Source organism: Rana temporaria, chromosome 7 (genome assembly GCF_905171775.1).
Source record: "Rana temporaria chromosome 7, aRanTem1.1, whole genome shotgun sequence".
In the NCBI taxonomy this organism is placed as follows: Eukaryota; Metazoa; Chordata; class Amphibia; order Anura; family Ranidae; genus Rana; species Rana temporaria.
In genome coordinates, this window is record NC_053495.1 from 203,328,574 (window position 1) to 203,444,357 (window position 115,784).

General features: G+C 46.3%; 3 protein-coding genes across 16 annotated transcripts in view; 2 read left to right on the forward strand and 1 right to left on the reverse strand.

Annotated features, from left to right (window-relative positions):
• DAB1 (DAB adaptor protein 1) overlaps window positions 1–1,619 on the forward strand; it is an 815,805-nt gene extending 814,186 nt beyond the window's left edge. For all 11 annotated transcript variants that reach the window (XM_040360839.1, XM_040360848.1, XM_040360844.1 and 8 more), the window contains one exon: window positions 618–1,619. In XM_040360839.1, coding sequence (XP_040216773.1) covers window positions 618–665 — 48 coding nt within the window. In that variant the 3' untranslated portion in view covers window positions 666–1,619. The remainder of the gene's footprint in view (window positions 1–617) is intronic.
• Window positions 1,620–4,335: 2,716 nt separating this feature from the next.
• Window positions 4,336–59,720, forward strand: C8B (complement C8 beta chain). The gene is made up of 16 exons (XM_040361078.1): window positions 4,336–4,404; window positions 6,466–6,610; window positions 12,181–12,187; window positions 13,282–13,288; window positions 13,389–13,392; window positions 27,667–27,758; window positions 30,652–30,793; window positions 32,556–32,697; window positions 35,026–35,158; window positions 39,048–39,245; window positions 42,443–42,683; window positions 45,755–45,886; window positions 48,912–49,075; window positions 53,359–53,512; window positions 56,087–56,155; window positions 59,449–59,720. Exons 1-16 carry the CDS (start codon window positions 4,336–4,338, stop codon window positions 59,598–59,600), a joined length of 1,851 nt encoding a protein of 616 aa, XP_040217012.1. The 3' UTR covers window positions 59,601–59,720.
• Window positions 59,721–64,626: 4,906 nt separating this feature from the next.
• C8A (complement C8 alpha chain) lies at window positions 64,627–111,514 on the reverse strand. 4 transcript variants are annotated; one of them, XM_040360852.1, is made up of 11 exons: window positions 111,364–111,514; window positions 100,346–100,431; window positions 94,751–94,895; window positions 92,579–92,723; window positions 89,465–89,654; window positions 85,930–86,130; window positions 80,332–80,572; window positions 73,294–73,431; window positions 71,939–72,096; window positions 67,241–67,463; window positions 64,627–64,853 (listed from the first exon to the last, which is right to left on the reverse strand). In XM_040360852.1, the coding sequence occupies exons 1-11, from the start codon at window positions 111,443–111,445 to the stop codon at window positions 64,702–64,704; spliced, it is 1,761 nt and encodes a 586-aa protein (XP_040216786.1). In that variant the 5' UTR covers window positions 111,446–111,514; the 3' UTR covers window positions 64,627–64,701. The 4 variants fall into 4 exon arrangements, with proteins under 4 accessions (XP_040216786.1, XP_040216784.1, XP_040216785.1 ...); XM_040360850.1 differs by having other exon boundaries at window positions 100,338–100,431; XM_040360851.1 differs by having other exon boundaries at window positions 100,346–100,434.
• Between the last annotated feature and the right edge of the window lie 4,270 nt (window positions 111,515–115,784).

Genomic DNA, 115,784 nt, shown 5'->3' on the forward strand with positions numbered 1-115,784 from the left:
GAAAAAAAAAATGTATATATGTTTTTGGGGGATATTTATTACAGCAAAAAGTAAAAAATATTGAATTTTTTTCAAAATTGTCGCTCTATTTTTGTTTATAGCGCAAAAAATAAAAACCACAGAGGTGATCAAATACCACCAAAAGAAAGCCCTATTTGTGGGGAAAAAAAGGTCGCCAATTTTGTTTGGGAGCCACGTCGCACGACCACGCAATTGTCTGTTAAAGCGACGCAGTGCCGAATCGCAAAACCTGGCCTGGGCATTTAGCAACAAAATGGTCCGGGGCTTAAGTGGTTAAAGTGAAGGCGCGTGTTATACGCCAATAAATACAGTATATCCAAATAATACGCCCAAGCTCATCTCTTCACCACACACAGCCACAAAGGCAAGAGAATTCTTGTTGGGCCGTGTATTGGTGCTCGGAGGAACACAGACCGAATTTTAATGGTTCGAAGAATGTCAGGCAAAATGGTCGACCCTCAAGCATGTTCACTTCATCAAATCTGGCCTTCTTTGAAAAAAGTTTGGACACCCCTGCCTTGGTTCGTGAACCTAAACTCTATCCCCCCAGTTTTCATCAAACCCATCCAATAACTATTTTTGTCTGTTGTCCACAGATCTCATCAGAAGACCCTATCTATGCTCAGATACGAAGACCTAAGTAACAGAGCTAACGAGCTTGCAGTGCTCCAAGACTAGATTGAACAACCAGCTGGCTAGCGGCACTCAATGGAGGCATTATATCAAAAGACACCTCAATGGGTTTTAGCGGCGCACCGAATGAGATTGATCCACCGGCGATGGCAGCACAAAGGAAGACAAAACAAAAACACAAGCTCTCTAACATAATTAACCAGAAAGCTTTGCAATGGAAATTTATTTTACATTTGACTATTTTTCATCTTGCTTCTTTTTTTTTTTTTTGAAGGACGCTGTGGTTTAATATTTTCTTTAAAAAAAAAAAACTTTTCTCATTTTATCTTTTTATAATTCGAAAGTTTATGTAGCAGATACATCACCCGGTGGAATTTGGGACTTACGTTTACAGTTCGTTTTTTCGTTGTTTTTTTTTTTAATAGTGACGTTTGAGATCACCAAGAAGACATCACCTGAAAAGCTGTTTTATTTGCTTCACAACTCCTGGCAGTTGCATTTTTTTTGGAGGGGTGAGGGTGGGACCACATTTTCTGAAACCTGGGTAATATAGAGTATCAATTGATATCATTTTTTTTTTATATTATTGCCTCTGACATTGAGCAAAACAACTGGAAAGGAACCGTGAACATTTAAGGTCTATTTGGTGGTAGACCATGCCACTTTACTGGATAGCGGACGATACATTATAACAGATTGTTATTTACAAAGAAAACTTTCTAAATAAAAAAGAAAATAAAAAAATGGGAGGTATTTTTCCTCCTCACATATCTTGCTGCTGTATGGCTATGCAGTCAAGTATTACCTACTACGTGTGCCATTTTTGAAAAGACTTGTAATTTTGCCCATCTCTCTGGAATATTTCCAAATTGAAATTTGGATAAAATGAAGACTTTTGTTCTGGGACTATTGAGGCATGAATTTTGTTATATAAAAAAATCTGTGATTAAATGACTTTTCTCTTGTCTCTTTTGTACATTACAGGGCGAAAAAAAAGTGTTTTTTTCTTTTTTTCTATTAAATAATGTGACGTTAAATTCTTCAACCAGGAAAGGCTTTAAATAATTAACCTAAAAATGACAGGTTTTTGTAAATATGGGTTTTACAACATTTTTTAAACATTGTTATTTCACTGAAGAAGAGAGAGAAATTTATGTTGGTTGAAAGGCTTCATTAACAAGATTCGAATATCACTTTTTTTTTTTAGGTGCAGAATAATTAGCTTGTCAGAAACCAATAAATGACTGGGGATTCTAAAAGCTTGTTTTTTTTTTTTCTCTTTGTAGCAATGTATTTAGGCTGTAACTGATGGCATTTTCAAAGACCGACTCGTTCACTTTTTTGTCCCGTTGCACATTGTCACAAGGACAGGAATTTAACTACACATCCCCAACAGTTACCGTATATGCATGAATAAAAAACAGCCCTGGAAAAAATTCCATACCAGCCCCACAGCATTATTATACCAGCGTAACAGCATTGCGTCATTCTTTTCTTGTTCATTAAAAAGGGAAAACCATACATTTTAAAGCACATTTGAAGAGTGTATTATATATAGATACGACAGATATGAAATCACATAGAGCTATATATATATATATATATATATATATATACGGTATATATATATATATATATATATATATATATATATATATTATGTGAGGGGTTAGCTCGGTAGCGGGGTGTGTGACCCCTTGGATGGGTTCACCACACACTGAATTTCTACAGACTGGCAGTCGAAGATGGTTGAAAACAGAGTTTCTGGTTTATTTTTCCATCTTGCTGCAAAACAATTGCAAGCATTCAAACAGCATAAACAAAATCAAACATAAAATAAATCCTAGCCACTCTGGGTGTCTACCTTCCACACAGGAACCTATCTATGAAGTCTAACACAGCCTACTGCTGGGTAGACAGCGCTGGTCATACAGCACAAAACAATAGTCTTTTGATTTTGTTCACACAGAAAAATCAATCCTCTTCTCACCTTCACACAAGGCTTTCTGGCACTGCTCTCCTACTCACACAGACTCAGGATGTTGCAGCCAATTAGTGGTAATCCTTTGGACTTCTTATAGAGGCCTTTAATTGCCTCACTCTGAACAGCAGGAGTCTTCCAACGGCCCTTAGCCTTCCTGGCTATTTCTGCAGCCGATGCCAAATAATGATTGGTGTATTGTCTAAAGAAGGCAGAAATGTATGTTCCGTCTGTGACAACACCCACAGATTTACCTGACTTCCTGTCACAATATATATATAAAAGCAGATTCCAGTTAAAAGTGGTAAAATTGGTCAATCATCAAGGGGGACCCCAGGAACTCAGAACGTGGGGGGACCACCTTCCGCAGAAAGAATACACTAAGGTAAGGGGGGTGGGTTACTGATATAGGAGGGAAAGCTTTATATCAGTGCCTCCTTACATTATTGTATTTACACAGGGGTGGAGAGCACTGGGGGGCAGAACAGGGGTGAAGAGCACTGAGGGGGGAGAACAGGGGTGAAGAGCACTGGGGGGGGGGAGAACAGGGGTGGAGAGCACTGTGGGGGGAAGAACAGGGGTGGAGAGCACTGGGGGGGGGGGGAACAGGGGTGGAGAGCACTGGGGGGGAGAACAGGGGTGGAGATTACTGGGGGGGGGCAGCGGTGGAGAGCACTGGGATGGTGGCTGAAGGATGGGGAGAGCTGGAGAGCAGGGGGGGGGCAGAAAGAACAGGGGTGGTGAGAACTGTGGAGGGGCTGGAGAGTGTGGTGTGGGAGGAGAACACTGGGGGGGGGGGATTTCAAGCATAACTGGATAGGAGGAGAAGCAGGGTGGCTGCATATAGAGGAAATGAGCTTTCTATATTCCTCCATACAGCCGCGGAATGCTTGATTCTCCTCCTCTCCCTCCTGCAAGCATTCAGCGGCTGTATGGAGGAATATAGAAAGCTAATTTCCTCTGTATGCAGCCCCCTGCCGAATCCGATCCTCCTATTGGGCGCATAGGGTGGACTGTGCGGCGGGCATGAGCTCCTGTGTATCATCAATGAGCTGGCTGCCTGGGTCTGTGTTTGTCGGTGACACTGTGGCACGGTCCCACCCCCCTAGACCGGCTTGTGTGATAGTAGATAGAATCAGCGTTCAGCCTATCACATGAGCCGGTCTAGGGGGGCGGGACCGTGCCACAGCGTCATCGCCGAACACAGACCCAGGCAGCCAGCTCCGTGATGATACACAGGAGCAGGAGAGAGGGGACAGGGAGCACTGCAGCCCCGCAGCTGAAACTGGCCGCAGGACAGGCAGCCTACCGGGAGATCTCCCAGTAGGCCAGTCCTGCCCTGGTTATATGCTGCTGCCAGTGCCTACAAGAGGTTTTGATACTGGCAAACAGAAGAAAAGTAGGGGACCAGCCTCCATGTAGCTTCACCTCTTATCATTGTAAAGGAAATTTGGCTGTACACTTAGCGCACACCATATCTCCTGTGCTATTAAGCACACATTTCGTCTAATGATATAATGCATCTTACCTAGCACTCTATTTCCCATATATCCCCAAGTAAACAGACATAACCAGAGCTTACGTTCTCAGTTCCATCAGCATGACTGCCCCAGCGACCAGTGTGCTTGGCTTTTTATTTGTAAATCACAAAAGCATTGAAAAACAGGAAGTGATGGCTCCAGCAGCCAATCGCTTCCTCCATGGGAAGTGACATTACAGGATATGACCTCCACACAGGAAATGACCTAACAGGAAATCCTTCCAACAGGGTGAGTTAATACAAACAACCAATGAATAATGGCTAAAGGAGTCCTATGGGCGTGTCTGAGCAGAGACAGGGGACATGCATGTTCTTCCTGTCCCCTGTAGCTGGAAGCTAAACAAAAGAAGCCGCATGGCTTTCAAACATGGACTCCGTCTCTGACCATAGCAACTCAAAGACTCCTGTATTTCTGCTGATAGGAATCCTTATTCTGCGTTGTTCCAGAGAACAACGCATACCCGGATTATACTACCGTTCCTTGTGGATGGGATGCTATCTGCAGGTGTACGCTATGAGTCTCGACATGTGCTGATCAGACACACAACAGAAAATAGAGCGTACATCCGCCTATAACCGATAATGTCCTTGCAGAGCGAACAAATCCCCCCCAGATGAATGTCCCTTTCGCTGGCGGACATACCCCCACTCTGCAAACACCTCTCTCAAACTTCAAGAAGTTTTCCACTACCAGACGGGACTCAACCAGCGTCAGTCTGCCCCAGTCAGCTCTTTAGAGCGGGCTGCGGGGGTACTAACACTGGGCGACACTAAGACAATACATATTAAATACATCTAAATAAAATACATTTCCACAGCATCATCAAGCCACAGTTATTTGCTAGTGTACTAGGATGTTGGACACCTTTCCTTAAAAAGGTATCGGTACCCCCCGTAGGGGCTGCTAAGTGATGTGGCCCACCTATCGCCCTGTCCAGCCCGGCATTCACTTCCAGACACTCCAAGACAATGAAAAGTCCATCAGCTTTGTTTTTTGTATTTTATTGAGGCATTAGAACTTGAATGGGGTTAAGGAATTCATGGGATGCCCAGAAAAGATTCTTGCATGGCTTGGGACACTTTAGATACTCTCCTCCTGCACAACACTTGCTGCAGACTATCTCTCCTTCTCCCTCCAGCACAGTTCGTCAGGCGCAGCTACCACATGGTTAGGACTTAACAAAAGTACCTTATTACAGGCAGGGACCACGGGCCCTTATGGTGTAGAAAAGAAATATCTGATGCTCAGGGCTGTCTTAATGAGAGGACACACCTGGGCAGTGCCCAGGGGCCCCAGCTGCATGGGGGGCCCCTGCACTTTCCCCAAAGCAGCTGGTCCTTGAGCCCACACTGCACCGAAATTGGGGGCCCCATGATGGCACTGAGAGTGATAAATTCACAGGGGAGGCAGTCTGCCTCCTACCTACTTGATGTCTGTTTACCTGCACTGTCATCATTGTAGGTGCCCCAGAGCATTACCTTGCCTAGGGGCCCATTATGCTATTAAGATGGCCCTGCTGATGCTAGCTGCCCTCTTTGGTGGACTACTACTCCCAGTCAGTCCTTTTCAGACACTGACAGCCCTCCTGGCTGCAGCTGCCTGCTTCCACTGCCCATGACAGCACGGTCCTTACTGGCTCTACGTCCATCTCAGATTGCATCCTCCCAATCCACTCCGGCATGCCTCCCTACCGTTCCTGGCTGTGTCACTCACCAACACCTGGTTGTTCCCTCCTGGAGACTTGCCTGGCACTATTCCCCGCTGTCCTCTCTTGCTCCTGTTCAGTACACCCCTTGGGTTGTGTGGGGTTCCTGTTCAGCTCCAAGCCCCTGGTCCAAGGTCAGCCCCCCCCTCCCCAGAGTAGGGGACTTCCTCAAAGGCCCTGACAGACAAATACACCATCTCCAGTTCTTCCACCTGAAAAACTCCTCCCCAGCTGGGCTGACCCTGGGTATTTAAGGAGGCCTGCCCCCTGCCAATCCAGGTTGGGGATTGGTCAGGACTCCTTAGAACACCTCAGACAGCTACACCCTTCTTCCCCACCTTCCTTCTTGAAGCAGAAGGGAATTAACCAAAAGATAATGATACCTGTGAGTCACCAGCCTACTCTGAGCTATTCCCATCCCCACAGATCAAAACAAACATGCCTAGCTTTTAGCTAGGCCTGCCTAAATTTACTCGCACTGCAAAAATCTCACTCTAGCGCCTACACTAGGTAGGGGATGCCATTAAAATATTTAACTATTTTTCTACCTTTTTTATTTATTTTTTTTGCTGATTTTAACCAAGACTTCCCCACTGCTGCTTGAACTGGTTTCTACAGCTGTCCAGATCAGCGTGTCCTCAGCATCGGCTTTGGTGGCCATACCCCAGACCTTGTTGGTCTGGAAGATTGTGGAGCTAGCTTCAAAATGTGACCTTCAGGTCAGGCATGGTGCTCTACATTGTGGTGCTTTCCAGACCTAAGTACACTGGTTATGTTAGCCGCGGAGTGCTTATCAAGTCTAGAGCTGTGACACAGCCTAAGGGGTGACCCTGTCTCTGAAGAACCTTTCTGTGAGTAAAGCCAGACAGGCTGAAGCATCAGAAGCTACTTCACAATTTGAACCATTGAGCACAATTTAAAATTTCACTGCACTAAGGGTTAAGGCTGAGCGATCGAGAGCTGACGTCATCCATTAGGTGGCATTCTGCACACACACATGTAGGCCACACTGTTCTTTCCCCCCCATTTAGCCTGAATGAAGCACTATCCTACTCCATGTGCAAGAAGTGTCTCTTGCGCCACCACGTAAATTAGATGAATAAATAAATATAAGTGAATAAATAAATAGTGAATAAATAAATAGTGGAGGTCACTGCTCAATCTAAAAGTGTAACATGTGCACTAAAAATAGGATATACTGTAAACAAATAATGATAAGCGCGACTACCTAGGTGGAATACAATAATATCTATCGTAAAAGCAATTAAATATGATGCGTGCAATAGTCCATGCTGAGGTCAATTCCCAAGGAATAATGTGCAAATAAACAAATGTAGTCCTTCCAAAATAATATAAATTAAAGTGGAGTTCCGGCCACAATTTCACTTTTTAAATATAAATACCCCTGTAATACACAAGCTTAATGTATTCTAGTAAAGTTAGTCTGTAAACTAAGGTCCGTTTTGTTAGGTTGTTACAGCATTTAGACACTTTATAAAATAGAAATTGACTGGGGCCATCTTAAGTGTGGGCATCATGAAGCCAGACTGTATGACTTCCTGGATTTCAGCCTTGCAAATCTTGCACATGCTCAGTGCTGCACAAGCAGTGTCAGATCAGGTTTCAGCACCTGTGCTGTCCAAGTCACATGATTCTTTGAGACTGGGGAGTGCACAGACTCCTGGAAAGTTACACCCACTACATTCCCAGGAGTCTGTGCGGTGTAGGTTAGGAAGCATTAAGCACCTAGGTGCAGGAAGTGGGAAGATTAACTATTCTGCCTAGCAACAACACTTTGAAGGCATCTAAAAAAAAAAAAAATTCTTAAAAGACTAATGATTTTTTTTTTAAAACTACTGATGTAATGTTATATTTATGGGTGGAACTTCACTTTAAGTGTTGTAAATCTTCATACATCAAAGTGTGTCAGAGAAATTTCTTTGGTCACACGGTACACATGGTACCAGGCCCGGACTGGCCATAGGGCACGCGGAGCATTTGCCCGGTGGGCTACAGCCCCTGGGCTTCACTTTTTAGGAAGAGTGGCTTCTTGATGACTGAGCCGCACAGCGGGAGGTAAGCGGCAACTGCGGTTCGGACAGGGTTAACGCAAACCGTGGCCGCTGCTCACCTCTCACTATTCGGGGATTCCTAAAGCAGGGCAGCACATTTCTGAGGTGCAGAAGGAGGCGGGAGAGAAGGCTACTGTGACTTGCAGGAAGCGCCTGCACTGGACAGACACCTCGTGGGCTGGCTGCGCTGGAGGTATAGCTACACTGACGCAGGCCACTCTCCTAACACCAGCCGGGACACAACATGTTCCAGTGCGTTATATCCCGCTCTATAGTAAAGGGGAATAGGAGTGGAATGGGGCTTGCTACTTTACTGGTATGGGGCTGCCTATTACTGGTATGGGGCTGCCTATTATTGGTATGGGGCTGTCTTTTACTGGTATGGGGATACCTGTTACTGGTATGGGGCTGTCTTTTACTGGTATGGGGTGTCTATTACTGGTATGGGGATACCTAATACTGGCAGGGCTGGACTGGGACAAAAATTTGGCCCTGGACTTCATCCAGACTGGCCCACTTTGACAGGTCTCTCCTGTGGCGGCTGAACAACTACCGCGCAGATTTGGATCCGATGGTGAGTACATGCCAACGGATCCAAATCCGCCAGAGGATTTATCTGCGGATGCGGTCCGGAGGACCGTATGCGCGGATCAATCCTATCGTGTGTACCAGGCCTTAGAGTAAAACGGCTGGTACTGGTACTCTTATAGGCAGTACCAGTGGGAAAGCTAGACATTATTTCACCCGGGCAAAGAATCAGTTCAGTGCCCTCCCATGGGACAAGATTAGGCAGAAGTGAGAAACTCCCAGGCCATAGCTGTTGAGTCAGCTGTCTGTCCCCTCCCCCGTGCTCCTTCTGATCTGCCCCATGCTCCTCTGGTCCTCCCCCTGCTTCTCTGTTCCCCCCCAGGTGAGCACTACGGGGAGGGAGAGGTAGTGAGCGCTGCGGGGAGGGAGAGACAGAGGAGCGGAGGGGGGGCGGCGGTCCGCTGTCACTGAAGCCCGGCCCACTAAGCCATCGGCCTACCGTGAAACTCCCTGTAGTCCAAATGGCCAGTCCATCCCTGGTTACTGGTATGGGGCTGTCTATATACTGGTCTGGGACTGTCTGTGTACTGGTCTGGGGCTGTCTGTGTACTGGTCTGGGACTGTCTGTGTACCGGTCTGGGACTGTCTGTGTACCGGTCTGGGGCTGTCTGTGTACTGGTCTGGGACTGTCTGTGTACTGGTCTGGGACTGTCTGTGTACTGGTCTGGGGCTGTCTGTGTACTGGTCTGGGGCTGTCTGTGTACTGGTCTGGGACTGTCTGTGTACCGGTCTGGGACTGTCTGTGTACCGGTCTGGGGCTGTCTGTGTACTGGTCTGGGGCTGTCTGTGTACTGGTCTGGGACTGTCTGTGTACTGGTCTGGGACTGTCTGTGTACTGGTCTGGGACTGTCTCTTTGCTGGTCTGGGGGTGCCTCTTTTGCTATATAGGTATGTCTCTCAGAATGAATATCTGGTCACCAACCACCCTGTGAACGCCCGCCCCACACCTCCACCCTACTTCCCCCAGGGATTGGGCTGCCCAGTTTAAAATTCCTGTGCCTATTTTTTTGCCCCAGTCCGGGCCTGCATGGTACACATACGGCAACGTTTCTGAGACAAACAGGGCCTCTTCATCAGGCAACTTGCCTGACGAAGGAGCCCTGCGTGACTCCGAAACGTTGCCGTATGTGTACTGTGTCACCATGTGAATAAAACTTTGGACCCTTTTGAGGAATCCTTGGTTTGGTGATGGCATTTCTCAACTCAGATTGTCTACAGTTTCTAGCCGGTGGTCATTACAGCACCCAGCATTATTACAGCCATTTCCATGAAGGTGTGCGTGGGAAATATTGCGTTCTGACCTCATTTCAGGCTTCCAAACTAACCACGAGTCATACATAAATTTGCCTGTACTAATTTAGTTGCACACTAGAGGGTGCTACAAATAGAAGTTTGCTGGTAGGGAATACTTTAATTCTTGAGTCTGCACTATATCGACCTTTTTGCGAGTCCTATGATTGTCCCAATTCACCTTCTTCTAAACGTTCCCTTCCATAACATGTTCAACACGATGACTTTTAATTAGTAATCCTTATTTTATTAACAATAAGAGAATTAAAGACAATGACCTGTATTGTTCTTTCTCCCGGTTGTTGTCGCCGCTTTCCGTTAGTCGCACTCCGCTAATAACGGCGTTCATTAATCAGGTCGTGCATATCGTTCTGTATTCGGTGATGACTCTCAGGAACGCTTTTATAGCTGCAAATCAATATTATTAATTAAAGTCACGGCTGTGATTTCAGTTCTGCTCGGCAAACACAATTAATATGATTTTTTTTTTTTTAGATGAGAAGAACGGAAAAATGATTTATGAAAATAATTACGTCTGTGATATCAATGTTGCGATCTGGTGTGAAGTCAATGGATTATTTAGAGAAAGGAAAGGCGCGGTGGGTAAACCGGCTTCATCTCCTATCCGCACTGAATGATAGATATGTAAAGGGGGGATTCATCAATTACGTGAAATGAGATTTTGGATTGTACAAGCGCGATGGGAGCGGGTCATATATCTCTTTGTAGCGCTTTACTGAACCCAAATTTATACTGGCTGGAAATGTATATTTATATTTGCTGGAAAACATGTCTTGGAGGATTTGGTGCTTTTTTTTTTTTTTTTTTTTGGCTGCTGATCAGTTTCTCAAATTTCTTTCTCGTGATTTTTTGGAAATATTGACCTGGTCAAAAAAATGGCAATAGGCAGTAAAGTAAAAGTTCTTGTGGTCCCTGCAAGTACTACTTTTATAGCTAGATTCAGGTAGGGTTACGCCGGCGTATCAGTAGATACGCCGTCGTAACTCTGAATCTACCCGCCGTAAATTTAAGCGTATTCTGGAAACCAGATACGCTTAAATTAGGCTAAGATACGAGTGGCGTAAGTCTCCTACGCCGTCGTATCTTAGGGTGCAATATTTCCGCTGGCCGCTAGGTGGCGCTTCCGTTGAGTTCCGCGTAGAATATGTTAATGACTAGATATGTCGATTCACGAACGTACGTGCGCCCGGCACATTTTTTTTACGTCGTTTACGTATGGCTTTTTCCGGCGTAAAGTTAGTCGAACAAATAGCTGGCCTAGCCAATGTTAAGTATGGCCGTCGTTCCCGCGTCGAAATTTGAAAATTTTACGTCGTTTGCGTAACTCGTCCGTGAATGGGGCTGGACGTAATTTACGTTTACGTCAAAACCAATACGTCCTTGCCGCGTACTTTGGAGCAATGCACACTGGGATATGTACACGGACGGCGCATGCGCCGTTCGTAAAAAATGTCAATCACGTCAGGTCACATAACATTTACATAAAACACGCCCCCTCATCCTCATTAAAATTAGGCGCGCTTACGCCAGCCCCATTTACGCTACGCCGCCGTAACTTAGGAGGCAAGTGCTTTGTGAATACAGCACTTGCCTCTCTGACTTACGGCGGTGTATCGCAAATACGATACGCTACGCCGCCTCAAAGATGCACACATCTACCTGAATCTAGCTATTAGTCTTTACATCTATATGGAGCTGCCTTGGATATATACAAGACCCTGACTTTTCCAAGTCAATATTAAACACCACCCCTGTCACTAAGACCCACCCCCCTACAATGCCAAGCCCAACCCCTTTTTGAGACTGAGGCTTAGTGGCAGGAAAGGTAGAGTTAAAACCTCCAAACGTCCAGCCTTCCCTTCTGTCACGGTTAGGGGTCAAGCTCGAAGTCCAGTAGCTATAGCAGTACAGAGGCCAACAGGATGAATACACAAGCAGGCAACACTGGCGGATGACACAGGCTTACCTGAAGTGCGGGGTATAAGCACTAACCAGTGTTCTCCAGAGCTCTTGATGGTGGAGGTGGGTTTTGCTGCGTGTTAGTACCAGGTCACGGTCCTGAGGATCGCCCCTACCAGGAGGTGAGCAAGCCGGGTCCAGTAGAAGATATAGCAGGTAAACATCAAGCAGAAGCATAGTCAGTAAACAAGCCAAAGGTCGGTAACAAGAGGCTGCAGGTTGGGATCAAGCAGAAGCATAGTCGAGGAGCAAGCCAAAGGTCGGTAACGAGCGCTAGTAAAGATACGGACGACAGCAGGAGAGACAAGAGCGAGATATTGGTTGGAGAGAGCACAATAATCTGGCAAACAGGAAGTGCAAAGGCATGGCTTACGAAGTTCATGGGAGGAGCAAGGCGTTCAAAGGTTAAATAAAAACAAGCTACAAGACAAGATTGTCTAAAGCAGGGGTCTTCAAACTTTCTAACAAAGGTCCAGTTTACTCTCCTTCAGACTTTAGAGGGCCTGGACTATGGCCATTAGGAGTAGAAAATGTCTAGGTGTCCAGTGGGAATAAACAATACAATATCTTTGGTGTCAGTGGGAGGACTAGTGCCCAATCATGGGTGTCAATGGAAAAAATTGTGCTTGTGCCCCATTATTGGTGTCAATGGAAGGAACTGTGCCCTTTTGATGGTGTCAGTTGGAGGAATAGTGCCCCATTGTTGGTGTCATTGGATAGAAGAGGGCCCCAAGGGCCATATAAAGGCAAGCAAAGGGTCGTATCCAGCCCCAAGGCCGCAGTTTGGAGACCCCTGGTCTGAAGAATCCAAAAGGAACTGTCCAGCATCTCAGGTGGCTTGGCTAAAAGAGTTGCTGCCAGACACAGCAGAGGTCCTGGGTTCACATCCAAACAGTGGCAGCTGGTGCTCAATTTATTTGGCGGGGCGGCAAACAAACCTGGCCCCCTCCCTCCCACTGCGCCCCCACTCCCCCTCTGGCACTCGATTGACCGAAGGCAGAAGCAAACTCCAATGATGATCAGAATGAGTGGTGTGCAGGGCCAGCAGAGGTAGTGTGACCGGGTTCTGTGTCCCCCGTGGGCCAGCTGCAGGCAGAAATCTGACGGGAAGGTAGCAATCCATGGCCTTAGCCTTATCCTTCTTGTCCTTGGTGTTCTCCTCACTCTTGCTCATCCCTGTGCTGCTGACCACTGCTGGGCTCCAGCTGATCGCCGTGCCCCCCCCCCCCCCCGCTGTTAGCCAAGCCACAGCTGTCAATCTTGATGAGCCAGTGTTTGGGGGAGACCACGGTTTCTGCTGTTCCTTGGCTCCGGGTGACCTCCTCTCGCTGTTGGTGCGGTAGAGTTTTGATGAGGAGGGTAATGACGAGGTTGCTGTGTTGGTGCTGGATCTGCGGTAGGGGTAGGGCCCCTGGAAGAGGCTGTTGCTGCCCCTCCACCTGCTGCTCCTTGCTGCACATGGCCAATCAGGAAGCGGGTCCTAAGATTCCCTGGCCAACTGGGTCTCAGGACCCATTTCCTGATTGGCTGGAATGAGAAGCAGGAAGACATTAGCGAATATTAATATGTCACACAAGTGGGTGGGCTCGGGGGGCGGTGCTCTGTGCCCTGAGCCCACCCTTTTTAAAGCCAATTAGAGCCTCAGGTTCTAACCATGTGCTTAAAATAAAAAAGAAATCACCATTGAAATCCATGTGTCCGGCGCCCTGCATGGAGATTAGGGGCTGGACACATGGATTAGAGGGGCAGCACCCCTGCGCCCCTTCTGAGCAGCCGCCACTGCATCCCAATCTGACAAATTAGAATTTACATTTTTTTGCATCTTTATGATTGACTTTTTCTTAGCCCTTTGAACCCTTGAAATGCATTGGATGTTACTGAACATAAGTTACAATAAAATAATTTAATCCACATTAAAAATACGTTTCTGGTGCTTTCCTCCTTACATATCAGTTTGTATCCGTGATATGTGCCAACCTATGCCCGTCGCTCCTCAGGAAGTTGCCTCCTTTGGGCCAGCACCAGGGGCGGACTGACAACTCATGGGGCCCCCGGGCAATAGAAGAGTATGGGGCCCCTCTGGCTTACAGATGGCCACCACGCCAGGAGGCAGTGCAGAGGCGGGCAGCTAAAATCTCGGGATATTCACATTAAAAGCATGTCATTTTCGGACATTTCAGGGACAGATCTAAAAAAAACACAGATTTTTACATACTGTCCCTGGTTTTACTGAGCCTGGCAACCCGGATGGGGCCCCCTAGTGGCATGGGGCCCTCGGGCAGTGCCCGAGTGACTCAATGGTCAGTCCGCCCCTGGCCAGCACCAAGGTAACAACAAGCAGAACAGACTATCCAACACCAGAGCAGCCATCACAAATTTTGGGGCCCCTTACACAGCTGTAGGCAGGGCCCCCCTGGAGCAGAGAACCGGGGGGGGGGGGGGTGCTGACGGAAAAAAAAAAAAATCACGTGTCATCTCTTCGCTCCTGATGAAAAAATAGGAGTCTGGGGACCATCAAGCCCCTTAGAGGTGTAATGCAACAAAAAAAACAGGAGGGGGGCCAGCCGGGCCCCTGGGGACCATTGGGCTCTTTACAGGTGTAATGCAATAAATAAATAAAAACAAAAAACGGGAGGGGGCCAGCCGGGCATGTAAGGGGCCCTGGGGACCATCGAGCCCCTTAGAGGTGTAATGAAAAAAAAAATGGGGGGGGGGGGGGGTCGGCCGGGCCTGTAAGGGGCCCTGGTGACCATTGGGCCCCTTACAGGTTTAATGCAAAAAATAAATAAATAAATAAATAAATAAAAATTAAAAACAAAAAACGGGAGGGGGGCCAGCCGGGCATGTAAGGGGCCCTGGGGACCCTCAAGCCCCTTAGAGGTGTAATGCAACAAAAAAAACATTAAAAAAACAGGAGGGGGCCATCTGGGCCCCTGGGGACCATTGGGCTCTTTACAGGTGTAATGCAAAAAAAAAAAATTAAAAACAAAAACGTGAGGGGGCCAGCCAGGCATGTAAGGGGCCCTGGGGACCATTGAGCCCCTTAGAGGTGTAATGCAAAAAAAAACGGGGGGGGGGGGGGGGGGGTCGGCCGGGCCTGTAAGGTGCCCTGGTGACCATTGGGCCCCTTACAGGTTTAATGCAAAAAATAAATAAAAATTAAAAACAAAAAATGGGAGGGGGGCGAGCCGGGCATGTAAGGGGTCCTTGGGACCATCGAGCCCCCTAGAGGTGTAATGCAAAAAAAAAAACAGGAGGGGGGCCAGCTGGGCCCATGGTGACCATTGGGCCCCTTACAGGTGCAATGCAAAAAATAAATAAATAAATAAGAATTAAAAACAATAAACGGGAGGGGGCCAGCCAGGCATGTAAGGGGCCCTGGGGACCATCAAACCCTTTAGAGGTGTAATGCAAAAAAAAAACGAGATGGGGGGGTCGGCCGGGCCTGTAAGGGGGCCTGGTGACCATTGATAAATAAAAATTTAAAACAAAAAATGGGAGGGGGACCAGCCGGGCATGTAAGGAGCCCTGGGGCCCATCGAGCCCCTTAGAGGTGTAATGCAAAAAAAAAACAGGAGGGGGGCCAGCTGGGCCCCTGGGGACCATTGGGCCCTTTATAAAAATAAATAAAAATGAAAAACCAAAAATGGGAGGGGGGCCAGCCAGGCATGTAAGGGGCCCTGGGGACCATCGAGCCCCTTAGAGGTGTAAGGCAAAAAAAAACATAAACAAAAAATGGGAGGGGAGCCAGCTGGGGACCATTGGGTCCCTTACAGGTGTAACGCCTGTACCCCCCTGATGGCGGCCCTGTCCAACACCACGGTGGACCTCCTGAGGACTAGTCATGGTCAGAAAGATTTTAGAAAACTGTGAGCTTGTAACATACACCCCTAAAAAAATACTTTCATATTCCCTCAAAAACACACCTGACATTCATACTCTTTTAATCTTTGATCTGTTTGGCCGCCTATTAGGTTTTCTCTATTTTTCGTCTTTGTTCGGAGACGGTTCAGATCAATCAAATCCATAAAACCTTCAATGCTCACTGACACCAATTGGCCATAAACAGGAGTTACTGCCCAGCTCTGGCTGAACGATATCTTGACTTTTCTCCTGCGTAGAAAGGACAAATTTCATCTCAGATTCTGGAAAAAATTATAATTTATTATTTTCAGTCCATTGGTGATGTCCTACATTTTACATTGTTACTATGAAATGATTCTGTCACTAAAATAAATGTATAAAATAAAAAGGGCTTTTCTGCAAAGATGATAGTTAACTCTCGCCGCTCCCGGCGCCGCACTGCTTCGGATCCGTTGACGTGAAGAGAGGGCGCCATTAATTCTGGGATATTGTTGATTTCCTGGTCTTGTGCTGCATGCTGTGGCTCCTCCCTCTGACTGTCATGTCTTTTTAGGACACCAATGAGGATACAGACAGAAAAAATGTAAATCTTTGAACTGTTGGCTGGTTTGGAAGCACAAAACTCTGTTACCTTTTAAAAAAATTAGGACGGGTCAGGTTCACTTTAAAGTGTGTCTGTTGTTCTAGATCAGTGGTCTCCAAACTGTGGCCCGGGGGCCAGATATGGCCCTTTGCTTGCCGTTATCAGGCCCTTGGGGCACTATTCCTTCCACTAACACCAACAATGGGACAGAATTCCTGTCCCTGATACCAACAATAAGGCACCATTCCTACCCATTGACCACAACAATGAGGCACTATTCCGACCCACTGACCCCAACAATAGAGCACTATTCCTACCCATTCACCCCAACAATAGGGCACTATTCCTACCCATTCACCCCAACAATAGGGCACTATTCTTACCCATTGACCCCAACAATAGAGCACTATTCCTAGCCATTCACCCCAACAATAGGGCACTATTCTTACCCATTGACCCAAACAATAAGGCACTATTCTTACCCATTGACCCCAACAATAGAGCACTATTCCTACCCATTCACCCCAACAAAAGGGCACTATTCCTACCCATTGACCCAAACAATAAGGCACTATTCTTACCCATTGACCCCAACAATAGAGCACTATTCCTAGCCATTCACCCCAACAATAGGGCACTATTCCGACCCACTGACCCCAACAATAGGGCACTATACCTACCCATTCACCCCAACAAAAGGGCACTATTCTTACCCATTCACCCCAACAATAAGGCACTATTCCTACCCATTCACCCCAACAAAAGGGCACTATTCTTACCCATTCACCCCAACAATAAGGCACTATTCCTACCCATTCACCCCAACAAAAGGGCACTATTCTTACCCATTCACCCCAATAATAAGGCACTATTCCTACCTATTGACCCCAACAATAGGGCACTATTCCTACCCATTCACCCCAACAATAGAGCACTATTCCTACCCATTCACCCCAACAATAGGGCACTATTCTTACCCATTGACCCCAACAATAGAGCACTATTCCTAGCCATTCACCCCAACAATAGGGCACTATTCCTACCCATTCACCCCAACAAAAGGGCACTATTCCTACCCATTGACCCAAACAATAAGGCACTATTCCTACCCATTGACCCCAACAATAAGGCACTATTCCGACCCACTGACCCCAACAATAGGGCACTATACCTACCCATTCACCCCAACAATAAGGCACTATTCCTACCCATTCACCCCAACAAAAGGGCACTATTCTTACCCATTCACCCCAACAATAAGGCACTATTCCTACCCATTCACCCCAACAAAAGGGCACTATTCTTACCCATTCACCCCAATAATAAGGCACTATTCCTACCTATTGACCCCAACAATAAGGCACCATTCTTACCCATTCACCCCAACAATAGAGCACTATTCCTACCCATTCACCCCAACAATAGGGCACTATTCCTAGCCATTCACCCCAACAATAGAGCACTATTCCTACCCATTCACCCCAACAATAGGGCACTATTCTTACCCATTGACCCCAACAATAGAGCACTATTCCTAGCCATTCACCCCAACAATAGGGCACTATTCCTACCCATTCACCCCAACAAAAGGGCACTATTCCTACCCATTGACCCAAACAATAAGGCACTATTCCTACCCATTGACCCCAACAATAAGGCACTATTCCGACCCACTGACCCCAACAATAGGGCACTATACCTAACCATTCACCCCAACAATAAGGCACTATTCCTACCCATTCACCCCAACAAAAGGGCACTATTCTTACCCATTCACCCCAATAATAAGGCACTATTCCTACCTATTGACCCCAACAATAAGGCACCATTCTTACCCATTCACCCCAACAATAGAGCACTATTCCGACCCACTGAAAAAAACAATAGGGCACTATTCCTACCCACTGACCCCAACAATAGGGCACTTTTCCTACCCATTGACCCTAACAATAGGGCACTATTCCTACCCACTGACCCCAACAATAGAGCACTATTCCTACCCATTGACCCCAACAATAGGGCACTATGCTTACCCATTCACCCCAACAATAAGGCACTATTCCTACCCATTGACCCCAACAATAGAGCACTATTCCTAGACATTCACCCCAACAATAAGGCACTATTCCGACCCACTGACCCCAACAATAGGGCACTATTCATTCCCATTGACCCCAACAATAGGGCACTATTCCTGCCCATTGACCCCAACAATAGGGCACTATTCCTACCCATTGACCCCAACAATAGAGCACTATTCCTAACCATTGACTCAAACAATAAGGAACTATTCCTACCCATTGACCCCAACAATAAGGAACTATTCCTACCCATTGACCCCAACAATAGGGCACTATTCTTACCCATTGACCCCAACAATAGAGCACTATTCCTAGCCATTCACCCCAACAATAAGGCACAATTCCGACCCATTGACCCCCAACAATAGGGCACTATTCATTCCCATTGACCCCAACAATAGGGCACTATTCTTACCCATTGACCCCAACAATAAGGCACTATTCCGACCCACTGACCCCCAACAATAGGGCACTATTCCTACCCATTCACCCCAACAATAGAGCACTATTCCTACCCATTGACCACAACAATAAGGCACTATTCCTACCCATTGACCCCAACAAAAGGACACTATTCTTACCCATTCACCCCAATAATAAGGCACTATTTCGACCCACTGACCCCAACAATAGGGCACTATACCTACCCATTGACCCCAACAATAGGGCACTATTCCTACCCATTGACCCAAACAATAAGGCACTATTCCTACCCATTCACCCAAACAATAAGGCACTATTCCTACCCATTGACCCCAACAATAGGGCACTATTCCTACCCATTCACCCAAACAATAAGGCACTATTCTTACCCATTCACCCAAACAATAGGGCACTATTCCTACCCATTCACCCAAACAATAGGGCAATATTCCTACCCATTGACCCCAACAATAGGGCACTATTCCTAGCCATTCACCATAAAAATTGGGCACTATTCTTACCCATTGACCCCAACACTAGGACACTATTCCTATCCATTCACCTCAAAAATAGGTCACTATTCCTACCCATTCACGCCAATCAGTGACCACAAATGGGCACTGATTGGCACCATTGTGAAACACCTTAAATCTGTGATGCCCAGCAATGCCACCCATCAGTGTCATCAGTGCAATGCATCAGTGTCCATCAGTGCCACCTATCAGTGCCCATCTGTGCCCACCTATCAGTGACCATCAGTGCCCATCAATGCCACCTATCAGTGTCACCCATAAGTACCCATCGGGGCCACCATAAGTACCCATCAGTGCCACCTATTGGTGCCCATCAGTGCTGCCTATTGGCGCCCATCAGTGCCACCTATCAGTGCCCATTAGTGCAACCTATCAGTGCCCATTAGTGCTGCCTATCAGTGTCCATCATCAGTGCCACCTCATCAGTGCTCATCGGTGCAGCCTTATCAGTGCCCGTCATTGAAGTAGAAAACATACTTTATTATGAAAAGAAGAACTGGAGTTGCGCTCAAAAAAACGTGACTTGTCAAAAAATAGTGAACACTAAAAAGTCCCAAAAGAGGAAGAAAAATCTTCTTTAATCCAATATCAACTCTGTGAAAGTTCTGTGTATAATCAGATAATTATATGGAATCACAACGTGTAGAAATATCCAGATCAATGTTCCCTGAGAGTGCTGACCCTTACCAGATATTCAGATCCAAAGGATCAAGCCAAGCGGATTAGCCACACACCTGGGCTGCATAGGAGATCAGGATCTTGATAAGGTATTCCCAGCAGTAGATCAATGGAACATCCAGAAAGCACATAAAAAATAAAAAACAGAGCTCTAGATATAAACAAACCGAAAACACAGAGGGGATATGAGCAGCCACTGGAAATGAATTCTCCCACAGACAATCCTCGGATTCGCCAAAGTGTACCAGATAATCCGCGGTCATAGAGAAGAAAGCTCACAATGGTGTGATAACGTTTAAGGCATTTAATGGGCAAAATTGTAGTACACTTACATAAAAAGGCTTTTAAAACAGCACAAAAGGTCCGGCCGGTAGTAGAACGTGTAGTCCTCAGAATTTCGGTGACGTCAGTACGTCTCCTCCCGACGTTTCGTCTACTAAGACTTGCTCACGGGTATTGAGGAGGCGTCCTGCGTCACCGTTTAAGTACATGTGAGGAGGCGGAGCCAGCTAGGCCAATGATGGGCGCACGTCTCAGGTGAAACCCCGTCCGCCATCTTAACTCAGGGAAAGAAAAAAGGGCAAATGTAAAAACATATAAAAAATCATCCTGGGGAAGTCCCGTGACATGAGTAACAAGCAGAGGGCTGTCTAAGCCAATCAGGCAGCCCCCCAAATGTCACAAATGTCCGTGGAAAACGTAGTATCCAGGTAAAAAAAGGTTCAAATTGATATCCCCACGTCCAAAACAAAGGAAGTGCGGAAATATAAATAAATTAATGACATCATGAAGGGTCTCGATTGCTGGAGCCCTATAGTTTGGTAGAGCACAAAGCAAAAACAAAAAGTTATTGCGCTGTGATGTATATAAATGCCACGCTTCTCTACCACAGATGGAATATAGTTATAAATTATCTCAGCATTTACCATTCATAGGGCAAATATCAGATAGCTCCAGCAAAAATCACCATGTCATTCGCTTGAATGGAGGAATATACATGCAAAAATATGAAATAAGCATATATAATCAAAAATAAATATTTTTTAAAAAATTACTTTAAAAATTAATTAAAAAATAATATGTGCAATATGTCTAATTGAATCTCAAATTGAGGTTCATAAATACATAAAGGCATATTGGGGCACCTGAGACCTATGTCCACAATAGAAAAAAATTTCAGTCAGGCAATGCTCAATGCCTTCAAGAAATGCATAAACAGTATACACAATATATACAAATATAAAATATAAAAATGTAAATACGGAACATATAAAAATATATACAGTATATTATATAGAATACATCAAGCTCAAAAAAAAAAAAAAAAAAAAAAAATATTAATTTGAGATTCAATTAGACATATTGCACATATTATTTTTTAATTAATTTTTAAAGTAATTTTTTAAAAAATATTTATTTTTGATTATATATGCTTATTTCATATTTTTGCATGTATATTCCTCCATTCAAGCGAATGACATGGTGATTTTTGCTGGAGCTATCTGATATTTGCCCTATGAATGGTAAATGCTGAGATAATTTATAACTATATTCCATCTGTGGTAGAGAAGCGTGGCATTTATATACATCACAGCGCAATAACTTTTTGTTTTTGCTTTGTGCTCTACCAAACTATAGGGCTCCAGCAATCGAGACCCTTCATGATGTCATTAATTTATTTATATTTCCGCACTTCCTTTGTTTTGGACGTGGGGATATCAATTTGAACCTTTTTTTACCTGGATACTACGTTTTCCACGGACATTTGTGACATTTGGGGGGCTGCCTGATTGGCTTAGACAGCCCTCTGCTTGTTACTCATGTCACGGGACTTCCCCAGGATGATTTTTTATATGTTTTTACATTTGCCCTTTTTTCTTTCCCTGAGTTAAGATGGCGGACGGGGTTTCACCTGAGACGTGCGCCCATCATTGGCCTAGCTGGCTCCGCCTCCTCACATGTACTTAAACGGTGACGCAGGACGCCTCCTCAATACCCGTGAGCAAGTCTTAGTAGACGAAACGTCGGGAGGAGACGTACTGACGTCACCGAAATTCTGAGGACTACACGTTCTACTACCGGCCGGACCTTTTGTGCTGTTTTAAAAGCCTTTTTATGTAAGTGTACTACAATTTTGCCCATTAAATGCCTTAAACGTTATCACACCATTGTGAGCTTTCTTCTCTATGACCGCGGATTATCTGGTACACTTTGGCGAATCCGAGGATTGTCTGTGGGAGAATTCATTTCCAGTGGCTGCTCATATCCCCTCTGTGTTTTCGGTTTGTTTATATCTAGAGCTCTGTTTTTTATTTTTTATGTGCTTTCTGGATGTTCCATTGATCTACTGCTGGGAATACCTTATCAAGATCCTGATCTCCTATGCAGCCCAGGTGTGTGGCTAATCCGCTTGGCTTGATCCTTTGGATCTGAATATCTGGTAAGGGTCAGCACTCTCAGGGAACATTGATCTGGATATTTCTACACGTTGTGATTCCATATAATTATCTGATTATACACAGAACTTTCACAGAGTTGATATTGGATTAAAGAAGATTTTTCTTCCTCTTTTGGGACTTTTTAGTGTTCACTATTTTTTGACAAGTCACGTTTTTTTGAGCGCAACTCCAGTTCTTCTTTTCATAATATTTTTTGTTTGTATAAACATTTTGAGTTTGCAGCTGATTTTTATTGTTATAGATAAGCACACTTTTTTCACTTTTCACATAGAAAACATACTTATTTACAAAAAAAAATAACAGAAACAACTTTTTATTTTCAAAATGTTCTGTCTTTTTTTATTTTTTTGCGCAAAAAATAAAAACCGCAATGGTGATCAAATACCACCAAAATAAATCTCTATTTGTGGGAACAAAATGATAAAAAATGTGTTTGGGTACAGTGTATCACGACCGCGCAATTGTCATTCAAATTGCGACAGCGCTGAAAGCTGAAAATTGGCTTGGGCAGGAAGGTGCATAAGTGCCCGGTATTGAAGTGGTTAAGGGGGCGTGGCATGGGGCGTGTCCTATGCCTACATACGTTTGTTGGTAGGTGTCCCTCATTCCTTTCTCAAAATGTTGGAAGGTATGCTCTTTCACACTGCAGAGTGCCTGAGCATCATGGGAAATGTAGTTCCAAAACATCTGGGGTGCCGAGGTTCTCCATCACTGACCTAGGGTCTCTGGTAAAAAAAAAAAATATCATGTTTTGGGGGTTCTGAGGAATTTTCTACCCCTAAAAATATGGGACCAGATCCACATACAATTAGATAGGCGCAGCGTATGTCAGATACGCTACGCCGCTGTAACTTACTTTTTAATTCTTTGAATCCACAAAGAATTTGCGCCGTAAGTTACGGCGGCGTAGTGTATCTCTCGGCACGTAATTCAAATCGGCAAGTAGGGGGCGTGTTTCATTTAAATGAAGCGCGTCATTTTTTTAACTTAGACGTGAATTACGTCCATCCCTATTCACGGACGACTTACGCAAAAAAAAAAATTCAAATTTCGGCGCGGGAACGACGGCCATACTTTAACATGGCAAGTCTATCTATACGCCGCAAAATAGCAGCTTTAACTATACGCCGGAAAAAGCCGACTAGAGACGACGTAAGAAAATGTGACGGCCGCGCGTACGTTCGTGGATCGTCGGAAATAGCTAATTTGCATACCCGACGCGGAAAACGACGCAAACTCCACCCAGCGGACGCCGAAGTATTGCATCTACGATCCGAAGGCATACGCCTGTCGGATCGAACCCAGATGCCGTTGTATCTTGGTTTGAGGATTCAAACTAAAGATACGACGCGGGAAATTTGAAATTACGCCTGCGTATCAGTAGATACGCCGGCGTACTCGCTATGAGGATCTGGCCCATGATTTTTTACATGTAGGAGCGAAGTGCCAGAATTGGCCCGGGTGTGTGTAATAGAAGCACAGGCATTTACAATTACAGACAGTAGAGGGCAGCAGATCCCTACACAAGTAAGCCGCCTATCTTATCCAAAGTGTTGCATCTGTAAGATTATCCAGGTTCTACTTTATCAGTTCTGTTATCTAAATAACAATTCGGTATCTGTTAGCAAACATTAACCACTTCCAGACCGCCGCACGCCGATATACGTCGGCTGTTTAACCACTTCCATACCGGGGAGCACTTACGCACCTTCCTGCCCAAGCCAATTTTCAGCTTTCAGCGCTGTCGCAATTTGAATGACAATTGCGCGGTCGTGCTACCCTGTACCCAAATGACATTTTTATCATTTTGTTCCCACAGATAGAGCTTTCTTTTGGTGGTATTTGATCACCTCTGCGATTTTTATATATTTGTAAATAAGTACATTTTCTTCTTTAATTACGGGCACTGATATGGCGGCACTGATGGGCACCGATGAGGTGGCACTGATGGGCACTGATATGGCGGCACTGGTATGCTGCACTGATGGGCACTCATAGGCGGCACTGGGCACTCTTTGGCGGCACTGATGGGCACTCATGGGCGGCACTTATGGGTGGCACTGATGGGTACTTATGGGTGGCACAGATGGGCACTGATAGGTGGGCACTGGGCATAAATGGGCACTGAGAGGTGGCACTGATGGACACTGAGGGGTGGCACTGATGGACACTGAGGGGTGGCACTGATGGCATTGCTGGGCATCATTTCAGTCAGTGCCCATGTTGCCAGTCAGTGCCCATTTGTGGGCACTGATTGGCATCGATTGTGTTCGATTTTTTTTTATTTTATTTTTTTTACGATTTCTTCTCTATTGAGCACCGGGGGGCACTCCCTGGTGGTCCAGTGTTGGCATCCGGGGGGATGCCAACAATGTCAAAATTGTCTGAAGTGTCCGCCATAATGTCGTGGTCAGGAAAAAAAAATCGCTGATCGCCGCCATTAGTAGTAAAAAAAAACATTATTAATAAAAATGCAATAAAACTATCCCCTATTTTGTAAACGCTATAAATTTTGCGCAAACCAATCGATAAACGCTTATTGCGATTTTTTTTACCAAAAATATGTAGAATATGTATTGGCCTAAACTGAGGAAAACATTTTTTTTTATATATATTTTTGGGGGATATTTATTATAGCAAAAAGTAAAAAATATTGCATTTTTTTAAAAATTTACGCTCTATTTTTGTTTATAGCGCAAAAAAATAAAAACCGCAGAGGTGATCAAATACCACCAAAAGAAAGCTCTATTTGTAGGGAAAAAAAGGACGCCAATTTTGTTTGGGAGCCACGTCGCACAACCGCGCAATTGTCATTTAAATCGACCCAGTGCCGAATCGCAACAACTGGCCGGGTCCTTTACCTGCATTTTGGTCCGGGTCTTAAGTGGTTAATACGCAATTGAAGTCGTAGAGAGAATTTTCGGACTCCCCCCCCACACATTGTTACAATATATTGTGTTTTCTAGTTACGGGTCCTAAACCTGTGTCACCTCTCTGCAGTCTGGTTGGGAAATCCTCATTGTGTTCCTTTATTTGATGTTTGCAGATTTACAAAATGTTAACACAACGGTGAAGTAAAAAAATAAAATAAAAAAAGTCTCCCGTAAGCTGTCAATATTTAACCTCCCCATGTGAGTCCAGTCTAAGTCCATACAAACAGATTGCAGACATTCCCTTTGTTGTAAGCTCAGCAAATATTGAATCTGATTGGACGCACAATGCTCAGGGTCCCCCACACAGCTCCAATCTCCACCTATTCCTGCCCAAATATTCGCACATTCCTCCACATTAAGGTTTGCACGCTGTCACCGACTTCTCTAAGTCACCGAAACACGCCGCCGGTGAATCACAATAGCTTCTCCCCGCCATGGACACCCCCCCCTCCTAAAAAAAAGATAACTTTTTATTAAAAAAAAATTGTGACCCCCCCCCCATGGTTTTCACTGGTTCATCCTGGGACCTGTAGTTCTTCACTAGTTGGGGGGGGGGGGTCACATCTTCAGCTCTGAGGGGTTCATGGTGGGACCTGTAGTCCTTCACTTTTGGGGGTCACATTCCCCCCAAAAGTGAAGGACTACAAGTCCCAGCATGAACTCCTAATATCTAAAGATGTGACACCCCCCCCCCAATTTAAAGGACTACAGCACCCAGCATAAACCCCCTGAGATCTAAGGGTGTGATCCCATAGATTCCACAGTTTTATGCTGGGACCTGTAGTTCTTCACTATTTGGGGGGGGGGGGGGTCTCACATCTTCAGCTCTGGGGGGGTTCATGCTGGGACCTGTAGTCCTTAACTTTGGGGAGGTCACAGCCCCCCTCCCGCCCAAAGTAAAGGACTACCAATCCCAGCATGAACCGATGTGACCCCCCCCTCCCCATTTTGAAAATCCCAGCATGAACCTGTGAGATCTAAGGGTGTGACCCCATAGATTTCACAGATCTATGCTGGGACCTGTAGTTCTTCACTAGTTTGGGGGGGGGGGTGTCACATCTTAAGCTCTGAGGGGTTCATGCTGGGACCTGTGTCAGTTTCATTCTGGGACACTGTATTGTCCCAGAGTGAAGGTGCCTGGGACAGACCTGCAGAATGCGGGACTGTCCCGGGCAATCCGGGACACGTGGTCACCCTAGTTCAGGGTGCTCAACCTGCGGCCCTCCAGCTGTTGCAGAACAACAAGTGCCATAAAGCATTGCGAGGCTGAACATTACAAGCATGACTCCCAAAGGCTGAGGCATGATGGGACTTGTAGTTCCGCGACAGCCAAAGATTGAGCGCCTATTGCGGTAACCGCTTGTTAGGCCGACCTGCAGCAACCCAAGCACCCATTGCTTTTGTCATATGTATAATGAACTCTCTTATTAATCTTTATATTGACCCAACTGATCAGTGCCGCACTTCACCACTAGATGGCGCTCCGATATCATTCCTATGGGAGAGGCTGTGTCCACATTGTTGGACTTGCTGAATTTGGTCACTTTAGTTTAAATCTATACTTTGTGTGACACTAAGAGAGCAGAGGAGGCTGAAACCGCAGAGAGGATCGCACGGTCCTATCATGTTATTTTATACCGTCCTCCTGAACCTCGCCTTTTATTTAACCAGGTTAGTACACATTTAATATCTCTTTTTATGATTAGATGTGGGGCTGATATTTAGAAGTGAGGCTATTTCTAAAATATATAGTTATGTACATCTATAGATAACATAGAGGTATAGTTGCTTAGGACAAAATTGCATATGCTTAGAAAACCAGAAAGTACATGCCAAGTAAAAAAAAAGTAAAATAAAGTTTAAAGTAGTTAAAAACCTTTATCAGAAATTGTGATATTGGTTTTCTTCGGGAGCTAAAAAATGGACAGGAAAATAATAAGAGAGTATTTACTTTAAATATTACTGCTATAAAATAATAATAATAGTAATAATATTAATAATTATTATTATTGTTCATGAGGATAATGATAATATTATTTTACAGGATTTTGATATAGTTTTGTACATCTATAGATAACATATAGGTATCGTTGCTTAGGAAAAAATTGCAAATGCTTAGAAAACCAGAAAGTACATGCCAAGTAAAAAAAGTAAAAAAAGTAAAAAAGTACAAAAAAGTTTAAAGTAGTTAAAAAACCTTTGTCAGAAATTGTGATATTGGTTTTCTTCGGGAGCTAAAAAATGGACAGGAAAATAATAAGGGAGTATTTACTTTAAATATTACTGCCATAAAATAATAATCGAGATCGGTGGCGAACGAGCCGACGCCTATAGACTGCGTGATGAGCAGCTGGTCATCCTGGAGCGGGTGTGACCCATGTACGAAAAAGAGAGTAAGTACTGAAAGTTCCAAGTGCGGCAGGGAGGCTTTAACAGAGAACTCACTGGCCCAGATTCAAGTAGAATTGCGCGATATTTGTGGGGGAGCAGGGCAACGATTTTGCCCTGCGCCCCCGCAAATATTTTGCGCTGCCCTCGATTCACGGAGCAGTAGCTCCGTGAATTGCTAGGGCGCGCCGGCAAATTTGCCCGGCGTAAGCGCGCGCAAGTTAAATGATCCCGCCGGGGGCGGGAATCATTTAAATTAGGCGCGCTCCCGCGCCGAGCGTACAGCGCATGCTCCATCGGGAAACTTTCCCGACGTGCATTGCGGCAAATGACGTCGCAAGGACGTCATTTGCTTCTAAGTGAACGTGAATGGCGTCCAGCGCCATTCACGTTTCACTTACGCAAACGCCGTGAAATTCAAATATCACGGCGCGGGAAGGCCGGCTATATAATGCTATAATGCTATACTTTAGCATTGATTGCGCTAAAAGTAGCTGTACGGAAACTCCGTACCTGGCTTGCGCGGGGCCCGCGCAAGCTTGTGAATCAGTGGTAGTATGCAATTTGCATACTACACGCTGATACACAATGGGAGCGCCCCCTAGCGGCCCCCGCAAGAATGCAGCCTAAAATCTGCGAGGCATAGGAGCCTTATGCCGCGCAGATTTTAGCCTGCAGTCGGTGTAACGAGGTTCCTGAATCAGGAGCACTCGTTACACCGGAGCAAGTAAGCACTTGCGCTGCGTAACCTATGGTTGCGCGGGCGCAAGTGCTTCTTGAATCTGGGCCTCTCTTCTTAGAGTCCGAGTTTGGTCTAAATGTAAGCTCCAGAAAACTCTCCACACCATTTACTCAATTCTCCATTGGAGGTGGAGACATTATCAGACACATCTGCTGCTCCATTATCATTATAAATAGGAAAGCTGGAGGGACATACCAAAAGAAAGTAAGCTGCCTTCCAAAATTCTTTCGCTCACAGTAAGCTTATTGATAAAGATTTTCTACCAGTAAGCTCTTTGTGAATGAAAGAAGCTCAGGAGGCTTGGCCAGTGCCAGGACAAGGTCATCTAGAGCCCAGGGCCAACGTGCCAAACTGCGCCAGCCCCCACCAAACAAAATGTATGAACATTATGTATCAGCATACTTACCCCCTAAGCATAAATCCCCCCTCCTCTCAGGACAAATACACCCCCCCTGCTGAAATTCCCCCTCCCATGAAAAATCTTTGCCCCCCAATCCCCTCTTTCCAGCTCAAATCCTCTCTTTCTTAAAGCGGAGTTCCACCCAAAAGTGGAACTTCCGCTTTAAGAACTCCTCACCCCCCTGACATGACACTTTTGGCATGTCATTTTTTGGGGGGGATGTACCCTTTTTTTCATGGGACTTCCTGTCCCACTTTTTGCTTCCTATCTTCGGCCGCCAAGGCGATTCCTCCTGTCGGCCTAGGTGGCCCCTCCCTGCCAGCGATCTTCTGGGACACAACTCAGGTCCCAGAAGATCAGCTGGCCAATAGGAGAGCGCAGCGCAACTCGCGCATGCGCAATGCCGTAAGCTGTCACGCCTGGGTGCCCACAGTTACCATGACTGCGCTGAGGAGAGGAGGGGGAGAGGAGCAGGCCTCCAGGCAGCCGCATTGCTGGACAGCAGGGCAGGTAAGTGTCGGTTTATTAAAAGTCAGCAGCTATGCCTTTTGTAGCTGCTGACTTTTAATAAACTAAAAAACGGGGTAAAATCCCCCCCCCCCTCAAAAAAAATCACTTTTTCTAGCACAATTCCTCTCCTCCCACTCCAAAACCCCCCTCCCAGCGCAAATTCCCCCCAATCTCACCTCCTAGCACAAACACATCTATCACATCTATCCAACACATCTATCCAAACATCGACTGTTAAATTTATGAATAGTCAGATAAGGAATCCTGCTGATGGATCTGTAAAGGCATCCAGTTTCCAGGCGAAGGCAAAGAACTACGTCCAAAACTTGGCATCAGAACATCTTGGGTAATTCCATAGTCACGTGAAGTCACGTGACTTCCTCAGGGCTCCCTGAGGACGTCACGAGACCAGTGACGCAACACGTCAGGCGGAGCCTTGTGACGACAGTTCTGGTGGTGTTTTATGGAAGTACGGTGAAGAGACATGTGTGTCACTACTCCCATTGCTTTTTACTGCGGTTTTTACCCTTACTTGATGTAAGCAGTTTCTTTTACTAAATAAATTTACTTTTCATTTGGCAATATTGCACTATGGCTGTTCTTTGTTTCCTGTGAGCGCCATTTATACAAGAAGTGTCATTCCTTGGAGTGAACTGTTTCCTCTATATATGGCATTTCCCAAGATGTTTTGATGCCAGGTTTTGGACGTAGTTCTTCGTCTTCGCCTGGAACCTGGATGCCTTTACAGATCCATCAGCATCTGACTATCTGATGAGCCTTGTTGGGTCATTGTTGGAGGTGAGCGGCCAATTCATAAATGTTAACAGTCGATATTTGGATCTGTTTTTTGTTCTATCAAGTTATCCCTATGAGATTTTTTACCTCTATATGAACTAACTCCTACCATTGGGCTTTAGTTGGACTTTTATTCACGTTTATTTATTTATTTGTATGTTTGGACACTCATCATATTCATTCTTTGAGTATATTACTCTATGGCACATCATTGAATAAGCGCACCATTCTCATCTTTTTCTTTTATACTTTCAGGTTCTAACCATTTGCTACTCTATCCAAAACAAAAAAAGGTTTCAGGCCTAGATACACAAATTCCCCCTTCCTATGCCAATACCCATTAAAAACCACATTCCTACTATAATATCCAGACACACTATTCAAAGACTGTTTTTAGAGGCACGGGCAATGGGAAGGTACACTCTTCTGATAATGTTTTTCATTTGCACAGTATCGATTTACTCAAATGACCCAAGTGCCACAGTTCGGTGGTGAGCGGTGTGACATCATAGACCGCGAGGAGGAGTCATGTGTGACCAGCAGCCTTTGCAGGAACAACAAGAGATGTGAGGGCTTCCAGTGTGTGGGGTCTGGTAAGAATCTATTTAGTGTGTCTGACCAATCACCATTATACTTTACAACAAAAATTGGGACCCAAGGGACCAAAAAGCTGTTCACTTACTCTTCCTCAAAGATATCTTCAAGTCTAAAAGTCAGTTAAAAGTCTTAGCCAATTCATCCTTATAGGGGAGGACCTCCTATAGTCCAGGTACTGGCCAACACATTCTATACTTTGGTGCCCTTCAATTACATTGTGTAGGGCAGGGGTCTCCAAACATTCTAAACAAAGGGCTGGTTTATTGTCCTTCAGACACGTGGAGGGCCAGACTTTGGCCAGCGGGAGTGGAAATTTTCCCGGCATCAGTGGGAGTAAACATCTGGTATTAGGGGGAGGAATAGTGCCCCATTGCTGTTATCATAGGAAGGAATAGTGCCCCATTAGTGGTGTCAGTGGGAGAAATGGTACTCCATTATCGGTGTCAGATGGCAGAATAGGGTCTCGTATCAGTGGGAGGGATAGTGCCCCAAGGGCCTGATAAAGGCAAGCAAAGGGCCGCAGTTTGGAGACCCCTGGTGTAGGGTGTGCTATGATGAAAGCAGAGCAGGATCATCCATGAGGAAACCTAGACAGGAGCCTAGGGCCTGGTTGGTGTCCCAGAGTCCCAACCTCAACCTTCATACGGCTACTGTAACAATGTACCACGAATAAAAGCAGAGAATAGAGTATTATATATTTCTTCATGTGTTCGAAAAGTAGGAAGATCATGTCACCTGTATGCAGGAAAACCTTAGTATAGTAGTCTGGACTCCAGGTTGTAGAATTCATTAACATGGTTATGTTAATGAGCACCGCTGTACTGCCTAGTGGCGTCGCTAGGGGGTGGCTCTTAGGGCTATAGCCCCGAGTCTCTGAGAGACATAATCTCTCACCGCCCTGCATCACTGCTGTTCCGCTCACACTGTGCAGCCGTGGGCAGCATAGACATGACATGATCTCTCACCGCTGTAGCAATGTTCCTGCATGACGCTCACCCTCCACTTCACGCAGTGATGTGAGAAGGAGAAGAAAAATACAGAAGAGAATAAGTAAAATAATAAAGGAGGTGAGTGAGGACTCCTTGTGTTATGCTACTTATGTTTTTTGCACAATTGTGTATAGTTTATATACTCTTTTTGAGCTTGTTTGCAAAAATAAAGTAGGCCGTTCTAGATCAAGTCCAAGGCCAAATTGTTGTCCCAGTCCAGCCTTGTGAGAATATGTTACTGAATGCTAATAAACAGATTGCTCTGGCATGCAGGGTGGCAGTCTGGAACCTCATTATATATGGGAATTTTGTTACAGACAGTGAAAATCTTGATATGTCAGTGGCTTATTATGTGGCCTTTTAGGCCATGGCATGGCCTATATTGGTTATGCAGATTTTTTCCCATGGGCATTTCGGGGGAACCTCCTTGTATAATAAGGATTGCCTCCAGACACAAGGCATGCTCACTGTGACCCTTTGGAGGTCAGAACATCTGGATCTTTGTAAGAAATGTTCATATGAGGAGCATTTGAGATAAATCAAGTTATCCCTTTTAGCTATGTGAAGAATTCTGATCACTGAAACATTCTGAGATGTTGCTAAACTTCAGCATTGTGTGACTGTGTGAGATTGATGTGCCAGGTGACAAACAAATCATAGCAATGGAGATTAATAGACCGCAAGCATGAGATTTCAATCTCTCATTCGCACTGCTCAAAAAATCGATGTCGCTGTGCCCTGACTATTGATATTTTGTTATATACTCCAGGAAAGTGTATCCCTCGACGACTGACGTGTAATGGAGATGACGACTGTGGAGATTCCTCTGATGAGAAGAACTGTAAGTCTATCCGGAGTCCATGTACAGATAGGATGGAGCAGTACTGGGCCATTGAAAACCTGGCATCCGGGTAGGTACTTCTGGTATAACCCGCCACAGGGCTGCCATGAGGAATGGGGCCCCTTACACAGCTTCGGGCATATGGGCCCCCTGAAGCAGAGAACCAGGGGGGTGCTGCCGCCGCGAATTAAGAAGCGGGGGGTGCCGCCACTAATTGAGAAGCGGGGGGCGTGAATTGAGAAGCAGGGGGTGCCACGAACAAAAAAAAAGAAAAGAAAAGGAGGGGTTGCACTGGGGACCTCTGGGCCCCTTACAAAACAAATTGAAAAAAAAAAAAAAAAAATTATATTTAAAAAAGAAATATAAAAAAAAGAAAAAAAAGGGGGGGGGGTAGCCATCCAGGGCCCTGGGGATCTCTGGGCCCTTTAATAAAAACAAAAAATAAAAAAATATATATATATACAAAATGTAAAAACATTTTTTTATAAAAAAAAAAATTTGGGGTTTGCCATCCGGGGCCTTGCGGACCTCTGGGCCCCTTACAAAAAATAATAATAAAAAAAAAAAAAAAAGGGGTTGCCATCCGGGCTCCTGGGGACCTTTGGGCCCCTTACAGGTGTACTGCCTGTACCCCCCTGATGGCGGCCCTGACCTGCCATGATTGGGCTCATAGAACCCAAGGGAGCGTCAATGCACTGTCCCATGAACTTGTTTTTTTTCTGTCTTCTCTGGGATGCCCCAATGTATTTCTGTCTTTGTTCTGGGACCCCAAGTCTCAGCATGACATTGTTCTGCCACCCAGACAGTCAATGTGCTCGCTCGTCCCCACCCCCATTCCTGACCGGCCGGGCAGCGTGCTCGGATAAGGGTGTGGTATGGATTCTGGGGGGAACCCCACGCCGTTTTTTTGGCATAGGTGTTCCCCTTAAAATCCATACCAGACCGAAGGGTCTGGTATCATCCTGGGGGGGAACCTCACGCACATTTTTTTTTAAATTTGCGCGGGGGTCCCCTTCAAGATTCTCTGCACACCAGTCGCCCCGCAAGTCGGATCATCTTGATCCAACTTCTGGTGCGACCCCATAGGGAACCAATTAATTTTGAATAGAGAAAGAAACGCAGGACGAGGCTTACAACTCTAACGCTGGAGCTTCAGAACGCACTGGTCCTTTTTTTTTTTTTTTTTGCAGCTTAACCACTTAAGGACCGGACCAATATGCTGCTACATGACCCAAGGGGTTTTTACAATTCGGCACTGCGTCACTTTAACAGACAATTGCGCGGTCGTGCGACGTGGCTCCCAAACAAAATTGGCGTCCTTTTTTTCCCACAAATAGAGCTTTCTTTTGGTGGTATTTGATCACCTCTGCGTTTTTTATTTTCTGCGCTATAAACAAAAATAGAGCAACAATTTTGAAAAAAATGCAATATTTTTTACTTTTTGCTATAATAAATATCCCCAAAAAATATATATAAAAAAAAATGTTTTCCTCAGTTTAGGCCGATACGTATTCTTCTACCTATTTTTGGTAAAAAAAATCACAATAAGCGTTTATCGATTGGTTTGCGCAAAATTTATAGCGTTTACAAAATAGGGGATAGTTTTATTGCATTTTTATTATTTTTTTTTTTTTTACTACTAATGGCGGCGATCAGCGATTTTTTTCGTGACTGCGACATTATGGCGGACACTTCGGACAATTTTGACACATTTTTGGGACCATTGTCATTTTCACAGCAAAAAATGCATTTAAATTGCATTGTTTATTGTGAAAATGACAGTTGCAGTTTGGGAGTTGAACACAGGGGGCGCTGTAGGATTTAGGGTTCACCTAGTGTGTGTTTACAACTGTAGGGGGGTGTGGCTGTAGGATGTCATCGATCGAGTCTCCCTATATAAGGGATGACTCGATCGCTGCAGCGCCACAGTGAAGCACGGGGAAGCCGTGTTTACATACGGCTCTCCCCGTTCTTCAGCTCCGGGGAGCGATCGCGATGGAGCGTCTATAAACGAATAGCCGCGCCGTCGTCCCGGATCGCTCCCCGAGGGAATCCGACCGCCGCATGTAGCGGGGGGGGGGGGTCCCGATCGGACCCGCGGAAAGGCAGGGACGTACAGGTACGCCAATGTGCCTGTCCGTGCCATTCTGCCGACGTATATCTACATGCGGCGGTCGGGAAGCGGTTAAAAACGGCTCAGTCATTTACAGCTCAAAAACGTCATGGTGGGCATGAGGCAATAGGCTAACATGGAGAGCCATTTTTAAGCTACAAAAAACGCTCAGAAAAGTGGAAATGAAGCCTAATACTTACGGTGGTAAAATATTTATTGGAACAAGTTGCAAAAAGTTTTTATTTTACGAATTATATTTTACTTGACTTTTTAAATTTCTTTCAGATTAAATCTGTTAACAAATTTGCGTGAAGGACTTGTGTTGGATCACCGCTACTACGGCGGCGGCTGCGCTCCACATTACATCCTGGGCACTCGGTTTAGAAAGCCGTTTAATGTGGAAAGTTACATCACTGACGTGAGTTGGACTAAACTTTTAACTCATTGTTGACATCAGGATTTCAGCTACACTGTATCATCTTAAATAAGTTCTAATATTTTGGCAAAAATAGGTGACCCCCAATATCCGGATGTCATAAATAGGACCATTCCTCGCAAAAGTGATATTTCGGTTGAGGGAGCCACTGGCATGGGAAATTACAGTGCCATAGCTGCTCCTAGCTTCACCCCTCCACACACTTTTCTCGTTAGAGCTTCACTCTGCATGCAGAATTTTTTTAAATGCTTTTTTTTTTTTTTAATACATTTTTATTGAGTTTAACAAAAAGACAATGGGCTGGATTCAGATACCTGAGCGTATCTGTCCGGCTGGCGTAACGTATCCTAGATACGTTACGCCGCTGTAACTTTGGGTGCAAGTTCCGTATTCAGAAAGAACTTGCGCCCTAAGTTACGGCGGCGTAACGTATGTGGGCCGGCGTAAGCCCGCCTAATTCAAATGGGGATGTTGGGGGCGTGTTTTATTTAAATTTGCTTTGACTCTGTGTATTTTACGTTTTTTTTAAGGGCGCATGCGCCGTTCGTGAAAAACTCCCAGTGCGCATGCTCGAAAATCCGCCGCAAAACGTCATTGCTTCCGACGTAAACGTAAATTACGTCCAACCCTATTCGCGAACGACTTACGCAAACGACGTAAAATTTCAAAACTCGGTGCAGGAACGACGGCCATACTTAACATTAGCTACGCCTCATATAGCAGGGGTAACTATCCGCCGGAAAAAGCCGAACGCAAATGATATAAAAAAAAAACGCTGTGCGGTTGTTCGTTTCTGAATCGGCATAAATACTAATTTGCATATTCCTCGCGTAAAAATACGGAAGCGCCACCTAGCGGCCAGCCTGAAATTGCAGCCTAAGACACTTACACCTGTCGGATCTTAGGGATATCTATGCGTAACTGATTCTCTGAATCAGGCGCATAGATACGACCGAGCGCACTCAGAGATACGCCGTCGTATCTCTTTCTGAATCTGGCCCAATATATTAGACGTGTGCACTGCCGAAAAATTCGTTCATTTTCTTTTTATTTGTTTTTTAGCTTTTTTTTGAAAATTCTGAAAATCCGAAAATTTGGAAAGTCGAAAATTATGAAATTCGAAATTTCTGAAATTCGGAAAATTCATAAATTCGGAATCCGGAAATTCAGAATTTCGGAAATTCTCTCATTTTCAAATGTTCTAATTCTGAATTTTCACATTTCTGATTTTCGAATTTGTAATTTTCCAATTTCCGATTTTCAAATTTCCGGATTTCAAACTTCCGAAATTTCCGAAATTCAAAATTTTCCAATTTCGAAAATTCGGAAATAACAAAATACAATACATGTGTCAATAAAGTAAGCAATAGATGGTTTGGGCCACAGACTTCCACTTATAACTTAATACACGGGAATCTCAAAAAAAAAGTTTAAGAAAATAAAAAACAAAGCTTAACAAACCCCTTTACTGTATCAGATAAGGCAGTGATTGCGATTGGTTGCCAGAGGTTACAGCACACATTATGGCTCACTGATTAGTTGCTAGAGGTTACAGCACATGATTTCTTCTTGTGATTGGTTGCTAGAGATTACAGTACAGTAATACTGCTCACTGATTGGATGCTAGAGGTTACAGCACATGATCTCTTCACTGCAGAGGGGGCATGATATACATATGAATGCCCCCTTTATTTACATATGAATACTGCCGGCCTCAGCTATTTACACATGAATGTCTGCCGCTATTTACATATGAATGATGGTTACTTACTTGTCTGTAGATGAGTCACCTGTACACAACAATAGGGCAGCGCTGAGCAGCATTAGTAGCAGCACTTCACACTGACATATCAGGACACAGCACAGGACTAAAACTTCAAGGGACAAGGGGAATTAAACTAAGATAGTTGGCAAGTATGAGGCAGATGCTTTGGGCCCCACAACAATGACAGGGCCCAGGGCAGCTGACCCTTTTGCCCTGCCTTAAAGATGGCCCTGCTCAGAATTCCTTCGATGGGTTCATTAAAGTGTAAGTTCACCTTCACAGAAAATCTGTAAGGCCCCTCCCCCCTGGTCCTGCTGTACCAGTGTCCCTTGATCCCCTGCTTTCAGGCATTGGGACACCACTTCACTGGTGTTGGGATTTGAAATCCTCTCTTCCCAGCGCTGATAGGGTGGGCTAGGCGGATTCTGATTGGTCAGTGCCGTTCATGTCCGTACATGCTGAGAGGTGCGGATAGGAGATTAAGCCACTGGGAACTGGGCTGGTGAAGCGGCGTCCCGGTGCCTGACAGCGAGGGATCGCGGGACAGTGGTACAGCGGGACCGAGGGGAGGGGTAAAGGGGAACTTACACTTTAAGAAGGGTAAGCCTTGAATTTTTAATGACATTCACCATTGTCACAGAATAAATCAGGGCATGAACCAGTGGCGGCCGGTGCTTAAAAGGGTTGTAAAGCCTCATGTTTTTTCACCTTAATGCATCCTTGCAGTGTCCAGCCCCCCCCCCCCCCCCCCCGAGCCTCCGTTTTACTTACCTGAGCCCCACACCTTTGTGGGCGCGATCCTGCGTCACTCTCCCCATGGCTTCTCGGCTCCTCATTGTATAGATTGATAGCAGCACAGCCATTGGCTCCCGCTGCTGTCAATAACATCCAATGACGTGGCCGCTGGGGGGCGGGGGCCAAGTCATACACTCGGCGGCTATGTACGCCAAGGATATGACACGGAAGCGCGCCCGCAAGGTTAGCCCCTTCAGGAGAGAGCTTCCCAGAGGGGGTTATCGATTGCGGGGAGGAGCCGCGAGAGCCACCGTGGGACCCCAGAAGAGGAGGATTGGGGCCACTCTGTGCAAAACAAACTGCACAGTGGAGGGAAGTATGACATGTTTGTTATTTTTTTTCTTTAAAAACGTGAACCCATAGTATCACTTTAAAGTGGAGGTTCACCCAAAATACAAGTATATAACATTACATTTTGTAACCTCAAACATGTACAGGGGTTCAGTGAGTAGCACTTTCGCTTAGCAGCAAACCACGACACCATCTGCCTGGAGTTTGCGTGTTCTCCCTGTGCCTGCGTGGGTTTCCTCCGGGTACTCCGGTTTCCTCCCACACTCCAAAGACATGCTGGTAGGTAAATTGGATCCTGTCTAAATCAGCCCAGTATATATATGTATATCTGTGTGTTTGACTGTGTGTCCCAAGCGTGTCACAATCCTACGGGGTAAAATGACCGCACCAGCCAAGAAAAAGCGCCCAGAGGCGATTCAGTTCGCATGAGTAGCGCTATACAAGTCATTCATTCATTCATTCATTCATTCATTCATTCATTCATTCATTCATTCATTCATTCATTCATTCAGGGGAGGGGGGGAACTAACACCAATCAGGAACTGCTTTCTGATTGTCCGGGAGGTGAATCAGGAAGACAATAGCGAATATGAATTCACTATTGTCACACAAGTGGGTGGGTTCAGGGCGCAGTGCGCCCCGAGTCCACCCTTTCTTGGAGCCAATGAGAGCCTCAGGATCTAATCATGTGCTGCAAAAAAAACATTAAGATCCATGTGTAGATTAGGGGGCCGGATGCGTGGATGGGGGGGTGGCGCCCATGCGCTCTGCATGAGCGGCCGCCACTGGCGTGAACTCTCATACAGAAGCACTTGACCGTAGTGCAAGTCCACCACGTATGAAACATGCCCACAGCCCCGGAGGCAGAGAGGGGAGGACCCTGGAAACTATTTTGAGATGTGATCTGGTAACAAATGCAGACTTATTTTGTTTAAAAATAGTTTTTTTAACCATATGATCTATATTTGGCTAGAGTTGGGTTCACCTTGAACTCACCACTGCCTGGATTTCTCTTTATAGGCTAAAGGAGAATACAAATTCACACTCTCTGACCACGAATCCTTCTCAGACTATGAAAGAGATTACCTGAGCGCTCATGGAAAGCAAAGAAGCTTCGGCATCGGCATCTTCATCCCCGGAGTGTTCGAGTTCGGATTCAACTATGGCAACATGAAGTTTAAAAAGTACATAGAGAGGACAAAGAGTTTTTCGCACACTGTAAGTATATAGGAGTCGGGGGTTGGGAATAGGTTGCTTAGTCTGTCCTAGGGTGACCACGTGTCCCGGATTGCCCGAAAGTGTCTGTTTCCCAGCCCAGGGTGTTCGCCCCGCCAAATGCCCTGCAATGCACTGTGCCCAACCAGGGCGCAGTGAAAGCTGGTTGTTAAGGAGAGGGGCTGGGAAGCCAGCGTCCTTATTAACCGATGAGTCATCAGCTGTCAATGGGCTTCCCCGCTGACAGCTGAATAAAAAAAAAAAGCTGCCAATAAAAAAAAAGTAAAAAATAAATAAATGGCGTGGAGTCCCCTTCCCCTTGTTTATTCCAGACCCCTTGGGTCCTTTGAGGGCTTCCTGGTTCTGATAACCACTCCGCCTGCCAGGGTAAGATGGGGACAAGGCGCTTTGGGGTGGGGGGGGGGGTAGAGACCCAGAGGTCTGATATTGACTGGGGGGGGGGGGGGGGGACGGTTTTTTTTTTTGCTTTTTTTTTTTTTCAATAGCCGGGTGCCAGCAATTGCAACTGTGAGTCAATTTAAATGTGATTTGCCACTTCTTTCTTTAGAAATGTATTTTTTGCTGCGGCATGTTCTATACATGGTACACATGCGCCACTTTACAGGCAGACTAAGAGGACCCCCCAGGCACTATATTTAGAGGAATTGTTCCTGTAAGCATAATTATAATCACTGCTCCTGAAAAAAACGATCATTTTAAAAATATTTTTTGCATTGATACATGTACCCCAAGGCCATACCCGGCCCCCCCATACTCCTATTATGGCCAATTACTTGCATATAAGCCTTTAGAATTGGCATTGTGAAGGTGAGGGTGTCCCTGAATGGCAGTTTGGAAATGTGGTCACCCTAGTCTGTCCACATCTATACTTCTCAAAGGAGTGTAAAAACCGATACCGACCAATAGGAATTCTTCCTTTATTGTTCTGACACCTCTATGGCTACATGGCTCATATGGGTTTTAATATCAAGAGTTTGGCTCACTTCTCAATGATAGCAAGGATCCTATATTTGTGATTAGTACAGTCAGTCTACCACAGGCCCGGCCTGGCCATAGGGCACGCCGGGCATTTGCCCGGTGGGCTACAGCCCCTGGGCTGCACTTTTTAGGAAGAGTGGCTTCTTGATGACTGAGCTGCACAGCGGGAGGTAAGCGGCAACTGCGGTTCTGACAGGGTTAACGCAGACCGCGGCCGCTGCTCACCTCCCGCTATTCGGGGATTCCTAAAGCAGGGCAGCACATTTCTGAGGTGCAGAAGGAGGCGGGAGAGAAGGCTACTGTGACTTGCAGGAAGCGCCTGCACTGGACAGACACCTCGTGGGATGGCTGCGCTGGAGGTATAGCTACACTGACGCAGACGGCGGCAGCCTCCCTCCTAACACCGGTGACTTGTCGCTATGGTTCCTCTATCGAGATGGTTCCTGTAAGGACTGCGCAGGCGCAATCCTTGCCGGCGGAAATCTCCGAACCTCGGCCGGCATCCAGGCTCATTCCTTAACATCCCCGTGGATTGGAGGATGTTAAAAAAAGAGCCAGGAGGCCAAGCGAGAGCAGCGAGCCGTCCGAGCGAAGCGAGGACATGAGGCCGACTGGCCACTTACCTCAAATTCCACGATCGCTCGTTACAGAGCGAGGACCGGGAGCTGTGTGTGTAAACACACAGCTCCCGGTCCTGTCAGGGGGAGAAATGACTGATCGCATGTTCCTACAATGTATGAACAGCGATCAGTCATTTCCCCTAGTCAGTCCCACCCCCCTTCAGTTAGAACACTTCCAGGGAACATAATTAACCCCTTCCTCGCCCCCTAGTGTTAACCCCTTCCCTGCCAGTGAAATTTTTACAGTAATTAGTGCACTTTTATAGCACTGATCGCTATAAAAATGCCAATGGTCCCAAAAATGTGTCAAAAGTGTCCGAAGTGTCCGCCACAAGGTCGCAGTACCGATAAAAATCGCTGATCGCCGCCATTACTAGTATAAAAAAAAAAATATTAACAAAAATGCCATAAAACTATCCCCTATTTTGTAGACGCTATGGGCCAGATCCAGAGAGCAAGTACGCCGGCGTATCTACTGATACGCCGGCGTACTTTCAAATTTCCCTGCGTCGTATCTTTAGTTTGAATCCTCAAACCAAGATACGACGGCTTCTGGGTAAGATCCGACAGGCGTACGACTTCGTACGCCTTTGGATCGGAAATGCAATACTTCGGCGCCCGCTGGGTGGAGTTTGCGTTGTTTTCCGCGTCGGGTATGCAAATTAGCGATTTACGACTGCAGACGGCTTTTTCCGGCGTATAGTTAAAGCTGCTATTTTGCGGCGTATAGATAGACTTGCCATGTTAATTACGGCCGTCGTTCCCGCGTCGAAATTTGAATTTTTATTTTTTTGTGTAAGTCGTCCGTGAATAGTGATGGATGTAACTCACGTCTAAGTTAAAAAAAATGACGTCCTAGCGACGTCATTTAGCGCAATGAACGGTGGGAAATTTCGGGACGACGCATGCGCAGTTCATTCGGCGCGGGGACGCGCTTCATTTAAATGAAACCCGCCCCCAACCCGCCCAATTTCAAATCCGCCGCCAGAAATACACTACGCCGCCGCAACTTACGGCACAAACTCGCTGAGGATTCGAATATACGCCAGGTAAGGTACGGCGGCGTAGTGTATCTCTGATACGCTGCGCCGATCTAAATGTATGTGGATCTGGCCCTATAACTTTTGCGCAAACCAATCAATAAACGCTTATTGCTATTTTTTTATGAAAAATATGTAGAAGAATACATATCGGCCTAAACTGAGGAAAAAAATGTTTTTTTATATATTTTTGGGGGATATTTATTATAGCAAAAAGTAAAAAAATATATTTTTTTTTTCAAAATTGTCGGTCTATTTTTGTTTATAGTGCAAAAAATAAAAACCGCAGAGGTGATCAAATACCACCAAAAGAAATCTCTATTTGTGGGGGAAAAAAGGACGCCAATTTTTTTCGGGAGCTACGTCGCACGACCGCGCAATTGTCAGTTAAAGCGACGCAGTGCCGCATCGTAAAAAGGGGCAAGGTCCTTAACCTGCATAATGGTCGGGGTCTTGAGTGGTTAAAGAACTAATGTGTTTTTAATGTACAGCTACCATTTAGGAACCTTCAGAACAACAAAAGCCTTTCCGTCTATTTCAGCAAAGCTTATTCATCAGCGCTCGGTCGGATTTGGAAGTGGCGAAATACAAGCTGAAGTCCCGCGGAGTGATGCTGCATTCGGAGTTCTTCCAGAGGGTGAAGCAGCTGCCGGCGGAATACGTCTACGGCGAATACCGGGACCTTCTCAGGGACTATGGAACACATTACGTCACTGAGGCCACGCTGGGCGGAGTCTATGAGTATACCCTGATCCTCAACAAAGATCACGTGAAAAAAGAAGGTAATATTTTCAACTAACTGGTCCCAAGAAAAATCGGCAAAGATCATTTATTTTTTATTATTTTTTTAAATAAAAATGTATTGTGGTGTTTTCTGAATAATAAAAAAAAAAGAAATCTGTTATATATTTTTTTAACAAGGTTGAAAATTTGAAATGTTAATTTTCAGACTAAATTTGCTATGTAGCTATATTTGCCCGGATTTCCCCCAAAAAAAAAGAAATGTTCCTGGCACTTTTTATTTATAAGTTTAAATCAGTATTTTTTGCTAGAAAACTACTTATAACCCCCAAACATTATATATATATTTTTTTTAGCAGACACAGTATTTGTGCAGCGTTTTTTCAAACCCAATTATTTAGGGGAAAAACATACACTTTAATGAAAAAAAAATAACAATAACCATATACAGCAAAATAACAATATACACCCCATTTTTTTGGTAAAATATGACATTTTTTATTACTAGCGTAAATAGATACCTAACATGTCACGCTTTAAAATTGCGCAAGCTCGTGGAATGGCGACAATCGACAGTACTTAAAAAATCTCCATAGGCGTTGCTTTTGTACATTTTTAGAGGTTACCTGTTTAGAGTTACAGAGGAGGTCTAGCCCTAGAATTATTGCTCTCGTTCTAGCGTTTGTGGCGATACCTCACATGTGTGGTGTGAATTTATTTTGCATATGCTTGCGCGACCTACGTATGCGTATGCCTCTGCCCGCGAGATTTTTTTACTTTTTGCTATAATAAATATCCCCCAAAAATATATAAAAAAAACTTTTTTTTTCCTCAGTTTAGGCCGATGCGTATTCTTCTACATATTTTTCATAAAAAAAATTTAACCACTTAAGACCCAGACCATTATGCAGGTTAAGGACCTTGCCCCTTTTTGCGATTCGGCCCTGCGTCGCTTTAACTGACAATTGCGCGGTCGTGCGACGTGGCTCCCAAACAAAATTGGCGTCCTTTTTTCCCCACAAATAGAGCTTTCTTTTGGTGGTATTTGATCACCTCTGCGGTTTTTAGTTTTTGCGCTATAAACAAAAATAGAGCGACAATTTAAAAAATAATGCAATATTTTTAACTTTTTGCTATAATAAATATCCCCCAAAAATATATAAAAAAAAACATATTTTTCCTCAGTTTAGGCCGATACGTATTCTTCTACAAATTTTTGGTAAAAAAAATCTCAATAAGCGTTTATCGATTTGTTTTGCGCAAAATTTATAGCGTTTACAAAATAGGGGATAGTTTTATTGCATTTTTATGTATACGTTTTTTTTTATTACTAATTGCGGCGATCAGCGATTTTTTTTCGTGACTGCGACATTATGGCGGACACATCGGACAATTTTGACACATTTTTGGGACCATTGTCATTTTCACAGCAAAAAGTGCTATAAAAATGCATTGTTTACTGTGAAAATGACAATTGCAGTTTAGGAGTTAACCACTAGGGGCGCTGATGGGGTTATGTGTGACCTCATCTGTGTTTCTAACTGTAGGGGGGCGGGGCTGAACGTGTGACGTCATTGATCGTCTTTCCCTATATCAGGGAACAGACGATCAATGACAGTGCCACAACGAAGAACGGGGAAGGTTTGTTTACACTCCCCGTTCTTCAGCTCCGGTGACCGATCGTGGGACACCGGCGGCGATCGGGTCCGTGGGTCCCGCGGGCCCGGTCACGGAGCTTAGGACCGGGTCGCGAGTGTGCCGCCAGTGGCTGGGCTTAAAGAGACACGTACAGGTACGTGATTGTGCCCAGTCGTGCCATTTTGCCGACGTATATAGGCGTGAAGGGGTCCTTAGGTGGTTAAAGATAAAAATCGTATTTATTTTATTTGTACTTTGCCCCTTTGATTTTTTTTAAAATCACCTTTATTCCTATTACAAGCTAGTCCCTAGAGAATAAAATTGTGTTTTTTGCATTGGGGCATGGGGGATAAGGGTGCTGTAAAAAGATAAGAGGGCAGGGCTGGAAGGGAGCATGTGTCTTTTAGATACACGCCCCCTTCTATGACATTGCAGTGAGAGGTGTGCCTCCACTGCAGCATTGTTATTGGACAGCTGGGGCCAATGGTCCATTGGCCCAAGGCTCCAAGCTGTCCATTAAAGCGGTGGTTCCCCTAAAAATAAACTTTTGACATTGCATTTGCTACATTAATTACAATTAGAATCGGCTGGTTTTATTGAAAAAATACCTCCGTACGTAGCGTTTGCTATATTCGTTCCCACCGCCACTTCCGGGTACGATGCTGGCGGTGGGCGTTCCTAATTGATGGACAGGCATCCGACCGACGCATCCATCGCGTCACGAGATGCTGAAAGAAGCCGAACGTCGGTGCGCATGCGCCGTATAGAGCCGCACCGACGTTCGGCTTCTTTCGGCATCTCGTGACACGATGGATGTGTCGGTCGGATGCCTGTCCATCAATTAGGAACGCCCACCGCCAGCATCGTACCCGGAAGTGGCGGTGGGAACGAATATAGCAAACGCTACGTACGGAGGTATTTTTTCAATAAAACCAGCCGATTCTAATTGTAATTAATGTAGCAAATGCAATGTCAAAAGTTTATTTTTAGGGGAACCACCGCTTTAAGCTCAGTGCCTCAGTGACAAAAAGTCATGCCGCGTACACACGACCGTTTTTTATGACGAGAAAAATTCAATTTTTTAAATTGGTCGTGAAAAAGGGTCCTGTGTGGGGCTCCAGAGCAGGAGTGTCAGGACACTCTCTACTTTGTAGATAGAGAAAGGAGCTGTGTGTTAAGTGGGCATCCTGACTCTCCTGCTCGCCCCCTCCCCCTTCAAGAGGCTTTCTCCACACCAGGGAGAAAGCCTCACATTACTGTGTGGAGTTACAGACAGAAAAACAGGAAGTGAGGATTTTTCAGAAGAAATAAGGACATTTAAAAGCAAAATGGAAGGATGAGGTTAGTGGAGGACTGCACTAAGGTAAAGGAAGCTATTTAGGGAAAAAAATTACACCTTTACAACCCCTTTAAGCAAATTATTTTAACAGGATTGGTCAGTGACAAGTCCTCATTATGTGTTTTTTTTCTGCAGGTTATTCCTTAAGTGACGTGAAGTCCTGTATGAATTTGGGATTTAGTCTCGGCGGTAATATCGCTGGTATTGTGTACATAAGTGTTGGGATGACGAACAACCAGTGCGGCGCACTTCTGAAGGAGATTGGAGGTGAGAAGCCAATTGTTACTGGTTTAGAATTCTGAACTAATGACGGGGCTGGTGGGAGATCAAATTCGAATTGCACGTGTCCATCTATTGCCACCACCTACACTACTCCTGATTTATTCAAAGGATTAAAAAGAAAGGAAATTATTTGAAAATATTTGCAGTAAATTTAATAATAATCATCATCATCATAGTAATCATATATACACTAAGGGCCAGATTCACGATGGACTTACGACGGCGTATCTCCACGTACGCCGTCGTAAATCCGAATCCGAGCCGTCATATCTATGCGCCTGATTCTTAGAATCAGTTACGCATAGATTTGGCCAAGATACGAGTGGCGTAAGTCTCCTGCGCTGTCGTATCTTGGGTGCATATTTACGCTGGCCGCAAGGGGCGCTTCCGTAGATTTACGCGTCGAATATGTAAATTAGGTAGATACGCCGATTCACGAACGTACTTGCGGCCGCAACGCCGTTTACGTAAGGCTTACGTCCGGCGTAAAGTTACTCCTGCTATATGAGGCGTAGGTAATGCAAAGTATGGACTTCGGCAAGCGTATCTTTTTACGTCGTTTACGTAAGTCGTACGTGAATGGGGCTGTGCGTAGGTTACGTTCACGTCACAGACATTGATCCGGCGTAACTTAGGGAAAAAATTTGACGTGATACTGAGCATGCGCGCGCATGCGCCGGTCTTTAAGCGCGTCATTTACGTGGGGTCACGATTGATTTAAATACAACACGCCCACCTCTTCCACATTTAAATTAGGCGGGCTTACGCCGGCCAATTTACGCTACGCCGCCGCAACCTACGGAGCAAGTGCTTTGTGAATACAGCACTTGCCCATCTAAGTTGCGGAGGCGTAGCGTAAATAGGATACGCTACGCCGGAACAAAGATACACGCTCCGACGTGAATCTGGCCCTATATTGTCAAAAGTATTGGTACGCATGCCTTTACACGCACATGAACTATAATGCTATCCCAGTCTTAGTCTGTAGGGTTCAATATTGAGTTGGCCCCGCCCCTTTGCAGCTATAACAGCTTCAACTCTTCTGGGAAGACTGTCCACAAGGTTTAGGAGGGTGTGGGAAGGTTTGATCATTCTTCCAGAAGAGCATTTGTGAGGTCAGGCACTGATGTTGGACAGTGAGGGATTCTGGGACAGTCCAGAATAGGGGGAGGACTGGCTTGCAGTCCTCTCGGTATAGTAATTCCTTTTTTAGGACCCAGAATTTTGGAGGTTTAGAATGATATTCGGGTGGAAAAGCACCTCCACCTCTGATTTTTTTTAATTTTTTTAGTAATGGCGACTTATAGTAGGACTGAGATATTGCGGCAGACAGATTGGACCCTAACTGACACTTTTTAGGGACCAGTGACAGTAATACATTGATCAACGTGAAAAAAAAAAAGCACTATCACTGTAATAATGACGCTGGCTGGGAAGGGGTTAACATCAAAGGGTTAACTGTGTGCCTAGCTGGTGTTTTACTGTAGTGGGGGAGGTGCTTGCACTAGAGGAAGACATAGATCCGTGTCCCTGCTTTGCAGGCACACAGGATCCATGCCTTTCCTTACTCACAGACAGGGCCGCCATTAGGGGGGTACAGGCATTACACCTGTAAGGGGCCCGGCTGGCCCCCCCTTCCGTTTTTTTTCACCACACCTGTAAGGGGCCCGATGGTCCCCAGGGCCCCTTACAGGCCCGGCTGGCCCCCCTCCTGTTTTTTTTTTTGCATTACACCTGTAAGGGGCCCAATGGTCCCCAGGGGCCCGGCTGGCCCTCCTCCCGTTTTTTTATTTTATTTGCATTACACCTGTAAGGGGCCCGAGATGGTCCCCAGGGCCCCTTACAGGCCCGGCTGGCCCCCCTCCTATTTTATTTTTTGCATTACACCTGTAAGGGGCCCAATGGTCTCCAGGGGCCCAGGTGGCCCTCCTCCCGTTTTTTTTTTATTTGCATTACACCTGTAAGAGGCCCGATGGTCCCCAGGGCCCCTTACAGGCCTGGCTGGCCCCCCTCCTGTTTTTTTTTTGCATTACACCTGTAAGGGGCACAATGGTCCCCAGGGGCCCGGCTGGCCCTCCTCCAGTTTTTTTTTTTTTTTTTATTTGCATTACACCTGTAAGGGGCCCAAGATGGTCCCCAGGGCCCCTTACAGGCCCGGCTGGCCCCCCTCCTGTTTTTTTTAAGCATTACACCTGTAAGGGGCCCAATGACCCCAAGGCCCCTTACAGGCCTGATGGTCCCCAGGCAAACCCCCCCCCCCCCTCGCTTATTATGTCGCGTCAGGGTAGAAGAGATTACACTTGTTTTTTTTTTGTCAGCAGCCCCCCCCGTCGGTTTTCTGCTCCAAGGGGGCCCTGCCCAAAGCAGTGTAAGGGGCCCCAAAATTTGTGATGGCTGCCCTGCTCACAGAACAGCGATCTGCCTTGTTTACATGGAACGATCAGCGGGTGCCAGCAGACATCAGGTCTGCGGGACCCACTGTGTAGAATCAAAGGGGACGCAAGCCTCCAGTGGCGCGCACCCGATACTCAGATGCAGGATCACTTATACATACATACATATACGTGATCCTGCGCAGCTTGGTCGCCATGCAGCAGTAAAAGTCCTATAGAGTGGTCAGTAAGGATGAGCTCTGGCGCTGCGCTAATCACAGCCAGGGAGACATTTCCCAAACTCTGATAGCGCAGCGCCGTTCACACTTCCTGGCGGGCTCTGCACGTGTAGCATGCGAACACGCCAGAGCTCATCCTTAGTGGTCAGCAACTCGTTAATAATTACATTTATGCATTTATGAATGTTTTTCTGCATTTCATCCAAATATTTTTATTTTGAAATTAACTTAAAACGGCATTAAATAAAGTTTTATATACTTGTCTGGAGTTCGGCTCTAACCCCCTAATATGCCCACGCCCCCGGCCTGTATTCTTTTTCTTCGGAGGTTGCCCTGTTATTGATACGCTGCGTCTCCAATCATTGATTACTATACTGATCACATATTGATCCAATACAGATCCGACCGAAAATAGAAAAATTGTAGAAGATTTTGTCGTTCTTCTACGTGGAGGATCCAGCGAGCACGTGGCCACCCTCGCCTACAGGAATCTCCCCACACCGGAGTTAATGCAAGAGTGGGGGGACGCCGTGCAGTACAGTCCCGAAATCATAAATATTAAGGTACAGCTCTCATTTTTTTAATGTGTATATATATAAGACATTTTTTGTACTTTTAAATTGAATTGGAAAAAGGATAAAGCGTTTCTAAGTTGTTGTTTCTGTTTGTTTGTTTTTTTGCTTTTTTGTGTCCACTTGGGGAGAATTCCTTTAATTTCCTGTCCTGGAGATGAAATTTTCGTATTAAAATCATTAAACTTGACCAACATTCATTAACCACTTGATCTCCGGAAGATCCCCCCCCCTTCATGACCAGGCCATTTTTTTGCGATGCGGTATTGCGTTACTTTAACTACTTGCCGACCAGCCGCCGCAGTTCTACGGCGGCAGTTCGGCTCCCCTGCGCGAGAGCCCGTAGCTCTACGTCGGCTCTCGAATCGGCCCCTGCTCGTTTCTGACTCCCGTGCGCGTGCCCGGCGGGCACCGCCAGGCACCCGCGATTGCTCGTTACAGAGCGAGGATCAGGAGCTGCTCCACCAGGCATGCGCATCGGCAACTCAGTGACGCGGCAGGTGCGCGCACCGCCGGCGGAGCTCCTGCGCCCCCCAGTGGCCGGAGAAGCCGAGCATGTCAATAGATGTCCTCCCGGCATTTGAGAGCCACCTTGTGGCCGTCTTTTGTCTATGGCCGGGGGCTCCAAGTGGATAAAATAGAAAGTAGAAAATATTTTTTTTTTTTTTTAAATGTTCGCTTTTGTTTTCGCTTATATCGCAAACAATAAAAAACACAGTCATGAATAAATACCACCAAAAGAAAGCTCTATTAGTGTGAACAAAATGCTAAAAATGTCATTTGGGTACAGTGTTGTATGACCGCGCAATTGTCATTGAAAGTGCGACAGCGCTGAAAAGTTGAAAATTGGCCTGGGAAGGAGGGGGGTGAAAGTGCCCAGTATTGAAGTGGTTAAAAAAAAGAAAGAAAAATGTAACTTGCTTAGTTTACACTTTTGGTTTGCGGGTTGTAAAAATGTGCAGTGGAGCTGCATTTATACTGCTCCCCCTTAAGCTGCAAAGGTAGAGGCGCGGGGGGGGGGGGGGGGGTACACATATGCCGCAGCTGCGATTCTTTATATTGTGGCGCTGCACAATGATCCCAGTCAGGGCCGCGGATAAGGCAGTACAGCCAGCCCTCTTGTACTGGGCCTGGGCCCCATCAGTTAAAAAGAGGGGGAAGAGGGCCGGCTGCTGACTGCTGACATTTGTGGATCCAGTGCAGCTGAGGCTACAGAGAAAAGGGCCGATGAGTCTAAAATGGGAAACATCAGGGTTCTGTTTGGACTCCTGATATTTCACCAAATCCCCCCCCCCCCAACAATGCAGTTAAAAATATAAAAATAAAAATGGTGGACACTGGTACAAGCGGCCAAGGAGGGGAGGGGGATGAGGACAGAGGAGACACAGGAGAGCAGAGCAGCGTATGACGGAGGCACGTACACTGGTACAACGGTGTCAGGGCTCAGCAGCCCTGATATATTGGAGTCAGCGTACAGGGGGGAGGGTATAGCCAGGCAGGATCAGCCAGGTATTTCAGGTGTTACAGGGGGGCCAAATTAAACAGAACTGTGCTGTATAACATGCTTTAAGGGAACAGGATTTGTTTTTTGTTTTTGTTTTTTGGGGTTAACAAACACTTTAATGATTAATGAAAAAGAAACAAAAAACAAATAAATCAGCAGGAAAATAGTACCGTATATACTGGAGTATAAGCCAAGTTTTTCCAGCACATTTTTTTGTGCTGAAAATTCCCCCCTCGGCTTATACTTGCGTCTGTGTCCATCTGTAGCCTTGTGCGCCTGATCTCCCGGCACTGAAACATCAGTCTAGTCGACGGCCATGCACTGTAACAAAGCCCCACCTCCTCATCCGTGATAGGCGGAACACTGACTCTCTGCATATCACAGCGCCGGAGATCATAAGGCTGCAGATGGACACAGCGCCGGTAGATCAGGCAAGAAATATGGGCACAGTGAGGCAAGAAATATGAGCACAGTGAGGCAAGAAATATGGGCAAAGTGAGGCAAGAAATATGGGCACAGTGAGGCAAGAAATATGGGCACATTGAGGCAAGAAATATGGGCACATTGAGGCAAGAAATATGGGCACATTGAGGCAAGAAATATGGGAAAGGTGAGGCAATAAATATGGGCAAGGTGAGGCAATAAATATGGGCAAGGTGAAGCAATAAATATGGGCAAGGTGAGGCAATAAATATGGGCACTGTGAGGCAATATATATGGGAAAAGTGAGGCAAGAAATATAGACACAATGAGGCAAGAAATATGGGCACAGTAAGGCAAGAAATATGGGCAAAGTGAGGCAAGAAATATGGGCACAGTGAGGAAAGAAATATGGACACAGTGAGGCAAGAAATATGGGCAAAGTGAGGCAAGAGATATGGGCAAAGTGAGGCAAGAAATATGGGCACAGTGAGGAAAGAAACATGGGCAAAGTGAGGCAAGAAATATAGGAAAAGTGAGGCAAGAAATATGGGCAAAGTAAGGCAAGAAATATGGGCACAGTTAGGCAAGAAATATGGGAAACGTGAGACAAGAAATATGGGCACAGTGAGGCAAAAAATATGGGCACAGTGAGGCAAGAAATATGGACACAGTGAGGCAAGAAATATGGGCAAAATGAGGAAAGAAATATGGGCACATTGAGGCAAGAAATATGGGAAAGGTGAGGAAATAAATATGGGCAAGGTGAGGCAATAAATATGGGCAAGGTGAAGCAATAAATATGGGCAAGGTGAGGCAATAAATATGGGCACTGTGAGGCAATATATATGGGAAAAGTGAGGCAAGAAATATAGACACAATGAGGCAAGAAATATGGGCACAGTAAGGCAAGAAATATGGGCAAAGTGAGGCAAGAAATATGGGCACAGTGAGGAAAGAAATATGGACACAGTGAGGCAAGAAATATGGGCAAAGTGAGGCAAGAAATATGGGCAAAGTGAGGCAAGAAATATGGGCACAGTGAGGCAAGAAATATGGGCACAGTGAGGCAAGAAATATGGGCACAGTGAGGCAAGAAATATTGGCAAAGTAAGGCAAGAAATATGGGCACAGTTAGGCAAGAAATATGGGAAACGTGAGACAAGAAATATGGGCACAGTGAGGCAAGAAATATGGGCACAGTGAGGCAAGAAATATGGACACAGTGAGGCAAGAAATATGGGCAAAATGAGGAAAGAAATATGGGCACGGTGAGGCAAGAAATATGGGCAAAGTGAGGCAAGCAATATGGGCACAGTGAGGCAAGAAATATGGGCAAGTTGAGGCAAGAAATATGGGCACAGTGGGGCAAGAAATATGGGCAAAGTAAGGCAAGAAATATGGGCACAGTGAGGCAAGAAATATGGGCAAAGTGAGGCAAGAAATATGGGCAAAGTGAGGCAAGAAATTTGGGCACAGTGAGGCAAGAAATATGGGCAAAGTGAGGCAAGAAATATGGGCACAGTGAGGCAAGAAATATGGGCACACCGAGGCAATAAATATGGGCACATTGAGGCAAGAAATATGGTGAAAGTGAGGCAAGAAATATGGGCACAGTGAGGCAAGAAATATGGGCACAGTGAGGCAAGAAATATGGGCACAGTGAGACAAGATATATGGGCAAAGTGAGGCAAGAAATATGGGCACGGTGAGGCAATAAATATGGGCACGGTGAGGCAATAAATATGGAAAAAGTGAGGCAATATATATGGGAAAAGTGAGGCAAGAAATATAGAGACAATGAGGCAAGAAATATTGGGCACAGTGAGGCAAGAAATATTGGGCACAGTGAGGCAAGAAATATGGGTACAGCGAGGCAAGACATGTGGGAAAAGTGAGGCAATAAATATGGGCACAGTGAGGCAATAAATATGGACACAGTGAAGAAAGAAATATTGGCAAAATGAGGCAAGAAATATGGGCACAGTGAGGCAAGAAATATGGGTGCTGGGGGCGGGGCCAAGTCCTGCATTCAGCGGTTATGGACGCCGAATGCTGCACAGCGGAGCAGGGCTGCAAGGTAACCCCCCCCCCCCTGGAGAACGCTTCTTCTAGAGGGGCTATCTGATGCGGGGAGGAGCCGCGAAAGCTGCTGAGGGACCCCAGAAGACGGCGTTCAGGGCCACTCTGTGCAAAAGGAACTGCATAGTATTAGTAAGTATGACATGTGTTATTTTTTTTTTATCGAACCTTTAGTATCACTTTAACCACGCCAGCTTCGGAATCAAAAGGGCAAAAATAATAATAATAAAAAATAAACTTCTTTCTTTTCCACATTTTTGTCCTGCAGACCAACCCTTTGTATGAATTAGTGACGCCGACGGACTTCATCGGGTCCAACGTTCTGCAGGGGAACATGAAACGCGCCCTGGAAGAATTTGAAAAGGAGACCGCGTCCTGCCGCTGTGCCCCATGCGAAAATAATGGCGTCGCATTCTTTAAAGGTAAAAACTCAGAAGCCAAATTAAAGGGGTAATATATCATTGTTGATTGTTTCCCCAAACACACACACACAAACACACACAAAAAAAAATGTTTCTCTTTTTGTTTCATTTTTTCGATTTAACAGTTTTAACCACTTAAGGACCGGACCAATATGCTGCTAAATGACCCAAGGGGTTTTTACAATTCGGCACTGCGTCGCTTTAACAGACAATTGCGCGGTCGTGCGACGTGGCTCCCAAACAAAATTGGCGTCCTTTTTTCCCCACAAATAGAGCTTTCTTTTGTTGGTATTTGATCACCTCTGCGGTTTTTATTTTTTGCGTTATAAACAAAAATAGAGCGACAATTTTGAAAAAAATGCAATATATTTTACTTTTTGCTGTAATAAATATCCCCCAAAAACATATATAACATTTTTTTTTCCTCAGTTTAGGCCGATACGTATTCTTCTACCTATTTTTGGTAAAAAAAATCTCAATAATCGTTTATCGATTGGTTTGCGCAAAATTTATAGTGTTTACAAAATAGGGGATAGTTTTATTATTTATTTATTTTTTACTACTAATGGCGGCGATAAGCGATTTTTTTTCGTGACTGCGACATTATGGCGGACACTTCGGACAATTTTGACACATTTTTCGGACCATTGTCATTTTCACAGCAAAAAATGCATTTTAATTGCATTGTTTATTGTGAAAATGACAGTTGCAGTTTGGGAGTTAACCACAGGGGGCGCTGTAGGAGTTAGTGTTCACCTAGTGTGTGTTTACAACTGTAGGGGGGTGTGGCTGTAGGTCTGACGTCATCGATCGAGTCTCCCTATAAAAGGGATCGCTCCTGAAGCCACGGCAACCGCCGCATGTAGGGGGGGGTCCCGATCGGACCCCCGACCCACGTCTAGGTAGGGACGTACAGGTACGCCAATGTGCCTGTCCGTGCCATTCTGCCGACGTAAATGTACATGCGGCGTTCCAGAAGTGGTTAAAAAACGGTCACATTGCTTGTGCTCTCAACCAAACTGTCAAACCATCCAATCGCTGGAGTCGTAACTGATCACATGTGCAGCATCATGGCAGTTGAAGATTAAAATGAAGCCAAGAGGGCGGCTTCCTTGGCTGAAAATGATTGGAGGGTTTACTTCCACTTTAACTTTTAACAGTGACCCCCCCATAACCCCCCACCTGATAGATGGACGATGCTGCTCCTTGCTCCAGCTTGCCAAGGGAAGGGTCGGGCCGTTGCTTCTTCTCCCGGCCAAACAGGAAGTGGGTTCTGAGATCTGATTGGCCCGGGAGTTTCTGATTGGACGGGAGGAGAAGCAGGAAGACATTAATGAATATTGGGGTAGATTCAGGTAGTGCCGCGCACTTTTTACGGAGGTGCTGCGTTATGTTTTTATGCTACGCCTCTGTAAATTACTTGCGCTACGCTTGATTCAGGAAGCAGTAGCTCCGTAATTTGCGGAGGCGCTCCATAAAAATGGCCGGCGTAAGCGCGCGTAATTTAAATCATCCCGTAGGGGGCGTGGATCATTTCAATTAGGCGCGTTGCCGCTCCGAATGTAGTGCGCATGCTCCGTCGGGAAACTTACTTGACGTGCATTGCGGCAAATGACATCGCAAGGACATCATTTGCTTCAAAGTGAACGTAAATGGCGTCCAGCACCATTCACGAATCACGTACGCAAACGACGTAAAATTTAAAATTCGTGACGCGGGAACGACGGGTATACTTAGCATTGGCTCCCCCTGCTAATAGCAGGAGCAGCCTTACGCGAAACCCGACGAACGCAAACGACGTAAACTGCGTACGCAGGGCTCGCGTAGGGTTGTGAATCGGCGTTAGTATGCAATGTGCATACTATACGCTAACCACTACGGGAACGCCACCTAGCGGCCATCATAAGAATGCAGCCTACGATACGACGGCATAAGAGCCTTATGCCACGCATATCTTAGGCTGCAGTCGGCGTATCGAGCTCTCTGAATCAGGAGCAGTCGATACGCCGGCGCAACTAAGCAATTGCGCTGCGTAACTATGGTTACGCAGACGCAATTGCTTTCTGAATCTACCCCATTATTTCCCCAATGTCACACAACTGGGTGGGCTCGGGGCACAGTGCTCTGTGCCCCAAGCCCACCCTTTTTTGTGCTTAAAAAAAAAAAAACATTGAGAGATGATCGCCGTGCGCCGGATGGGAGGCATAGAGATGACTGGTGACCAGATGGTCACCAGTCGTCTCTATGACCGTCGGAGGCCCGGGCGCGATGTGATGACGTCACGCCCGGGTACCCGTAAGTAAACAAACAGCAATTGCGGCTAGTAAGAATGAGATCTGTGATTTTTTTTTCACAATCTCATTCTTTCCAGCCTGGAGGAGAGATGTGAGGTCTTATTGACCCCGCCTCTCTCCATAAAGAGGACCTGTCACACACATTCCTATTACAAGGGATGTAATGAAGTCGGGTTGCCCCTGATATAAATAGGACTCTTTAAAAGAAGAAAAAAAGTAACTTTTCTGAAAACTCTGAAAATATTTTTCATGTGAGTTCCGACTCTTCTTGTTTTTGCAGAGAATCGCTGTGAATGTGTTTGTCCAAACGGGTTCAAAGGGTCAGCTTGTGAAATCACCAAAAGGCCAGGTAAATAAATCCGCCGCGGCTCGCTGCGTGATATTTGTTTTAGAACTTTTGCAGGGTGTAGAGCAGAGAGAACTTGTGGAGACATGGAGGAAAAAAAAAGTATTACTTCTTCTCCAAAATGTTTAGAACCGATGTGCCGTCTGGGCCATTTCCAGGCGTAGGCAATGAAGGCAAATTCCTTTAGTACCCCAACTGTAGACAGGTGTCATATATTTCAGTCCTATAGGACTCAGGTAAATCATTACCGTATATACTTGAGTATAAGCCTAGGGTGTCCATCTGCATGCCTCGTTGTGCCTCACTTTGCTTCACTGTGTCCATGTGCATGCCTCACTGTGCCCATGCCGCACTGTGCCCATGCCTCACTGTGTCTATGCCTCACTGTGCCCATGCCTCACTGTGTCCATTTGCATGCCTCACTTTGCTTCACTGTGTCCATGCCTCACTGTGTCCATGTGCATGCCTCACTGTGCCCATGCCTCACTGTGCCCATGCCTCACTGTGTCCATGTGCATGCCTCAATGTGTCCATGCCTCACTGTGCCCATGCCTCACTGTGTCCATGCCTCACTGTGTCCATTTGCATGCCTCACTTTGCTTCACTGTGTCCATGCCTCACTGTGTCCATTTGCATGCCTCACTTTGCCTCACTGTGTCCATGCGTCACTTTGCCTCACTGTGTCCATGCCTCACTGTGCCCATGCCTCACTGTGCCTCACTGTGCCCATGCCTCACTGTGCCTCACTGTGTCCATGCCTCACTGTGTCCATGCCTCACTTTGTCCATGCTTTACTGTGCCTCACTGTGTCCGTGTCTCACTGTGCCCCAAGTACGGTACCTTGATCGGCATTATCTCCTGGCGCTGTGTCCATCTTTAGTCTTATTATGTCCCAGCGCTGTGCCCATCTCCAGTCTTATTATCTCCTGGCGCTGTGCCCATCTTTAGTCTTATTATGTCCCAGCGCTGTGCCCATCTTTAGTCTTATTATGTCCCAGCGCTGTGCCCATCTTTAGTCTTATTATGTCCCAGCGCTGTGCCCATCTTTAGTCTTATTATGTCCCAGCGCTGTGCCCATCTTTAGTCTTATTATGTCCCAGCGCTGTGCCCATCTTCAGTCTTATTATCTCCCGGCGCTGTGCCCATCTTTAGTCTTATTATGTCCCAGCGCTGTGCCCATCTTTAGTCTTATTATGTCCCAGCGCTGTGCCCATCTTCAGTCTTATTATCTCCCGGCGCTGTGCCCATCTTTAGTCTTATTATGTCCCAGTGCTGTGAAACATTCAGTGTAACCAAGCGCAGCCTCCTCCTCTTCCTCCTCCGTGATGGAACTCTGACTTGGTTTCCCAGCAGAGATGGGCACAGCGCCGGGAGATAATAAGACTGAAGATGGGCACAGCGCTGGGAGATACAAGACTGAAGATGTATCACAGCGCCGGGGCATTAGGCTGCAGATGGGTACAGCGCCGGGAGAGACTCGAGTATAAGCCGAGGGGGGGCATTTTCAGCACAAAAAAAATGTGCTGAAAAACTCAGCTTATACTCGAGTATATACGGTAATTCACTTGAAGGAAACAAAAGAGGGTGCAAACACCTAGTGCATTACCTCCAATGACATATTCACAAACGTGAGATAGTCACCAGCAAATAAAATCACAACTTCAGCATGGAGGATGAGCAGATCGCGGGGTATCCTTCTCAACGCGTTTCAGGAGTCAAGCAGCCCCCTTCATCAGAGCTGATCCAGCTTATTATAAGGCATGACCTATATGGGGACCTGAGACATAAAATTAGAGACATGCAAGCTTGCTTTAGCAGAAGTAGCTCATCTTCTCAGTTTCTGCTGTTTTTGGAGCGCATGTCGTGCCTTGTAACGCATATTCCTTTGGCGCTATTCCTCCCAATGACACCAATGATGGGGCACTAATCCCCCCCCCCCCCAAGTCTGAAAACAGTAGTCTGGCCCTTTGCTTAGGAAGTTTGGAGACCCCAGCTCATGGATTGGCCCCCGGCACAGATACCCTTAGGCTGTGGGGTTAGAATACATTGGGGTGGATTCAGGTAGGGGCGCACAAAACTGCGGCGGCGTAACGTATGACATTTACTTTACACCGCCGCAAGTTTTTCGGGCAAGTGCTTGATTCGCAAAGCACTTGCCTGTAAAGTTGCGGCAGCGTAGCGTAAAAGGGGCCGGCGTAAGCGCGCGTAATTCAAATGATCCCGTAGGTGGCGTGGATCATTTAAATTAGGCGCGTTCCCGCGCCGAACGTACTGTGCATGCGCCGTCCCTAAAATTTCCCGACGTGCGTTGCGGTAAATGACGTCGCAAGGACGTCATTGGTTTCGACGTGAACGTAAATGGCGTCCAGCGCCATTCACGGACGACTTATGCCACGCATATCTTAGGCTGCATTCTTGCGATGGCCGCTAGGGGGCACTCCCATTGAGCTCCCATTGTGCTCAGTGTATAGTATGCAAATTGCATACTAACACCGATTCACAATGTTGCGCGAGCCCTGCGTACGCAATTTACGTTGTTTCCGTACGGCGTGTTTAGCGTAAGGCTGCTCCTTCTAATAGCAGGGGCAGCCAATGCTAAAGTATACCCGTCGTTCCCGCGTCGCGACATTCGAATTTTACGTAATTTGCGTAAGTGATTCGTGAATGGCGCTGGACGCCATTCACGTTCACTTTGAAGCAAATGACGTCCTTGCGACGTCATTTTCCGCAATGCACGTCGGGAAAGTTTCCCGACGGAGCATGCGCTATACGCTTGGTGCGGGAGCGCGCCTAATTTAAATGATTCCCGCCCCCTACGGGATCATTTACATTAAGCGCCCTTACGCAGGGCAAGTTTACACAGCGCACACGCAATTTACGGAGCTACTGCTCCGTGAATCGCGGGTAGCGCAGGAAATTTGCGGGGGTGCAGGGCAAAAATGCTGCCCTGCACCTCCGTAACTAAGGGGCAAATCTACCTGAATCCGGGCCTCAGAATACAGAAAGTAGATACGCCGGCGCAACTTAGCAATTACGCGGCGTATCTATGGATACCCAGGCGTAATTGCTCTCTGAATCTACCCCACTGATATCTTAAGATTTTCGAGGGCTTAAAGCCAAACTCCCCACAGCAGGACCTCATTCAGGTGTCTGCACAGAGGATTCCCCACAGCAGGACCTCATTCAGGTGTCTGCACAGAGGATTCCCCACAGCAGGACCTCATTCAGGTGTCTGCACAGAGGATTCCCATGTAGATCTATGGAAGGTTTAAGTTCTGCTGTTGCCTTTATTTCAGCTCCCCCCATTGATGGAGTTTGGGGTTGTTGGTCCAGTTGGACGTCATGTTCAGGAAGAGTCCAAACAAGACAACGACAGTGCAATAACCCTTCACCGAGGAACGGAGGTCGGCCTTGTCCAGAGCCATCCTCGGAGAGCAGAAGCTGTTAGCTGCCCCCTACTGGCCAAGGAAGACATATGGGGACGGCAGGTCTGCCACTTTGGGGGTGATTGGTCTTTTTTTCTGGAAAATGTGTCTGAAATAACCCAATAAAATTCCACAATTAGCTACTTGGGTCACTTTATTCATTTAATAGTGAGAAGCTGCAAATTAGAGCGTTGTTATTATTTTTAATTATATTATAAAACTTTCATTCTGTCAATTGCCATGCCAGTGGATTAACCACTTAAGCCCCGGACCTTTAGGCAGCTAAATGCCCAGGCCAGGTTTTGCGATTCGGCACTGCGTCGCTTTAACAGACAATTGCGCGGTCGTGCGACGTGGCTCCCAAACAAAATTGGCGTCCTTTTTTCCCCCACAAATAGAGCTTTCTTTTGGTGGTATTTGATCACCTCTGCGGTCTTTATTTTTTGCGCTATAAACCAAAATAGAGCGACAATTTTGAAAAAAAAAAAGCAATATTTTTTACTTTTTGCTCAGATTCACAGAGAGCAGGGCGCACATTACGCTGCCGTAGAACACACACTGTACGCTACGCCTACGCAGCGCAGAGAGGCAAGCATTGCATTCAGCAAGCCAGTGCTCCCAGCGCTGCGCCAACGTGGCGTGGGTTTCGAAGGCGTACGTCGGCCTAGGTGGAAGTGGGTGTGAACCCATGCAAATGATGGGCCGAGCGCCAGACAGGTACGTATCACGAACTGGGCATGCGCCGTTAAGTGGACGCACCCCTATGCGCCTGCTCACAACCAAGCCGGCAAAACTGCCTAAGCTACGCCGGATCACTGCGTACGCCGTGAACATAACGTACGCCCAGCCAGACACACGTCCAACGCACAATACGCCGGCTTGTGTTCCCTGGTGCAGACCTGTGCATGTCTGTTGCCGGGTTGCACCTCATTTATGGGGAATAATTTTACGCCGGGCACACGCACGTTTGTGAATCGTCGTATTTCCCTCATTTGCATGTTTGAATGGCTAATCAATGGGAGCGGCACCATGCTCCCCATCTAAATGTGCGCCCACCCTACGCCGGCGTAAGCAAGATACGTTGGCGGGGTGTAGCCTGTTTTTAGGCGCATATTAGTTTGTGGGTCTGGCGCACAGATACAACAGCGCACATTTGCACTTACGTCGGCGTAACTTGTTATACGTTGGCGTAAGTGCTTTGTGAATCTGGGCCATGGCCCCTCCTGTTGTCACTGTCCAGAGCAATGATGTGCAGCTGACACTGGAGGAAGTGTCTGCAGACCAGAAGTGGCTGAAAGAGGCTGGAGGAGAACCACAGCACTGTGATAGGAAAACGGATAAAATGGGATTTTATGAAGAAAAAAATTCAGCACTTGTTTATGGTATGCAGCGCCCAGAGCAAAAATAATGTCATCCAGTTGGGATTTAACTCTATTTTAGGCTGACCTTAGAATTTGGTGAGGGCTCGGGTACAGTCAGGGTGAGTATATTATTTGCGCAGGCTGTGCACCGTCACTTGGCCCTCTGATACTTAAACCCGCAACAGTAAAATCTGTATATACAGTAAAGCATGCTTGTTATACTCACTGTGGAACCTAAAGGGGTTAATCCTCTGCATTGTGTAAAAAGACTGTTTGATCCTGGCTTCTCTGATCCTCCCCTTCTTTCATTATCACCTAATAATCTCCTATGTCTATGGAGTCAGGCTGCACATGCTCAGTTTGGTGTGTATTGCTAGAGAGGGTTTTTCTTCTTGGGAGGGTGCATGTGATCAGTAAGAGCCAATCAGCACTGTCCAGACAGAGGGTCAGGGGTCTTGCAGTCTCATAGGACAGTCAGGAAACTCCTCCTACAAGCTGTAGCCAGTGCTTGGCTGGACACTGATAGAAGTCACAAGATCCTTGGTTCTAGTATTTGTGTCCCCCTGCTGTCTGGGCCCTGCTGTGTACCCCCTTCCTCTGCAGTGCTGCCAGCTTCCCCTCTCTCCTACTGGCATCTGCTGCGGGCACACAGGATGAGTAGGGGGGCCCTGTCGGGTAGGCAGTATGGAGCCCCATGAATTTTAACAGCAACCCTGGCTATTATGGATCTTGAGAGCCCCTTTAGGATCTCTAGACTAACCTGCTGCCCTTTGATATATACAACATATCCTGTCCTCACTCTCTGACCCTCTTTTTCTCTATTAGGTTTGCAGTCTCTGACAGTCCTTCCAAGCATTACACATATTGAACATTATGGGGCAGATTCAGAAAGAGATACGCCGTCGTATCTCTGAGTTCCGTCGGTCGTATCTATGCGCCTGATTCATAGAATCAGGTTACGCATAGATATCCCTAAGATCCGACAGGTGTAAGTGACTTACACCGTCGGATCTTAGGCTGCAATTCCAGGCCGGCCGCTAGGTAGCGTTTTTTTTTTTTTTACGCAACGAATATGCAAATGAGGATTTATGCCGATTCAGAAACAAACGACCGCACGGTGCATTTTTTTTACGACGTTTGCGTTCGGCTTTTTCCGGCGTATAGTTACCCCTGCTATGTGAGGGGTATCCTATGTTAAGTATGGCCGTCGTTCCCGCGCCGAGTTTTGAAATTTTACGTCGTTTGCGTAAGTCGATTCAGAAAAGAGCTGGACGTAAGTTACGCTCACGTCAAAACCAATGACGTCCTTGCGACGTCATTCGTTCGGCGCGGGGATGCGCCTGATTTAAATTTTAAACGCCCCCTACCCGGCAAATTTGAATTCCGCCGGGGGATTTACGATACGCCGCCGCAACTTTACAGGCAAGTGCTTTCTGAATAAAGCACTTGCCTGAAAAACTTGCGGCGGCGTAACGTAAATCAGATAGGTTACGCAGATCTAAAGATCCGCTGACCTATCTGAATCTGCCCCTATGTGCGTTCTTTGGACCTCAGCAGTCTGTAGTGGGAACATTGATTAGGAGAATAGTATTGATCTCTAATAGCCTCATGTAACATCTTCCCAGCTTCGTATTGTCTTCTGCAGCCTCTTCCCACCATCAGTGTATCCTCTCCTCACTCTCAGACCCTCATCTCCTCTATTAGGTTTGCAGTCTCTAACAGTCCTTCCAAGCATTACATATATCAAACATTAAGGCCCGGATTCACAGACACTGGCGCATATTTATGCCGCCGTAGCGTATCTCCTTTACGCTACGCCGACGCAGCGCAGAGAGGCAAGCACTGAATTCACAAAGCACTTCCTCCCAAATCTGCGCTGGGTTTCTCAGGCGTAAGTCGGCGTAAGTGGAAGTGGGCGTGAGCCATGCTAATGAGGCGTGACCCCATGCAAATGATGGGCCGAGCGCCAGACAGATACTTATTGCCAACTGCGACATGCGCCGTCCCGTGGGCGCATCTCAGTGCGCATGCTCACAATCACGTCGGAACAACTGCCTAAGATACATCGGATCACTGCCTACGGCGTGAACGTAACCTACGCCTAGTCATATTCACGTCCTACGTAAAATACGTTGGCTTGTGTTCCCTGGTGCAGCCCTTTGCATGGATGCTGCTCAGTTACACCTCCTTTATGGGGCAGAACTTTACGCCGGATGTATGACTTTACGCGCACTGCGTCGGACGGACGTACGTTCGTGAATCGGCGTATCTACCTCATTTGCATATGTGAATAGAAAATCAATGGGCGTGCCAAATACGTCCAGCATAAATATGCGCCCACTCTACGCCGGCGTAGGCAAGTTACGTCGGTCAGAAGAAACCTATTTTCAGGCGTATCTTAGTTTCTGAGTCCGGCGCATAGATACGACGGCGCATATGTGCACTTACGCGGCGTATCTCGAGATACGTCGGCGCAAGTGCTTTGTGAATCCGGGCCTATGTGTGGTCTTTGGACCTCAGCAGTCTGTAGTGGGAACATTGATTAGGGTAATACATTGATCTCTACTATCCTCATGTAACCTCTTCCCAGCTTCGTATTGTCTTCTGCAGCCTCTTCCCACCATCAGTGTATCCTCTTCTCACTCTCTGACCCTCATCTCCTCTATTAGGTTTGCAGTCTCTGACAGTCCTTCCAAGCATTACATAGATTGAACATTATGTGCAGCCCTTGGATGATGTCATGGGCCACACTTAGCTCCTTAAGGCCCAGATTCTCGTACGAGATACGACGGTGTATCTCCAGATACGCCGTCGTATCTCTGAGTCTGAGCCGTCGTATCTTGGCGCCTGATTCAAAGAATCAGATACGCGAGAATTTGTATAAGATACGACCAGCGTAAGTCTCCTACGCCGTCGTATCTTAACTGCATATTTACGCTGGCCGCTAGGGGCGTGTACGCTGATTTACGCCTAGAAATATGTAAATCAGCTAGATACGCCAATTCACGAACGTACGCCCGGCCGACGCAGTACAGATACGCCGTTTACGTTAGGCTTTTCCCGGTGTAAAGTTACCCCTGCTATATGAGGCGTAGATGAGGCGTACCAATGTTAAGTATGGACGTCGGAACAGCGTCGAATTGTTCACGTTTTACGTCGTTTGCGTAAGTCGTTCGCGAATAGGGCTGTGCGTCATTTACGTTCACGTCGAAAGCATTGGCTTCTTGCGGGTTAATTTGGAGCATGCGCACTGGGATACTTTCACGGACGGCGCATGCGCCGTTCGTAAAAAGCGTCATTTACGTGGGGTCACATTAAATTTACATAACACACGCCCACATCTTCCACATTTGAATTAGGCGGGCTTACGCCAGCCTATTTACGCTACGCCGCCGCAACTTTGGTTTGAGAATACTGCACTTGCCTGTCAAAGTTGCGGAGGTGTAATGTAAATAGGATACGTTACGCCCGCACAAAGATGCACGCTTCTACGTGAATCCGGGCCTAAGTTGACAACCACTGGTCTTCTTGACCCATGATGTTCAATATATGACCTTGCTACCTTTGTTCAGATTTTCTGCAACCTCTATTTCCTCTATGGCTAGAACATTTGTCGCGGTGTCAGCTCTCCACCTCAGTCTTATGGTAAAATTCAAGGCATTTTTTTGTAAAGAAGAACAAAGCTCTGTCATATTTACATCTTTATTTTGGTTTAGGATCGAATGACAGATTGTTACAGATGTGCTGGAGAGATAACACAAACTTAACAGGACTGGCTTTGGGCGCTCTTCCCGAGACACGAGGTGCCGCCATTTTTAGGAGGTGGATTATTGCACAGCCTCGACCTCTGGCGAGTTCCAGATTGGCAGTTGGACCAGGACGACCAGCACCCCCAGTTACCATTTGCTTTGGTGCCTGTAACAAAAAAAAAAAAAAAATTAGTCCACCCTTCTGTTATCACGCTGAAGTTCTATGCTGTAGGATGTTGTACTCCCGTATGCTGCACACAGCGGCCCACAGAAGCAAAAGATGGCTGTACAGAAGCAGGTCATACTGGTGGCTGATACAAGCTTTCCTGAGGTGCGGAGTCTAACCGGTGTTCACCAGAGGTCCTTATGGTGGAGATGGGTTTTGCTGAATGTTAGTACCAGGTCATGGTCCTCAGGATTGCCCCACCAGGAGGTGAGCAACCTGGGGGTCCATTAGCAGATACAGTGGAACCTCGGATTGTGAGTAATGCGGTTAACGAGCGTTTCGCCATACGAGCGCTGTGTATTTAAAAAAATCCTAACTCGGTTTGCGAGTGTTGTCTTGAAAAACTAGCAGGATTCAGGCCAAAGCAGTGTGCAGTACCACGTTTGGCCTGAGGTGGGGGGGGGGGCGTCGGAGCCGAGCCAAATCTTTCTGGAAATGCTCAGAAAGACTCGGAAATACTATGTTCCCGAGCCTTTCCGAGGTTTGCTCGGGCCTTTCGGGCCGTTTCCGAGGCTCTCCAGCACCCCCCGTCTCTGGCCGCATAATTATTTTCGTTTCCATTGACTTCAATGGGGAAACTCACTTTGATATGCGAGTGCTTTGGATTACGAGCATTCTCCTGGAACAGATTATGCTTGTAATACGAGGGTCCACTGTATAGCAGGTAGGGATCAAGCAGAAGTGTAGTCAGTAAACAAGCCAAAAGTTGGTAACAAGCGGTTGCAGCTTAGGATAAAGCAGAAGCGTAATCGAGGAACAAGGGTCGGGGGGATGTCTGGGGTGTAGAGGGGTCAGAGTGCTGGGGGGATATCTGGGGTGTAGAGGGGTCAGAGTGCTGGGGGGATATCTTGGGTGTAGATGTGTCAGAGTGCTGGGGGGATAACTGGATGTAGAGGGGTTAGAGTGCTGGGGGGAATATCTGGGATGTAGAGGGGTCAGAGTACTGGGGATATATCTGGGGTGTAGAGGGGTCAGAGTGCTGGGGGGATATCTGGGGTGTAGAGGGGTCAGAGTGCTGGGGGAATATCTGGGGTGTAGAGGGGTCAGAGTGCTGGGGGGATATCTGGGGTGTAGAGGGGTCAGGGTGCTGGGGAGATATCTTGGGTGTAGATGTGTCAGAGTGCTGGGGGGATAACTGGATGTAGAGGGGTTAGAGTGCTGGGGGGATATCTGGGGAGTAGAGGGGTCAGAGTGCTGGGGGGGATATCTGGGGTGTAGAGGGGTCAGAGTGCTGGGAGGATATCTGGGATGTAGAGGGGTCAGAGTGCTGGGGGGAATATCTGGGATGTAGAGGGGTCAGAGTGCTGGGGGGATATCTGGGGTGTAGAGGGGTCAGAGTGCTGGGGGGATATCTGGATGTAGAGGGGTCAGAGTGCTGGGGGGGATATCTGGGATGTAGAGGGGTCAGAGTGCTGGGGGGAATATCTAGGATGTAGAGGGGTCAGAGTGCTGGGGATATATCTGGGGTGTAGAGGGGTCAGAGTGCTGGGGGGATATCTGGGGTGTAGAGGGGTCAGAGTGCTGGGGGGATATCTGGGGTGTAGAGGGGTCAGAGTGCTGGGGGAATATCTGGGGTGTAGAGGGGTCAGGGTGCTGGGGAGATATCTTGGGTGTAGATGTGTCAGAGTGCTGGGGGGATATCTGGATGTAGAGGGGTCAGAGTGCTGGGGGGATATCTGGGGTGTAGAGGGGTCAGAGTGCTGGGAGGATATCTGGGGTGTAGAGGGGTCAGAGTGCTGGGGGGATATCTGGGGTGTAGAGGGGTCAGAGTGCTGGGGGGATATCTGGGGTGTAGAGGGGTCAGAGTGCTGGGGGGATATCTGGGGTGTAGAGGGGTCAGAGTGCTGGAGGGATATCTGGGGTGTAGAGGGTCAGAGTGCTGGGGGGATATCTGGGGTGTAGAGGTGTCAGAGTGCTGGGGGGATATCTGGGGTGTAGAGGGGTCAGAGTGCTGGGGGGGTATCTGGGGTGTAGAGGGGTCAGAGTGCTGGGGGATATCTGGGGTGTAGAGGGTCAGAGTGCTGGGGGGGGGGATATCTGGGGTGTAGAGGGGTCAGAGTGCTGGGGGGATATCTGGGGTGTAGAGGGGACAGAGTGCTGGGGGGATATCTGGGGTGTAGAGGGGTCAGAGTGTTGGGGGAATATCTGGGATGTAGAGGGGTCAGAGTGCTGGGGGGATATCTGGGGTGTAGAGGGGTCAGAGTGCTGGGGGGATATTTGGGGTGTAGAGGGGTCAGAGTGCTGGGGGGTATCTAGGGTGTAGAGGGGTCAGAGTCCTGGGGGGATATCTGGAGTCCCACAAGAAGTCCCAGTAAGAAATCACCTACCTGAACGCTGTGTGCGCTCACACGCTGGCCCGTCGTATCCTGCAGGGCACTGACAGGAGCATTGGTTGTTATTCAGAATGGGCTCCCCGTTGTTCTCACAGGGGCCGCAGCGGCAGGAGTGGAACTCGCTCAGGAACTCGTCGTAGGCCCTCTTCAGATTCTGTCTCTTTGCCTCAATGCCCGAAAGGTCCGTGGATTTCAGGCCTTCATGTATGGGCAGCAGCTGAAATGTAACCAAGATTATTAGAGCATCTGCCAAAGAGTGGAGGGCGAAACCCAAAAGTGACAGTTCAGTTATAAGTCAGGCTTGGTAGGCTGAGCCGCTCCTGACTGCTGATTTATGTTTTGGATACTCCAACAGTAAAGACCCCCTTGGCATAATTTCAGATTTGGTTCCTGACCACCAGGGCTTCACCTGATGAGGGCGCTGGGCTTGCTACACATGGCAAAAAAATGTATTCGAAGTACACAGGGCATATGTAGTACACCCTGTCCTTCTGCCCACTGCCGCGCCATACACTTGCCAGCAATTGCTGTCTGTGAGTGTAAGTACAGCAAATGTAATAGCCATAGGCGTGCGCACAGGGTGTGTCAGGTGGGCCTGGGCACACCCTAATCACCCCATGTGGTGCACATTTCCCCTAACGCCCCCTAACAGAGCTCCTAAAAAAAAAATAAAAAAATACAAAATAAAATAATATATATATAAAAACGACTGACGCCATCCACTACCCTACTGACACCAATTTCTGCCCTACTGACACTGTCCACTGCTCCAACGACACCGTCAGTATATATACACATACACACAGATATGCCTTTGAGCTTTGGGGTGCACTCCCTAATGCAATGGGCTGCGCACACCTATGGTAATAGCTGCTGCTGTAAAAAACAAATGATGCAGTGTTTATACAAAGTAACATTGTTTATATACATTGATCAGACAGGAGATAGAGAGAACAGGAACAGGTAAAATTGTTATATCCACTCTGTTTGCATTCATCTGCAGATCAAAGAAATGAGCTTCAATCTGCATAAGATGGACCTCCATCCTTCTGGATTTGGCGGACAGATAGGACCGGATTGGATAGCCGCAGATGTCAGCAGACATGTCACCGCCGACATCCACTGCTCCATAGGGGTGAATGGAGGGTCTGCCTGAAAGACAGACAGGCGGATCTGATAGGACAGCCCGTATGAAAGGGGCCTTAGTCTACCCTAAGCAGCCCCAATTCCTTCTTTCCCTTCTCCCTTTAACCACTTAAGGACCAGCCCATGTACATATACGTCCACAATATGGCACGTACAGGCACATGGGCGTATGGGTACGTCCTCCCCTATTAGCGGGTGGGGGGTCCGATCGGGACCCCCCCGCTACATGCGGAGGTCGGGTCCGCTCGGGGAGCGATCCGGGACCACGGCGCGGCTATTTGTTTATAGCCGCTCCGTCGCGATCGCTCCCCGGAGCTGAAGAACGAGGAGAGCCGTGTGTAAACACGGCTTCCCCGTCCTTCACTATGGCGGCGCATCGATCGCGTCATTCCCTTTATAGGGAAGACACGATCGATGACGTCATTCCTACAGCCACACCCCCAAACAGTTGTAAACACATACACAGTGATCCCTAACTCCTACAGCGCCGCCTGTGGTTAACTCCCAAACTGCAACTGTCATTTTCACAATAAAGAATGCAATTTAAATGCATTTTTTGCTGTGAAAATGACAATGGTCCCAAAAATGTGTCAAAATTGTCCGAAGTGTCCGCCATAATGTCGCAGTCACGAAAAAAATTGCTGATCGCCGCCATTAGTAGTAAAAAAATAAAAAAAAATAAAAATGCAATAAAACTATCCCCTATTTTGTAAACACTATAAATTTTGCGCAAACCAATCGATAAACGCTTATTGCGATTTTTTTTACTAAAAATAGGTAGAAGAATACGTATCGGCCTAAACTGAGGAAAAAAAATGTTTTTATATATGTTTTTGGGGGATATTTATTACAGCAAAAAGTAAAAAATATTGCTTTTTTTTCAAAATTGTTGCTCTATTTTTGTTTATAGCGCAAAAACTAAAAACCGCAGATGTGATCAAATACCACCAAAAGAAAGCTCTATTTGTGGGGAAAAAAGGACGCCAATTTTGTTTGGGAGCCACGTCGCACGACCGCGCAATTGTCTGTTAAAGCGACGCAGTCCCGAACTGTAAAAACCCCTTGGGTCTTTAGGCTGCATATTGGTCCGGGGCTTAAGTGGTTAACTAATATTTTTCAGTAAGATATTTTTGTATTTATTTAAGATTGTATAACAATTACATTTAATTTTTTTTTTTTTAATTTTCTTACTTTTTTTTTTGTATTGTATTTAAAAAAGTACAAATTTGAAACAAAAACTTTTTTCGTTTTGTAAATAACTTTGTAATGCTTTGTATCAGAATCATGACGTTTCTGGATGTAATATGACAAAATGTGCAAAATTTCAAGGGGTATAAAAACTTTAGGGCACGGTATTTTGTCACCAGGCGCTCCTTCATATCCAGCCAAGTGTCTTCTGTTGAAAGGACCCCATCGTCATGTCAGAAATGCAGCGATCCGAGACCCCGAACGAGCCAATCACTACCATTCACCATTGAGCAGCTATCTATGGGAAGTGATTCCATATCCTCTATGTCTATGTTGATACTTACCAGTCACCAGTTTATCCAGTCCAGCGCTGTCTCCCAGTAACTTCAGATGTTTTTCCCAGCAGTCTCTGACAGTCTCTTATAACATGACAGTAGTAAAATAGATAGGTCAGGTAGGATACTCTGGCCCGGATTCACGTAGGAGATACGCCGTCGTATCTCTGAGTCTGAGGCGTCGTATCTTGGCGCATGATTCAAAGAATCAGATACGCCAAAATTTCTCTAAGATACGACCAGCGTAAGTCTCCTACGCCGTTGTATCTTAACTGCATATTTACGCTGGCCGCTAGGGGCGTGTACGCTGATTTACGCCTAGAATATGTAAATCAGCTAGATACGCCTATTCACGAACGTACGCCCGGCCGACGCAGTACAGATACGCCGTTTACGTTAGGCTTTTTCCGGCGTAAAGTTACCCCTGCTCTATGAGGCGTAGATGAGGCATACCAATGTTAGGTATGAACGTCAGAACAGCGTTGAATTTTTCACGTTTTACGTCGTTTGCGTAAGTCGTTCGCGAATAGGGCTGGGCGTCATTTACGTTCACGTCGAAAGCATTGGCTTCTTGCGGGTTAATTTGGAGCATGCACACTGGGATACTTTCACGGACGGCGCATGCGCCGTTCCTAAAATGCGTCATTTACGTGGGGTCACAATAAATTTACATAACACACGCCCACATCTTCCACATCTGAATTATGGGGGGCTTACGCCGGCCTATTTACGCTACGCCGCCGCAACTTTGCTTTGTGAATACTGCACTTGCCTGTCAAAGTTGCGGAGGCGTAACGTTAATAGGATACGTTACGCCCGCACAATGATGCGTTCTCCTATGTGAATCTGGCCCTCTGTGTCTACATATTAAATGTGATCTTTTGTAATAATAAAAAAAAATGTTTTCCACAATCTGACCCTTTCTTATCAAGCTCATTAACCACTTCAGCCCTGGACCATTTGGCTGCCCAATGACCAGGCCACTTTTTGCGATTCGGCACTGCGTCGCTTTAATTGCGCGGTCGTGCGACGTGGCTCCCAAACAAAATTGGTGTCTTTTTTTCCCACACAAATAGAGATTTCTTTTGGTGGTATTCGATCACCTCTGTGGTTTTTATTTTTTGCGCTATAAACAAAAATAGAGCGACAATTTTGAAAAAAAAAAGCAATAATTTGTACTTTTTGCTATAATAAATATCCCCATTTTTTTTTAAAGCAATTTTTTTCTCAGTTTAGGCCGATACGTATCCTTCTACATATTTCTGCAAAAAAAAATCGCAATAAGTGTATATTGGTTTGCGCAAAAGTTATAGCGTCTACAAAATAGGGGATAGATTTATGGCGTTTTTATTATAATTTTTTTTTTACTAGTAATGGCGGCGATCAGCGATTTTTATTGTGACTGCGACATTATGGCGGACACATCGGACACTTTTGGTGCTTTTTTGGGACCATTTACATTTGTACAGCGATCAGTGCTATAAAAATGCACTGATTACTGTGTAAATGGGACCGGCAGGGAAGGGGTTAACCAGTGGGGGGCGCTGAAAGGGTTAAGTGTGTCCTAGGGAGTGATTCTAACTGTTAGGGGGCATGGCTTACTGTGACATGAGATGAGAGGGAGCAGAAGATCAGTGCTGTATCACAAGGCAGAATAGGGAGATGTCTTGTTTACAAAGACCCCCCCCCCGTTTTGCCGTTTTCGTGACCCAATTGCGGGACACCGTTGGACATCGAATATGCGGGTCCCGCGGGCACGGGCACAGATACCGCAGCGGGCGTGAGCACGCGCCTGCTAGGGGGCAGGTCTAAAGCAACTTATATATACGTTGCTTTGCCTGCCCGATCCATTCTGCGGCCGTAGATCTACAAGAGGCGGTCGGCAAGCTCATTAAAGGAAACCTATTCAGCCACACCCACTTTTGAAGCCACACCCACCTATAAATCCTAAAGGAATGGGAAGAACAGAGTTGAATATACAATTCTAAGAACTTTCAGGAATATTCAGCATTTAACGGGTCACCTCATAGTCGATGACGGCCGGGTTGTATTTCAGGGAACGGCCCCAGTAACGAAACGTGGTCCCATCGAACAAGTTTGATAATCCCCCGGCTGATCCCGTGTCTCCGCCCACCACCAGCGTGAGGACGTCTTTTATTGCACTTTCTGTTCCTTTCTCACCTGTTAATAGGGAAAGCATGATAGTGTTATACAAATCAAGAGAGGAGAGTTATAGAGGAAGGAGCAGAGTCCTCCAGCAGTGCAGAGTATTTCAGGAGAGGAGAGTTATAGAGGAAGGAGCAGAGTCCTCCAGCAGAGTATTTCAGGAGAGGAGAGTTATAGAGGAAGGAGCAGAGTCCTCCAGCAGAGCATTTCAGGAGAGGAGAGTTATAGAGGAAGGAGCAGAGTCCTCCAGCAGTGCAGAGTATTTCAGGAGAGGAGAGCTATAGAGGAAGGAGCAGAGTCCTCCAGCAGAGCAGAGTATTTCAGGAGAGGAGAGTTATAGAGGAAGGAGCAGAGTCCTCCAGCAGAGTATCTCAGGAGAGGAGAGTTATAGAGGAAGGAGAAGAGTCCTCCAGCAGAGTATTTCAGGAGAGGAGAGTTATAGAGGAGGGAGCAGAGTCCTCCAGCAGAGCAGAGTATTTCAGGAGAGGAGAGTAGAGGAAGGAGCAGAGTCCTCCAGCAGAGCAGATTATTTCAGGAGAGGAGGGTTATAGAGGAAGGAGAAGAGTCCTCCAGCAGAGCAGGGTATTTCAGGAGAGGAGAGTTATAGAGGAAGGAGCAGAGTCCTCCAGCAGAGTATTTCAGGAGAGGAGAGTTATAGAGGAAGGAGCAGAGTCCTCCAGCAGAGTATTTCAGGAGAGGAGAGTTATAGAGGAGGGAGCAGAGTCCTCCAGCAGAGTATTTCAGGAGAGGAGAGTTATAGGGGAAGGAGCAGAGTCCTCCAGCAGAGCAGAGTATTTCAGGAGAGGAGAGGTATAGAGGAAGGAGCAGAGTCCTCCAGCAGAGTATTTCAGGAGAGGAGAGGTATAGAGGAAGGAGCAGAGTCCTCCAGCAGAGCAGAGTATTTCAGGAGAGGAGAGGTATAGAGGAGGGAGCAGAGTCCTCCAGCAGAGCAGAGTATTTCAGGAGAGGAGAGTTATAGAGGAAGGAGCAGAGTCCTCCAGCAGAGTATTTCAGGAGAGGAGAGTTATAGAGGAGGGAGCAGAGTCCTCCAGCAGAGTATTTCAGGAGAGGAGAGTTATAGGGGAAGGAGCAGAGTCCTCCAGCAGAGCAGAGTATTTCAGGAGAGGAGAGTTATAGAGGAGGGAGCAGAGTCCTCCAGCAGAGTATTCCAGCAGATCCTGTGTGACACGACTGCATTGAGTAATAACTTACTTGCTAATTGCTTTTCAACTTTCTTGCATGTCTTGCCCTTGAAACCAACAAATCCTTCGATTCCTGGGGTGTCGGGATCACTCAGACTGACCCCCACATTCCCACCAAAACAGTTCTCAACCATTGTAAAGGTTAATTCTGCAAGAAAGTAGAGATATTACATTATCAACTGCCGATCTGCAGCGGCTGTAAAAGAAATGGGAGAGCCTTTTCTCTTCATGGCCTCTATTGTCTTTGTTTTGTTTTTTGCACGTGTTAAAAAATATGATTTTTAGGTGTAAAAATAATATACAATAGTGCAGCGGTTAGTTCATTAGTGTTACAAGGTCTCAGGAGTGAATGGGGAGCAGGTGTGTTAAAAATCGCTCTCACTCTCTCATGTACTGTGACATACTGAAGCAGAGCATGATCCCCTCCCTTCAGAGACTGGGCCGCAGGGGAGTATTCCAACATGATAACCACCCCAAACACACCTCCAAGATGACCACTGTCTTGCTAAAGAAGCTGAGGGTAAAGGTGATGGACTGGCCAAGCTTGTCTCCAGACCTAAACCCTATTGATCATCAGTGGGGCTCCTCAAATGGAAGATGGAGGAGCGCAAGATCTCCAACATCCCCCAGCTCTGTGATGCCATCATGGAGGAGGGGAAGAGGACTCCGGTGGCAACCTGTGAAGCTCTGGTGACCTCCATGCCCAAGAGGGTTGGAAAATAATGGCGGCCAAACAAAATATTGACACTTTGGGCCCAATTTGGACATTTTCACTTAGGGGTGTACTCACATTTGTTGCCAGCGGTTTAGACATTAATGGCTGTGTGTTGAGTTATTTTGAGGGGACAGGAAATGTACACTGTTATACAAGCTGTACACTCACTACACAACATTGTAGATACACAGGGGGGTAGATTCAGGTAAGAGATACAACGGTGTATCTCCAGATACGCCGTCGCATCTCTGAGTGTGCGGCGTCGTATCTATGCGCCTGATTCTTAGAATCAGTTACGCATAGATTTGACTAAGATCCGACCGGCGTAAGTCTCTTACGCCGTCGTATCTTAGTTGCAATTTTACGCTGGCCACTAGGTGGTGCTTCCGTATATTTACGCGTTGAATATGCAAATTAGGTAGATACGCCGATTCAGAAATGTACGTTTGCCCGACGCATTTTTTACGTAGTTTACGTTAGGCTTTTTCCGGCCTATAGTTACCCCTGCTATATGAGGCGTATCCTATGTTAAGTATGGACGTCGTTCCCGCGTCGAGTTTTGAAAATTTTACGTCGTTTGCGTAAGTCGTTTGCGAATAGGGCTGGACGTAATTTACGTTCACGTCGAAAGAATTGACGATTTGAGGCGGAATTTCGAGCATGCGCACTGGGATTCTTTCATGAACGGCGCATGCGCCGTTGGTAAAAAATTCAAATACGCGGGGTCACAGTTAATATTCATAAAACACGCCCACATCATCCACATTTGAATTAGGCGGGCTTACGCCGGACAACATACGTTACGCCGCCGTAACTAAGGGCGCAAGTTCTTTCTGAAAGCGGAACTTGCGCCCAAATTTACGGCGGCATAACGTATCTGAGATACGTTACGCCCCGCCTAAAGATACTCCAAAGTATCTGAATCTACCCCAAAGTGTCATTTCTTCAGTGTTGTCACATGAAAAGATAGAAGAAAATATTTACAGAAATGTGAGGGGTGTACTGACTTATGTCAGATACTGTATATAATATATATATATATATATATATATATATATATTGTAGGAGAGTCCAATGCATGGTGAATGGTGGACAAGGAAAGCTGTGGAAGCTATGAAAAGCTGTGAAAAGCTGTGAAAGGACTTGGCAGTGTCCTGCCTAAAAACCTGCTACTGAAGGACTTACCTGGAAGGACTATTTAACTGCGATAGCAGTTCTGAGCTGTACAAGTCGGTGAGACTGTTATTTCTTTTGTTTTTGCTGCTGGAAGCCATTTAAGTTTAATAAACCTCAGTTTTGATTTAAGAAGCCTGTGTCCTGCGGTCAAGCTGGTCCCCCAAACATTACACTGGTGCTCGAATGCGGGCAGGAGCTAATTAAACAGCTGACCTTGGCTAACATGCAAGCGCAGACTCGCCATGAGGAAGCTAATCAACACCACAAAGAGGCGCTGGCTCTGCAGCAAGAAAATACTCGCCTGTTGGTGGCCCAGTTAGCAGCCCAGCAAGCAGCCCAGCAAGGGGTTATGCAGGCTCAGGTTACTGCCTTAAAGGAAGCGGTGCAGCGGCTGTCTCAGGTTCAGGAGCCAGCGGCTGTTGCCCCTGGCAACCAGGTGACTGTGAGGGCAAGCCATTTTCTACAGAAGTTGTCCCTGAGCGATGATGTAGAGGCATTTCTTGCTACGTTTGAGAGGACAGCGGAGAGAGAAGGATGGTCTCAGGACCAATGGGCCGGCCTCATTGCTCCTTTTCTCACTGGAGATCCTCAAAAAGCCTACTTTGACCTGCCACCAGATGATGCTAAAGACTATCAAAAGCTAAAGGCAGAAATTCTGGCTTGTCTGGGGGTGACTACGGCCGTTCGGGCCCAACGTGTACACCAATGGAAATATCGTCCAGATCGGCCACCCCGGTCTCAAATGCATGACCTGGTGCAACTAGTAAAAAAATGGCTGCAGCCTGAGGTGTTGTCTGGCCCCCAAATTGTGGAGCGGGTCGTGCTGGACCGATACCTGAGGTCCCTGCCAGATGACCTCCAACGGTGGGTCAGCCATGGAGACCCCAAAACAGCAAACCTCCTTGTTGAGATGGTGGAACGATATACAGTGGTGGAGGACCTGCTCGGACCTACCAAGCGCCTAGGGCCTAGTCTGCCACGGCCTGTTCGACCAACTGCTGCCCTTCGAAAGGATGTTCCAAGGAGCCCTGGGACAAACACCCCGGAAGGCCAAGAGACACTCCCGGTACCTTCGCAGCGTTCTGTTCCTGTTCGGAGAGGAGGGGATGTACAATGTTGGCGATGTCATTCCTGGGGTCATACCCGGACACACTGCCCACTGCAAGAGGAGCCCATGGAATGCGGGGTTCTTCGGAGGGGGTCTTTTTGTGCCCATAAAGTGTGCACCACACACCTCGACCTGGATGAGGAAAAGTTTGAGTGTGAAGTCCAAGTGAACCACCTCCCTGCCCGGGCTTTGTTGGACTCTGGAAGCATGGTAACCCTGGTTCATCCTAGAGTGATTGGGAAGATCGGTCCGGTAAGAAAAACTTTACGGGTGGTATGCATTCACGGGGACACTAGAGAGTACCCGCTCATCATGTTGTCTATCTCCTCAGCATGTGGCACTGTTACTCAAGAGGTGGGGGTGGTAAAGAACTTGGTGCATGATGTTATAATAGGACGAGACTGTCCATTGTTTACAAAACTGTGGGAACAAGGAGAACAGTTCAGAGACTGGGGAGAAACTAGCCCCCCTGTTCCTGCTGCTGAGAGGGATAACCCTGAACTGCCAAACGTTAATGTGGACCCAGATGAGGAAAATGCTAATGATTGGGTTAATGGTGATGAAAGTAGTGTTGATACTATTGAGGATGTCAAGATATGTGGTCCACAGACCTACCAAAACACTAAGGGGGAGGAGCCTTTCCCACTTCAGGTAATGCTGGGGGAAGAGGATGAGGAAGTGGCCTCTACCCCTGCGCTGCCGGATTTGGGTGTTCCCCAGGGGGCATTTGGGACTGCTCAGATGCAGGACCCCACTTTGGCCCATGCACGGGAACAAGTTGTAGTAGTAAATGGGGTTCCCCAAGAGCCAGGTGCGAATGAGAGGTGGCCACACTTTGCAATATATAATGAATTGCTGTATCGGGTTACCAAGGAGAGAGAAAATGTGGTAGAGCAATTGTTGGTACCCCAACAATATAGACGAAAGGTTCTGGACCTGGCCCATAACGATGTGTTAGGGGGACACCTGGGAGTTGAAAAAACGGAGGCACGGATCACCGACCGGTTTTACTGGCCAGGTCTGAAAGCAGAGGTAAAGAGATACTGTACCTCTTGTCCGACCTGTCAGTTGACCGCTCCGGTGACTCATTTTCGGAGCCCTTTGGTCCCTCTGCCCATAATTGAGGTCCCATTCGAGAGGATAGCCATGGATATAGTGGGTCCCTTGGTAAAGTCAGCTCGAGGTCACTCCTACATATTGGTGATTCTTGACTATGCCACCCGATATCCTGAGGCGCTACCCCTGCGGAATACCTCCTCAAAGGCCATTGCCCGGGAATTATTCCAGATGTTTACACGGACTGGTTTCCCCAAGGAAATACTCACAGACCAGGGTACCCCGTTTATGTCAAGGGTTATGGCCGATGTGTGTAAGCTGTTCCGGATTAAACAGCTACGCACATCGGTCTACCATCCCCAAACGGACGGGTTGGTGGAACGCTTTAATAAGACCCTTAAATCTATGCTCAAGAAAGTGGTACAAAGGGATGGGAAAGATTGGGACTGCCTGTTACCAGCTCTCCTGTTTGCTATCCGGGAAGTGCCCCAGGCCTCCACGGGTTTTTCGCCCTTTGAGTTGGTATATGGGCGGAGACCTCGCGGACTTCTTGACGTGGTTAAAGAGGAGTGGGAAAGTGAACCTGTTCAGCATAAGAGTGTCCTGGAATATGTCTCCCAAATGCAGGAAAGGATCCAAACCGTGATGCCGCTAGTCAAAGAGCATTTGCAAAAAGCCCAGGAGGCTCAACGACGGGTCTATAACAGGGCTGCTAAAATAAGGCACTTCCAAGTGGGGGATCGAGTAGCGGTGCTAATTCCCACTGTGGAAAGTAAGTTCTTAGCCAGGTGGCAAGGACCCTTTGAAGTTGTGGAAAAAGTGGGAGAGGTCAATTATAGAGTCCACCAGCCAGGCAAGAGGAAACCGTATCAGATATATCATGTCAATTTGTTAAAGCCCTGGACAGACAGGGAACCGGTGACCTCCCTGGCTAGTGCAAGGCTTGAGCCACAGGTTGGGGTGGAGAGTGTCCAAGTAGCAAATACCCTATCTAAATACCAAAGTCAGCAGGCAAAGGAGTTCTTGCAGAGAAATAAAGAGAAGTTTTCAGACTTGCCGGGGCTAACTAGTATCATAGAGCATGATATTATCACGGAACCTGGAGTCAAAGTTTTTGTCAGGCCCTACCGCATCCCAGAGGCTCAAAGGAAGGCCGTTTCAGAGGAAGTAAAGAAGATGCTGGACCTGGAGATCATTGAGGAATCGCAGAGTGAGTGGTCGAGCCCGATTGTGTTGGTACCAAAGCCCAACGGGACTCTGCGATTCTGCAATGATTTCCGGAAGCTTAATGAAGTTTCACGGTTTGATGCCTACCCCATGCCCCGGGTAGATGAACTTATTGAGAGACTAGGTCCAGCTAGGTATATCACAACATTAGACCTTACCAAGGGGTATTGGCAAATCCCATTAACTAAGGCTGCTAAAGAGAAAACTGCTTTTTCTACCCCAGAGGGGAGTTTTCAGTACAAACGAATGCCTTTTGGACTGCAAACTGCTCCAGCCACGTTCCAGCGAGCAATGGATAGGATTTTACGACCTCATCGGGAGTATGCCTCAGTGTACTTGGACGACATAGTCATTTTTAGCAGAGACTGGGAGTCACACTTGCCCAAAGTCCAGGCAGTACTGGACTCTCTCTGGAAAGAGGGGTTTACAATAAACCCTGAAAAATGTGCTTTGGGAATGGAGGAGGTGAAATACCTGGGCTATATTGTGGGTAGAGGGGTGGTGAAACCTCAGGTCAGCAAGGTAGAGGCTATAAAGAGTTGGCCCCGCCCCCTCACAAAAAAGCAGGTACGTGCATTCCTGGGCATGGTGGGATACTACAGGAGGTTCGTACCCAACTTTGCCACATTGGCGGCTCCATTGACCGATCTGACTAAGGGTCGGAAATCGGTCATGGTGGAGTGGAATGCAGACGCTGAGAAGGCTTTTTTGGTGCTCAAGTCAGCACTGTGCCAACACCCTGTCTTGATAGCGCCCAATTTTTCAGAAGAGTTTGTTGTCCAAACTGATGCTTCCGATGTAGGATTGGGAGCTGTGTTGTCACAGGTTGTTTGTGGTGAGGAACACCCAGTAGTCTTCCTCAGTAGAAAGTTGACACCAGCGGAGAAAAACTACGCTATTATTGAAAGAGAGTGTCTGGCCATTAAGTGGGCTCTGGATTCCCTCAGGTATTACCTCTTGGGGAGGAAGTTTAGGCTCATTTCTGATCATGCCCCTTTAACATGGATGAGGCAGGGTAAAGGGACTAATGCCAGGATTACACGTTGGTTCCTGGCGCTCCAAGAATTTAAGTTTGTAGTGGAGCATAGGCCCGGGAGACTGCATCAAAATGCAGATGCCCTCTCCCGAGTCCATTGTTTGAGCTCCACTGTTGCCTCCACCTCCTTGGCGTTGGGGCACAGGGGGGGGATATGTACAGGACGCCATGGCTGGGTCCTGGAAGGACGTTATATTTCCCCTCTGTTTGGACTGTGGTGCCTTTAAGGGAATGGAAAGGGTTAACGCACCTGTGTAAGGAAGTAGTTTAAAGCAGACAGGAAGTGCAGGTGAGAGTGAAGGAGTGTAGGAGAGTCCAATGCATGGTGAATGGTGGACAAGGAAAGCTGTGGAAGCTATGAAAAGCTGTGAAAAGCTGTGAAAGGACTTGGCAGTGTCCTGCCTAAAAACCTGCTACTGAAGGACTTACCTGGAAGGACTATTTAACTGCGATAGCAGTTCTGAGCTGTACAAGTCGGTGAGACTGTTATTTCTTTTGTTTTTGCTGCTGGAAGCCATTTAAGTTTAATAAACCTCAGTTTTGATTTAAGAAGCCTGTGTCCTGCGGTCAAGCTGGTCCCCCAAACATTACAATATATATATATATATAATGTATGGGGGTCCTGAGTAATTTTCTAAAAAAAAGTTTTACATGTAGGAGAGGTGTCAAAATTGAGGCTCAATCATTCAGCCATTTCTCAGATTAAATAAATGATCTCGAGAGAACAAACCATTTTTCTTCATCACTTCCTTATCGAGTACCAGGATATTGTCCAGGGTGCCGCCCACAGTGCCAGCGGTGACGAAATGCGTGCCGTAATCGTTTATGAATCGGGCGTACGGCCCGTAGTTGTAGGTGTCAGGAAGCTCCATTAAGGCCACCAGCATGTCCTCATCCAACACCAGAGAAGTTCTCCTCATCCGGAACCGAGCAGTCTCCACTTTAGTGACGATTCGCGCAAACTCCAGATTCTACAGCCCAGGAAGAGATCAGAAAAAAAAGGAATTAGTTGACTCTAAAATCTGCCTATTTATTATCCCTTTCATGCCTAAGGCCCCGTACACATGACCGAGGAACTCGACGTGCCAAACACATCGAGTTCCTCGTCGAGTTCAGTGTGGAAGCCGCCGAGGATCTCGGCGGGCCGACTTTTGCAATTGAACAACGAGGAAATAGAGAACATGTTCTCTATTTCCTCGCCGAGGTCCTCGTTGGCTTCCTCGGCCGAAAGTGTACACACGGCCGGGTTTCTCGGCAGAATTCAGCTCTGAACCGAGTTTCTGGCTGAATTCTGCCGAGAAACTCGGTCGTGTGTACGGGGCCTCAGCCTATTTATGACATTTGGGCCCAGATTCTCGTAGGGCGGCGTAAATGTAAGCGGGCGTAGCGTATCGTAGTTACGCTACGCCGCCGCAACTTAGAGAGGCAAGTGCTGTATTCACAAAGCACTTGCGTCCAAACTTACGTCGGCGTAGCGTAAATGTGCCGGCGTAAGCGTGCCAAAATCAAATGAGGAACAGGGGGGCGTGTTTTATGTAAACTATTCATGACCCCACGTAAATGACGCTTTTTTCGAACGGCGCATGCGCGCGCATGCTCAGTATCACGTCGAATTTTCAAATTAAATTACGCCCGCTCAATGCCTAGTCGACGTGAACGTAACTTTTGTCCAGCCCCATTCACGGACGACTTACGCAAACGATGTAAAATACGACGCTGTTCGTACGTTTCCGACGTCCATACCTAACATGACTTACCCCTGCTTTATGAGGGGTAACTTTACGCCGGCGTATGTCTTACGTAAACGACGTATCTTAATACGCCGGGCGCACGTACGTTCGTGAATCGGTGTATCTAGCTAATTAGCATATTCAACGCGGAAATATACGGAAGCGCCACCTAGCGGCCAGCGGAAATATGCACCCTGAGATACGACGGCGTAGGAGACTTACGCCGCTCGTATCTAGGCAACTGTGAGGCGTATCTGATTCTATGAATCAGGCGCCGAGTTGCGACGGGCCGCAGTCAGAGTTACGCCAGCGTATCTGCAGATACGCCGGCGTAACTCTTTTGAGAATCCGGGCCTTGGTGTTTACAAGTTAAAATCCATATTTTTTGCTAGAAAATTACTTAGAACCCCCAAACATTATATATATATATATTTTAGCAAAGAATCTAAAGAATAAAATGGCGATTGTTGCAATATTTTATGTCTCACGATATTTGTGCAGCGTTGTTTCAAACGCAACTTTTTGTGAAAAATTTACTTTCATGAATTTTTAAAAAAATGAAAAAGTAAAGTTAGCCCAATTTTTTTGCATAATGTGAAAGATGATGTTATGCCGAGTAAATAGATACCAAGCATGTCACGCTTTATAATTGTACGCACTCGTGGAATGGCGACAAACTACGGTACATAAAAATCTCCATAGGCGACGCTTTAAACTTTTTTTACGGTTACCAGGTTAGAGTTACAGAGGAGGTCTAGTGCTAGAATTATTGCTCTCGCTCTGAAGATCGCGGCGATACCTCACATGTGTGATTTGAACACCGTTTTCATATGCGGGCGCGACTTCCGTATGCGTTTTCTTTGTTGCGCAAGCTCGCAGGGAGGGGGGCGCTTTAAAAAAAAAATGTCTTATTTATTTTATTTATTTTTATAATATTAAATAGTTTTTTTTTACATTTTGATCACTTTAATTGCTGTCACAAGGAATGTAAACATCCCTTGTGACCGTAATAGGTGGTGACAGGTACTCTTTATGGAGGGATCGGGGCTCTAAAAGACCTCCGAGCCCTCCTTTGCACTTCAAAGTATTCAGATCGCCGAAAATGGCGATTCTGAATACTGTGTACTTTTTTAAATCCAGCGCCATTGGCAGCCGAGAAACCCGGAAAGTGACGTCATGACGTCGCTTCCGTGTTTCCATTGCGGAGACTGAATCATAGTCGTTTACAGCTTAGTTTCAGTCTGCGCCTGGACACTGGAGGCCCCGGATGGAGGATCGGGTCTCCTGGTGGGACGGGAGGCCCGGTCAGAGCGGCGAGAGGCGGAAGGAGGGGGGGGATATCCCCTCCCGCTCCTCCGGCATAACAACCGAGCGGCTTTTAGTCGCATCGGTTGTTATGTCTGGATAGCCAATCTCCCGCTCTAAACAACGGTACCGGGATGATGCCTGCGGCTGCGGGCATCATCCCGTTATAACCCCCGAAAGCCGAGGACGCATATACGCGTATGCTCGGCGTTAAAGGGTTAATAATATTATTCATGCACTATTAAGGTTACTTCAGGAAGTCTGACACCAACACAATAAGGGGAACGGCATCCTTTCCCTTCAGTCTTGCACAGTTGTACCGGCTCCTCGCCTGTATTCCAATTATCAGTGCCCATAAGTGCCACGTTATCAGTGCTGCGTCATCAGCGTACATCAGTGAAGGAGAAAAATTTCCAGTCCAGTTTTTTTTTGTAAAAAATAAAAAAACAGCAGTGATTAAATACCACCAAAAGAAAGCTCTATTTTTATGTAGAAAATTATGAAGATTTCACATGGTTACAGTGTAGCATGACCGCGCAACTGTCATTCAAAGTGTGACAGCGCTGAAAGCTGAAAATTAGCCTGGACAGGAAGGGGGTGAAAATGCCTGGGAAACAAGTGGTTAATAACGCGGCGGCCCCGCTCCTTAACCACTTAAGACCCGGACCTTTAGGCAGCTAAAGGACCCGGCCAGGTTTTGCGATTCGGCACTACGTCGCTTTAACAGACAATTGCGCGGTCGTGCGACGTGGCTCCCAAACAAAATTTGTGTCCTTTTTTTCCCACAAATAGAGCTTTCTTTTGGTGGTATTTGATCACCTCTGCGGTTTTCATTTTTTGCGCTATAAACAAAAATAGAGCGACAATTTTAAAAAAAATGCAATATTTTTTACTTTTTTCTATAATAAATATCCCCCAAAAATATATAAAACATTATTTTTTTCCCTCAGTTTAGGCCGATACGTATTCTTCTACCTATTTTTGGTAAAAAAAAAACGCAATAAGCATGTATCGGTTGGTTTGCGCAAAATTTATAGCGTTTGCAAAATAGGGGATAGTTTTATTGCATTTTTATAAAAAAAATTTTTTTACTACTAATGGCGGCGATCAGCGATTTTTTTTCGTGACTGCGACATTATGGCGGACACTTCGGACAATTTTGACACATTTTTGGGACCATTGTCATTTTCACAGCAAAAAATGCATTTAAAATGCATTGTTTACTGTGAAAATGACAGTTGCAGTTTGGGAGTTAACCACAAGGGGGCGCTGAAGGGGTTATGGGTGACCTAATATGTGCTTCTAACTGTAGGGGGTGTGGCTGTAGGTGTGACATCATAGATTGTGTTTCCCTATAAAAGGGAACACACGATCGATGACGGCGCCACAGTGAAGAACGGAGAAGCTGTGTTTACACACAGCTCTCCCCGTTCTTCAGCTCCGGGGACCGATCGCGGGACTCCAGTGGCGATCGGGTCCACGGGTCCTGCGGTCATAGAGCTTCGGACCGGGTTGCGGGCGTGCGACCCATGACTGGGCACTTAAAGAGGACGTACCTGTACGTGCTTTTGCCCAGCCGTGCCATTCTGCCGACGTATATGTGCAGGAGGCGGCCCTTAAGCGGTTAAAGCGCAAAAAATAAAAACCGCAGAGGTGATCAAATACCACCAAAAGAAAAATCTATTTGTGGGGAAAAAAGGACGTCAATTTTGTTTGGGTGCAACGTCAAAAGAAGATTTGTGCTAGGATGGGGAGGGATATGAAGTGAGGAGGAGAAGATGTGTACTACAGTTAGAATCGCTCCCTAGGACACACTTAACCCCTTGATCGCCCCCTAATGTTTAACCCCTTCTCTGCCAGTGTCATTTGCACAGTAATTTTTTTTTATAGCACTGATCGCTGTATAAATGACAATGGTCATAAAATAGTGCCAAGAGTGTCCGATGTGTCCGCCATAATGTCGCAGTCCCGATAAAAAAAAAAAAATAACTTTTGCACAAACCAATCAATAAACGCTTATTGCGTTTTTTTTTTTTTTTTACCAAAAATATGTAGAAGAATACGTATAATATAAATATTGCTTTATTTTTTTTTCTATAGCGCAAAAAATAAAAACCGCAGAGGTGATCAAATACCACCAAAAGAAATCTCTATTTGTGGGAAAAAAAGGACGTGAATTTTGTTTGGGAGCCACGTTGCACGACCGCGCAATTGTCAGTTAAATCGACGCAGTGCCAAATCGTAAAAAGCGCTCTGGTCTTTGGCCAGCCAAATGGTCCGGGGACTGAAGTGGTTAAAGTATCGCTTTTTTCCCCTAGGGACGTCCTCGACTTTGTGCGGTGATATCTGAATGATGGGGGCAGCTACAGGCATCATTCAGATATCGGCGTCTTCAGCCACCGATTCTCTGCACCATAAGAACGATCAAAGCGGTGGTTCTCCCGCCGCCATCCGGTGCTTCTCCGGGCTCTCCTGTGCCATCGGGGGCCCGGAGAATGAATCGGTCGGCGCTGCTGGAAAGCATAGAGATGACTGGTGACCAGTGTGCAACAATTCTAGCACAAGACCTCCTCTGAAACTCGAAAATAGTAACCTGTAAAAAATGTTAAAGCGTCACCTATGGAGATATTTAAGTACCGAAGTTTGGCGCCATTCCATGAGTGTGCGCAATTTTAAAGCGTTAGGTATCTATTTACTCGGTGTAACATCCTCTTTCACATTGTACAAAATAATTGGGCTAGCTTTACTGTTTTGCTATTTTTTTAATTCGTGAAACCGTTTTTTTTCCCAAAAAAAGGCGTTTGAAAAATTATTGTGCAAATACCGTGCGAGAAAAAAAGTTGCAATGACCGCCATTTTATTCCCTAGGGTGTCTGCTAAAAAAAATATATAATGTTTGGGGGTTCTGATTAATTTTCTAGCCAAAAAATTTAGATTTTTACATGAAGGAGAGAAGTGCCAGAATTGGCCCAGTTGTAAAGTGGTTAATTAACATTTAATATTTTGTTATATTTAAATTGATATGTGGGCATGTGCTAGGAGTGTGTATGTGTTGGTTTTGTTGAGAAGTGTTTTATTGCTGCTGTAAAGAGTATCTGGATACATTTTGTTGTGTATATATACAATGACAGTAAAGTATATCTATCTATCTATCTCTATCTCTATATATCCATCTATCAGGTCAATCTTATATAAGTTAATTGATCATTAGACGAAATGTGGTTAATCCCCTGAACAGTTTTTAAAAACTTTTGTGAAGAGATAAAAGAAAACTTTTCCAGAGAACACGTCACCTTTCCTGTATAAGACGATATATTGCTCCTGAAGGCGCTTTTACTGTCGGAATTGAGACCGAAGGTAAAACCAGCCGGCGATCCACTCGGGCGAATGCTGAAGGTGAATCCACCACCGGAAGAACTTTCTCGATTAGTGGCCCTAAGGACAGCTTTAGCATCCTCGTAGAGCTCAAAGGACATGTCGCTGTTGCCTCGAGTCTGGGGGGGTAAATATAACATTTCATTAAAAACTAAATTCCAGACTAAAATTACTGTATATACTCGAGTATAAGCCGAGTTTTTCAGCACATTTTTTTGTGTGCTGAAAATGCCCCCCTCGGCTTATAATCAAGTCACCTTTTTGCTCCTGATCTCCCGGACTTTGGGGACCCGGTACCAGCACACATGTAGCCCCACTCTTCCTCTACAAGTGTGCAAAGTTTGTTGTCCGGGGGACCTACAGCCAGGGAGCACCGATTTTTCAAACCCGGGCACCCCTTCCATAGACTCCCATGTTAAATGGTAATTTCTCCGGTGATTTTGGGCACCCGATACTTCCCTACCGCACTGTAGCCGAAAGACGCTCTCATGGGACGACGCTCTCGAAGCAGCAGACGAAGGAGAATCTTGTCTTCTGGTACTGTTGGACCTAAGAGCAGCATTTGATACTGTAGACCACAAATTATTACTGACTCGCCTAGCTGAATTAGCTAGAGTCGTGGACTCGGATTTACCCTGGTTCTCCTCCTTCTTGGAAAACCGATCACAAATAGTGAAACTGAGTTTTTTCACTTAGGAAAAAAACACGGTGTCATGCGGAGTCCCTCAGGGATCCCCCTTGTCGCCGGTACTATTCAATATCTATCTCCACCCTCTTTTTGAAATCATCAGTAACCAGAAGTTACTCTACCACTCCTACACGGATGACACGCAACCTTATTTTCGCATCTGCAACAATAAGGATCATTATCTCGGACTAGAGAAATGCCTTACTTTGATGGAAAATTGGATGACGAAGAGTTACCTTAAACTCAACGGCTCGAAAACAGAACTTCTCCTGTTTCACGCCAACCGAAAGAGATCTCTCACACCAACATGGACACCGCCGCCTATTCTGGGACAAATCATCACCCCCAGCACCAAAGTGAAAAGTCTCGGAGTCATTTTTGACACCCACATGACAATGGATGCACAAATAGGATCAGTAGTCAGCGGATCCCACCATCTGCTGCGCCTACTACGCAGACTCGTTCCCTTTATCCCGAAAGAAGACATAGCAGTCGTGGTGGGTACAATTATCAACCCCAGACTCGACTAAGCAAATGCCCTTTACCTCAGACTCCCAAAATACCAAATCTCTCGTCTGCAAGTCGTTCAAAATACGGCCGCTCGACTAGTGACTGGGAAAAAACATAGGAATCAATCTCACCTTCACTGAGATCCCTTCATTGGTTGCCAGTAAAAGACAGGATTACTTTTAAGGCACTCTGTCTGATGCATAAGTGTGTTCAAGGAAATGCCCCCCAATATCTACGCGGAAAATTAAAAAGTCACAACCCCAATAGCTTTCTCCGATCCACCAATCAAAATCTACTCCAGATACCCAAAGCCAGATACAAGTCCAAAGGAGAACGAAGATTTGCAATCCAAGGACCTAGACTGTGGAACGCTCTACCAACCAGCATCCGAATGGAATCACCTGGCCTTCAGAAAAAAACTCAAAACCCATCCTTTCTGAAGGCAAAAGGACAGTAGGGAACGGATACTAAGCGCCCAGAGGCAATTCAGTTCACATGTGTTGCGCTATATAAGTTTCTCACTCACTCAACCCTTTGCAACCTATGGAAGAACCCTAGGGTTATACGGAACCCTGGCTGAGAATGGCCATTCTAGAGGGATCTCATAGATATGGTATATAAATAGTTGCATTGGTGCAAGTAAGAACACAGTAACATTGTAAAAATATCCATACTTGGCATTCTTCAAGGGTTCCTCCATGTTACAAAGGCTTAGAAATGTTGCTTTAGTTAATAGTGATTGATACCCTTTGACTAGACTTTTTCTGTAGTGTTGAATGTTTAAACATTTTAAAACAAGTCCCAGCAGAATGTGGCTTACTATTTACTAGCTGTGGATCCCCCCCCCCGAATACAGTGATACCTCGGTTCACGAACAACCTGGTACGGGAACAGAAGAGTTCACAATAATTTGCTTTGGAACGCGAACTCCGCTTCGGTTCATCTTCCCTGCTCCAACACTATATTGAGAAGCTTTTTGGTGTGCTTTTTAGCACATACTGCACTGTACCGGACATCCAGTATGGCTCCAAAGAAAATTCAGAGCAAGCATGGTGGTAAGAAGAAAGTGCGGAGCGGTAATGAAGGAAACTAGAATGTTCCTCCACACCAGAAGTCGTCTCAAGCAAGGTTAGTGTTGTCTCTCTTCATACTGTACTATACTTTGTTTCATATTTTTGTGGTTCAAAAACAAACAAAAACAAAGTTCAAAACGGATTAACCTGATTGAACCCTATGGGAAAATTTGCCTCGGTGTCAGGGCTGGGCTCAGCCCTTCCTTCTCTGAGCTGGCCGCTCAGCTGTCGGCTAATTTCCATCTCTTATCTCTCCACAGTGACTCACCTGTTGATCCTGCTCGTCAGCCCTGCCTACTTAAGCCTTCCAGTTCATTTGCTCTCTGCCTTCGCCTTGGTCAACATCACAGAGACTATCTCCTGCATTTCTGTTGAAGAGTTTGCACGGCTGACATCCCTTCTGGCTCCTGATCCTGCTTGCTGTTCTACTACGTATATCTCTGGCTCTCTGATATTTGGCTTGGCTGACTAGCTGATCTGGTTCCTGAACTCTGGCTATGTTTTGACTACGCTTACTCTGTTTAAATTTTTATTATTATTATTATTATTAAACAAATGTGATTTAACTGTACTTCTGTCTCGGTCTGATTCATGGTTTCTGACAGTAGGCGAAGGCCATGAATACAGAAGTACAGTTAAATCACATTTGTTTAATAATAATAAAAAGGTAAACCGAGTAAGCGTAGTCAAAACATAGCCAGAGTTCAGGAACCGGATTGGATAGTCAGCCAAGCCAAATGTCAGAGAGCCAGAGATATACGTAGTAGAACAGCAAGCAGGATCAGGAGCCAGAAGGGATGTCAGCCGAGCAAAGTCTTTAACAGGAACGAAGGAGAGAGTCTCTGTGATGTTGACCAAGGCGAAGGCAGAGAGCAACTGAATTGGAAGGCTTAAGTAGGCAGGACTGACAAGCAGGATCATCAACAGGTGAGTCACTGTGGAGAGATAGGAGCTGGCAATTAGCCGACAGCTGAGCAGCCAGCTCAGAGAAGGAAGGGCTGAGCCCAGCCCTGATATTCGGTTTGCGACCAGAGTCGTTTCACAAAATAAGTTTGTGAACCTAGGTATCGTTGTACTTGGCTTCTTGACCAGCTACCTGCAGTAGCTCCTTCCCTAGCTCTGGCCTTGTGTCCTTAGCCTGAAGGCACCGACCCCATCTCATAGCCAGAGAGGTCTCCTTACCATGAATTGGTAGAGATGATAGTTGTAGGGTTTTCTGAAATACTTCTCATCAGTGGCGTAGTACATCTCCTCACAGGTCGGGTCATATCTCAGCTCCCTCCAGTCTCCATTATAGACGTATTCACACTGGCCATCAAAATAATTGGGATCCAGAACCTGCTGAGCCTCCTCTTGAGTCAGAATGTTGAACCTACAGAGCGATGAGAGAGAAGAAATAGCAGTTCAGTTTGTGTGGCTTCTAGCTTCGTAAAGATCAAACGATACCAAAGGTTCTAATTAAAAACATTATAAAAATATAACAATACTAGAGCGCCTGTATGTGAAAATAATATATTGTGAAACTAGAACTGCTGCACCATTTTATAATTTAAAATACATTGATTGTGCTAAAAAATGCCCATCCACATAGCTGTCTTTTTGTAAAGTGTATAATCACAAGGCTATCAACAAGCTTGTCTCCTCACCACTCCTTCCGGGTTTACCGAGAGACCAGAAGTGATGTCACCGGCTCCGCCCAATGCGTTGCGTCACTAGTCACGTAACTTCTTTAAGAGAGAAGGAGCCCAAGGCTGCTAACTGCTATCTGATGGCTCAGGCAGGGGAACCTAGCTGTCTTCTTGTAAAGTGTATAACATCACAAAGCTATCAACAAGCTCGCCTCATCACCGCTCCTTCTGGATTTTCCAAGACACTGGAAATGACGTCACCGGCTCTGCACAATGCGGTGCGTCACTGGAAGCTGCATGATTGGTTCCCCTGCCTGAGCCATCAGATAGCAGTTAGCAGCCTTGTGCTCCTTTTCCCTTGAAGAAGTCATGTGACTAGTGATGCAACGCATCGGGCGGAGCCGGTGACATCACTTCTGGTCTCTCGGTAAACCCGGAAGGAGTGGCGAGGAGGTGAGTTTGTTGATAGCTTTATGAGAAGACTGCTATGTGGGTGGGCTTATTTAGCACAATAAAAGTATTTTAAATTATAAAATGGTGCAGCTGTTCAAGTTTTACAATATATTATTTTGACATAGCACCGCTCCTTCCGGGTTTACCGAGAGACCAGAAGTGACATCACTGGCTCCGTCCGACACGTTTTGTCACCGTTCAAGTGACTTCTTCAAGGGAAAAGGAGCCCAAGGCTGCTAACTGCTATCTGATGGCTCACACAAGGGCACCAATCACGCAGCTGTCAGTGACGCATCACGTCGGGCGGAGCCGGTGACGTCATTTCCAGTGTCTCAGTAAACCCAGAAGGAGCGGTGAGGAGGCGAGCTTGTTTATAGCTTTGTGATGTTATACACTTTACAAGAACACTGCTATGTGAGTGGGCATTTTTATTTAAAGCAATTTTGCACGATGAAAGCTTCCTTTTTATTCTGAGTAACTTCCAAGAAGCTGTTTTGAGCATGCAGATTAGTTATTTTTTATTTTTGGGGGAGGGGGGATTTTTGCTGACACATAATGCTCATACATCTTGGGGGTTGCAGGGGGGGGGGCGCAGTTTGGCATGTTCGCCCTAAGCTCTAGATGAGCTTCTCCAAGCACTGCTGTCCAATGAGCACTGAGGATTAGATTAGAGCAGGGGTCTCCAAACTGCGTCCCGAGGGCCAGATGTGGCCCTTTGCTAGCCTTTATCCGGCCCTTGGGGCACTATTCCCCCACTGACACCAACAAAGGGGCACTATTTCTTCCACCGATTCCAATGATGGGATACTATTCCTCCTACTACTAGGGACAGTACTCCTACTTCTATTGACCACCAACCCTAAGGCCATATTTATTCTCACTCATGCTGGGCTTATGACATTTTCTGCCCCTGCTGGCCATAATCCGGCCCTCCTCAAGTCTGAAGGACAATAAACTGGCCCTTTGTTTGAAAAGCTTGGAGACCCCTGGATTAGAGGATGGCTTTAGGTTCAGGGATCGGTAGGATCAGTAGTGACAGGCGGAACGTTAGGGACTCTGAATCTACGCCGTCCTAAATTTAAGCGTATTCTGGAAACCAGATACGCTTAAATTAGGCTAAGATATGAGCGGCGTAAGTCTCCTACGCCGTCGTATCTTAGGATGCAATATTTACGCTAGCCGCTAGGTGGCACTTCCGGTGAGTTTGGCGTAGAATATGCAAATGACTAGATACGCCGATTCAGAAACGTACGTGCGTCCGGCGCATTTTTTTTACGTCGTTTACGTATGGCTTTTTCTGGCGTAAAGTTAGTCGAACAAATAGCTGGCCTAGTCAATGTTAAGTATGGCTGTCGTTCCCGCGTAAAAATTTGAAAATTTTACGTTGTTTGTAAGTAAGTCGTCCGTGAATGGGGCTGGACGTAATTTACGTTCACGTCGAAACCAATACGTCCTTGCGGCGTACTTTGGAGCAATGCACACTGGGATATGTACACGGACGGCGCATGCGCCGTTCGTAAAAAACGTCAATCACGTCGGGTCACCAACCATTTACATAAAACACCCCCCCCTCATCCTCATTTGAATTAGGCGCGCTTACGCCGGCCCCATTTACGCTATGCCGCCGTAACTTAGGAGGCAAGTGCTTTGTGAATACAGCACTTGCCTCTCTGACTTACGGTGGCGTAGCGTAAATAAAATACGCTAAGCGGCCTGAAAGATGCGCCGCCGTACCTAAATCTAGCAAAAAAATTTATTTTAGAGTTTAGTTTAAGAAGTGGGTTACATTTTGGGGTCTGCCTTATACACACTGGACAGCAAAAATTACACTTTTAAGTGAACTAAAAATAGCTGTCACTTATCTGATTGATAAAATAAATAACTACCACTTATCTGATTAAAATAAAAAATAAAAAATTGCTGTCCCTTTTTTTTGAAAATCACTTTTTTTTTATCACTGTATCCTAGTATGTTAGTTTTGCAAATTGAGCCTTAAATATTTAGATACTTGCATTAGTCCAGTTATTTCCATGTATGGCCTGGCAAGGTCCTTTAGCACCCAAGGCAAAAAATGCCAGAATGCACCCCTCCCCCTATAGGCTTTGAACTACTTCAGCTGTGAGCCCAGCACTTTGTACCCCTCCAGCTTCTGAAGGGCCAAGGCAACCACCTTTTTCTGCCTAGTCCTGACTGGTCCTCTTTAAGCCCTCCTTACCCTTTGGTGGCTCGCTCCGCACCAGGAATCGGGTAAAGATCTTTGCAGAAGCTTTCGCGTTCCTGTTCCCCACAGTCTTTCTCATCGGACTCGTCCCGGCAGTCAGACTCACCGTTGCACACAAGCTCTCTCTTTATACACCGACCTGGGGGGGAGGGGGGAGACACAGCTTTGATTAATATCCAGCATTCTTCATATAGAGTAGATGTCTGACACCCCTTTCTCCATCTGGATGGGTTCATGTAATCTATAGTAGACATGTGCACTGATGAAAAATGTGTTTGTTTTCGTTTCATTTGTTTTTGTTTTTCTGGTCATTCGTTATATTAGCAACTGGTAAAAAAAAAATCGTAATTTGTAAAATTGAAAAAAAAATGTAATTCGAAAAAATTGATGGGCACTGATAGGCAGCACTGATGGGCACTGGTATACAGTGGCGTCACTAGGGTTGGTGTCACCCGGTGCAGTAAAACATGGTGTCACCCCCCCTCTGTCTAGGCTGCCCAGCACCAAGCAGGCAGCGCACATGCACGGGGCGCACCCCAAACCAGCCCCTGTAAATTATAGTATAGGGCAGTATAGTGGCAGGTTAGGGTAGTATAGAGTGGTATAGTGGCAGGTTGGTGTAGTGGGGTGGTATAGGACAGGTTAAGGTGGTATAGGGCATGTTGGGGTGATATAGGGTAGTTTGGGGTGGTATAGGACAAGTTAGGGTTGCAGAGGGCAGGTTGGGATGGTATAGGGCAAGTTAGGGTGGTACAGGGCAGGTTGGGGTGGTATAGTGCAAGTTAGGGTGGCATAGGGCAAGTTGGGATGGCATGGGAAAGGTTGGGGTGATACAGGGCAAGTTAGGGTGGCATCGGGCAGGTTGGGGTGGTATAGGGCAAGTTATGGTGGCATAGGGCAGATTGGGGTGGTACAGGGCAAGTTAGGGTGGCACAGGGAAAGTTGGGATGGCATTGGAAAGTTTGGGGTGGTACAGGGCAGGCTGGGGTGGTACAGGGCAGGCTGTGGTGGCACAGGGCAGGCTGGGTGGTACAGGGCAGGCTGGGGTGGTACAGGGCTGTTTGGGGGGGTACAGGGCAGGCTGGGGTGGTATAGGGATGTTTGGAGTGGTACAGGGCAGGCTGGGGTGGTACAGGGCAGGCTGGGGTGGTACAGGGCAGGCTGGGTGATACAGGGCAGGCTGGGGTGGCACAGAGCAGGCTGGGGTGGTACAGGGCAGGCTGGGATTGCACAGGGCTGGGCATGTCAGCTAAAAAAATAAAAAAAAAATAAAAAAAAAAAAACGGATGGTGTCACCCCTCTAGCGGGTGTCACCCGGTGCGGACCGCACCCCCCTAGCAATGCCTCTGCTGGTAGATGGCATGATAGGCAGAACTGATTAGGAGGCACTGACAGGCAATCACTGATGGGCACAGATTGGCATATCAATGGGCACCGATTGGCACTGATTCGCAACCCAGGTGGTCTCTAGTAGGCATCCCGGGTGGTCTCTAGTGGGCATCCCGGGTGGTCTCTAGTGGGCATCCCTTGTGTACTCTAGTGGGCACCCTTGAGGGGTCTGCACTGATAATCAATGCACTGATTATCAACGTAGACCCCCCTGTCAGGAGAGCAGCCAATCGGCTCTCCTCTACTCATTAGGGTGACCACGTGTCCCGGATTTTAAAGGTCTGTCCCGGGCACCTTCATTCCAGGACAATACAGTGTCCCGGAATGAAACTGACACAGCTGCCCCCCCCCTCCCCCGGGTCAATCTGATGACGCCAAAAAAGGCCGCCACATTACTGCTTTACTCACTGACAGTACTTGCCACTAGGGGGCCCCATCAGGGTTGCCAGGCTCAATATAACCAGGGATGTATGTAAAAATCAGTTTTTTTTTACATCTGTCCCTGATATGTCCGAAACCGACATGCTTTTGATGTGAAAATCCTGAGATTTTAGCTGCCCCGCCTCTGCACTGCCTCCTGGCTTGGTGGCCACCTGTAAGCCCAGGGGCCCCATAATCTTCTATTGCCCGGGGGCCCCATGAGTTGTCAGTCCACCCCTGAATGAGAATAAAAAAAAAAAGTAAAAACAGTAATTTAATGGCGAGCAAATATGATCAATATGTGGAGAATTCATTTTCTAGAAGCCTTTTAGCAAATCCCGATGTCAAATGTCTCACCGGTCTCTTCACAGCGGAAGTCTTTGCCGCATTGGTTGCCTGGAACGCATTTCTGCGAGGACTGGCAGATGATCGATTCCCAGGGAACGCCCACGCAGATCCCTCCTCCATACTTGGCGGGCTGATCCAGGTTCCGGTACCGCTGCTGTACGGGAGAGGAAGAGAGTTTTCAGCTTTCATCCAATCAGAAGAGACATGGGTTGTTATGCTTATATGAAGTTACGCCTCCTCCGTGTCACGTTGTGTTGGTCCATCACATAAAATCCCAATAAAATACATTTAGGTTCTCGGTTGTAACATGAGAAAACGTGGAGCATTTCAAGGGGTATGAATACTTTTTCAAGGCACTGGGGGGTTTTACATTATCTGCAGGCCAGAAAAAAAAAAAAAGTTTCTGTTAAACATCTACAAAAACGTCTTAGGCAGTGAAAGGGTTAGGCTCGCCAATTAAGAATATAAATCGCTTTGAATCTCCGCACTTTTGGCAGCAGCGTGTCGGGGGGAGGGGAATTAATCGAATTACCACTTAAGGACCGCCTCCTGCACATATACGTCGGCAGAATGGCGCGGCTGGGCACATGTACGTACAGGTACGTCCTGTACTAGTACCCAGCCGGACCCGATCGCGGCTGGAGTGCGGCGATCGCTCTCCGGAGCTGAAGAACGGGGAGAGCTGTGTGTAAACACACCTTCCCCGTGCTTCACTGTGGCGCTGCATCGATCGTGTGATCCCTTTTATAGGGAGACTCGATCGATGACGTCAGACCTACAGCCACACCCCCCTACAGTTGTAAACACACACTAGGTGAAACAAAACTCCTTCAGCGCCCCCCTGTGGTTAACTCCCAAACTGCAACTGTCATTTCCACAATACACAATGCAATTTAAATGCATTTTTTGCTGTGAAAATGACAATGGTCCCAAAAATGTGTCAAAATTGTCCGAAGTGTCCGCCATAATGTCGCAGTCACGAAAAAAAATCGCTGATCGCCGCCATAAGTAGTAAAAAAAAAGAAAATTATAAAACTGCAATAAAACTATCCCCTATTTTGTAAACGCTATACATTTTGCGCAAACCAACCGATAAACGCTTATTGCGATTTTTTTTTTAACCAAAAATAGGTAGAAGAATACGTATCGGCCTAAACTGAGGAAAAAAAATGTGTTTTTATATATTTTTGGGGGATATTTATTATAGCAAAAAGTAAAAAATATTGCATTTTTTTCAAAATTGTCGCTCTATTTTTGTTTTAATAGCGCAAAAAATAAAAACCGCAGAGGTGATCAAATACCACCAAAAGAAAGCTCTATTTGTGGGGAAAAAAGGACGCCAATTTTGTTTGGGAGCCACGTCGCACGACCGCGCAATTGTCAGTTAAAGCGACACAGTGTCGAATCGCAAAAAGGGGCAAGGTCCTTTAGCAGCATTTTGGTCCGGGTCTTAAGTGGTTAAAAAAAAAGTTTGAAGCGGAAGTTTGTACAATTACAGGAAGTTCTGTAGATCACCTTCACACCCCAGTAGAGTGTTTACTTTTCTCCAGAAGAGTTTTTTTTTTTTGTCTGAAGTCAGCGTCTCCGGCGGTGAAATAAATCAGAATAAACGTTCTGTAATTCTTTCTCTCCCTCAATCTCAATTACTTCCATTTGACGTTAATTGAAATCTGTACCAGGTTATGAAAACAATGATAATTACAATAACAGATGCGCCGGATTTAGCACGCCAAGCGATAAGTTAATAGTTGTTTAATCATCCGTCCCGCATCTCGGATTTGTTCCGCTTTTCTGTTTTTTTTTCCAAAACGAATATGTTTATTTAGCTTTAGTCTACAAGGCTGTAATTAATGAATAATTAGCAGCAGAAGGGAACACTGTATTCAACAAAAAAAAGCCCAACTCCAGCTTATCCATAACCCATACCCTGCACCAGCTAAAAAGAAAACAATAAAAACAATACTATTGTCTTTGCTGCAATACTCACCTTATATCCAGAGCTGTCCCCAGCAGACTTACCGCTTTGCAATCCAGTGCCAGTGCTCTACTGAATGGAACGCTCCTCTTGTGAGCCCAGGGCATCAGGGATTCGCCCTCTGAAGGTCCATCATTAAGCTGGACTAACAAGAGAATGCAGCAGAGAGCGGGCCCAGGTAACGCATTTGAATAAGTATTATTTTCAAAGGTAATATTTGCTATATAAGTTATAAGTTCTACACATGAAAGAGCATAGGCCGTATGTAGTATGTCCAGTCCTTCTGCTCCTCCCCCGTACTTCCCGGCAATTCTCAGATCTGAAAATGGAGAGATACAGTGGGGTTCACTTTATCTCTCTAGTATCTATCTATGTTACTTTGTATCTCTCCATCTCCCATCTGATCAATGTTTATAAACAATGTTACTTTGTATCTCTCCATCTCCTGTATGATAAATGTTTATAAACAATGGGCTAGATTCAGGTAGCCCTGCGTAATATTGTGCGGGCGTATCTCCGATACGCTACCCCGTGTAAATTAGGGCGCAAGTCCCGTATTCAGAAAGAACTTGCGCCCTAAGTTACGGCGGCGTAACGTATGTTCTCCGGCGTAAGCCCGCCTAATTCAAATTTGGATGATGTGGGCGTGTTTTATGTAAATTTAGTGTGACCCCACGTGCGCATGCGCCGTTCGTAAAATAATCCCAGTGTGCATGCTCGAACTTCCGCCGCAAATCGTCAATGCTTTAGACGTACAGCCCTATTCGCGAACAACTTACGCAAACGACGTAAAATTTTCAAAATTAGACGCGGGAACGACGTCCATACTTAACATAGGATACGCCTCATATAGCAGGGGTAACTTTACGCCGGAAAAAGCCTAATGTAAACAACGTAAAAAAATGCGCCGGGCGTACGTACGTTTCTGAATCTGCGTATCCAGGTAATTTGCATATTCTACGCCTAACGCCACCTAGCGGCCAGCGTAAATATGCACCCTAAGATACGACGGAGTAAGAGACTTACGCCAGTCGGATCTTAGCCTAATTTCGGCGTATCTTGCTTTCTGAATACAGAAAGAAGATACGCCGGTGCAGCTTTGAATTTACGGCGTAAATTCTTGCTGAATCCAGCCCAATGTTACTTTGTATCTCTCCATCTCCTGTCTGATTAATGTTTTTAAACAGTGTTACTTTGTATCTCTCTAAACTGTCTCCCATCTGATCAATGTTTATAAACAATGTTACTTTGTATTTATCTATCTCCTGTCTGAGCAATATTTATAAACAATGATACTTTGTATCTCCCCGTCCCCTGTCTGATCAATGTTACTTTGTATCTCTACGGCCCCGTACACACGGCCGAGGAACTCGACGTGCCAAACACATCGAGTTCCTCGGCCAGTTCAGCCCTGAAGCCGCCGAGGACCTCGGCGGGCCGAGTTCTCCCATAGAACAACGAGAAAATAGAGAACATGTTCTCTATTTCCTCGCCGAGGTCCTCGTCGGCTTCCTCGGCCGAAAGTGTACACACGGCCGGGTTTCTCGGCAGAATTCAGCCAGAAACTCGGTCGGAAGCTGAATTCTGCCGAGGAAACTGGTCGTGTGTACGGGGCCTACCTCCTGTCTGAGCAATATTTATAAACAATGTTACTCTGGGGTGGATTTACTAAAGGAAAATAGTTGCATTCTGCAAGAGCATCTGCTCTAGAACTTAGTAAATGCTTACTTCCATTGTCCAATTATGTGAAGGCTAAAATATTTATAGAAAAAAATGTTTTCCCTTGCATGTGATTGGATATTCTTTGCAAAGTAAAGCTTTACCTCATTTACTAAGTTCTGGAGTAACTGCAACAGCACTTTTCAACATTCACAGGCTATTTGCTTTTAGTAAATCAACCCCAAAGTAACATTGTTTATAAACATTGATCAGACGGGAGATAGAGAGATACAAAGTAACATTGTTTATAAACATTGATCAGACGGGAGATAGAGAGATACAAAGTAACATTGTTTATAAACATTGATCAGACGGGAGATAGAGAGATACAAAGTAACATTGTTTATAAACATTTTTCAGACAGGTGATAGAGAGATACAAAGTAAAATTGTTTATAAACATTGATCAGACGGGAGATAGAGAGATACAAAGTAACACTGGGGTAGATTCAGGTACCGCTGCGCACTGCTTACGGAGGCGCAGCGTCCCGTTTTTGCCCTGCGCCCCCGCAAATTATTTGCGCTGCGCTTCATTCACGAAGCAATAGCCACGTAATTTGCGTGGGCGCTCCTCAAAAATGCCCGGCGTAAGGGCGCGTTATTTAAATGATCCCGTAGGGGGCGTGGATCATTTAAATTAGGCGCGTTCCCACACCGAAAGTAGTGCGCATTCTCCGTCTGGAAACTTTCCCGACGTGCATTGCGGCAAATGACGTCGCAAGGACGTCATTTGCTTCAAAGTGAACGTGAATGGCGTCCATCGCCATTCACGATTCACTTACGCAAACAACGTAAAATTTAAACTTTGCGACGCGGGAACGACGGGTATACGTAGCATTCGCTGCCCCTGCTATTAGCAGGAGCAGCCTTATGCGAAACCCGACGTACGCAAACGACGTAAACTGCGTACGCAGGGCTCGCGTAGGGTTGTGAATCGGCGTTAGTATGCAATTTGCATACTATACGCTGACCACAATGGGAACGCCCCCTAGCGGCCAACGTAAGAATGCAGCCTAAGATATGACGGCATAAGAGCCTTATGCTAGTCATATCTTAGGCTGCCGTCGGCGTAACGAGGTTCCTGAATCAGGAGCATTCGTAACGCCGGCGCAAGTAAGCAATTGCGCTGCGTAACTATGGTTACGCAGACGCAATTGCTTCTTGAATCTGGGCCATTGTTTATAAACATTGATCAAACAGGAGATAGAGAGATAAAGTGACATGGGAGATAGAAAAATACAAATGTAATAATAATGTTGTTACTTTGTATCAACTCTGTTTTATTCCTCTGCAGATGGAAGTTAATCAGTGCAGATCAGCTAAAGCATCCTAAAAAGTGAAAAAAAACTTTCTTCAAACTGCACAGCCTATTTGCTTTTAGTAAATCAACCCCTATGGGTGTAAACCTGGTTGTTAAGCCCGGGAGGGAATGTGGGACCGGGATGTGGATCCCCCTGGGAGTGAGGGGGTTGGAGAGGCACATCCAGGAGGGTGGAGTGGTCCGGTCTCTGGCCCCACACCCTCACACTGGTGAGTACATATTGGGCTGAGAAACGCGTTTACCCTGGAAATCGGGGGGCCGGGTTGCTCTCTATGACCTGCACAGGGCAGCTTGGGCCCCGCCTACATGCTTGCTAGTCTTGCTGGGAATGAAGACGTGGAGTAAGGGTCGGGTCACACTCCTGCGATCAATGTCGATCCGATTTTCAGTGCGATCGTGTAGTGCAACTTTCATGTTCTATGGGGCAGTGAGAACCTAAAAGAGCCTAAAAGAGCACCTAGATTTGGATGGACTGTGGAAGGGTTACAACCCCCGTCTGCCATGGGGCCCCCAACAAGGGAAGGTCAATTATCTCTCCATTATAGAGTGTTATAAATCCTCGGGTGACAAATCAAGTCTTACTTTGCTACCTTGGCATGGAAAGCACTGAGTCCAGTCTGACCACGGACCGAGCCGGCAGTCCACGGGGGCGGGGGAGTCCGCACTTCTGGAGGATCTGCTGGAGAAAACATGAAGATATAAATACAGCAATCCCATCCGAGAACTATTTGTCTTCAGGTTCAGTCAGCATCTTATCGAGTGTGACTTCTCAGGGTTACTCCGTCTCCAGCACTGACTATACTACAGGAGATGGTCAGAGACTGCAGACATGATACAGGAGATGGTCAGAGACTGTGGATATGATACAGGAGATGGTCAGAGACTGCAGACATGATACAGGAGATGATCAGAGACTGAAAACAACTACAGGAGATGGTCAGAGACTGCAGACATGATACAGGGGACGGTCAGAGACTGCAGACATGATACAGGAGATGGTCAGAGACTGCAGACATGATACAGGAGATGGTCAGAGACTGCAGACATGATACAGGAGATGGTCAGAGACTGAAAACAACTACAGGAGATGGTCAGAGACTGCAGACATACTACAGGGGACGGTCAGAGACTGCAGACATGATACAGGAGATGGTCAGAGACTGCAGACATGATACAGGAGATGGTCAGAGACTGCAGACATCATACAGGAGATGGTCAGAGACTGCAGACATGATACAGGAGATGATCAGAGACTGAAAACAACTACAGGAGATGGTCAGAGACTGCAGACATACTACAGGGGACGGTCAGAGACTGCAGACATACTACAGGAGATGGTCAGAGACTGCAGACATGATACAGGAGATGGTCAGAGACTGCAGACATGATACGGGAGATAGCCAGAGACTGAAAACAACTACAGGAGATGGTCAGAGACTGCAGACATACTACAGGAGATGGTCAGAGGCTACAGACATGATACAGGAGATGGTCAGAGACTGCAGACATGATACAGGAAATGGTCAGAGACTGCAGACATGATACAGGAGATGATCAGAGACTGAAAACAACTACAGGAGATGGTCAGAGACTGCAGACATACTACAGGAGATGGTCAAGACTGCAGACATGATACAGGAGATGGTCAGAGACTGCAGACATGATACAGGAAATGGTCAGAGACTGCAGACATGATACAGGAGATGGTCAGAGACTACAGACACCATACAGGAGATAGTCAGAGACTGCATACATGATACAGGAGATGGTCAGAGACTGCAGACATACTACAGAAGATGGTCAGAGACTGAAGACATGATACAGGAGATGGGTCAGAGATTGCAGATACAATACAGGAGATGGTCAGAGACTGCAGATATAATACAAGAGATGGTCAGAGACTGCAGACATACTACAGGAGATGTCAGAGACTGCAGACATACTACAGGAGATGGTCAGAGACTGCAAACATACTACAGGAGTTGGTAAGAGACTGCAGACGTACTACAGGAGATGGTCAGAAGTGAAAACATACTACAGGAGATGGTCAGAGACTGCAGACATGATGCAGGAGATGGTCAGAGACTGCAGACATAATACAGGAGATGGTCAGAGACTGCAGACATGATACAAGAGATGGTCAGAGACTGCAGACATAATACAGGAGATGGTCAGAGACTGCAGACATGATACAGGAGATGGTCAGAGACTGCAGACATGATGCAGGAGATGATCAGAGACTACAGACATGATACAGGAGATGGTCAGAGACTGCAGACATGATACAGGAGATGGTCAGAGACTACAGACATGATACAGGAGATGGTCAGAGACTGCAGACATGATACAGGACATGGTCAGACAAGTTTGAAGAGACATTGTATATTCTTCTCAGTGAGATTCACAAAAAAAAAAAAAAAGGGTCATAGAAAACATAATACAATATATAAAGAATCATAAGTAAGTGTGAAAGAAATAAACCAAACAATATAAACTTCCAATGAACATTTTTTAGCTCTGGCCCTGAGGCCCTTGGCAGGGAAAACACTGACAATTGTCTAATGGGGTCCGAGGGCCACACAATAAGGGCCACAGGTTGGGCCCTGAGGCTTTATCTGATTGGCAATTTGTATTCAATAATTTTACAATAAACAGATCGCCGTTCATGGAGAGGAACAGACAGAAGCGAATGATATCCCAGCATACGGAACGAGTCAGCCGGTAAAGTGTTTCTATAGAGTTTTTGTTGTTTGCTCCTGTAAAGCGCGCGGCGCGGCGCATCTGTTCTCGGGATAATACAGAATCGCACGATCGCTTCTGAAAGGTAAACAGACTAATAAGAACAAATGTTTATAACACATCGCTGTCCCAGAGGAGCCCGAGAGCCGCCATGTACAGCGACGGGCATGAAGATGTAAAGCTGATGTTTGCTCTGTGATTTGTGGATTCTCAACAATTGTCTTTTTGTAAAATACTGTTTTTGTTTTTCTCTCATCTCAGTGCTGCTGATCTCCATGAATTTCCGCCACTGTGCCCATCAAACGCAACCACTGTGTCATCAAACGCAACCACTGTGTCATCAAATGCCGCCACTGTGCCCATCAATTGCTGCCAGTGTGCCATCAAATGCAGCCACTGTGCCATCAAACGCAGGGACTGTGCCCATTAAACACAGCCACTGTGCCCATCAATTGCCGCCACTGTGCCCATCAATTGCTCCCAGTGTGCCATCAAACGCAGCCACTGTGCCATCAAACGCAGACACTGTGCCATCAAACGCAGCCACTGTGCCCCTCAATTGCCGCCACTGTGCCATTAAACGCAACCACTATGCCATCAAATGCAGCCACTGTGCCCATCAAATGCAGCTACTGTGCCGATTAATTGTCGCCACTGTGCCCATCAAACGCAGCTACTGTGCCCATCAATTGCCGCTACTGTGCCATCAAATGCAGCCACTGTGCCATCAATTGCCGCCACTGTGCCCATCAATTGCCGCCACTGTGCCCATCAATTGCCACCATTGTGTCCATCAATTGCCACCACTGTGCCCATCAATTGCCACCACTGTGTCCATCAATTGCTGCCACTGTGCCCATCAATTGCCGCCACTGTGCCCATCAAATGCAGCCGCTGTGCCAATCATTTGCAGCCACTGTGCCATCAAATGCAGCTACTGTGCCCATCAATTGCCGCTACTATGCCATCAATTGCAGCCACTGTGCCATCAAATTCAGTCGCTGTGCCCATCAATTGCAGCCACTGTGCCATCAAACGCAGCCACTGTGCCATCAATTGCCACCACTGTGCATCCCCCTGCCCCGCCTGACACTTACCTTGCTGCAGCGGGTCACGATGGCAGTCTTCTTCTCCATGCTCCTCAATGTCTCCTCCCATCCTCTCTTCCCATCCTCTGCTATGATTGGGCGCCTGATAGGCGTCCAATCACAGCGCCTGTTGTTTCAGCCAATCAGGTGACAGATAACACAGACCCCAGCACCTGATTGGCGGAGAGGCGGTTCAGTGTTAGGAAAGTGGGGCGGACACCTGAATAGGGGGTGCGGCAGCGGCGACCATAAATAGATTCATGCAATGGTGATAGAGGGGGTGGCAGGAGAGAGGGGGCGCCGCCCATGCGCCCCCTTAATGGACACACCGCCACTGACCACATCCCACAAGGTGACAACACCGGAGCACAAATAACTACTTCCAGTCCGGGGGCCAATTCTGATTTTTTTTTTTGCTATAAAATAACTCGGAACTCCAAAATATTATGTATTTGTTGAGCCGAGGCCATTGAAAATAAAATGGTTTTGTTTCTTATGTCACGCGATATTCGGGCCGCGGTTTATGCAAATTTTCAGGAAAAAATATTAAATTTAGTGAACGCAAACACAATATGAGGGCAGATTTTTTTGTTGAACATACAAGATGAGGTTACGGCAAATAAATAGATACCCAACAGTAACATGCTTTAAAATTACGCACACCCTTGGAACGGCGACAAATTATGCTGCCTAAAAAAATCTCCATAGGCGACGCCCCCTTTACAGGTTACCAGTTTAGAGTTACAGAGAGGTCTGGAGATAGAATTATTGCTCTCGCGCTGATACCTCACATGTGTGGTGCGATCGCCGTTTACGTACAGAAACGTGCGTTCGCCTTTGTACGCAATCATAGTGGGACGGGGCACTTAAATTTTTTTTTAATATTATAACATTTTTGTTTCTTTTGTTTATTTATTTTTTTATTTTTTACACTGTCTTTTTTTTTATCACTTTTATTGCTATGACAACGAAAGTCTTTATATAGATATCTGAGGTTTATTAGACCCAAAATCTCTCCTCTGGATTTAAAAGAGTCTGATCACAACAAGATCGGGTTTTGATCAGATGGTGTTTACAAGTTAAAAATGACCTGTTTACATAATAGGGAAACCCGTCGCTTCCAATTTCTCATACCATAGAGATGATCAGGGAAGATATGGTCCCTGGTGGGACGTGAGAGCCCAGAGAGGCACCAGAGGGCAGCAGGAGGGGAGAGGACCCCCCCTTCCACCACTTGTAAAAGCAATCCAGCAGCTAATGAGCCACTAGGATTGCTTTTAACTACATTACATTTGTATCTCTCTCTCTAAGCAATCTCTCTATCCCCTGTCTGATCAATGTTTATAAACAATGTTGCCTTGTATCTCCTGTCTGAACAATGTTTATAATAAATGTTACTTTGTAACTCGCAATCTCCTGTCATGTTCATAAACAATGTTACTTTGTATCTCTCTATCTCCTGTCTGATCAATGTTTATAAACAATGTTACTTTGTCTCTCTATCTCCTGTCTGATCAATGTTTATAAACAATGTTACTTTGTATCTCTCTATCTCCTGTCTGAACACAAAACCACCAACTTCAGTCCTAGGTTCCACGGTGGGACAGGAGAGCTTCCAGTTTGTCATATCATAGAGATGATCGGGGAAGATATTTCCCTGGTGGTACAGGAGAGCCCAGCGAGGCACAAGAGGGCAGCAGGAGGGGAGAGGACCCCCTTCCGCCACTTGTAAAATAAATCCAGCAGCTAATTAGCCACTAGGTTTACTTCTAAGTACATTACATTTGTATCTCTCTATCTATGTTACTTTATAACTCGCAATCTCCTGTCTCAGCAATGTTTATAAACAATGTTACTTTGTACCTCTATCTCCTGTCTGATCAATATTTATAAACAATGTTACTTTGTATCTCTCTATCACCTGTCTGAACACGGAATCACCAGCGCCAGTCCTAGGTGCCACGGTAGGACAGGAGAGCCCAAATAGGCAACAGAGAGAGCCTGGAGGGGGGGGGGGGGTGTGGGGGCTTTCCACTCTCTGAGGTCACTGTACTCCACACTCACCAGATCCAATAGAGACCCTTTGGGATGTGGTGGAACGGGAGATTGGCATCATGGATGTGCAGCGGACAAATCTACAGTAACTGTGTGATGTTATCAAATCTCTGAGGAACGTTTCCAACACCTTGTTGTAACTATGCCACCAAAAATGAAGGCAGAAGGGGGTCCAACCCGGGACTAGCAAGGGGGACCTAATAAAGTGGCCGGTGAGTGAAAATATTGAGGGAGAGGTCAGAGACTTCCGATCTAATAGAGGAGATGAGGGTCAGAGACTTCAGATCTAATAGAGGAGATGTTGGTCAGAGACTTCAGATCTAATAGAGGAGATGAGGGTCAGAGACTTCAGATCTTATAGAGGAGATGAGGGTCAGAGACTTCAGATCTAATGGAGGAGATGAGGGTCAGAGACTTCAGATCTAATAGAGGAGATGATGGTCAGAGACTTCAGATCTAATAGAGGAGATGAGGGTCAGAGACGTCAGATCTCATAGAGGAGATGAGGGTCAGAGACTTCAGATCTAATGGAGGAGATGAGGGTCAGAGACTTCAGATCTAATAGAGGAGATGAGGGTCAGAGACTTCAGATCTAATAGAGGAGAGGAGGGTCAGAGACTTCAGATCTAATAGAGGAGATGAGGGTCAGAGACTTCAGATCTAATAGAGGAGATGAGGGTCAGAGACTTCCGATCTAATAGAGGAGATGAGGGTCAGAGACGTCAGATCTCATAGAGGAGATGAGGGTCAGAGACTTCAGATCTCATAGAGGAGATGAGGGTCAGAGACTTCAGATCTCATAGAGGAGATGAGGGTCAGAGACTTCAGATCTAATAGAGGAGATGAGGGTCAGAGACGTCAGATCTAATAGAGGAGATGAGGGTCAGAGACTTCAGATCTAATAGAGGAGATGAGGGTCAGAGACTTCAGATCTAATAGAGGAGATGAGGGTCAGAGACTTCAAATCTAATAGAGGAGAGGAGGGTCAGAGACTTCAGATCTAATAGAGGAGATGTTGGTCAGAGACTTCAGATCTAATGGAGGAGATGAGGGTCAGAGACTTCCGATCTAATAGAGGAGATGAGGGTCAGAGACGTCAGATCTCATAGAGGAGATGAGGGTCAGAGACTTCAGATCTCATAGAGGAGATGAGGGTCAGAGACTTCAGATCTCATAGAGGAGATGAGGGTCAGAGACTTCAGATCTAATAGAGGAGATGAGGGTCAGAGACGTCAGATCTAATAGAAGAGAGGAGGGTCAGAGACTTCAGATCTAATAGAGGAGATGAGGGTCAGAGACTTCAGATCTAATAGAGGAGATGAGGGTCAGAGACTTCAGATCTAATAGAGGAGATGAGGGTCAGAGACTTCAGATCTAATAGAGGAGATGAGGGTCAGAGACTTCAAATCTAATAGAGGAGAGGAGGGTCAGAGACTTCAGATCTAATAGAGGAGATGTTGGTCAGAGACTTCAGATCTAATGGAGGAGATGAGGGTCAGAGACTTCAGATCTAATAGAGGAGATGAGGGTCAGAGACTTCAGATCTAATAGAGGAGATGATGGTCAGAGACTTCAGATCTAATAGAGGAGATGAGGGTCAGAGACGTCAGATCTCATAGAGGAGATGAGGGTCAGAGACTTCAGATCTCATAGAGGAGATGATGGTCAGAGACTTCAGATCTCATAGAGGAGATGAGGGTCAGAGACGTCAGATCTAATAGAAGAGAGGAGGGTCAGAGACTTCAGATCTAATAGAGGAGATGAGGGTCAGAGACTTCAGATCTAATAGAGGAGATGAGGGTCAGAGACTTCAGATCTCATAGAGGAGATGAGGGTCAGAGACTTCAGATCTAATAGAGGAGATGAGGGTCAGAGACTTCAGATCTCATAGAGGAGATGAGGGTCAGAGACTTCAGATCTAATAGAAGAGAGGAGGGTCAGAGACTTCAGATCTAATAGAGGAGATGAGGGTCAGAGACTTCAGATCTCATAGAGGAGATGAGGGTCAGAGACTTCAGATCTCATAGAGGAGATGAGGGTCAGAGACTTCAGATCTAATAGAGGAGATGAGGGTCAGAGACGTCAGATCTAATAGAAGAGATGAGGGTCAGAGACTTCAGATCTTATAGAGGAGATGAGGGTCAGAGACTTCAGATCTAATGGAGGAGATGAGGGTCAGAGACTTCAGATCTAATAGAGGAGATGATGGTCAGAGACTTCAGATCTAATAGAGGAGATGAGGGTCAGAGACGTCAGATCTCATAGAGGAGATGAGGGTCAGAGACTTCAGATCTCATAGAGGAGATGATGGTCAGAGACTTCAGATCTCATAGAGGAGATGAGGGTCAGAGACTTCAGATCTAATAGAGGAGATGAGGGTCAGAGACTTCAGATCTCATAGAGGAGATGATGGTCAGAGACTTCAGATCTCATAGAAGAGATGAGGGTCAGAGACTTCAGATCTCATAGAAGAGATGAGGGTCAGAGACTTCAGATCTTATAGAGGAGATGAGGGTCAGAGACTTCCGATCTAATAGAGGAGATGAGGGTCAGAGACGTCAGATCTCATAGAGGAGATGAGGGTCAGAGACTTCAGATCTCATAGAGGAGATGAGGGTCAGAGACTTCAGATCCAATAGAGGAGAGGAGGGTCAGAGACTTCAGATCTCATAGAGGAGATGATGGTCAGAGACTTCAGATCTCATAGAGGAGATGAGGGTCAGAGACTTCAGATCTTATAGAGGAGATGAGGGTCAGAGACTTCAGATCTAATGGAGGAGATGAGGGTCAGAGACTTCAGATCTAATAGAGGAGATGATGGTCAGAGACTTCAGATCTAATAGAGGAGATGAGGGTCAGAGACGTCAGATCTCATAGAGGAGATGAGGGTCAGAGACTTCAGATCTCATAGAGGAGATGATGGTCAGAGACTTCAGATCTCATAGAGGAGATGAGGGTCAGAGACTTCAGATCTAATAGAGGAGATGAGGGTCAGAGACTTCAGATCTCATAGAGGAGATGATGGTCAGAGACTTCAGATCTCATAGAAGAGATGAGGGTCAGAGACTTCAGATCTCATAGAAGAGATGAGGGTCAGAGACTTCAGATCTTATAGAGGAGATGAGGGTCAGAGACTTCCGATCTAATAGAGGAGATGAGGGTCAGAGACGTCAGATCTCATAGAGGAGATGAGGGTCAGAGACTTCAGATCCAATAGAGGAGAGGAGGGTCAGAGACTTCAGATCTCATAGAGGAGATGATGGTCAGAGACTTCAGATCTCATAGAGGTGATGATGGTCAGAGACTTCAGATCTAATAGAGAAGATGAGGGTCAGAGACTTCAGATCTCATAGAGGAGATGAGGGTCAGAGACTTCAGATCTCATAGAGGAGATGATGGTCAGAGACTTCAGATCTCATAGAGGAGATGAGGGTCAGAGACTTCAGATCTAATAGAGGAGATGAGGGTCAGAGACTTCAGATCTCATAGAGGAGATGATGGTCAGAGACTTCAGATCTCATAGAGGTGATGATGGTCAGAGACTTCAGATCTCATAGAGGAGATGATGGTCAGAGACTTCAGATCTAATAGAGGAGATGAGGGTCAGAGACTTCAGATCTCATAGAGGAGATGATGGTCAGAGACTTCAGATCTTATAGAGGAGATGAGGGTCAGAGACTTCAGATCTTATAGAGGTGATGAGGGTCAGAGACTTCAGATCTAATAGAGGAGATGAGGGTCAGAGACTTCAGATCTAATAGAGGAGATGAGGGTCAGAGACTTCAGATCTAATAGAGGAAATGAGGGTCAGAGACTTCAGATCTAATAGAGGAGATGAGGGTCAGAGACTTCAGATCTAATAGAGGAGATGAGGGTCAGAGACTTCAGATCTCATAGAAGAGATGAGGGTCAGAGACTTCAGATCTCATAGAGGAGATGAGGGTCAGAGACTTCAGATCTAATAGAGGAGATGAGGGTCAGAGACTTTAGATCTAATAGAGGAGATGAGGGTCAGAGACTTCAGATCTAATAGAGGAGATGAGGGTCAGAGACTTCAGATCTAATAGAGGAGATGAGGGTCAGAGACTTCAGATCTAATAGAGGAGATGAGGGTCAGAGACTTCAGATCTAATAGAGGAGATGATGGTCAGAGACTTCAGATCTAATAGAGGAGATGAGGGTCAGAGACTTCAGATCTAATAGAGGAGATGAGGGTCAGAGACTTCAGATCTAATAGAGGAGATGAGGGTCAGAGACTTCAGATCTAATAGAGGAGATGAGGGTCAGAGACTTCAGATCTAATAGAGGAGATGATGGTCAGAGACTTCAGATCTAATAGAGGAGATGAGGGTCAGAGACGTCAAATCTAATAGAGGAGATGAGGGTCAGAGACTTCAGATCTAATAGAGGAGATGAGGGTCAGAGACTTCAGATCTAATAGAGGAGATGAGGGTCAGAGACTTCAGATCTAATAGAGGAGATGAGGGTCAGAGACTTCAGATCTAATAGAGGAGATGATGGTCAGAGACGTCAGATCTAATAGAGCAGAGGAGGGTCAGAGACTTCAGATCTAATAGAGGAAATGAGGGTCAGAGACTTCAGATCTCATAGAGGAAATAAGGGTCAGAGACTTCAGATCTAATAGAGGAAATGAGGGTCAGAGACTTCAGATCTCATAGAGGAAATGAGGGTCAGAGAGTGAGGAGAGGATACACTGATGGTGGGAAGAGGCTGAAGAAGACAATACGAAGCTGGGAAGAGGTTACATGAGGCTAGTAGAGATCAATTATCTATTATCTATTCTCCTAATCAATGTTCCCACTACAGACTGCTGAGGCCTGAGGGCCACACTCACACATCATATACTAAAGGGTCCGAGGGCCACACATCATATACTAAAGGGTCCGAGGGCCGCACATCATATACCAAAGGGTCCAAGGGCCACACATCATATATCTAAGGGTCTGAGAGCCACACAATATATATCAAAGGGTCTGAGGGCCACACATCATATATCTAAGGGTCTGAGGGCCACACATCATATACCAAAGGGTCTGTGTTCCACACATTATATACCAAAGGGTCTGAGGGCCACACATCATATATCTAAGGGTCTGAGGGCCACACATCATATATCTAAGGGTCTGAGGGCCACACATCATATACCAAAGTGTCTGTGTTCCACACATTATATACCAAAGGGTCCGAGGGCCACACATCATACACCAAAGGGTCCGAGGGCAACACATCATATACCAAAGGGTCTGAGGGCCACACATCATATATCAAGGGGTCTGAGGGCCACACATCATATACCAAAGGGTCTGAGGGCCACATATTATATACCAAAGGGTCCGAGGGCCACACATTATTTATCAAAGGGTCCGAGGGTCACACATCATATACCAAAGGTTCCGAGGGCCACACATCATACACCAAAGGGTCCGGGGGCAACACATCATATACCAAAGGGTCCGAGGGCCACACATCATATACCAAAGGGTCCGAGGGCCACACATCATATTTCAAAAGGTCCGAGGGCCACACATCATATATAAAAGGGTCTGAGGACCACACATTATATATCAAAGGGCCACTTACAGTCCGAGGGCCACAGCTTGGGGGCCCCAGGCGTGTCGAGGGTGCAGATCTCTAGATGATATCGCAGCCACCAGACAATGAAATCACATACCAAATGGAACCAATTCAGCAGACGATGGACCTACCTGAGCAGATAAGTAGACCTCCCTTCCCGCACCGCGCCGCAGACGCACGCCGATACCGAGCACAGCGCCAGGAGAGCCGCATACCCAACAATCCTCATTCTCAGAGATCCTGGGATATTTCAGCTCCTTGCCACCATTTACTGTAGAAATGAAAGTCTGAAGTTACATGAAGAGCCCCCGGGGGGGGGGGGGGGGTAAATCATTGACAGCAACTTCAATATTGTCCCAGAGAATCCGGGAAGAGGATTTCCAAACTCAGAGCAAACGTTTGGAAGGCCAATGGGGGGGGGGGTTAATGTAATCACAGTTTTGTTTGCTAAACTAATCAACAATGGGGGGGGGGGGTGGACTCCGATCTCGGTAAACGTTCCCCCAGGACACCAGACTCTGCCCCCCATGTGGTTGGATTTCACTATAGACCTACATTTCAGTTTAACCACTTAAGGGCCAGAAGATTTACCACCAGGCCATTTTTTGCGATTCGGCACTGCGTCGCTTTAACTGACAATTGCACGGTCGTGCGACGTGGCTCCCAAACAAAATTGGTGTGTCTTTTTTTCCCCACAAATAGAGCTTTCTGTTGGTGGTATTTGATCACCTCTGTGGTTTTTATTTTTTGCGCTATAAACAAAAATAGAGCGACAATTCTGAAAAAAAAAAACAATATTTTTTACTTTTTGCTGTAATAAATATCACCCAAAAATATATAATATATTTTAAGTTTTAGGCCGATACGTATTCTTCTACATGTTTTTGATTAAAAAAAATCGCAATAAGCGTTTATTGATTGGTTTGCGCAAAAGCTATAGCGTTTACAAAATAGGGGATAGTTTTATGGCATTTTTATTAATAATTATTTTTTTACTAGTAATGGCAGCGATCAGCGATTTTTATCGTGACTGCGACATTATGGCGGACACATCGGACAATTTTGACGCTATTTTGGGACCATTGTCATTTATACAGCGAACAGTGCTATAAATATGCACTGATTACTGTGAAAATGACACTGGCAGTGAAAGGGGTTAACCGCTAGGTGTCGCTGAAGGGGTTAAGTGTGTCCTAGGGAGTGATTCTTACTGTTAGGGGGGAGGAGCTACCAGTGACACGTCACTGATCACAGGGAGCAGTAGATCCTTGACATGTAGATCCCTGCATTGTTTAGAAAGGCATCCCCCCTGTTCTGCCTTTCCCGACTGCAATCGCGGGCCGCCCGGGAACATCGAGTTCCTGGGCAGTACAGGTATGCCCATTTTCCTGCCCGTGCCATTGTGTAGACGTATATTCTCATCCGCTGGTCGGGGAAGTGGTTTATAAAGTACAGCTGTGCATGGCAGCCAGCTTGTATGTTCTCATGCAGCATGCGTGTCTTGTATGTTCTCATGCAGCATGCGTGTCTTGTATGTTCTCATGCAGCATGCATGTCTTGTATGTTCTCATGCAGCATGCGTGTCTTGTATATTCTCATGCAGCATGCGTGTCTTGTATGTTCTCATGCAGCATGCGTGTCTTGTATGTTCTCATGCAGCATGCGTGTCTTGTATGTTCTCTTGCAGCATGCGTGTCTTGTATGTTCTCTTGCAGCATGCGTGTCTTGTATGTTCTCATGCAGCATGCGTGTCTTGTATGTTCTCATGCAGCATGCGTGTCTTGTATGTTCTCATGCAGCATGCGTGTCTTGTATGTTCTCGTGCAGCATGCGTGTCTTGTATGTTCTCATGCAGCATGCGTGTCTTGTATGTCCTCGTGCAGCATGCGTGTCTTGTATGTTCTCATGCAGCAGGCGTGTCTTGTATGTTCTCATGCAGCATGCGTGTCTTGTATGTTCTCATGCAGCATGCGTGTCTTGTATGTTCTCATGTAGAATGTGTGTCTTGTATGTTCTCATGCAGCATGCGTGTCTTGTATGTTCTCATGCAGCATGCGTGTCTTGTATGTTCTCATGCAGCATGCGTGTCTTGTATGTTCTCATGCAGCATGCGTGTCTTGTATGTTCTCTTGCAGCATGCCTGTCTTGTATGTTCTCATGCAGCATGCGTGTCTTGTATGTTCTCATGCAGCAGGCGTGTCTTGTATGTTCTCATGCAGCAGGCGTGTCTTGTATGTTCTCATGCAGCATGCGTGTCTTGTATGTTCTCATGCAGCAGGCGTGTCTTGTATGTTCTCATGCAGCAGGCGTGTCTTGTATGTTCTCATGCAGCGTGTGTGTCTTGTATGTTCTCATGCAGCATGCGTGTCTTGTATGTTCTCATGCAGCATGCGTGTCTTGTATGTTCTCATGCAGCATGCGTGTCTTGTATGTTCTCATGCAGCATGCGTGTCTTGTATGTTCTCATGCAGCATGCGTGTCTTGTATATTCTCATGCAGCAGGCGTGTCTTGTATGTTCTCATGCAGCATGTGTGTCTTGTATGTTCTCATGCAGCATGCGTGTCTTCTATACTGTACAATTCTCATGCAGCGTCCCAATCCTGCATGTTGTATTGCGCTGGGTCTAGTACTATGAACATGGATAACATGGTATTATGGTGCCACCTAGTGGTCACTGAGCAATAACACAGTCTTTTGGCACATTAGGGGCCCCTTGCTAATAATAAATGTCCTTGTTGATGAAAATGCTGCAGGATTTTTAAAGTAAACTCTTTACTGAGCAAAATATAGAAGCGAGTGAGTGAGAAACTTATATAGCGCAGCACATGCGAACTGAATCGCCTCTGGGCGCTTGGTATCCATTCCCTGGGCCCTCAGAAGAGATGGGTCTTTATCCAGGTGGTTTACCTCCAACCGGATGCTGGTTGGTAGAGCGTTCCATAGTCTGGGTCCTTGGACCGCAAATCTTCGATCTCCTTTGGACTTGTATCTGGCTTTGGGTATCTGGAGGAGGTTTTGATTGGTGGATCGCAGAATGCGATTGGGGTTATGGGCTTTTATTTTTTCGCATAGATATTGGGGGGCGTTTCCCAGAATACACTTATGCGTCAGACAGAGTGCTTTGAAAGTGATTCTGTCTTTTATTGGCAACCAATGAAGGGATCTCAGTGAAGGTGAGATTGATTCCCATGGTTTTTCCCAGTCACCAGTCTGGCGGCCGTATTTTGAACGACTTGCAGACGAGCGATTTGGTATTTTGGGAGTCCGAGGTAAAGGGCGTTTACGTAGTCCAGTCTGGAGTTGATGATTGTTCCCACCACGACTGCTATGTCTTCTTTGAGAATGAATGGGGTGAGTCTGCTTAGTAGGCGCAGCAGATGGTGCGATCCGCTGACTACTGACCCTATTTGTGCGTCCATTGTCATGTTGGTGTCGAAGATGACTCCGAGACTTTTGACTTTGGTGCTAGGGGTGATGGTTTGACCCAGAATGGGCGGGGGAGTCCATGTTGTTGCGGGGTGATTCTTTCGATTGGCCTGAAACAGGAGGAGTTCTGTTTTAGAGCCGTTGAGTTTAACCACTTGAGACCCGCGCTATTGACAAAAGACGTCAACAGCGCGGCTCTCAGGTGCCAACTGGACGTCTTTGGACGTCATTTCAAGTGCATTACCCGCGCGTGCCTCTGGGGGGCGCGCAGCGGGTAAACACTGTCCCAGTGCATCGCTGGGAAGTTGACGCGTGTACCTGGCGGCCACGATGTCCGCCGGGTACACGCGATCGTCGGTAACACAGCAGGGACGTGGAGCTCTGTGCGTAATGATGGGGTGTAAACACAGAGCTCCACGTGCTGTCAGAGGAGAGGAGACCGATCTGTGTCCCTTGTATATAGGGACACAGCATCGGTCACCTCCCCCAGTCAGTCCCCCTCCCCCACACAGTTAGAACACACCCAGGCTACACATTTAACCCCTTCCTCACCCCCTAGTGTTAACCCCTTCCCTGCCAGTCACATTTATACAGTAATTAGTGCATTTTTATAGCACTGGTCGCTGTATAAATGTGAATGGTCCCAAATTTGTGTCAAAAGTGTCCGATACGTCCGCCGCAATATCACAGTCCCAATAAAAATCGCAGATGGCCATTACTAGTAAAAAAAATAATAATAAAAAAAAAATCATAGTTCTGTTCCCCATTTTGTAGGCGCTATAACTTTTGCGCAAACCAGTCGCTTATTGCGATTTTTTTTTTTTTACAAAAATACGTCGAAAAATACGTATCGGCCTTAACTGAGAAAAAAAATATATATTTTTTAAAAAAATTGGGATATTTATTATAGCAACAAGTAAAAAATATATATATTTTTTTTAAATTGTCGCTCTTTTTTTGTTTATAGCGCAAAAAATAAAAACCGCAAATACCACCAAAATAAAGCTCTATTTGTGGGGAAAAAAGGACGTCAATTTTGTTTGGGAGCCACGTCGCACGACCGCGCAAATGTCAGTTAAAGCGACGCAGTGCCGGTAGCTGAAATTTCGCCTGGGAACGAAGGGG

Coding starts and splice junctions, on each gene's coding strand:
- C8B (XM_040361078.1), top strand. CDS start 4,336: ATGGGAAGTGACATTACAGGATATGACCTCCACACAGGAAATGACCTA. Junction 4,405..6,465: donor CAGGAAATCCTTCCAACAGG/GTGAGTTAATAC, acceptor ATTTTAACCAAG/ACTTCCCCACTGCTGCTTGA. Junction 56,156..59,448: donor TGAAATCACCAAAAGGCCAG/GTAAATAAATCC, acceptor CCTTTATTTCAG/CTCCCCCCATTGATGGAGTT.
- C8A (XM_040360849.1), bottom strand. CDS start 111,461: ATGAGGATTGTTGGGTATGCGGCTCTCCTGGCGCTGTGCTCGGTATCG. Junction 80,573..85,929: donor TATCGTCTTATACAGGAAAG/GTGACGTGTTCT, acceptor CCTGGGCTGTAG/AATCTGGAGTTTGCGCGAAT. Junction 64,854..67,240: donor TGAGCGCACACAGCGTTCAG/GTAGGTGATTTC, acceptor TTTTTGTTACAG/GCACCAAAGCAAATGGTAAC.